Source organism: Lepidochelys kempii, chromosome 6 (assembly GCF_965140265.1).
Source record: "Lepidochelys kempii isolate rLepKem1 chromosome 6, rLepKem1.hap2, whole genome shotgun sequence".
NCBI classification, from domain to species: domain Eukaryota; kingdom Metazoa; phylum Chordata; order Testudines; family Cheloniidae; genus Lepidochelys; species Lepidochelys kempii.
In genome coordinates, this window is record NC_133261.1 from 123,506,666 (window position 1) to 123,650,844 (window position 144,179).

General features: G+C 42.0%; 2 protein-coding genes across 5 annotated transcripts; one reads left to right on the forward strand and one right to left on the reverse strand.

The window, feature by feature from the left end:
• Nucleotides 1–4,808: 4,808 nt before the first annotated feature.
• AP5M1 (adaptor related protein complex 5 subunit mu 1) lies at nt 4,809–19,489 on the reverse strand. 4 transcript variants are annotated; one of them, XM_073350014.1, is made up of 9 exons: nt 19,275–19,489; nt 15,517–15,791; nt 13,123–13,765; nt 11,324–11,551; nt 10,821–10,960; nt 9,675–9,760; nt 9,463–9,578; nt 9,128–9,224; nt 4,809–7,929 (listed from the first exon to the last, which is right to left on the reverse strand). In XM_073350014.1, coding segments are annotated over exons 2-9 (1,395 nt in total). In that variant the 5' UTR covers nt 15,519–15,791; nt 19,275–19,489; the 3' UTR covers nt 4,809–7,846. The 4 variants fall into 4 exon arrangements, with proteins under 4 accessions (XP_073206115.1, XP_073206113.1, XP_073206114.1 ...); XM_073350013.1 differs by lacking the exon at nt 15,517–15,791 and adding an exon at nt 8,411–8,470 and having other exon boundaries at nt 7,828–7,929; XM_073350012.1 differs by lacking the exon at nt 15,517–15,791.
• A 475-nt stretch (nt 19,490–19,964) lies between these two features.
• EXOC5 (exocyst complex component 5) lies at nt 19,965–66,510 on the forward strand. The gene is made up of 18 exons (XM_073350016.1): nt 19,965–20,129; nt 35,321–35,415; nt 37,926–38,073; nt 39,981–40,175; nt 46,572–46,636; nt 47,040–47,068; nt 47,219–47,328; nt 47,596–47,640; nt 47,762–47,902; nt 49,631–49,713; nt 50,937–51,146; nt 53,559–53,706; nt 56,135–56,243; nt 57,758–57,878; nt 58,466–58,552; nt 61,421–61,529; nt 62,148–62,363; nt 64,282–66,510. Exons 1-18 carry the CDS (start codon nt 20,103–20,105, stop codon nt 64,468–64,470), a joined length of 2,127 nt encoding a protein of 708 aa, XP_073206117.1. The 5' UTR covers nt 19,965–20,102; the 3' UTR covers nt 64,471–66,510.
• The last annotated feature ends 77,669 nt before the right edge of the window (nt 66,511–144,179 follow it).

Below are 144,179 nucleotides of genomic sequence, written 5' to 3' on the forward strand. Positions count from 1 at the left end.
GGAATGACCTCAGGGGGAGTCTTTCTTCAGCCAATGGGGGCTAGAATCAGCTTGAGGGTAATGGTTTCCCTCAAGGTCTCTTCCCAAGAGAAAAGTCCAAGGCACATTGTTTGTTGGCACTCCCTAGCAGTTGATCAAGATGAGGAATAAACTTCAACTGAGGATGAAGACAGCTGTTCTGCTGTTCTGCTGTGTGCAGCAAGAATTAGGAAATCATGAAAGGAAACGTAGTGACTAAGAATGACAGTGGGTGGAAGCAACAGAGAGATTTTAATGACCAAGACCCAGATTCAGCAAGGTACTTACGCACATACCTAACTTTAAGCACTGACTTCAGCTGGACATGAGGAATCCCATTGATTTCAGCTGAAATCCATGAGACTACTCACATGTTTAAAGTCAGGTACATGCTTAAGTACCTTGCTGAATCAGGGCCCAATGGTCCCTTGTTGTCAAAAACTACGAAGTGTCATTGCAAAGATCTACCATGACAAGCTATGCCTCATTCCAAGTGGAAGGCCATCCCTTCACTGGAAAACCTTAGAGCATTCAGTTTAAGGGGGCGAGGGCAGGAGGAAATCTCTCTCGTGCCTTAGTTTATTGATTAATAAAGTCATTTACATGAGAACAGGAGCTAATTCTTCAGTTCCCACTTGCCCACCTGAAGTCATAGTCCTGTTCCTGATATTGCAATCAGTGGATCTTAGAGCAGAAACAGATTTGTGGTTTCATGGAAATAAGAGAAGAGAATTGCAGAAAATCTGCTAGGTGCATACCTCGGTGGTTTACAAGGAGCCCATACTTGCCCTTGAAGTCAACTGAATTTTTGCCATTGACTTCTATGGAGCTAGATTAGGCCCCAATTGTTTCATTCTCCCTCCCCTGCACACTGTGTGAATAACAGAGCATTGTGTGGCAAATTAAGAACTGGTGCCAGGGGAGCTAACCCATAAACAGGCTATGGAGCTGCAATGCAGCCCCTCTGTGGCAATCAACTGTAAGAGCAAATGCTGCATCTCTTCTGCTGAGGTTTGGAGCTTCTGCTGTCACGGGTTACCCCTGGGGTGCCACTTGGAACTGGGGTACCGCTGAGCCCTCCTGACCCACCAGCCTGGGCTCCCTTTACACTACTGCTGAGGCAAGCCTGCCAAGTCCTTTTCCAAGCTTCAGACTACACTTTGCCAGCACACACACAGGTAGGGACACACCCAGCAACATCTACACACACACATGCTGAGATCAGCTCTGCATAGGAAGGCTCAGCTAAGGAACTGCCCAGTTACTCAAGTGCACACCCCCCTCTGGAGTGTAAACCCAACATTAGACCGTCTTGCGCTGCACAGAGAATTGTACAGTGTGAGCTCATGAGAGTCGCCCTTTCCCTCAATGTGGAGAGGAATATACACAGCTTTCTGCCCCACAGTTATGATTTCCACACACTGGTTTTAGACAAAACAAAAACAAGTTTATTAACTACAAAAGATAGATTTTAAGTGATTATAAGGGATAGCAAACAAATCAAAGCAGATTACCTAGCAAATAAAACAAAATGCAATCTAAGCTTAATATACTAAAGAAATTGGACATAAGTAGAAAATTCTCACCCTAAATATTGTTTTAGGCAGATTGCAGAGATTCTTGAGGGCAAGCTACACCTGCTTGCAGCTTAAAACTCCAGGTATTCCTTTCACAGGCTAGAAAACTCTCTAGCCTAGGTTCAGCCCTTCTCCCCTGTGACGGTGCCCCCCATAAGGTTTTATGGAAATATGCTTATGAATATATATGACAACTGGAATATGTTCTATGCTACATATGCCACGTAACATATCTATGTAAAGGTTATGATCTACTGAATCTATTAATCCTATTTGTATGTATTATTTTTTTATTTGAAGTTACGAATATTGGCCGTGTACTGGCTTGATTTCTAAATAACCTTAGTTGAGCATTTGCTCAGTTCCTGGAGAAAGGAATTCGCAAAGTTAAGTGCCCAATCAAGAAGCATTTAAGGAACAATGTATCTTGGAATGCTCCAATCCACATAAGAAGTCTTCCTGGAGACATTCAAGATACCATGTGGGCAATGGCTTGTGTGTGTAAAAACCATGAGTCATGCATGGACATGTGACTTGCCCAGGTGACTCCAGAACTCCATCTTGGAGCTGAACTTTGCATACGAGAGAAGAGGGGGTCTCCTCCCACAAGAGAAAGTCTATTTAAGCCGGTGGGCGACCCCTCCATTTTGTCTTCAGCTGGCTAAAGAGAGCCTCTCCACCCCTATGAAAGAAACTGGAACAAAGGGCAATAACTACAGGGGGTGTGAGTGATTGCTGGACCCAGACTAGAAGGAGATCAGTCTGTAAAAGGAAGCTTACTAGAACAGGTGAGGTTTTGTCTGTATTCAGTTTTATTAGACATAGACTTGCAGGTTTTATTTTATTTTGGTTGGTGATTCACTTTGTTTGGTCTGTTACTACTTGGAACCACTTAAATCCTACTTTCTGTATTTAATAAAATAACTTCTTACTTATTAATTAACCCAGAGTATGTATTAATACTTGCCGGGGGGGGGGGAGAAGGGCGGAGACAGCTCTGCATATCTCTCTATCAGTGTTATAGAGGGCAAACCATTTATGAGTTTACCCTGTATAAGCTTTATACAGGGTAAAACGGATTTATTTAGGGTTTAGACCCCATTGGGAGTTGGACATCTGAGTGTTAAAGACAGGAACACTTCTGTAAGCTGCTTTCAGTTAAGCCTACAGCTGTTAAGGGACGTGGTTCAGACCTGGGTCTGGGTTTGCAGCAGGCTCAAACCAGACAGGGCACTGAAGTCCTAAGCTGACAGGGCAGGAAAGCAGGGGCAGAAGTAGTCTTGGCACATCAGGTGGCAGCTCTCAGGGGGTTTCTGTGATCCAACCTGTCACATCCCCCAATTTAGTGTTTTTTTCTTAGGTATTTACAGCAGTAATCTTGGGCAGGGAGTCAGTGAAGAACGACTCATGATGATGTCACTCCCCTGCCTTAAATAGTTTTAGCATATGGCAGGAACCCTTTGTCTCCCGGTTTGATTCCCACACCTGGTCAGTGGAAAAACACTAGTATTCTGATGGAGTCCAGTACCAGGTGACTTGGTCACATGCCTCTGTAAGGCCATAGCAGCCATGAGAGAGACTGTTTGTAACATCCTCAGGAAGGCTTCCCGCTGGGAGATTGGCATCTTCAAAGTCCTATTGTTTTCCTTAATGGCCCTTCCCAACCAGCCATCTAGACTGATGCATTCTGTCTAGTGGGCATTCCCCAGCTGTAAACACATTTGTAATGGATGCATAGACAGTATTCCTAACTTCAGATATCCAAATACTACATGCATACAAGTAGAATAATCATATTCTGTAAATCATAACCTTTCCAATGATATCTCACATGCCTTATCTTGCACATCATAATTAGGTCATACTCATAATATTACTACTATGAAGAATATGGGGCATAATGCCACAACTGCATCTTCACAAGCAGGGATGCACTAGCCTCTTCCTAAAGGCTCATTTAGGGAACACAGAGCTGCAATTATTTCCTCCACTGTGCAGTGCCATTATGGTGCTTTAGGGCACAGGGAGTCTTGTATGTGCCCTCTGCCCCTTGCTGAATTTCATCCCAAAGGATTACAACAATAGTGCATGGGGAGACTAGACTGTACAGTAAGTCGAAATTCAGATTCCAAGCCCAGAGGGGCTCACTGTGATCATCTAGGCGGACCTCCTGTGTAACACAGGTCATGCGAATTCCCTGAATGAATACCCGTTTGAATTAGAGCATGCTTTTAGAAGAATATCCACTCTTGATTTTAAACCTTTCCAACGATAGAGAATCCACCACAACCCTCGGTAAGTTGTTCCAAAAGTAAATTTACCCTGTTAAAATTTTGCACCTTATTTGAATTTGTCTAGCTTCAACTTCCAGCCATTGGATTTTGTTGAAGCTTTGTCTTTGAGACTAAAGAGCCTGATTATCAAATTTCTGTTGCCCATGTATTCACTTATAAACTGTGATCGTCACCACTTAACCTAACCTTTACTTTTAACAGTTTGAGCCCCTTAATTCTCTCACTAAAAGGCATGTTTTCCAATCCTGTAACCATTCTTGTAGATCTTCTACAAGATCGTCTCCAATTTTTCAACATCTTTCTTGAACCGTGGACACTAGAACCAGACACAGTATTTCAGTAGTGGTCATACCAGAGCCAAATACAGAGATAAAATAACTTCTCTACTACTCAACATTCCCATTTATATACTGGAGGATCACATTAGCCAGGGTCACACTGAGAGCTCATGTTCAGCTGATTATTCACCATGACCCCCAACTCCTTTTCAGAGTCACTACTTCCCAGGATAGTCTCCTACATCCTGTAAGTAGGGCCTACATTCTTTGTTCCTAGAAGTATGACTTTACATTTGGCCACATGAAAACACATATCGTTTGCTTGTGCCCTGTTACTAAGTGATCCAGGTCATTCTGTATCAGTGACTTGCCCTCTTCATTATTTACCACTTGTGCAAATTAGGTCTGCAAATTGTACCGGTGATGCTTTATGTTTTCTTCTGGGTCATTGATAAAAAAGTTAAACATGGGCCCAAGAACTGATCAAGACAGGACATCACTAGGAACACACCCAATCGATAAGTTCCCATTTACAATTACACTAAGACCTATCAGCCAGATTTTAGTTCATTTAATGTGTGCCATATTGACTTTCCGTTGTTCTAATTTCTTAATCAAAATGAAGTGCAGTACAAAGTATGTTACAGAAACACTATTACCTTTATTAAACAAGCTTATGTAATCAAAACAGATTAAGTTAATTCCATTATTTTGCCCTAGATTGATGTCAGGCTGATAGGCCTATACTTACCCATGTTGTCTCATTTGCTTTTTTAAAATATTGGCATAACATTAGCTTTCTTCCTCTCCTTTTGAGCTTACCCTGTGTTCTAAGACTTATTGAAAATAAACATTAATGGTGCAGAAAGCTCATTGGCCAGCTCTTTTAAACTCTTGGATGTAAATTATCTGGACATGCTGATTTAAAAATGTCTAGCTTTAGCAGCTGTATCTGTGAGAGAGGTGCAAATATGGAATTACAAGAGTCAGGGCCCTTCCTCTGAGAAAGAGCACTATGTATAAAAAAAGATTCTTAAAACTGCCCTTTGGTACAGAAAATATTGAGTAATTATTTGAAGTAAGTATTAAATGGATGACCTTATCTTGAAAAAGAGGCTTGGTACATTACTAAGCAACTAAAAGGGACATCAACTTGATGTCTAGTTAACATCAGAACAAGTCAGAAGTAGTTGCAGGAACACCTACCCTTGAATTTTTTGTGGGTTCACAATCACATTTTCTTGATATAAAAAAAAGTTTCTCTCGCAAGACCCACACAAATAGGGAAAACTGATAAGGAAACAGCAAATCCGGCTCCACACAACATACCATCAAATACACAAAGTAAACAAATTAAGAGAATTTTTTCTCTAACCTCTCCTGTATAGTAATCTCAGCTGTGGACATGACATTTTCAGATAGCATTTCCATTAGGTATCATGGGGGATTGTGGTGGTTATAATTAGCAGTAAAACAACAACACTGTTTCCCATTGTTCAGGCTGCAGCTATCTCGCAATCACCACACCAAAGAGGGATCTTGTGGCTATTAAACAATTTAGCTCAAACATGCTTGGTCTACTTAAGTTTGTCTTGGAGGTTGACTAGTTCATAGCTGCTTTCCAACGTGTGGGTCAAATTATGCTCTCAAAACATCCCATTGAAGGCCAATGAGCCACATTTTGTCAGAAGGGGACTGAGAATTAGTAGCATTATTTCCCTCATCTTCTGACTACAAAGGATTTCTCTGCTGTGTGATGTCCATGGTTTCAGGTGAGGTGAGAGAGGCTGGTAATGGCCTGAGGAGAGACATCACCTGCACTATCATCCCCCTCCAAACCTTCACTGACATCCCCACGTAAATTAATCCTGCCAATCACTTTCCCTTCTTGCATACTGAAGTCCTCCTCGCTTAGGGAGATTTGGAAGCATGGACAGGAGGCGAACCAAAAGGAGCACAGCTTGTGAAGCAGCCCTGCTATTATGGACAAGGGAGCTTCTGCTGTCACACAATGAATTCCTCAGCCCTGTTGATGCTCCAAGATACACAGGATTGTCCTGGAGATTCTTGGACACCTGTGAATTACAAAGGTGGTGCCTGCTATGAAGGGTGAACAAATCTCCTTTCCCTCTACTGGGATGGTGCAAAGCAATCCCCACAAGTTGAAATTCAGATTCATGGCCCTTCTGTAGCTTTCTTGTACATAGGGCATGATCTGCCCCCCGCCTCCCTTTTTAAAAAAAAATTCTCTAACTTAATCTAAGCACAGTGTTGGTCTGTATGTACTACAGGGTCTTGGGGGGGCAGGGGTAGGGGCCAAAACTCTAGGGAATTTATGAATGCACTATTTGTCCAGTAGTAAAAATGAATGCAGCATCTTTGTAAAATGCGTCATTTTAATTCCACCATACTGTAGCTGTCCTTTAGAAGTTTGCATAGCAGTTTCAGCAGAGCTGCATGGTTCACATGAACCAATCTACTCTTTAGAACGTTCAACCAATTAGATTACTATCTCAATCTAAGCATATTTAAATTATAGCTTAAAACTTTCCTCCTTATATAAATCACTAATCTTATTATCACACAGCGTACAGTTAAACAAGAGGTACTGTAGCAGCAACCACGGTGCTCAGTTATTAGAGGCGGCATTCTTCTCTTCTTTTGTGTCATTCTCCAGGTTCCCACAGTTTTTTCCGCCAGCCTTTCACAATTTGCTCATTTCCTGATCTCTCTCTTAAAGTCCGTTTCCTGTGTTCCTGCAGATACTAATTTTCTTCTGAAAATTAGAGTTTTAACTCATATTCCCTTTGCTTGAAGCCCAGGTTTCGAACAAAAGTGAGTTAGCGATACTTTTCAGCACATTAACAAACTTGGATAATTTTGTTCGCTATTTTTTGTAAATATTTGATGATTTGTTTTTTAAACTGTATTTGCATCTCTGTATCATCTTTGCTACTGTCTCCTATAACAATGCTATCTAAAGGTAGATTTCCAGATCATTGCTATCAATGTCATTAGGTGGTTATTGTTCACAACTTTAAAAGCACGATACAATTCATTTGCCATTACTAAAATATAAATGAGCTAAAGTGTTCATATGTACTTCATACAGAACCACATACAAAAATCATCTTGTCAAACAAATGGGGAAGAGCAACTGTATGAAGACAAAGATTAAAATGATTCTTTGCTATTGGACTGCCCTATTAATTTAGGGTCCAGTCTGACTCCTTGACTTCATTATAGGAGTAAGATCAGGCACTTTATGTGGGCCTGTAAGTTTGTGTGTGTTGATGGACCGCTGGTGCCTGCACAGAACCACACTGAAGTTGGTGGCGTTCTGCATACGAACAGGGCTTGTCCATACCAGCTTGCAGCATTGGATCTTTATTTTGTAAAAGTTAAAAATAGCAGGAAGATGTGTGTGGGGTAGAGATGGAGGGGTGGAATCAGACTTTAAAGTGTATTCTTTCAAATAGTATCTAAGACTAAAAACGTTACAGCAAACAAGATAAATTATAATTTTAATTGAAATAAATTGATGTTTTCCCCCAAAACAGGAACTTAAATACGAATATATTCATTAAAAATACTACCTTTTTTTTTTCTTTACAATATATTAACATCACTTTTGATAGCGGTCTTTTTTGTTCAAATGCAAAAATTCTTCACAGGGAAATTAGAAAAATAATGTTCTGTACACTACAGGTGCTGGGGCTTTGGAATTCCAGATGTAATAATCTGAGGAAATCAATTCCCGGGCTAAAAAAGATAGACAAAATAAACATTAAATGGTGTCTTGCATTAAGATATGACTTTATTCAATTTAAGAAAATATTGATCCATTCTTACTAATTGACAGAAAAAGTGTAATACCCAAAAAGTGTAATACCCACTCTTTAAATTGTAATACCCAAATTATTATTTGGGAATTGTTTCTGAAGAGGAGATATTTAAAGTCTCAGCTTCAATTACCTCTACTAATACATTGGTCACAAGCTTATAATTCAAACAGAGGCTAACTCAAAAGCAGGCGTATGGTTTGGATTTTGTTTAGTGAATATAAACTGTGTATTCAATATAAATATATATGGCATGACAACTAACTACTGTGATGAATGGTTTGGCACCGCTTGAGTTCTCATGAGGAATTTCTGGGCTTCTGCTGAGGTACTTGGAACAAGTTACAAAATAAAGAAGCAGCAAATAAAACAGTGACTATTAGCCACCACTGCCTACTCACATTTAATGAGTGTCTAATATTTGCCCAACAGTGGTACTTTTTTGGTGAAGACCCAAGGACCTTAAGTGTTCAAGCACATCGGAAAAAGAATGGCCCACTGTTAATTGGGGATGACAGCACTTTCTTACATCACAGATTTGCAGTGAGGATAAATATATTAAAGAATATTAAAGACTGTAGGCACTTGGATACTTTGATAATGGGGGCCATATAAATATTTAAAATATAGAGATTACCCACTTATGCCACGTGAATATTGTTCCTCTTCTATAACCCTTTTTTATTAGGTACATGTTATAAGAGAATCTTAAAAAAGACATAATTTAAGCTGAAGCTAGAATACAGTAGCTATTCTACCTGGAGTACATAATTCAGTTTCCAAGTGTAGTTCATAATGGTTTATCTTGTCAGAAAGACTGCACTATTTATTGTAAGAGTGGGTGTGATATTTCTAGTTACCGTGTCACTAGATCTTTACATTCTTGTCAGACTCAGTCACATCATTTGATTAAAAAGGTACTTTCAAACTTTTTTTTTTTTAAAAGAGATACATGTTTTTTGCTTTAGTGATTTTTACACTGAAATTCACTAACTTTGAAAATAATATTTAATAAAATCAACAAAAATAATCTAATTTTAAAACTCAGCCAATTATTTGTACTTCACAACTCCACTTTACCGTTTCAACTAAATATTCAATAATTTTGAACAACTCACATGTACTTATTTTTGGTTTTCCTGTTGAAAAGACCTGAACAGAATGCTGATCCGCATAACATCCAGTAAGTGTGTAGTCTGGGATCCTAAAATAAAGCTACAAAAATATGGAGAAAACATGATCAGATGCATATTTTTATTCTTACTTCAGAAATGCTGGTAATCTAAATTATGCCACTCTTGGTGTGCAAAGACATAAAATTGATAGGAAGGAGCATCCTAGAGAAAATAGAGAACAAAGATACTGATTGTGTGTGATACAAATCAATGTAGTTTCATAGCCAATTTTAATTAATAAAAAGTGATTACTAACTCTCATAAAGACTACAACTTACTTTTACATATGCAGTACTCCCAGTGCAAATTGGATCAACTGGTTGCTCTTTGCTCATAGAACGAAAAGTCACAGTTCCAGTAAGAGAAATTTCTAATGATTTGGGAAACTTTTGTCCTAGAAACAAAAACTGCCTCAGTAAAAAAATTAGATAAACAAATGTACACAAAAAATGACTCTGGAAAAAAGAACGATGTATTTTATTCAGCTTACCTATGACCCAAACCAATAAGCTTTTCTCTCGAGATACATCTAGCTGGCCATAACTAACTTTGTACTCCAAATGAGCGACTGGACCCCTATTGTAGAAAAGGGAGTAAAATGTCATTGGAACGAACACCAGACAACTATTTATTGACAGGTATTTTATTGAATAAAGCAAGAAATGTATTAAAACGAATGTCACTATTTATGTGTGCACAGAGAAATCACACTGAACGGAACATACTGCTATCTTGTGGAAAGAAATTACAGCCAAGGGGGATCATTACTGTTTTAACGTATTAACTGCAGTAGAGCTTTTGGTGATTTTATTTCATTTATTTCCTTGACAGCATTTTACCACTGCTATGATCAATGTCAGCAGCTTTGTAGAATTTCAGTTATAATTTAATGATAATTATATGACAATACACTCATACCAATCGTCAGGCTTAATAAAACTGTATTTTAATTTTAAATAACTATATTTGGATAAGAAGAAAAGGAGTACTTGTGATAAACACCCATTTTTTTCATGGTCTGTGTGTATAAAACATCCTCACTGCATTTTCCACTTTATGCATCCGAAGAAGTGAGCTGTAGCTCACAAAAGCTTATGCTCAAATAAATTGGTTAGTTTCTAAGGTGCCACAACTAGTCCTTTTCTTTTTGCAAATACAGACTAACACGGCTGCTACTCTGAAACCTATATTTGGATAAGCTGATTTTTGACAATGATTAGAAGTTTTTACATTTGGGAGATCCTGGTTTGGAAGCAACCTCAAGACTTACACCACCAGGTCGGTGGTGGCTAAATTTGACACAAAGAATGGTAGAGGGAAATAGGATATTCAGTGAAAGTGATCCAAGTTATCCTTTCAGAGTAGTAGCATAAATCTGGTTGGAGAAAGCATCTGTCCTGACTGTTGGCATCGCTGATAAAAAAAAAAAGAATACCAGAATCAGGATCCAGTTGAATATCCTGAGTATCTCATTTGAGTTTGAATACTTTTTAGGTGATTTCTTGACTTTCAATGACAGCAGCCTTGGACATATGCTTGAGGGGGAACAAAACCTGATATGTTGATCCATGAGAGCCCATTCTAAGAAGCCTACTAGGGAGGTGAAGAAAATTATTTAGGATTTCTTTACTCTTACCTGTTAAAGAAAGGTATACGAGCTTCACAGTACTCAAAAGCATTTTTTACACTTTCATGAAGTTTTAAATTAACTGTTAATTTTAATTGCAATTCTTCTTCCTTCAGCTGGTAAAATCCCAAAATTGGTGGTACAGGCACCTGAAAAGAGTAGACTAATTTTAGGAATAATTCAGCAATACCTTCAAGAAGTTAGTTATACTCTTTAATAATAAGTAATTTAATAGTTGATTAATTTATGTTGAAAACTATATATTTTTAATGACCCTGCAAGCCAGGCTCTTCAGGTCACTTATGCTACATAGATTTGTGGTGTGCTAGGAACAGTTCCTGGCACCTTATCTTTGCTCTGCTGTGTCAGAATAAAGCTTGCTAATCTCTGAGGAAGCTCATTTAAACTCTCTCTCTCTCTCTCTCTCTCTCTCTCTCAAAAAAAAGATTTTCTCCCCCCTTCCCACCCACTTGAAAGACTGGTAAGTTATATCCATCAGGAAATGTAGTTACCTGGGAAGTATAGTAGCACAAATTGAATAAGTCAGAAGGAGGAGTGAAAGGAAGTTTATATGGCCCGCTAAATGCAGAATCATCCATGACATCAACGCTACAGGAAGTAAGAACTGCAGAGTCAAGAGAAGTCACACAGGGATGCACCAGGATATCCTGGAGTGGAGAGCCATTGGCAGGGAGGTTCAAGCTGACAGTCACATTTGATGTAGCTCCTTCTAAATCACACTTGAACACAAAATGTCAGGAAATTACTCAATAGTATTTCTAAAATCAGAACTAGACATTTGAAAATAAAACAAAAACTAAACGATCCCACTAAAGAATTTTAAATGGGCTCGCACGTGAATGACAGATATACTTTCAAACCCATGTATTTTCCCCAGTTTTTAACCTTCTGATATCCTAAGGAGCATTAACACAGAATCTTTTATAGAACAGTCTTTTAATTAATAAGCACTCCTTGGTAAAAGATGCAACTGAACCAAGCACATGCAGTAACATTATTAAGAATTTGATAGACATATTCAACAATGGTCTGTCCCATTAATTCAGTTATTCATGTATCTGTTTAATAGATTCAAACATGCTATTAATGTCCACTGAGATACCATGTCAGCTTTCTCACAGTGATGACCTGCAGTGCTATCCACTGTCTAGTCACTTGGTGCACCAGCTCAGCAGTGCGTAATTATACCAATACTTTCTCTTTATGGCTGGCTATCTACTCTGCAAAGTGACCCAGAAACCTACTCCACTGAGCACAAGAATCTCTCACCAAGATAATCCCCACCAGCACAACTGGTGGGAAATAACCCAGAGTCTTCAAGAACAGTAGACTTTGGTCAACTTCCCTATGATGAGCATGCTGCCACTTATTGCTAATAATTAAATTACCATGATGCACATTATCAGAATTTCTTTTCTCCTTATCAAACAATAGCAGCTAAAGAAAATGGTTAGTTATAATAATGTCACACACTTCTCCAGCACAATTTATGATAAAGAAGAGAAACCTTAAATCATTTGATACAGCTACTGGATTCACTATTAAAGATACAAATATTAGCATGTTTCATAAAAATATTATTGATCTACTTAACCAATTTGCTTCCTCATTTTTACTAATGAAAATGAACACCTGAAACACACACAGAGGCTATTTAAAACAATTATAACCCTGTTTTCTTTCATAAGAATCTATGTTCTTAAATTTATCAACATTAGGAATTAGAAATAGCATGTGTGGATGCATGATTTTGTTTTAATAGAAGAAAGCAAGATATAAAATTAAAAACTTTCATTTACTTGAAACCCACCAAGCAATTTTTAAAGCGCTAATGCAAAGACACTTTTAACATTCTCATTTAAGAATTTTGGTTTTGGTGATCATTACTAAACAAGACATTTATTAGATGGCTGGGGTAAACTTAGCACTGTAATTGTCATTTTTCATTCCCTGTCCTTAAATGCAAACACTTACTATTTCATTTAAAATAATAAGAACATTGTAAAATACTTTGGTATGGATGATGATAGAGAGGAGTGTTGGTTTTATTTCCCATAAATAGCTAGTGAAAAAAATGTGTGAAGAATGCAAGAAAATAACAGTAAAGCAACATTTTTTATTCTGATTTAGCTCACTAATCTAATAAATATCCTCTGGTACACATTTAGGCATAAAAGCTATTTCGTTCGATTGCCCCATATGCCAAGGTAAAATGAACTGAAATTTTACTTTTCCTAGTCCGCTCATATGCTAAACAGGTTAGTCAGATTTGTACTAGAAATATCCTCACCTTACAAGTCACAGTTCCATAAACCTGCCACATATCTGCAACATCCGTTTTGTCATATTGCATAGACTTGACTTTTTCAGTGATACAAACATTAACCTGAGGTTTGCCTTTGTATGTGCTAATTCTCCAAATTGGTTGTTTCTGCGTGTGGTTTGTAGAAACATGAATGTTATCTAATAAGCCATTCAAGTCTGTATCTAATGGGGTGCCATATGGACAGGCCTGCATGAGCAAACTTGGAAGTTGGCCCACTTTTGCACTCATCTCAGCTTCATTCTTCTGACTGGAGTTAATGAAGACCAGCAATCCTGACAAGAGAGCGAAGGCTTGTGAGATTCCACTAATGCTAATGAGGGGTGGGCGTGGCTTCAAGAATTGCTCAACTAGGGGAAGACAAACATATATCAAACCACTCTTCTGAAAGGCAAGGACAGGCCAGAGGTCCCCTCCTCCTGTTGGAAGCGCATACACAGAAGTCTTGTTGATTCGAGAACAGCTATCTCGATATTCCACAAAGTTCTTGTCTGGATCTGTCAGCTTAAGTTCAAAAAGCAATGCTTTAAGAAAAACACTGTCCTCTGGTACAGTCACATAGCTTGCTCCATTGAAGGCTTTTGCTCGTTTTTCAACAGTGGGGTAATGCCTGTAATACACAAGCAGAAATTCATTTGCATTACTCATCTTACCCCGCCCATAATACAAAACACACACATTTCCTGATATTGTCTGAGCTATACTTTGTCTTTTCTAATTATCCAAATGCAGAAATTCCGCTGCTGCTCTGAGAGGGAGTATTACAAAGAACTATGGAAGATGGATATAGTCAGGGTTGAGGTTCAGTCAAATATAAAAGCACGGACAGAACATTTGAAGGCCCTCATCCTGCAAATTATGTTGTGCTCATGGACCCCTATGGCACCCTAATGAAGCATGTGGGTGAATGAGTCTGCCCACCTGGAGCAACTTGCAAATCAGAGCCTAAATCACTGCTAATAATAAATAAGATTTTTAGCAACAAGTGGATTTTTATTGGAAAGTTTGAGCAAAAGTACTCACCCATTTTTGAATAAAGATATGTATCTTTTTCTGTTATAAAAAGATGCAGACTATTTAAAATAAAACAAGCATAAACAACACCTGTGCAACGGAACTTTAAAAGTTGAAACTTTCCAGGAAGCTAGGTCTCATTCACTGAGGACTGGTTTCCAGGAAAAATGAAAAATAAGTTTTGTATTTGTGCAATACAACATTTCTGCTACCTTTAGTGTTGTTATAATAATATTTATAAGACTATAGAAGAACATAAATACATAATATCAATGTTAGTTACATACATATAATAGGTTTCAGAGTAACAGTCGTGTTAGTCTGTATTCGCAAAAAGAAAAGGAGGACTTGTGGCACGTTAGAGACTAACCAATTTATTTGAGCATCAGCTTTCGTGAGTTACAGCTCACTTCATCGGATGCATACTATGAAGTGAGCTGTAGCTCACGAAAGCTTATGCTCAAATAAATTGGTTAGTCTCTAAGGTGCCACAAGTTCTCCTTTTCTTTGTACATACAATACTTAGTTCTGCCTTGAGTGCAGGGGACTGGACTAGATGACCTCTCGAGGTCACTTCCAGTTCTATGAATCTATGTAGTTTTGCATTGCTATTCCACCGTGGACTTCCATAATTCTGTAATTCCAAAACTGAATAGGCAAGAGCTTACATCATAAAATCTGTAGAGTGGTGATTACTTAAATTAATCTAATATTAAGGTTAGTGAGCAACCTTTACTTTAATATACAAAGGTCTTACAATAAAAAAGTCCATTTTTTTCAACAGGAGTTGGATTTGTGTGTGGGTAAAATTGGATTCTAAACTGTATGTACAGTATGTGTAATTTAAGACTACAGTAACTACTTAATATATACATCTCTTGACTGTTTAAAAGTTATAATCTTAATGTTACATCAGAAATTTTAAAATATATAAAATTTTTATTTTGTATAAATGTTCTTTACATATTTGTCTCTGATTTTCTAGTGAGAGAATTTGAGAAAAATCAAGCCAGCTATTTTATGCTACACCTGGTAATTTATCCTCAAACAATATTAATTTATTTATTTGTTGGGGGGAGAAATCCCTATTTTCTTCTTAGGCTAATTTATATCTACCAGGAACAACTGAAGATTTGACTTTTTAACAGTTGACAAAAGAGGAAGAGTGTTGTCACTGGTTTACTCCCTCCCCTAATCATCCTGAAATGGATTCCTATTTGGGCCACAGCATGTTTGCTGGTGTTGCTCTCAGACCCACCTAAAAGACCCTTTTAAGCAATAGTGGAGCAAAAGTTATATTTATATATATATATATATATATATGAATTTTTAAAACAAACTATTTACATGACTCTACAGAAATTAAAAAGATAGGATGAGTCTCTCAGTCCTTTTGCACTTCATTTTATCTGTGCCTTCCATGTGTTCTGCTCCCTTTGACTCCTTGTTCCTCTGGTCATAGTTCTTTAGTTTGAGGGTTCTTCTCCCATTGGCTGGCAAACAGCTCCAGTCCCTTTTGGTTCCTCTCTTGGCAGAAGCCCTCATTGGCGGCAGCTACGCTGGCTTCTCCTGGTTGTTTTCAACTGGTTTTTACAAGCATCTAGGCCTTTGTAGTGAAGAGCCTGGATAAGAAAGCATAACAAAAAAAGAAGCCAGAACTGTGTGATTTACACATGGACCACACGAAAAAGTTTGAGAATCATCTCTCCAAGTGGTCTCATATACATGATGAAGAGTAGGGGGCATGGATCTGTTTCACAGCTTGAATTTTTCTCAGGACTTGTGAAACATAATTAAATAGGAGGGGACCAAGTTCTGCCTTGGGGATTAACTCTTGTTTTTGGCTGTTTTTTTGAAAATATGGTACGAAAAAATGCTTGGGGTGTAAAGTTTTGCATCACTAATATCCTAGTCTTCTGCCAGCACACTTCATCTGCTTGAAGTTTGTCAGCAAACCACAGTGATCTCATTCTATGCATGCAGAGGAGAGGCTTGGATTCAAAGCACTGATGGTGGTGACCATCAGATGATTATATTGCTTTATTGACTTGCTGGTCTCTTAGCCTTGTGGTTTTCCCTTCAAGGATACACTGACAATTTCATGAATTTAAAAGTTTCCACTGGTGAATCAGCTGTGGTGGTGCACCTATCTTTATAAGATAGTATGAATGCTCTGATCTTTGCCTGGATGTGAATGTGATCAGACCAAGAGAGTGGAATGTTTGTGATGTCTCCAATGTCCTTGCTTATGCTGAACATCAGATCTAGCGTGCATCCAGCTGAGTGCATGAGTCTGGAGATGACTTTTCTGAAACCCAGACGAGATAGGAGACTGGATGTTAAGACATTCTCTATATTATCTATGTTGAAGTTAAGGTCACTGATGATGATGAACTTGGGTATTCCAACACAACTATGCGCAACAGGTTTATTAGTTCCCCTAGAAAACTGACAGGATCTTTGTCTGGACATCACTAGAAGTCTAAGGTGCTCTTTGTCCTCTTCCATGTAGTTCACTGAGAAACATTAAAGTGTTTTTGTGGAAAGAAGAATAGTCTACTGAATAGGGCACTGGACTAGGATTCAGGAAACCTGAGTTCTATTTCCTGGTTCTTCAATTATCTCTGTTTACTCTCTCACCATTTGTCCAGCTTGTCTGTTTAGACTGTAAGGTTTTCAGGGCAGGGACTGTTTCTTACTATGTGTTTGTAAAATAGAGCCCCAATCTTGGCTGAGACCTCTAAATACTACTCTAATACATATAAGAGGAGGAATTTCTAGGGTAGAGCAGTCTTCATCTGAGGTTGGAGGTGAGACTACTTTCTTTTTGTCTTGTTCTGGATTCTCTCTTGATTGTGTTGAATTGAGAATAAGATTGCAGTCCTCCACTTTTACCCCTTCTTCAGGCCCCACAATTTTTTTCCTGTCTCAAATATGTCCAGGTTCCCTTCTCTCATTCTCTAGAGAACAACAATCCTCTAGAATCATACAGATTACTCTCAAACAGGCAGGAGACTTCCCACGAAAACACAACTGGCTTTTCTAGTCAGAAGCCTTTCTGCTCTGTGCTTTCAGTTCTAAAGGAGTAAGAGTCCTAAATAAATAAATTCTTCCTGGAAAATGCCTGTTTAGTGCCCAAAGAACTCTCTCTATATGAAGGTTACAATCAACTTGGGCAAAAATCACACTTCTGGCTGAAAATACTTTACCTACTCTCCAGTTACAAACAGAAGAGTACTAAAACTCAAAAGAAGTTAAAATGTTTTTCTACATTTTCAGTTGTTTCTGTTGATCATTTGACAACGTTTTGTAGAGTCACCTTCATGGTTTTCTGTGTGCCACCAGATACTGTAGTTTTTTCTCTTAATGAAAAGACTCTCATTAACATCAGAGGAACAGAAAAAACACCACCACCACCATTTGTTAAAAAGGAATTTAAATAGTATGGGTTATTTTACTGCTCTCTCAGATATTGGAAATTTTAAAAATTATTTTCTAAAATTAAAAAGACACTGTCAACTTGAAGTACAATATTAATGAAAAAGGATTTAATTGGCATCATGCAGTTTAAACCCAATATGGAGATTAGTTTTGTTTGTTTATTTTGCAGAAGCAGTCGAAACGTTCCATATATCATCATTCAAGCTGCTATGAAAATACTGATGTTCTTACATTACAAATTGGTAATTTTTTTGGTAAGAGTTACTATTCAAAAATAAAGCAAATGCAATAAAATTATAACAAAAGAATAAATAAGCAATCACAGCCCAGAAATATCAAATATATTTTCACTAGTGTAATAATACCAAAATCTTACTGACAAAACTGTATCCAACCACATCACTATATTTCCACTATATTTCATCTAGTTATTCACTTTTTAGCCCCGTCCTCATACTTACCAAGCTTTACTATGGCATTTGATCAGTCATGTAAGTTGTTTAATGCTTTGTATACTCTTCTGCAATTAATATTAGTCTTTAAATAATGCAAAGAACCCAACATAAACAAAAATTTGAATCTCAGTTTCTCACTCTATTGTGCCAAATAGTGGGTAATGTTATGCATATGTACTGAATTACCAAGCTTCAGGTTAAGGATGGAGTGGGAGTCTCAGTTTAGCACTACATTGCTTTTGTCCATTCAAATCAGCCCCATATAATTTGAGCAGTTATTTGAGTTTCCATACGCTTCTGAAAAAAGTACCAGCTTTCTTCCCAAATGAAAATAGATTTTTTTAAAAAATAAATCCTTATCTCTGTTCCTAGTAGCATTTGACGTTTAAAAAAATTATTTCATTTTGTTATAATCCATGGACCCAGCCCTGCAACAAGCACTGCATGGGCAGACACATGCACTAGCATGGCGCTCCAGTGAAATCACAGTGAGGCTCTGGGAAAGCACAAGGGTCCGGCCTGCACATATTAGACTGTAGAACTAGGACCTAAATGACCTTTCAGCATTTCTCTCTTCCTTATGTGAGGATGGATTTGAAGGGCAGTGCATATGTGTTACAGTTATTCTCTAGAGAGGATGGAGGATTTTGCTGTGTGTTTCAGTGGGTCTGTCTTCACTAGAATATGTTAGAACTTAACCCTGCGGAGTCATGATAAATAATGCAAAGTCCTGTCTAACATTGTAATCAGTGTAAACTGAGCCAAATCACATTTACTATTGAGCCACTGATCATGGGCATCCCTATTAGGGCCATGATCAGTACACAGGACATTAAACACTATTTGTCCCTGTCTATGCTGACTGCAAAGTCATGTTCAACATTGCGACAGTTAATGTGCCTCTTCTAGGTCACGTACGAACATGACCTGATTTTCTGATGAAGCAAAGCCCACTGAGAGATATTTACTAGCCCTGTCAAGGTTCCCTGACACAATGAGATTCACAATGATTAAAGTTATTGGGTCTATCATAATCTGAGAGTAGCAATTTTAGTAAAACAGTATTTACACAAAATCACTCGATGACCTGGCTCGATTTTTATTTTTTGTTTTGTTTTGCCAGGTCTGCATGAGCCACCCTCAGGCACACACTTTAAGCAGTGGAGACTCAGATTAACATAGATTCAGGCAGGTGGTAGGCAGCGTTACCTGGAGAACATCACGGCTCCACAGGCCCCTTGCTCGTAGCTGATGAGCCACAGTCCCCTCAGGGCCATCACAGACAGCGAGCTGACCAGGACCACTGCACTTCAGTTCACCATGATGGGCAGTTACCTGAGGTGCCCAGCATCCCAGGCCTACTGCCAGCCCAGGGCATTATTTAACAGTGAAATTCCTGCCTGTTCCCCCTAACAAGTCCCCGTCCCCCCAGCCCCTCCTTCCTCAGCAACAGGCACCCCCACAAGCCACCCAGGGGAAAGCCCCTTGGCTGGAAAATACCCCCCCCCAAAGCAGAAGCTTCCCCCCCACAATCTCTGACCCCTCCCCACCCAGACCAGGAACACCCTCTTCCTCTGCCCCCCAGTAAGAGCCTACGGACCCAAACCGGGAGCCCTTCCCCTGGCCTCTGCCAAGCCCCAGCCCCCCAAGTCAGAGCAGGCACCTGCCCAGCCCCCCAAAACAGAGCAGGCCCCTTCCCCTGGCCTCTGCCCAGCCGCAGCCCCCCAAGCCAGAGCAGGCCCCGGGGCACCCCCGCCCCACTGCCGCTCTCTGCCCGGCGGAAGGACCGACTGAGGCGCCGCCCGGCGATGGCGGAGCGCGAATCTGGGGGCGGGACGTTCCCGCCCTTCCGGGCCGGGCGCTGCGCACCGCGCGGGCTGCGGCTCCTCTGCGCAGGCCAGGCCCGTTTCCGGCGGGCGGGGGCGGTGCCGCGGCGCGGGCCTGTCAGGGGCACAATGGGCGGCGGCGGCGGCGGGGCGTGAGGGGCTCGGCGGGGCGGAGCTCGGGGCTGCTGCCGCCACAGACACAAACACAGACATGGCCGCCACTGCCGAGCTCTTCGAGGTGGGTCGGGGCGGCCCTGGGCGGGTGGAGGGGGGGTTCTCTGCGGCCTAGGGCTGGAGGGGCAGTGGGGCCGGGGAAGGAGGGTGTCCTCTGGGGCTGCAGGGGGAGTGGGGCTGGGGGTTTTCTGGGGCCGGGAAAGGGGGTCGGGCTGGGGGTCCTCTGGGGCTGGGGGTTTTCTGGGGCCGGGAAAGGGGGTCGGGCTGGGATTCCTCTGGGGCCGGGAAGGGGTGGGGTCCTGGGGATGATGTGAGGCTCAACAGGTTGGCAGGCAGCGGGGGCGGGGGGAGGTCACGCTGAGGTCCGTTTGGTGTCTGATCTGAGGTGAAGCAGAGGGCACAGTGGGTGGGATTGCCTCTCCCACAATTAGTGTTCCCTCCCCTGGGGCTCAGCCCCACGGGCGGCGGGCGCTAGAATAGATGGGTGCCGCAGCCCTCAGGAGAGGAGTGGTGGCAAAAGCCGGGACACCTGAGACCCTGGGGGGCTGGTTTCCTTCTGTGCTGGTCCCTGGCGTAGCTGGTTGCTGGAGGAACGGAGATGTCCAGTGTTGTGAGCTCAGCCTAAACTCAGTTCTGTCTTGGCTGTCAAAAGTAAATTCTCCTGTCCCACTCTAAACAGCATGCAGCTTTCGACTTCATACACAGGTGACGGAATGGGAAACAACATAGAAATGAAAAAAGAAAAGGAGTACTTGTGGCACCTTAGAGACTAACCAATTAGCTCACGAAAGGTCATGCTCAAATAAATTGGTTAGTCTCTAAGGTGCCACAAGTCCTCCTGTTCTTTTTGCGAATACAGACTAACACGGCTGCTACTATAGAAATGAAAGCAGACCTTGAGCAAGGGTTGCTGTGCTGGGAGAAGAATAGATATAAAAGGATGGGGAAATGGATAGAAAGGAAAAATAGTAGTGGCTGTGTTGGGTTCAGTGCAGTGAGGGCCCCAACAAAGAAATTCCTGTTGTGTCTTCTTTTATACTTGGATTGTAAACTTTTTGGGGCCAGGCATTGTCTCTTTGCTATTTGTTTGTATAGCACTTAGTACTGGGGTCCAAGACTAGGGCTTCTAGGTGCTATAAATAATATAACTTTTTCATGGTGTGAGGACCGTTGTAGTAGCGATATTGTTCTTATGACCATCTCCATTTGCCATTGCATGGAGGCAAGTCAGCATCAAGTACCCAGCACTTGCTTCACACATCACCTGGAAATGTTCCGTGGACCAATTTGGGAACATTTGCATTAACCCTGGCCCTGGGAATAGTTATTCTGCTACTGTATTTGAGTCAGATACATTGTGAATCATATTTGTGACTGATCCATGTTATAACACTTTTTTCTGGCTTGTATCAAAAGAAAAAAGCAATGTTGAAACACTGTGTTATAACTACATTAAGGAGCCATATATTCGCACCCTTTAGTTTATAATTGTGTCTGGAAAAATACGTTTGCCCCTCAGCCTGAAGACAACATTAATTTAGTTAAAGTTAGGAATAATTAAAAAAGGGATAGAAAATAAGATGGAGAATATCTTATTGCCCTTATATAAATCCCTGGTACACTCACATCTTGAATACTGCATACAGATGTGGTCTCCTCATCTCATAAAAGATATACTGGCATTAGAAAAGGTTCAGAGAAGGGCAACTGAAATGTTTAGGGGTTTGGAACGGGTCCCATATGAGGAAAGATTAGAGAGACTAGGATTTTTCAATTTGGAAAAGTGGAGACTAAGAGGGGATATGATAGAGGTATATAAAATAATGAGTGGTGTGGAGAAAGTGAATAAGGAAAAATATTTACTTGTTCCCATAATATAAGAACTAGGGGCCTCCAAATGAAATTAATGGACAGCAGGTTTAAAACACATAAAAGGAAGTTCTTCTTCACACAGCGCACAGTCAACCTGTGGTACTCCTTGCCTGAGGGGGTTGTGAAGGCTAGGACTATAACAGAGTTTAAAAGAGAACTAGATAAATTCATGGAGGTTAAGTCCATTAATGGCTATTAGCCAGGATGGGTAAGGAATGGTGTTCCTAGCCTCTGTTTGTCAGAGAGTGGAGATGGACGGCAGGAGAGAGATCACTTGATCATTGCCAATTAGGTCAGGGGTGGGCAAACTATGGCCTGCGGGCCACATCCGGCCCGCGGGACCATCCTGCCCGGTCCCTGAGGGTAGGCTTGGGAGTCTCAGGAGGCCTGTCAGGGGGTGGGGATAGGGGTCAGCGGACAGGGAGCACGGTGGGGTTGGATAGGGTGTGGGGTCCCGGGGGGTGGTTAGGGGTGGAGGTCCCGGGGCGGGGCAGTCAGGGTAGAAGGAGCAGGGTGGGTTGGATGGGTTGCGGGTTCTGACGGGGGCAGTCAGGGGGTGGGAAGTCGGAGTGGGCGGATGCGGGTGGGGGCCAGGCTGTTTGGGGAGGCACAGCTTTCCCTACCTGGCTCTCCATACCGTTTCGCAACCCTGATGTGGCCCTCGGGCCAAAAAGTTTGCCCACCCCGTGTTAGGTTCGCTCCCTCTGGGGCACCTGGCATTGGCCACTGTCGGCAGACAGGATACTGGGCTGGATGGACCTTTGGTCTGACCCAGTACGGCCGTTCTTATGTTAACATGGTTGCATTTTGCAGTGTAGCTGTTGGATATGCATAAAACACTAGGTCTTTTCTGCGTTACCAAATGGAATTTATTGTAACATGACAAAATATGGTTTGCAGTGGTGGTTTAGCTGCGTTGGTCCAAGGATATTAGAGAGCCAAGATGGGTGAGGTAATGTCTTTTATTGGACCAACTTCTATTGGTGAGAGAGACAAGCTTTCGAGCAACAAAGCACTCCTCTTCACGTGTAGGGAAGGTACTCAGAGTGTCACAGCTAAATACAAGGTGGAGCAGATTGTTTAGTATAAGCAGCTAACACATATTGTCAGAGACCATTCAAGGGGAAATGGCCTGTTAATACGCCTACAATCATAGGACAAAAAAGGGGTGGTTAGATTATTGTAATAAGCCATAAATCCAGCATCTTTAATGGGTTCATGATTTTTAGTATCTTGCAAAGTTAAGCTCCCAGGCTCATCTTTTGAAGGTGTTGTGTAGGTTTTCTTTGAGGATGAGGACTCAGAGGTCAGCTATGGAATGATGGTTTTGTGAAAAGTGTTCACCCATGGGTGACTTATTTATCTTTTATCATTTTTCTGTGCGAGTTAATTTGAGAGTGTAGTTATTGTCTGGTTTCACCCACATAGTTGTTATTGAGACATTTAGTGCACTGGATGAACTACTCCACATGTTGTGATAGGCATCTTGAAAGATATCTTGTGGGGGATATTGATCATCATAGCAATGGAGAGATGTTTTCAGGTTTTGCATCTGTTCTGGCAGGGTCTGGTGCTGCTTTGAGTTGGTCCTGTGGGGAGGTTGCTTCTGATGATGAGCTTGGAGAGGCTGAGGGGTTGTTTGAAGGCCAGAAGAGTGGGTTGGAGAAAATTTCTTTCAAGATGTGGTCCCCACTGAGTATAGGTTGTAACTGTTTAATGATACCCCATATGGGTTGCAGTGTGAGGTGTAGGTGACAACTAGGTGTGTGCAGTTGGAGTGGTTCTCTGTAGGTCATCTGTCCAGAAGATGAAAATATCATTGATGTATCTCAGGCATATCATTGCTTTTGTGGTATATTTGGCTACAAATTCTTCCTCAAAGTGGTCCATGAAGAGGATGGCATATTGGGGAGCCATCCTAGTATCCATGGCTGTTCCCATGGTTTGGTCAAAGTGTCGTTGAACGTAAAATTGTTATGTGTGAGGATGAAATGGATGAGTTTGGTGGTGTGTTTGGAGTGGTTATCTGAGTGTTGTCCATTGTCTTGTAGATATTTGAGGCAGGCAGCAATGCCGTCATTATGAGGGGGAATGGTGTGTAGGGAGGTGACATCCATGGTGCAAGGACGATGATTTGAGGGAAATTATGAATGTTGTGGAGTTTCTGGAGGAAGTCAGTTGTGTCTTGGAGGATCCTGGCCCTTTGTGCGGTGAGTAGTTTGAGGATGGTTTCTGAGTCCTGATCATCTGCCAATAAAAGTGCCATCACCAGATAAGATGGATCTGCCTAGGTTCCTTTGTTTGTGTATCTTGGGAAGCATGTGGAGGGTCCCTCAGGTGGCTTCATGGGAAATGAAGTTGTAGAGTTTCTCCTGGAGTTGTTTGTGGAAGGACTTGGTGATATCCTTAAATTCCTGTGTAAATTGTGGTATGGGGTGTTCTTTGACTTCTTTATAGTAGGTGGTGTCAGAGAGTTGTTGTTTTGTCTTGTTAACGTAATCTCATCATGGTTGAGAACTGACATGTCTCCCCTTTGTCTGCTGGTTTGATCACTGATGATTTCAGGGACTGTGTAGCTGTCCTCTCAGTGGTAGAGAGATTGTGGTGGATGTAAAGTTTACGGATTTCACAGTCAATTTTCCTAAAGCAATCAATGTAATGATAAAGTGTGTGATTTTATCACTGTGGGGTATCCAGTCAGATGATTCTTTTTTCTCATGACTGTTGGTGGAGATGTTAGTTGTGGGTTGTCTCTTTGTTGTGAAATAATTAGTTGAGGATGGGTCTGCAAAATAATTCTTCTAATTTTCCATGTTAGTATGGCATCAGTTTCTATGGTGCGGCAGAAGTTCTGCTCCTTGGAGACTAAAGATAATTCAGCTCGGGTTAGGGATGGTCTTGATAAATGATGATGATGGGGTGTTGGGGTTCTGTGGGGTTGTGGAGTTGTTTTAGTTGGTTTTGCTTTTTGTTTTGGTGTTGGATGGCTGTCATCAGGTTTTCTGATAGGTGTTTTAGTTTTTTTGCATAATCCCCAGGTAGTTGTCCTGTTGTTGTTCTTTTCCTTCCAGTGTATGGGAGTATGTGATCATTTCTTGTTTGAGGTCGTCTCTTCTGGAGTATGTAAGGTACAAGAGATGGTTCCTCAGTTTTTCTGAAGTCCTGCTGCAGAGCTGTTCAGTGTATTTGGAGTTGTATGTAGTGATCGGAGTGTTATTGATAATGTTTTGTTTCTTGCATTTGCCCAGGAAGTAGATGTTACTGTTAAGTTTTGCTTCCTTTTTCTTTTTGTTGTGGATTTCCATTTCAGATGGCAAAATTTGGTATCTATCATGTACCAGAATTTGATATCTATATAGCAGCCATGTTGAAATTGTAGTGTGTAGATGAAGCCTTACCCTAGATACCAGGTTTGAAACATTGTTCCCTAATACAGTCTATTTTTCTGTCCACTTAAGCAAATAAGTTGTAATAGCTTTTTAAATGACTATTAGTCAATAAGCTGCTTGTGGGAACCCTCCTATTAGTGTTTAAATTTGAAAAGTGATGCATCTTATTGTGGTAATTGGGTTGAACATAAAAGAAGATGTGTTACTGCCACATTTGGGCAGACTATGTTTGAGAGCTATTTTCAACCTGATTATGTGCACTGGTGTGGACAGGGATTTAGTGAAAATTGATGAGCCGGAGTGGACGTGAAGGATCGATCTGTCTACTGAGCCAAAATAGAGTTCAGTCATGATTATGGCTGAGCTGGATTTTAACATGGTTTGATCCAGTTTGGTTCCATTTGCCCAGGCCAGACCAAACCACATTATTGCCCAATTCAACCACAGTTGTCGTTAAATCATTAAATGGTTGTTTTGGCCCTATAGATATGGTCCCATATATTGCTTTGGTGCTAGAGGGAGGTTCAAAGCTGCACAGAAAATGCCTGTTAGAGTTCATCTGATGATATCACTTTTATGGATTGGGTGCTTAGAAATGACATTTACAGTAAATGTTGTTGTTTTCTGCAACTGTGGAAAGGAAATATAAAATGCTTACTCAGCCATCAGATTGCTCTAGATACTTTTATTGCACAGCTGTTTGAGCTTTTATGTAATACTTTCCACTATTCTAATTCTTGCCAAAACAGAAGCAGCAACAGATAATTCAGTACTAATATTCTTTTTGTTGTTGATGATTAAAAGCTATGATATTTTGTTTGTTTTTAAAGAGACAGAAAGATTGGACAATGATGCTTTTTGAGCATAAGCTACAGCTCACTAACTTCTAAAATTACTATAACTGAAAGATTGGCGGGAAAACCTATTTTCTAAGTTTACTTTATGCATTGATCAATATTTTGTATTTCCCGTGTGTGTGTGTGTGTAACTTTCACACAACAATGGGGAGAAGAAAATGTGAATGTAAAATTACCAAAGTTGGCCAGGAGGTAAAAGGACTTGTCTGCTACATTAATGTAGTTTTAACTTGTATTAAAAATTTGATTAGATATCAAGTTGCTTTCCCTTGAAAATATTACTCCGAAGAACCAAAAAACACCCACACATATCATATTGAATGAGTTCAAATTCAGTACTGTTTGTGGGCTTGAGTCATATTATACATTATGTACTGATGTGCATTTTAGTCCCTGCAATATTCTCAAATGTAAAATGTACTGAAACCTCTCTCTCTCTCTCTCAATGAAATCTGAGCATTTACCTTGTATTCTTATGTGTCAGGTCACATGGAAAAAACTTTTATCTAAAACTGTTTGTCTGTGTGTTTAGATTGTAAGATCCATAGTATAGGAACTGCCTTGTGCAGTGCTAAGCACAGTCAAAGCTTAACAAATAGTTGAAGAATTTGACACACAAAATCGCAAGAAGACATTTCTATTCACATTACTTTAGGCTTTTTTAAAATAGTTTTTGTAAAATAAAGTAAGTTTGCAAGCTAATGAATCTTCAGGGAAAAATTATTTGAAACACACTTACTTGAGGGGAAGGAGAAACCTAGAAAGCAGTAATGTTGAAAGATTGTAGAAGCAATAGAGGTTATCACATTAGACAAACTGGCGCTTTTTTGTTTTTGGTAGCCGCCACATCTTACAATGTGATTTTTTTTTTTTTTGTTTTTGGATGCATATGCAAAGATGTCACATCAAGAAAACAGGAGGTAATAGTTCTTCTCTGTGTGGCTGTGGTATGAATCACCTAGAATATTGTACTCAGTTTGGAACACTACATCACTGAATGAGGTAGCTGCAACTGGACTGCAAGCTGTTTGGGAAAGGACTTCTTACCTATATTGGAGGTGCCTAGCACATCTTTACAGAAAAAGCTCAGGGAAGAGTCACAAAATGGCTAAGAAGCTGAAGAGATTGACTTATGAAGAAAAAATTAAAATAACTATGAATAGCTTACCTAAATTATGAATAAAGATGGAAACATCTTCACAAATATTTGGATAATAAAGATCAGGGAAGGAGAGGAGTTAAATTTAGTATAATACACAGGATTTTAATTTAGAGCTAATGGGATGAATCTGAAAAAGGGGAGACAGTCTGCATACCAGTAAAAACTTTGACACTGAGATGTACTAGTTTGTGGAGAAGTCTTTCTAGAGATGTGGTGAAATCCCAGTTACTTTTGGAATTTTATAACCAGACTTGACAAAGCACTCAGACTTACTTTAGGGAGCAAATCTATATTTGAAGGGAGATTAAGTCTTTTCTATTACTAACTTCTATGAAAAGAGTGAGCAGTTTAAAAATATGAAAGTTTAAATTACTTACTTTATTTTAAACTAAGGTAAAAGTGGGAGGGATCTTTGTGTTAGGGTAAGGAATGTGTGAGGGTAAAAAATAAAAGCATTTTGGGAAAAATCTTGTCTTCACTTATTTGCTTGAAACCAAAGCCAAAATTCCAGTGTAGCTACTCAGGGCATGTCTACACTACAAACTTTTGCCTACACAAATTTTGTTGGCATAAAGCCACCACGGTTAGTATATCGCACGTGCATATGCATACTTGGCTCAAGTGTAATCACCAGGAGTGCTTGTGTCAATATACAGTGTGTAGGTATCCCACTGTGAAACTCACCACGACAAGTGCATGTCTTTTGTGAAGTTTTGGCAGTGCATGATGGGGTAGACATGGGTCACACAGGGTTAACTGGGCAGAAGGGGTCAGCTTCCCAGCATGCAACTTTCTGCATTCCATAATGTCATCTATATCCCATAATTGTTGTATTTTTTTAAATCCCATGAACTCATGTGGCTCTTCTCGCTATGTGCCATTTTTGACAGAAGCATTGAGCCTGCACAGCTCCGCACTATAGTTATGAGCATTGCAAGCACAGGGTGCATGATTCTCTAGTATTTGCAGAACCACAGGAAGTAGTCAGTCAGCAGGGAACATGGTGATTTTGTGCAGGGAAGATTGCTGTGGGACAAAGCAAGAATCAATTCAAGGTTGTTGGTGGCATTCATGGAACAGTTACTGATGGTGGAGCGCTGCTTCTGGACACGAGAAGCAAGCTCTGACTGGTGGGATTGCATCATAAAGCAGGCTTGGGATGATGAACAATGGCTGCAGAACTTCCAGATGTGAGAGGCCACCTTTCTGGCTCTGTGTGCCAAGCTCACCCCAGGCCACCAGTGCAGGGACACTAGAATGAGAGCTGCACTGACAGTGGAGAATCGTAGAATCATAGAAGTGTAGGGCTGAAAGGGACCTCAGTAGGTCATAAGTGAGTGGCGATAGCACTGTAGAAACCTGCAGTGCCAAATTGCTACCAGTAAGTGGGAAATCATTCTGGAGTTGGAAAATCTACGGTGGAGGCAGTTGTCATGCAAGTGTGCAGGGCCATGAATTGTCTCCTGCTGTGCAGGACTGTGATTCTTGGCATTATGCTGCACATAATGGATGGCTTTGCAACATTGGGGCTCCTGAACTGCGGTAGGGCAATAGATGGCACTCATATCCCTATTTTGGCACAAGATCAATTTGTCACAGAGTACAACAACAGAAAGGGCTACTTTTCTGCTATGGGGACACTGACATCAATGTTGACTGATCAGGGAAACTGCATGATACTCGCATCTTTAAGAATGCAGGACTGTTCAGAAAGCTACAGGCAGGGATTTTCTTTCCTGACTGGTGGATTACCATTAGCTATGATTGAAATGCCAGTAGTGATGTTTGGGGACCAGCCTACTCCTTGTTCCCCAGGCTCATGAAGCCATATACAGGCCAACTTGACAGTACCAAGGAAAGATTCAGCTACCAACTCAGTGGATGAAGAATGACAACTGAATGTGCTTTTGGTAGACTGAAGGTATGCTCGTGTCCTTAACTCACAAGATTGGATCTCAGTGAGAAAAACATCCCCATGGTTGTAGCTGTCTGCTGTGTACTGCATAATATTTGTGAAGCAAAGGGTGAAAATTTTTAGCCATGGCAGATGGTGGAGATGGAGCTGCTATTTGCTGAGCTTGAACAGCCAGACACAAGGGCTATTAAAAGAGTTCAACATGAAGTTATACAGCTCGGGCTTTGAACGAGCGCTTTAACAGTGAGCAACAGTAATGCACTGTGGTGTACTGTGCTGTTTTGGGGCCTGTTAGTAGCTGTTTGGTGCTTGGTGTATATGAATGTTACACTGTCAATGCACCTATTAATATTGTGGTGCTTGTTGTACATGCCTCCAGCTTCTATCCAGGACACACCACGTGATCCATTGTCTCCAGCCAAGCTCTACGATACAACTGCATTTGCTCCAACCCCTCAGACAGAGACAAACACCTACAAGATCTCTATCAAGCATTCTTAAAACTACAATACCCACCTGGTGAAGTGAAAAAACAGATTGAAAGAGACAGAAGAGTACCCAGAAGTCACCTACTACGGGACAGGCCCAACAAAGAAAATAACGGAACGCCACTAGCTGTCACCTTCAGCCCCCAACTAAAATCTCTCCAGCGCATCATCAAAGATTTACAACCTATCCTGAACAATGATCCCTCACTCTCACAGATCTTGGGAGACAGACCAGTCCTCGCTTACAGACAGCCCCCCAACCTCAAGCAAATACTCTCCAGCAACCACACACCACACAACAAAAACACCAACCCAGGAACCTATCCTTGCAACAAAGCCCGATGCCAACTCTGTCCACATACTTATTTAAGTGACACCATCATAGGACCTAATCACAGCCCACGCCATCAGGGGCTCATTCACCTGCACATCTACCAATGTGATATATGCCATCATGTGCCAGCAATGCCCCTCTGCCATGTACATTGGCAAAACCGGACTGTCTCTACGCAAAAGAATAAATGGACACAAATCTGACATCAGGAATCATAACATTCAAAAACTGGTAGGAGAACACTTCAGCCTCTCTGGCCACTCAATGAAAGATTTAAGGGTGGCAATTTTGCAACAGAAAAGCTTCAAAAACAGACTCCAACGAGAAACTGCTGAGCTTGAATTAATGTGCAGACTAGATACCATTAACTTGGGTTTGACTAGAGACTGGGAGTGGCTGGGTCATTACACATATTGAATCTATTTCCCTAAGTTAAGTATCCTCACACCACCTTGTCAACTGTCTAAATGGGCCATCTTGATTATCACTACAAAAGTTTTTTTTCTCCTGCTGATAAAAGCTTATCTTAACTAATTAGCCTCTCACAGTTTGTATGGCAACTTCCAACTTATCTGGATGTGTGTTTATATATCTTCTTACTATATGTTCCATTCTATGCATCCAATGAAGTGGGCTGTAGCTCAAGAAAGCCTATGCTCTAATAAATTTGTTAGCCTCTAAGGTGCCACAAGTACTCCTGTTCTTTTTGTTGTACAATTATGTTTATTATGCTGTTTTTTGTCACTGATCCTATGAGTTGTCACACTGTACAGTAACAAGTAAGTTGGTGTTTTCAATACCACTAGGCATTCTGCAGCATATGTTGGGAACTAATAAAGATGAATTATTTTCCAAACAATAGGATTTTACTAACCAATACAGTGCAAAAAAAATACTGTGCAAATTAAAATCAAATATGTTAAAAACTTAGGAACAGAGTTTAAGAAGGGGAAAGAATGTTCATATCCATTTTAGCTGCACATACAACAACCAGGGCGCTCTCACGTCAGTGTATGTGAAGCTGTGGTTGTCCTTAATGTCCCTTGGTATGGAGTGGTAGGGGTAGGGATGCAGCCTCTGATGCCATGTGGAATGTTGAGGGGAGTGTAGGGAGGTGCTATAATGGAGTTCTCTGGGTACTGCAGGTGAAGGTGAGCCCATGATTGTTGAACCACAAGAGTTTGCAGTTGTGTTTGCTGCTGGAGAAGCCCCACTATGTCCTGGTGCATCTCCCTATCCTTTCCTACTGTGACTCCTGAACCTTTTTTACTGTCCTCTCTTTCCTTTTCCCTACAGTCTGCATTATTTACCCCAGGTCCTCTGCTCGTGGTGTGATGCAGCACTGGCTTGCAGAATCTCACTGAATCTGTTATCCCAAGTCCTCTTCTTTCTCCTTCTTATCTCTTCTCAGGCACTCTGTGGGTGTGGAGGCCGAACCCTCAAGACTGCTACCATAGCAGCTACAAATAAACACACCCATTGTCAGTTACCATCGTCAATGGAAAGCGAAAGTTAAGATTCAGAACTCCCTTCCCTTGTTGTGCTAAAGTTTTAAGCAAGTTTTATGCTCACTGACACTTCTGCTTCAGAACGCTTGTGCACGGTGCCACTTTATGGTTGCCAACTCTCCACTATTGGCCTGGAGTCTCCAGGAATTAAAGATTAATCTTTAAAGATTATGTTGTGATTAAATCTCCAGGAATATGTCCAACCAAAATTGGCAATCCTCTGCCACTCGCAGCACCAGCCATGGTGAGAATGGCCTTCCAGGAATGAGGAAAAGGGGAGGGAATTGGTCAATTACATGAAATGACAAGTATAGGGCAACGGCACTGAATACTGGCCCCATTTTCCATAGGTGAGAGTGATTTTAGCTCATATCTCACTCCTGAGGGTGACAAAGACACAGAGCGCACAGCTGCTGCTGGTGACCTGAAGCTGCCTGGGCCTGTGTGCTGTTAGCCTGTGTACTGCAATGGTGCCTGCCGAAGTTATTGCCGACTAGTGGGGAAAGTGTCCTAGTGGAGAGGAAGAAAAAAGGCTGCCATCCCTTGAAACCTTCTGGAGAGGATAGCAGAGTACTTCCATGAAAGTTTCATTGAGATCTCTCGGGAGGATTTAAGGGACATACCTGTGTAAATAAACAAATTGCTCTACACTCCTTCACTCCCCCGCCTAACTCTACAGGGGAATGAAAAGCAGATAACTCTACTTCTTGTTTTACTGCTCCCTCTTCTAGTACAAATAAATTAATGAAAAGTCGATAGTTGTGTCATGTTAAGTTGGAGGCTCCATCAGTAAATCATTTTCATGGAAAATACATTTATACACTTCCCCCGCATTGGGCTCACCTGTGTGTGTGACTGCTGGGCCTGACTGGACTGTGGTTGAGTCTCAAACAGGTCTTGGCTCACATCATAGCTAGATCCCCCGGTTGCATATCCCTCATCATCTTCCACCACCTTCTTGTCCTCACTGTTCAATTCAGGTGCCTGTGCCTCAGGCTCCTGGGAGGTTCAGTACCAATGTAGACACAAGAACAAATGGATATAAACTGGTCATCGGGAAGTTTAGACTTCAAATTAGACGAAGGTTTCTAACCATCAGAGGAGCGAAGTTCTGGAACAGCCTTCCAAGGGAGGCAGTGGGGGCAAAAGACCTATCTGGCTTCAAGATTAAGCTCGATAAGTTTATGGAGGAGATGGTATGATGAGATAACATGATTTTGGCAATTAATTGATCTTTGACTATTTGTGGTAAATAGGCCCAATGGCCTGTGATGGGATGTTGGAGTGGAATCTGAGTTACTACAGAGAATTCTTTGCTGGGTGTCTGGCTGGTGAGTCTCGCCCACATGCTCGGGGTTCAGCTGATCCCCATATTTGGGGTTGGGAAGGAATTTTCCTCCAGGGCAGATTGGAAGAGGCCCTGGAGGTTTTTTGCCTTCCTCGGCAGTGTGGGGCACTTGCTGGAGGATTCTCTGCACCTTGAAGTCTTTAAACCATGATTTGAGGACTTCAATAGCTCAGACATAGGTGAGAGGTTTATTGCAGGAGTGGGTGGGTGAGATTCTGTGGCTTGTGTGGTGCAGGAGGTCAGACTAGATGATCATAATGGTCCCTTCTGACCTTAAAGTCTGTGAGTCTATGAAGTATCAATGGTGGTCTGTGGGGTGGTGATGGGGTCTCTGCCAAGTATGGTATGCAGCTTTTTGTAAAAGCGGAGTTCTGCGGCTCAGCACCAGATCAGCTATTGGCTTCCAGTATGACTGCTGCAGTTCCTTCACGTTCACGCACAATTTGCTTATAGATGTCCACATTTCTACTGCTGGTCTGTAGCTGTGCCTGTAAAGCCTCTTCTCCCCACAGGCCCAGGAGATCCAATATCGTAGAATATCAGGGTTGGAAGGGATCTCAGGAGGTCATCTAGTCCAACCCCCTGCTCAAAGCAGGACCAATCCCCAACAAAATATCTCCTGTCTACTCCAAGCAAGCTCATCCAGATCCTTTAGCTGGCATGCTCAGCTAGTTATACACAATAATGGAGACTGCTAGGTGTGCTTGCCCAACTGGACAGTCATTTCAAAGCATTTCAAAAATTTGTGAAGCTTTAAAACCATAGTGGTGGGGATTGACTGCTGGTCTCCATGACCCTGAGCAGTGGAGTTCATTGTAAGCAGAGCGGTCAGTGTCGGGCACTGTGGAACAGTTGCTGGAGGACTGTTAGGATCGACAAAGGTAGTGCAGTGTTTGTGCTCACACTGCATCAACCTCTGTATATTGACCATGGCACAACGCTGGTTGGGGCGGTGATGTTACTGTTACTGCATTGCTGTAAGGGGACGCTTACATCAGTGGGAGACGCATTTAAGTGAAGACACGTGCACAACTTGGTCGCTGCAAGGTGGCTTATGTCAACTGAATTTTGTAATATAGATCACGCCTCGAACTTGAAAGGCAAAGGCTCCTAACTCACAGTATCACTTAAGTGCCATGTGGGAGGGGAGGAGCTTGTGTGTTCTGTCAGATGACACATTTCAACATGTAAAGTCTGTGTCAGTGTATTAAAATGTGTATTTAGAGCTTTTCTTTTTTCTTCTGGATAGGTCACAGCATTACTCTGGTCAGAATTTTGGGAGTTGCTATTTAAAGTCTTGGACTAGTGCCAAAATAACTTAGCTAGTTTGAGCAACCAGAAATCATTTTAATGTGTCTGATGAACTAATAGTTGGAAAGCAGACATTTCTATTTCAAGTATCAAACATTAAAATTCTACTTTCCTTCTACTTTTGTTCTGACTCTATTTGAGTGACTATTTCAAGATATGTTAGTATCCGATGAAGTGAGCTGTAGCTCACGAAAGCTCATGCTCAAATAAATTGGTTAGTTTCTAAGGTGCCACAAGTACTCCTTTTCTTTTTTAGAACTAATACTATACATCATCTGAAAGCTTTCAAATGGGATAAGGGAAGATCCTGATCCTATGTATGTTACTGGGCCCATAAAGGGTTAATGTTGAACTCTTGGGATTCATGAGACTGTGGCTGCTAATATAGCACTGGGGTAGAAATGGTGAGTAATATACTGATTTAAAGGAGGGTGGGTGTCACTAAATTGTGTATTTTTCAATATTTTTTATAAGAGAATTGCAAGTTTTAGTTAGTGGGAACTGCATCTTAATCGAATGAATGGAGAAATAATCTGTCTTCCCTCCCATTCACTGTTGCGTAACGTCTCTGGTAGGTACAGCATTTGTTTTTATGGGAAAGTTATTTTAGTAAATTTGTATTTTAGCTGTCCAAGTATGTTGTCCTTTTTAAAAAATGATAATTGGCATTCTCTGCTTTTGTTGAAATTAATCACACTGTCCACTTTGCTCTTCTTTGTATCCTTCCCTTCCCTCCCCTCTGGTCTTTTTGTCTCCTCTGGAAACAAGAAGAGCCAGCACCCTGTTAACAGTTAGCTCTTCGCAGACCACCAGCAATTGTTCTGTGGATCACCAGTAGCGCACAGACCATAGTTTGGCAATCTTTGAATTAGATGTTCAGTATACCATTCTTATATGGTTTGTAGATTTGTAGATTAAATATATAAACAAGAAAGGTGATGGTTACTGTCAACACTGTGTATGGCCTTTATTGCAACAGAGTTTTTAACGACTTTCGTAATGATGTGAAAACTGCAACTTAGTAAATTACCCACTGTGGCACATTGTAAAGAGTCTTTATTCTGTGTCTAGGAGCCTTTTGTGGCAGATGAGTACATTGAACGCCTGGCATGGCGAACTCCTGGAGGAGGTTCCAGAGGTGGCGCAGAAGCTTTTGATCCCAAAAGGTAAATGAAAATGTATAATTTGTTTTAACAATCTTTAATTATTCAGATTGTTTTTTACATCTGTAGCAGAGCTATGTGCAGTGTCGGCATGTATCCAAGAAGATCTCCAACTGGGAGAATTGCTAAAATATGTGACCACAAGCCAGATTTTTAATGAACTTTCAGAACAATTTTATTTAGGGAAAAAAATATAGCAGTAAGAAATGAGCAGGGAAATCCCTTTTTAAATAAAAGGGAATGGCTTCTACTTGGCCTCATGCTTTGACAGTGGTAATTTTTTTCCAGTCAAAAGGAGAGGTGGGTTGAGGAGTGTCCTTAGGCAACAAGGCCAGCCTTCTTTTTCATGTGTTAATAACTTTAATCACCAAGTAAAGTCAATTAAGTAAAAATTCTATGCAGCAATACCCTTGGGGGGCAGGGGAGTGAAAATATTCTGTACCACTTTGTTTTTTTATACGGTGGAGCATTGTTGTCTCAGCATCTTCCACAAAATATTCATATTCATTTGTTACCCTGGTTAGCATGGGGAAGACCATGTTGGCTTAAGCAATTTTGATTTTCTGATATGTTGAAAAGAATCCATGTTTCAATCAGTGCTGTTCATTATGACTTTACTCTCACCAGTGCTGTTCTTAAAGCCATCACTGACTAGAGTATGAGTATTTTGGGGGTGGGTGGGTGTCCCTTCTTCCTTTTTTAGTCACAATTTAGGAGTGCTCAGTAGGACTCAATTTAGGGTATACCTAAATTAACTTGGATTAAGTTAGAGCACAATAGCTATTCCTGAATAATTCCATGTGTGAATACCCACATTCTGGATTAAGTGTTCTACAGTAGATCAAGCTAAAGAGGAACAAGACACTCTTATTCCACAATAAGAATGTCTGCACATGGAATTAGATATCTCCACATGTGGACAAGCCCATTCTAGCCAGAGGTACATATGAAAGACCAAGATAGAGGCTTCATTAATAAGGTTCAGTGACAACCCCCTAGTGAGAAGCCCAGTCCTTTAGACATAAGAGAGGCCATACTGGGTCAGATTCAACATCCATCTAACCCAGTATCCTGTCTTCCGACAGTGACCAATGGCAGGTGCTTCAGAGGGAATGAACAGAACAGGTAATCATCCCATGTTGCCCATTTCCAGCTTCTGGCAAACAGAGGTGAGGGACACCATCCCTGCCCATCCTGGCTAATAGCCACTGATAGACCTATCCTCCATGACAGCTGGAGCAGTTGGGATGGGGGTTTCTAGAATGGTCCTGTCCCTGGAATTAGACTTGAGAACTGAAGTCACCCATTGAAATGAATGGAAGAGGTTCACACTTCTGAGTCATTATTTTTAAACAGTAGTCATTGTGTCAGTGGTTTACGTTCAGGCCACATTTTAAAGATTACTTTCATAACCATAAGCTTAGATTTTCAAGAATAATAACGTGGCAGCATTACCATATTGCCCATGGTGGGTAAGTTTCATGAACTTCTGCACAATCTAACATTTAATAAGTTAAGATTTTTTTTTTTTTTAGTCCTTACAGTTACAATGATGGCTTTTGAAATGTGAACAGTATATAAACTAATGCACTGTACTGCTTCTGCTCATAACTTTGTGAAGCTGCAGTTAAGTGAAAGCTGGTCAGTCTTAGCAGCAGTAAACACTGACATTCAGACCAGTGGGAGCAGTGGTGAAACTGACAAGAATCAGGTCAGTTTCATGCAGCTGCTTGATGGAAAAGCTATAAGCCTCAGAGGAGGTAGGCTCTGGAGCTACTCACTGGAAGGAGGCACAGGAAGGGTAGAATAGCAGAGCCACTCTTCCTTCACTTCACAGTTGCCTGGAGACTCTTTGGGATGGAAGAAGTGAGCAGAGAGTGTGTGCTCCTTCTCCCTTCTAGTAGTTGGATCAGGTTGGAAGGGCTTCAAATTATTTGGACACTTACTCGCCAGAGGCTAATATGAAAAAGTGGATCCTCCAAACAGGGTCCAGGAACAGCATCCTGGAAGAAATGCCATCACCTTCTCCTCGGCTAATCCAGCATTTCCCCAGATGCAGAGTTCCCTGATCTTTCATTTGTCTTTTGTTATTAGGGTTAGTCCTGTGACTGTTTTATTCCTTACATTTTTCACCTTGGTGAGAAGGCCTAGTGTTTGTCTACATTAGGAATTTTTGCACTGGTGCAAGAAAACCATTGTAAAAATCCCTAATGGAGACAAGTCCTTGGGCTAGTAAGTGCCTGGCAATTTTTTTCCAAGCTGCTATATCTATATCTATATAAAAATATGAAATGCACAGGTGTAAGAGCTATAAATGTAATTTAAAAAAAAGCCAGAAGCTTCAATTCTACAGAGATTGATACCTTAGGTTCAATCACTAGCCAAAGAAAGCTTCCCACTTCCTGCAGATGAGTGGGTTTCTTAGGCCTGTGGCTTTAATACGTTTTTACTGTAGTAAGATAAACCTTTTCATACTAAAATCTGCTTTATCAAATCATCATTTTTTAAATCAGATTATTAGAAGAATTTGTAAATCATATCCAAGAACTACAGGTAATGGATGAAAGGATTCAAAGAAAGGTGGAGAAGTTAGAACAGCATTGCCAGAAAGAAGCCAAGGAATTTGCCAAGAAAGTACAAGAGCTGCAGAAAAGCAACCAGGTAAGAACTAAGGTGTATAGTCAGTATTAAATTATAAAAGCTATTGAAAAATGTGTTATCCTACACAAAAATTCTCAATACTGTGGGACCATAATTTGCAATCAGATCTCTGTAAACAGTTCTCTTTTAAAAAAAAAAAAAAAAAAAAAGTGTGTGTGTGTGTCTTAGTCTTATATGTAAAACAGGTCTTTACTTCAGGGATTTCTGGGCTCTTCAACCCCTGCGGGAGGTATTGGCAACTGCTGGGGTTCTCATGAAGGCCGTATGTTCAGTCACTGTGCGAGTAGCTTTAGCAAGACCAGCTCCTCTTCGTTCCTTGCTGGGAGCCTCTGCAACAAAACCAAGAGCTAGGAATTCCTCCCCGTTCTCCTGGGAGTTGTTGGCAACTATCTACTGGGGAGAGGACTAAATGGGAGGAAAATAATCTTTTAAATGCAGTACTTAAACTGTAGTTGCTAATGGCTATGTACTAGAGTGAAACCCATTTATAGTGGAGTGAAGCTTTGTTGAGTAGCAAACCCTGCACTGCTTTCTACAATGTATGAGGACTGGTATGTTTCCACAGTGAAGTGAGTGCAAGGGCCAGGTACCAATAGTCAGCCAGCCATGTCAAGTATTTGGAGCATAATTATGTAAGAATTAAAATAGTGATAAACAAGAGTCACCACTGCTATTGAGCTGCTCAGGAACATGCAGAACACAAGGTAGGGGTATCTTTCTGTCAATGTGTGCAACTCATTGCCATGGAATGTTGTGAAGGCTAAAAGCATAACTGGGTTAAAAAAAGAATTAGATAGCCATTAATGGACCTGTCAATGAATTTATTAGCCAAGATGTTCAGGGATGCAACCCTGAACCCACCATGCTCTGGGTATCCCTAAACCTCTGACTGCGAGAAGGTGGTTTTGCCAGTCTTGTTCAGTTACTTCCCTTTGAATCATCTGGCACTGACCATTATCAGAAGATAGGATACTGGGTTATTATGGGCATTCTTATGTCTTCACAAATCCAAATTTTGGGTGCTAGTCTGGGATGTGAGTATCAGTCAACTAAGAATAAAATTATAAAATGTGAATCTTATTTGCAATATCTTATGCATAACTGAAAACGTTCATTTTCAAACCATATACATACGAAGTCTGTATGGATGTGTGTGGATTTGGCCCCATATCTTTTAGCATAGAGAAAGACAAAGTTTGAGCATAGACAAAGACAATACACATTTGTAACTAAAGTCACATCTAGTTTTGGTACTTTACAAGTTATTTTTGGTATTTTACATAAATATCTCTGCTAAAAGATATGGGTCCAGGTCCTCAGCTGGTGAAAATCAACATAGCTTCACTGATTTCAGTAGAGCTACATCAGTTTACATCAGCTGAGCATTGGGCCACGACCTGTTTTATTAGTTTTAAAATACTAAAATTCCAGGTCGGATTATAGACTATTGCCTTTCATCTTCACTGTTTGCTTATATCAGTGTTTCTCAACCTATTTACCATTGTGGGCTGCATTGGCAGCTCATTGTGTTATGTGGGCTGAATCCACACGATATATATACTACCTGTATGGCTCTGAGGATGTCACATGGGCCACAGCTGTGTGCTGATTGGGCTGGAAACCAGCCATGGGTTGAGAACCACTGGGTTATATGGCTCTTCACTTACTTGCTTTACACTTTTCTGAACACTGGGCAACTAGAGGTACACTCTAAATGAATCATATATCTCTTTTCCCATCACAGGAGTTGTCTCTCCTGCTCTGAGAGCACTGAGCTTGTAATTTAGGTGTCCAGTTTGGTTTGCTTGTCATTCTGACTGATACTAGATAGAATCGATTGTTTACTTTTTTTAAGTACAGTAAGTGGAAAAATTGGGTATTTTATAGGCATGTCTGTGTTCTCCCAGGTTGCCTTCCAACATTTCCAAGAACTAGATGAGCACATCAGCTATGTAGCAACTAAGGTCTGTCACCTTGGTGACCAACTGGAGGGGGTAAACACGCCACGGCAACGGGCTGTGGAGGCTCAGAAACTGATGAAATACTTTAATGAGTTTCTGGATGGAGAGCTGAAGTCTGATGTTTTTACAAACTCTGAAAAGGTAAGAGCTGTCAGCGGGATAAAAGCAGTTCAAAGCAATAAGCAGTGCTGCCCTAATTACAAGCTGCTACCATGACTTACCATGGTCAAACTTCAAACCAGTGAGTGACTGACTTCTTAAAGTTTCATTGTTCTGAAATGTAAATTAACAACACTAGCCTGCAGATTGCTGATAAAGCATTTGTATTCAGTGATTCTTAATTTGGCAGTGTTGGCATTTTTCATTTTATGAAATTATAAGAGATTTGAAAAATGCTGAGAGGGCAGCTTTAGAATGCACACAGAAATCTCTTGCTTTTTTTCTTTGAACCCCTCCCTCACTTCAATTCTACCCAATAATCCATAAAGTTTTTGAACACAACTTCTGAGATTTTGTTGTGCTGGGCCAGTTTACTGGCTGTGGATACTTGTAATTGGAGTGTCCTTTTGGGCTACGTACAGCATATGGTGGTGTGTTCTCTCCCCTCACCAAGATTTGGGCGAATTAGGCATGAAAGCTGAGTTACTTCTTAAAAGAACTGAAAAGAAGAAAGTTTCTAGTTGTCCTTCCTTACAAAGATCACTGTGAAAGCATAAATCAGTATAAACTGACCAGTGGGACTGAAAGGAACAAACTGCAGAAGTGGAGCCCAGCTGCTGCAGGAAACAGTATACAGAGAGAACTCCATGCAGTATGTAAAATGAATGTTACATTTGAGATGTATCCCAAAGAATCATCACACTAACCCAAATTACTGTGCATGGTGTGCATGGTGGATAGGAGTTGCTACATTTGGGATGGCAAAAATTAATTTTGCAGGCCTGGCAAAAATGTTAAGGATGGCTGGCTCTACTTGAAATACATCGTGTAGGAGAGATGTGAGTCATAGCTCAGTGTTAATAGTCATCCCCTTACTGCTTAGCTGAAAACATATCATAAGGAAATTAAAAACTAACCATTTCATATGTCCATACTCCGTAGCAGCCAGTTGCACAGTGTTGTTTGAATCATTGTGGGTATACAGTAATTGGTGGTTGGTACTCAGCATTAATCAGTGAGATTGTGTGAAAAAGTGCTCCTGTCTTTCAAGAAAAATGAGAAGTGGTTTAAAGTTTAAATAAATAAATAAATAAAAAGCATCACAAGCAGGCAAAACCTTTTCCAGATCTGTATATAAAAGTTATTTGTCAAAATGTTGTAACTTTCTAAGCTAGACACAAATAAAACTTGCATACATTTTTTTAAAAAGGTGCTTACCATTCTCCCCCATATAAAATCCCATGTAGTAACATGGGATTTAAATAGAACAGCGCAGGTTAGAATAGTTACTTTTCAGCCTACTACAGTAAGTGTCATTGTTAAGTAGCTAGTATTTTCATGCCGTTTATAATTAGAAGTTCCGTAGCACTTTCCACTGGAAGATCCCAAAATATTTGAATAGATTTTTAAGGTGGAGAAAGGATTTGACGAACATGAATTAATTTTAACACCACCTGGTGAAGTAGGATCCACATCTTACAGATGTGGGTGTGAAGGAGAGAAATGAGGCAGAGGCCAAACTATTTGTTTTAGGCCACAAAGGAAGCCTGTGGCAGAGCTGGGAGTAAAAACTAGGTTTTCTAGGTACAAGTAATCCTATGTAGATACCATGTAAGTCTGGTGCTTGCATATTGATTGTGCTCTGTAACTTTAACATTACTTCCTAATTCAAATCATAAATAGAGATAATGTTTATAGGAATAAGGGAGAACCTGCTTAGATATATGCTTTACCATCACCCTGTACCCACAACAATTTAAGTCCAATTCTGTGTGCGCTCTAAAAATAAAATATCAATAGTTTTGTCTGTTATATGATCTTAGAGGCCAAATGTCTTTGTACGTATCACTGCTAATGGCACCTCCTGGGTTGCCCTTGCATTATCCCCACATAAGTGCAGGGTTTACTCTAACATTTTTACCACAGTTAAAATAATTTCTTTCTTGGACACTTAATGATTGTGCCTTGGTGATTTCCCTGTAAATAAGTAAACCTTATTGCCTTATTGACCTCATGCTTCCAAATTCTTTCCTGAAGTTGGATTTTTTTCTCTTTTCTACGTTTGGATTGTTCTTTCAATCTTGCCACTTTTTAACTACTCTGCATAATTCTCCCACATTTTTATTTCTGTAATATTGTATCTCTGCTTTGCAGTCTCTTCCCCAAACTGTATGTATCCAATTTCTTCAGCCTCTTTATGAAGGCATATCTTCTGTTCCTCATCACTTCTGTTGCCCTGCTTTCGAGGGAATGGTTAACCAATCCTCTTTCTGTAATGAGAAGCCTATAAGTGAGCAAAGTGCTCCAGATGTCACTTTTCTAAAGATGGATAAAATAATCACCTTCTTAGTTTTATCAGATATACCCAGATTAGTGTTTGCTCTTTATGCGACATCATTGCACCATGTGCTCATGTTTAATGTGTTTGCTGTCATCTTCAAATCCTTCTCTGCATTACTGCTCTGTAATCAGCATTTTGCTGTTTTGTCCTTTACATGGATTAAAATATATTACCTTGAATTATTTATTAAAACTTCCTCCTGTTTATCTCAGTCCATATTTTTCTAAATTCTTTAGGTACTTCTAGTCTTTAACTTTTTTTTTTATAGCATCTGTATTTATTTAGATTTAACACAGTTCATTGAGGTCTGATTTAATTAAAAACTAAATATGTGGATTGAAGTAGAAGCCATGGAAAATTGATTTGTTATGGCTGTATTGTACACAGGTGTTATTGAATTCTGGACCTTCGCTTAAGAAGTTGGTTAATTGTGCAAAAATAAAAATATTTGTATGATTGTAGTGCCTACGAGCCCTCTCCCAGCTCACAAGAACAGAACTGGCAGGGAGACCACATGATGATCATATCTCCTTAATCCTGTCAAATCTAGCATCATTGTTTTGTTGGTGGTTTTAACTAGGGCTGTCAGTTAATCACAGTTAACTCGCAATTAACTACAAAAAAATTAATCGTGATTAATCGCACTGTTAAACAATAAAATGCCAATTGAAATTTATTAAATATTTCTGGATGTTTTTCTACATTTTCAAATATATCTATTTCAGTTACAACACAGAATAAAAACTGTACGGTGCTCACTTCATATTTTTGATTACAAATATTTGCACTGTAAAAATGATAAAATAAATAGTATTTTTCAGTTCACCTCATACAAGTACTGTAGTGCCATCTCTTTATCATGAAAGTGCAACTTATAAATGTAGGTTTTTTTGTTAGATTCATAGATATTAAGGTCAGAAAGGATCATTATGATCACCTAGTCTGACCTCCTGGACAATGCAGGCCACAGAATCTTACCCACCCATTCCTGCGATAAACCTCTCACCTATGTCTAAACTATTGAAATCCTCAAATCATGGTTTAAAGACTTCAAGGTGTAGAGAATCCTCCAGCAAGTGACCCATGCCCTATGCTACAGAGAAAGGCAAAAAACCCCCAGGGCCTCTTCCAATCTGCCCTGGAGGAAAATTCCTTCCTGATCCCAAATATGGCGATCAGCTGAACCCTGAGCATATGGGCAAGATTCACCAGCCAGATACCCAGCAAATCATAGAATATCAGGGTTGGAAGGGACCTCAGGAGGTCATCTAGTCCAACCCCCTGCTCAAAGCAGGACCAATCCCCAACTAAATCATCCCAGCCAGGGCTTTGTCAAGCCTGACCTTAAAAATATCTAAGGAAGGAGATTCCACCACCTCCCTAGGCAACGCATTCCAGTGTTTCACCACCCTCCTAGTGAAAAAGTTTTTCCTAATATCCAACCTAAACCTCCCCCACTGCAACTTGAGACCATTACTCCTTGTTTGTCATCAGCTACCACTGAGAACAGTCTAGATCCATCCTCTTTAGAACCCCCTTTCAGGGAGTAGAAAGCAGCTATCAAGCAAAGAATTCTCTATAGGAACACAGATCCCACCCCATCTAACATCCCATCACAGGCCATTGAGCCTATTTACCATGAATATTTAAAGATCAATTAATTGCCAAAATCATGTTATCCCATCATACCATCTTCTTTAGAGCCTACAAGTAAACTCAGTTCTCCTACTTGTTAAGCCAATCGCTAAGACAAACAAGTTTGTTTATATTTATGGGAGATAATGCTGCCCTCTTCTTACTTACAATGTCACCTGAAAGTGAGAACAGGTGTTCACATGGCACTGTTGTAGCTGGCATTGCAAGATATTTGAGCCAGGTGCACTAAAGATTCATATGCCTCTTCATGCTTCAGCCATCATTCTAGAGGACATGCTTCCATTTTGATGACACTCGTTTAAAAAAAATGCATTAATTAAATTTGTGACTGAACTCCTTGGGGGAAAATTGTATGTCTCCTGCTCTGTTTTACCTGCATCCTGCCATATATTTCATGTTATAGCAGTCTTGGAGGATGACCCAGCACATGTTGTTCATTTTAAGAATATTTTCACTGCAAATTTGACAAAATGCAAAGAAGATGCCAATGTGAAATTTCTAAAGATAGCTACAGCTCTCGACCCAAGGTTTAAGAATCTGAAGTGCCTTCCAAAATCTGAGAGGGACGAGGTTGGAGCATGCTTTCAGAAGTCTTAAGAGCAACACTCTGATGTGGAAACTACAGAACCCAAGCCACTAAAAAAGAAATCAACCTTCTGCTGGTGGCATCTGACTCAGATGATGAAAATGAACATGCGTCGGTCTGCACTGCTTTGGATCATTATAAACTCATCATCAGCATGGATGCATGTCCTCTGGAATGGTGGTTGAAGAATGAAGGGACATATGAATCTTTAGTGCATCCGGCACGTAACTATCTTGCAACACCAGCTACAACAGTGCCATGCAAATGCCTGTTCTCACTTTCAGGTGACTATGTGAACAAGAAGTAGGCAGTATTATCTCCTGCAAATGTAAACAAACTTGTTTGTCTGAGCAATTGGCTGAACAAGAAGTAGGACTGATTGGACTTGTAGGCTCTAAAGTTTTACCTTGTTTTATTTTTGAATTCAGGTTTCTTTTGTACATAATTCTACATTTGTAAGTTGAACTTTCATGATAAAGAGATTGCACTACAGTACTTTGTATTAGATGTACTGAAAAATACTATTTCTTTTGTTTTTTACAGTGCAAATATTTGTAACGAAAAATAAATATAAAGTGAGCACAGTGCATTCTGTAATTGAAATCAATATATTTGAAAATGTAGAAAACATCCAAAAATATTTAAATAAATGGTATTCTATTATTGTTTAACAGCACGATTAAAAAGAGTAATTGCGATTACTTTTTTTAATCACTTGACAGCCCCAGTTTTAACACAGTGGCTAGGATTTTCTTTACACCCCCCACCCTCAAGGTGCCCTCCAGTTCCCAGGGCTGCAAGAATAGAGCTTCCAAAACCATCATGGAGGCATTTTGTTTGGGGCTATCCACAAACTTCAGCTTTTAAAGGGCTTCAGTAACATCCAGCTGTAATGTTTAAAATTGCAAAAGCTGTGATTTGTATTTTCATAATTTTAACTTAACCTGCCAAAGCTGTCACTAAAATCTGTTCAGCCACCCTTTATCATGACTGACAGTGAAAAGACAAATTATCTTAGTCACCAATCAAAAGTTTTCCTGTCTATGGGCAAATAGGAGTTTGCAAACTGCTTTAACTGCACTTGGGATATTTTTGTAACTAAATATTGACAAGGGTGTTTGTTATAAGATGTTATTTTATAGCCCCAGGATTAAACTCCCTTTCATCTGAAACATAGCCTCTGCCTCAGAGGAAATAATTTGTATGTGATATCTTCCCCATTCCCCTCCCCTAGCATGATCTTAGAAACTCTCGCCATGCTCTACTGTAATCCTCCAGGCATCATGTCATGATTGCCCTTTCTAGTTGAAAAAAGTCAGGGTGCAGCTTTACTTGGGACTTATTAGTGCTGCTTCTGACCTGGCTGGAATGGTCACAAGCCACTTTACCCTGGGGTTTAGCAGAACATCACAGCATTGCTCTGACCTTTCTAGTTCAGAAGTGGGAGATTGAGCTCAATCTTGAATTCTGATCCCTTGCACACTGTAACGTTGCAGTAGCACTAGACACGTAAGCTAGTGGTTTTTAGAGATTTAAGATGCTTTATTGTGACCCTATAACAAAAAGAGGCTTGTGTTTACATGAAGTTGTATGAGCGACTAGTAGGGACATGAAGATTGATCTGACCTAATAAAAACATGCTGAGAGTTCTGAAGCAGGTATTACTTTCCATGTGGATACCAAGCAACTTTAAAAAGAGGGGAGGGGGGAAATTGTGAAGAAAAAGAGAAGTCCTACGGCCATAACTTTTAGGGTTGTTTTTTTTAGTAAACTTGTGACTTCCCTCCCCCAACAGATTAAAGAGGCAGCTGATATTATTCAGAAGTTGCATCTGATTGCACAGGAATTACCTTTTGACAGGTAAAATCCAATTCAAACATTTTAAATAATCATTGGAAGAGCTATAACTTTATTGTGTAACTTCAGGGTTTTTTTCGTGGTGCCTGGCCTCAGCTGATTTTTTAAAATAGTTTTTGACATGATGAGTGTATTTAGGATCACCTTTGAACATACACCTCAAAGTACTTGATAAATTTTGCTGAAAACAACCTAATTTGAGTGTACTTATTTCCTTGTAAATTCTATACTAATTTTTTATGGATTTCTTACAGATAAAGCTTGAAACATCATTGTCTTCCTGCTCCATATGTTGTTAAACCCTTAACTACAATTGACAGCAAAAGTGTTCAATTAACATGTTAATACTCGTTTGAATTTTTTTTTGATGTGGGTTTTGATTAATAGTATGTTTTTGATTTAACAGGTTTTCTGAAGTAAAATCAAAAATAGCAAGTAAGTTTCCTCTCCCATTCAACCAGTTTTGCTCAATCTTAACTTGCGTTGCTTAGTTCTTTAATCTGCTTTTATTGATAACATTCAGCTGTCTTCGTTTTTTTGTCAAAAACTTCCTTGCAAAGCCTGATGAATATTTTTTCTTTTCAGGTAAGTACCATGATTTAGAGTTGCAATTGATTCAGGAGTTTACCAATGCACAGAGAAGGGGGGAAATTTCCAGAATGCGAGAAGTAGCAGCTGTTTTACTTCACTTCAAGGTAAAGACTGAGTTTTTAACTCTAAAAGCACATGATGCATTAGGTACCTGTACCAGAATACAGTAATGAAGCTGATCTAGACTTCTGAAGAAAACGGGTCTGAGAAAGTTCATCCTTTTGATAAATTTTCTGTTAAAACTAAGCAGACCGTTTTCCATAATTGCTGCATTTTCTTTATTTAATTGTCTTTGTGTAATGATATTTCACAATACTGTAAGCATAGAAAACAACATGTTTTAATTCTGGGTTGTTTTTTCCATCCCATAGGGCTATTCCCACTGTGTTGATGTATACATAAAACAATGTCAAGAGGTAACGTTTTTAAAACCAGATGTACCTTTATTTTAGGGTCAATTATTTGTGCATGCATTTTACTATTGTTGATATCTATTGGTTTGGAAATATTACACTGTAATGTGCCTTTAATCTCTAGGGACCTTACTTGAGGAATGATATATTTGAAGATACAGCCATCCTCTGTCAGCGAGTGAACAAACAAGTTGGAGATATCTTTAGTAGTCCAGAGACTGTATTGGCCAAACTTATTCAAAATATATTTGAAGTCAAACTTCAGGTATTTTAAATATGGCATATTAAAGTTTGTTGTTAAGAATGAGTAAGACAATTCCTTAAGTACTTCTTGTAACAAAATCCCAAAGAATCTATATTGTTTGTAATATTTTGAGTAACCTTAATCATGGAAAAATCACATTTGATTGCTCTTTTTTAAAAATTACAACTTAAACTATCAATTAAGAATATTAAAGTAGCTGTTTGTGTACTGTAAGCACAATGTAATCAAGAATACATAAAATACAAATATATGCAGACATAAACTGGAAAAATAGATATATTGACTAATGATTCTGGTAATGTCATGCACGTACTTAGTCTATCTCTGCAGACCCAACATCCAAAATTTGTGGAGAAGAAACATTTATGTTTAGTAAATGTCTTTAATCCTTTCACTCTTGGAATCAGATTTCCAGTGTGAGGCTAGCATCGAATATGCCAGAATAATTTATGCCAAGGAATAGGGTCCTATAGCTAATGTATGAAAACCTGCTGTAGCTGAAAATGACAGTCCCTCATTCTGCAAATATTTATACATGTGAGTAAAGTCAGCATGACTACTCACGTGTGTAAAGTCACTTCCCTGTAGGTGTGGAAGATCTTGTTCTTCCTATCTAGAACAGTATTGGCAGAACCTACTCATAAAATTGAAGGTTCCTTAGATTTAATTCTTGGGCTTTCCTTGAAGGAGGAGTGATCTGTTCACTTACGAGCATGTAAGTGGATCTAAATTATTCACTTGTTCATCAGTTGTTCATTTACTCTGTCTGTGTGCTAAGAATGCATGTACACTTCCAGTCTTTTTGCTTAGAAAATCAGATGCTTTGGCACTTATTTCTTGGGTCTTGTGCATAAGCAGTTCAAAGATATTTCAAACAGCAGATGTCTTGCACTTCCAAACTAGTTTTCTTAAACTAAACACGTTGAACTAAAACCCTGGAATTAAATGTAAGATATCTGTAAATTGAGATAAAAAGTAAATATTTATGACTATGTTATATAAGATGCAGTACATTCTTGAGGGTTTATTGTTAAGGCTAAGTTTTAGTCAGGGGTATTTTTAGTAAAAGTCAGGGACAGGTCACTGGCAGTAAACAAAAAATCACTGTCCATGACCTGTCCATGACTTCTACTAAAAATACCCCTGTCTAAAACTTGGGGGGGGGGGTGGAGGGGGAGAAGGAGGAGGGCGCCACGGGTGCTCGGGGAGGGGGGGGGGGTGCAGGGTTGGTGAGGCTGGGACAGGCTCTCTATCCAGCTCCTGGGAAGAGGCAACCCTAGCTCCACTTGCTGCTTCCGCTCTGCCCCAAGCCCCAGTTTTGCAGCTCCCATTTCCTGGGAACCATGGCTAGTGGGGGCGGTGCCTGGTTGCCAGCAGAGGTAGCATGTGGAGCTAGGGGAGCTGAGGATTGGGGAGCCCCCCACTCCAGGTAAGCAATACCCCATATCCCAATACCAAGCCCTGACTCCTCCCCGCCCCCAAACTCCTGGGAAAATGGGGAGAGCCCGAGACTTCCCCAGCAGCAGTTGGTGCACCTGACCTAAGGGCTGCCTGAGCTCCTTGGCCAGCCTGACCAGACTGCTGCAGAAGTCACGGAGGTCACAGAAAGTTACAGAATCCATGGCTTCCGTGACCTCCATGACAAACATGGAGCCTTATTTATTGTAGATAATATGAAATGTTGATTTTTCTTATTCTATTAACTGAGATTATGCCTCCATTTTATAGAGTAATGTAAAGGATCATTTAGAAGAACACAGGAAGTCAGATGCAGAACAGTATCTTAAGAATCTTTATGAGCTGTATACAAGGTAGCTATAAATTTGATTATCAACATTTTGTTGTGTCAGTAGCATCTTGTGAAAGGTTCATTTCTTGTTAAGAGGTGGGAAGAAAGGACGAAAATTCCAACTTCCTCTAAAAATTGGACAACTATTTTGCTGCCCATCTGCCTTGACAGTTTTCCTTTTTAAATTGTGTGACCTTTTCAAAAACAGCTGTTGTACTTTTAAAGAAAGTGTCTAGATTTTTAAGGAATCAGAGACTGACATTATTATTTAGCAAAGTATATAAACACCCTACTCTTGTAATATGAAAAGTGTAATTGACAATTTGACTGCACTTCTCCCATATGTATAAAGCTGTAAGAAAGTTGTGACTTTTGGCGGGTCCAAAAGTTGTGGCCACAATTTGTGGAAGTTGTGGTTTGGGGTGCAGGTGTGTATGTGGCTGGGGTTACAGGACCTAAACTCTTGCTTTGTAACTGACTAGGTGTTGAGTTGGAAGCAGGGCCCTTTACCCTCCACAAGGGTCTGGAGAACCCCCCTGTTCCTCCAATCCCCAGGGTGGGGTAGGGGGGCCCAAGCCCTTGCACCCTAGAGCTGGCCATAACTCAGAAACCCTAGAGACACTGTGGGTGGTTGGCACTGCTGGGCCTCCCCCTCCCAGCCCTGCACCCTGTGGGAAGCATAAGCTCCTGCCTGGCGCCACTCACTGGGTCCTCCCCAAGTCTGTCCCCCAATGCATTCTGGCAGCTGAGGAAGGCAAAATCCTTGAGGTCACGCAGGAGATACGACTGGTCAGCAGACCCAGCCCACTTCACTGGGCAGAAGCAAAACTTGGCAGCACCAGTGCTAGTGAGGCTGAGTGCAGGTGGGAGCACTTGGTGCAGGGGGAGGCAGCAAGCGGGACGAGCCCCCAGGATTGTGCAGCCCTCATCCACACGGGTCCCAGGCCCCACTGTTGTCCTCCTCCACGTCCCCCATCACTCCCACCATGTCATGATGGAGAGGGGTGGCTGGGCCAAGTTGTGGTGAGTGTTGAAAGATGCAGTTTCCACAACAAAATCACAGCCTGCCATTTTCTTATAGCAGTACATATGTGCATAAATTATACAGTTTTTTGTCATTTAAATTTGGTAAGGCTCAGATATCCCAGTCAGGATTGGGATCCCATTGTGCTGGGTGCGTTGCAAACATGTAATACTGTAATTCATACAAATGCAACATTTTTTTTCTGTTTCCTTTGCATAAAGAACTACTAATCTTTCAAGCAAATTGATGGAGTTTAACTTGGGTACTGATAAGCAGACTTTCTTGTCTAAGCTTATCAAATCCATTTTCATTTCCTACTTGGAGAATTACATTGAGGTGGAAATTGGTTATTTGAAAAGTAGGAGCGCTATGATTCTGCAACGCTATTATGATTCTAAAAACCACCAGAAGAGGTCCATTGGCACTGGAGGGTGAGTTTCTTTTTAAAGAGGGAAAATATAATAAAGGGCAAAAATACAGTGAACATCACTTAAACTGTACATTGATCATCTGCATAAAAGCTGGCTTCCAAAACAATCGTTATTTTCTGTATTACTTGTGTTGTCACATTATATTACCGTATACTAAAAGGTTTGCTCCTCTGGATACAAAGGAAATGCTAGATAAATCCATTATATAGTCACATGAAATTAAACTTAATGTCTTCATCAAGTAAGTTGAAACTTAAGCCTTAGTGTCTAGCAGACCTTTCTGCACCAAATATAATACTTTTATCTAATATCTTTCTCAGGCTTAGAGTGAGCCTTATTACTGTAATAAGGCTAAAGACTGACACACCCTGAAATAACTTGGCATCACACTACCACCTGTGCAACAGTTGACCACTAAAAGTTGAATAGGAGTAGTTTTTCTGGTGCTTCGGAATTTTTTTGCAAAATATATAGTGAAGAAGCCTTACATTTGAGCCTAGGTGATCAAATTGGACAGACTCAAAGTGGGATCTTTGAAATGTAGACTCTGTGCACAGCTGAAAGTGTGTTAGCAGTTATGCATTCTTTCCTTTTGTTTATGAAGGAATCAGAATTTTTTAATGTGTATGTTTTAAGACAGTCTTGTAAAATCCCACTCATCTGGGGCAAATACAAAGCTTTTGTGGGAGAGTATGACCAATTGTATGATCTAAGTTTTCTCTGTAGTTGTTAGCCCTCATGGCTCCAAAAACAAACTGAATGTACCTAATATTTAAGTTGCCATGCAGCTGCTGTAGTTACACTGTTGGTCTGAAGGAGAGCTCCAATAGGCCCTGCTGGATCCTTCAGCCTCCCTCTCTCCTGAGTGCATAGAGGGAAGGGGATTGAAGACCAGCAGTTGTAATTCCCCGCTCCCCTGGGTCATGTCTGTTCCCTCTTTTATCCCTGCTGACTGGAGCAGGAGTTGGAGTCGCCCTGCTGTTTTGCCCTGTATTCTTCTGCCCAGCTCTGGCAGTTTCATGCTGAGACATAAGAAAGGGAGGAGAAGAGAGTAAGTTCCATAAAATGCTTCAAAGAATCCAGCAGCAGAGAGGGCTAGAGCTGAACTCTTGGTTCTCCTCCTCAGCAACAACCACACGCTTAGATGGTGAGGGTCTGTAGCACCGAATGCGCATAGCCACATTATACGGCTTTATTTCAGGCATCTAAAAGCTCCACAGGGTTATTACTGATCTGGTGTAGCCAGGTTAATCATGGACGACCCTGTGGCTGCTACCAGTCTGTGCCCAGGAAGTGTCCCCTCCTGGTCGCAAGTCCTGTCTTCAGGGCTCAGTGTGCAGGGATTTTATCTCCAAAGTGGTCTGTATGACCAAAAGTGCCACCCGCTGGTGACCAACGATGACTTCAGTCCTCTTAAGCTCAGCTCTCAAATAACACATCCCTATGACTAGAGCCCCGCAAATCTGCGGACATCCCCTTTGTATTCACGGACCATGTTTACAGACTGTCGATCGGCTGCGGATACAAATTTTGTATCCGCGCAGGGCTCTACCGTGGCACAGCAAGTGGAGCAGCTAGGAGGAGGGGTGAGGTGCCTGCCATCAGGAGGGTGCTTGAAACTTAGCTGGGGGACAGAGGCTGAGGCTTCCGCATCTTTGAAGAGCTGCTGTTGAGGTTTACTGGATTTGGTGGGTCACAGAAGAAAACTGATTTGGGGGAAGGGAAGGAAGAGAAAAATAATGACGTGGCAGGAAGAGATCTGATGTTGCAGGGGAGAAAACAAACAGACTGAGATGACTGGAGTGCTGGTAGAATTGGGGGGAGTGTGCATGGAGGGGAGTCTGGGCATGTGAGACTGAGCCAGGGCTGCTTATTGAGTGAATGTTGGAGTGGTATGATTGTCAGGTGCATTGGGGTGTATAAGAGACAGAAAAACTAGTGTGGAAAGAGAGTCCAATGGGAGTTGTGAGTGTCTTAGAGGTGTGTGTTAAGTGTGAGTCTCGGGGTGGGGGGAGGCTCTAAACTCCCACAACAGGATATAAATATACACCATTGAACTCACTGGGAATTACTTGTGTCATGCAGTGGGGAGTATCTAGTCCCTAGGGTGTGGAGGGGCATAGCAGAGTAGTGTGGGTGTGGTCGTGGTGGTGGGATTTGAGGAGTGGGTTGTGCATACTAACGTGTTTGGTAAAGTCAATAGGTTTTTGTCAGCTCTGGTAAGTTTTTCTTGACCGCTTCGCAAGGTTTTATTTATTTGTTTTTACTCAAAATAGAGATGTGCACCTATTAAGTTATATTTTATGCTTCTGTTTACCATGTTAACTACTATAATATTCCCAATGTATTGTTAAACTTGAACATTTAAAATTTCCACTCAGTGAGATTTCCCTCTGGTGTATTGTATTCTAGTATTCAAGATCTCAAAGAGAGAATAAGACAACGTACAAACTTGCCATTGGGCCCAAGTATTGATACCCATGGAGAAACCTTTCTCTCCCAAGAGGTGGTGGTTAACCTTTTGCAAGAAACCAAGCAAGCTTTTGAGAGATGTCATAGAGTAAGTCTGCTTTCTGTGACTGCTATAAATAGATATAATTTGAATGGCACACAAAACCAAAATTGAGCTAGAAGAAGCAACTGTTTACACCCTCAATGCAAAGATCACATCTTGTTTTACCATTAGATGAAGTCTAATAGGTGGTGAGGGGACTTTGTGCAGAGGCAAGGACTTGGGTCTTATTTAATTAAATTAATTACCTTTTTAAAATCAGGGTCATGGTAAGGTAACGCCAGACATTGTTTATAGACTTCTTGTTTTTTAACAAAAGTGAGTTACAGGAAACTTCTGACCATTTGTTTTAAAAACACTATTTATAACCAATTGGAATAAAAATAGCTGTTAATGTTGTTTTTGTTTCTAAATCAGTCCTTAGAATTGATTAGCATTTAGTATAACAGCTTTGATATGTTGTACAAATGTAACTTCTTGTTTTAAACTCTGTGACAAAAATAAAATTAATTTAGATAAAATAAAATAGTAGATAATTTCCCTCCAAACATTCAACTGTCACATGTATCAATCTTCCATTATTAATTAATACTACCGTTGAGAGACTGAGGGGAATAATCTTTACTGTTGCATTGTTCACCTTCTTTTAATCCTTTACTGTTTTCAAATGTTTGTGCCTAATACAAAATAGAATTTTTACTATTGATATAAATCATAGGTTTTTCTGTGGCTTATTGGCTGTGTGGGTGTAGTGCTTTAAAGGTTTAATAAAAACCTTAGATTTAATTACAAACTTTAACTTATTTAAAGTTTAATTACAAAATTTAACTTAAAGAGAAGCCAAAACCATTTTTTGTAAATACACACATCTATTTATAAGAATTATCCTTAAAATTAACAAAATGGAACTTAAAATATTTTGCTGAACCGTCTGTGTGTTAAATAGCTTTTAATATATTAGATATTGAGAGGATACAGTGTAACCATGATTATAGCAGAAATAGATACAACCCTGGTTAATATTCAGATAACAGCCAGATAACATTGAGAATGTCAAAGGGACAGCATGATGCATAGACAAATTAGTCATTTTATCATTATAGTGGTCATTGGTAAAAACTGCTGTAGTTATAGCTCTGTTCTAACTTCTGTTCTAACCTTCCTTTTCAGTTGTGCATAATTTTCCCCCCCCCCCCCAAACAAATTCCTTTTCGGATGAAATTTTTCAAGTTTGGTCTCAGCCCAAGACTGATTTGTTTGTAAAGTTAGAGTAAAATACATTCAGGTATTTCTGCATGCATGAATGAATGTTGCACTTTCATAACTAAAACAGATGAAACTAGAAACTTTAAAGCACAATTTATCAGGGAGACATAAAATAAAAACTTCTAAAGGTAAAGAATATTCAAAATTAGTAACTTCAAAGGAATGCATTTGAAGAATTAAGAATGTGTCGTTTTTATTTTTGTTTTTTTTGTACACCTAAACTAAGCATACTTTTAACTCCAAATGCCAGCGGTCCAGGTCTCCTGTGCTGCAAAGGTCTATAGCAGGGGTCGGCAACTTTTGGCACGCGGCCCCTCAGGGAAAGCTGCTGGGAGGGTTTGTTTACCTGCAGCGTCCGCAGATTCAGCCGATCGCAGCTCCCACAGGCCGCGGTTCACCATTCCAGGTCCATAGGGGCTGCAGGAAGAGGTGGTATCTTACTTTTGCAGATATTTTTAACTACAAAGGACCAAAGTCCAGTTGATGTTCAGACAACTTTAAGAGCCACCTTTTTTAAGTTCTAAAAGCCCAAATAGTGTTGCTTGCTTGCTTGTTTTATGAAAAAGAAAAGGCAGAGCATCAGATTTATATCTAGGATGAGATTTTAAAATTATGTGCATATAAAAATGTACTCACACCATGCAGTTACTGGAATTGTATTTGTGCGCTTGGTAACTGACCATGCAAAAGACGAGTTAGATGTGCACTGTTACCCTGACACTGCATATGGTCATAATAAGTGTGTATCAGTTATTCAAACATGCAGCTCTAAAAATCTGAGCATACCTGCCTACTCAAATGTATGTATGAAAATTTCAACATGTGATGAATGTCTATAGTCCTATATTATATATTGATATATAGGGGCAGATCCTCAGCCAATGTAAAAACTTTATTGACTTCAATGGAACTATAATGTCTGAGGATCTGTTTTATTATTTTGAAAGTGCTATGTAATTTTAAGTCTTCGATCACTATTTATATATTTTTAAAAAGCGTGTACATAGGATTGTCTACCCATGAAGTTATTTGGGAACAGCTCTGTGTGTGGTCACGTTGTTGTTCTGGAATAAGTGTGTCCACATATGGAGTTATTCTGAAATACCTTGTATGCTTTAAATTCACATTGTACTCTAATTCAAATAAACTTCCAAGTGTAGACACCAAGTTCTAACACAAAGTATCAAAATATTTGTTGTTCTTTTTAAAGCTCTCTGATCATTCTGATTTACCGAAGAATGCATTCAGAATTTTTTCTATGCTTGTGGAGTTTTTGTGTATTGAGCACATTGATTATGCCTTGGAAACTGGACTTGCTGGTAAGCATAATTCTGTCTTTGTTTTCTTAAATGTGTGGTATTTCATTATAAAATAGCATATATTAATGTTTCTAATTTCATTGGTCAATGCATTCAGAGCACTTCATACTCTTCAGTGATTGGGCTTGAGATCTGTGCAAGTTAGTGTTATGCAAGGTGTGTTGATTAAGGGAATTAATTTATCTCATTTATTTGGAAGCCAAAGTATAAGCTTCTGAAGCATACCTTACATATGGGAAATCAGTACAGATTGAAAGACAGTGATTATTCAGAAATATCTGGAGGCTTTATTTCCTGCATCATAAGAATCTGAGTATGATCATTCCCTTCCTACTTCTTTTACCTTCTCCATAAAAAGAGAATAAGGTTTTTATATAGTATGTTTATTTAGTGTGTTTGTGTTTTTACATGTATATGTTGTATAGAGGAACATTTCTTATATAGAAAGACTTTTCTCATTGTATTTACTTTTTTTAAAAAACCTCTTTTGTGTGTGTATATTTTAATATTTTAGGGAAACTTATCAAAGTAAGGTTTTTTTTTCCTGTTTCATATGATAGATATGGTTACATAGTTATAAGTCTTTAGTACAATTTGCTGCCTTTCATTGATGGGCAGAATTCCTGTTAATATTAGCGGGAGTCCATTGAAGTTACCCTATCTGCATACAAGGAATATTGTATATAGGCTTTTAGGGTAATTATGAAAAAATCTCTTGACTTAGGCTTGGTCTACATTACAGAATTAGGTCAACATAAGGCAGCATAAGCTGCCTTAATTATGTCAGTGTACACACTACAGCCTTGCTCCCACCGATATAAGTGCCCTATTACACCAACATCATAACTCTACCTCCGCAAGAGGCGTAGAGTTTATGTTGGTATAATTAGGTTGACGGTTGACTCAGTATCTGTGTAGACACTGCATTACTTGACTCGGCTGTTGGCTGTCATTCCAGCATGGAGCCATGAAATTGACAAGAAAGTTGGGGTGGGTGGAGGGGCTCCAGCTAGAGCCCAGCTGTTCCCAGGCTCCTCAGTCCCAGCTGGGCTGCACATGTCCCACTCAGAGCCTGGCTGCCCTCTGGCTCCCAGTCCAGCTGCTGCCCAGGTTCCTTGCGCCCACCTGGCTCCCCACAGGGAGCCCTGGTGCTGCCCAGCGGCAGGGAACTGAGAGCCAGAGGCGCAGTCCGGCCCCCAGGGGGAACAACATGTAGAACTTAAAGCCCAGGCTCTCAGTCCTCCACACTGCCCCTCTTAAGTCGGTGGAAGCGCTCATGGTGAGGACATGCACCACTGCAGTGTTTGCACGTCACCCTAACATAGGTCAACTTATGTTTCTAGTGTAGACGTGCTCTTAGATGCTTAACTCCCATTTTCAAAGTTCTTAGGAGCCTACATCCCATTGATTTTCACTTAAGTACTTTTGAAAAATTTACCCTTATCCTTAGGATAGTGATACAGATTACATGCATTTTCTTTTTTTATGATCCTAAATAAATGTTTTCACTTTAGGCATTCCTTCTCCTGACTCTAAAAGTGCAAACCTTTATTTCCTGGATGTTGTACACCAGGCCAATACTATTTTCCACTTGTTTGACAAGCAGTTTAATGATCATCTGATGCCATTAATCAGGTATGTCAGGTGTTCTATTTTGCATTTCTTCTGTGAATATGTATGGTCATCATTGCTAGAAATTATGAATTTCATTTGTGTTACTATTAATACAGTTCAATATTTTTATTAAAAAAATTTGGATTAAGAATAATTTCAAGTTATTGATGATGGAAGTTGTGGAAAGTACAGTGTTTGTTTAAATCTGACTTGTAATCAGTAAATTTGGAAGATGAATCTTTTAGTCTATTATGCTGATGTGCAGTGTGTTGGCATGCACAGCAGTCTTGGCTCACTCTTTGGTCCACTGGGGACTGGCAGCAAAATGGAAGCAGAGTGCTCAGTCCAGGGGCAACTCCCTCTGAACTACAGAAGAGTGTCGCCCACCTCTGGGTCAGCAAATACAGTTGTGGGGTCTCTGGCTTTTGAAGTAGCTCCATCCATCAGTCCTTGATTACAAAGACAGAACTGCATCCAGTCTGGGACTTTCTGGGAGAGGATGGGTGGGGAATCCTGAAGTACTCCTGTTCTCGCTAGCAACCAAAGCAAATGGATTTGATTTGCATTATGTTTGACTATGTTATGATTTTTTCCCTACTATTTTATAGCTCTTCTCCTAAGTTATCTGAATGCCTTCAGAAGAAAAAGGATATAATAGAACAAATGGAGATGAAACTGGACGTGGGCATTGATAGGCAAGTGAAGTTTTAAACTTCCCATCAATCACTGCTCTACTTACCATTTTTAACATAAAAGTTTTGCCTTAGCATGTTTTTCCTGCTGGGAAGTAATCATTTAGAACCACAGAATTTATTTTCTTTGAAATCCAGACAGAAAATCAATGATCACACTGAACTTTTGTCAAGAAAAAACTAATTTTGGGAGGCTGAAATTTTTCCATGCTTGATTTTTGACCTGAGACTAATTCTTTTGGGAAGAGTAAGCAAAATCCTTCATCCACTTTTGTGTTGAGGGAATGAGATAATTCACAATTTTCCTCCGTCTCTCTAAAAAACAAACAAACAAACAAACAAAAAAAAACCCAAAACACTTCCTGTTTTGGGCTGCGGGGGAAAAGCTCACATACAGAATGTTGAAACTTGAAATGTTAAAGTATTTAAAGAGCAGTATGTGTGACAGACTGAAAGAGATTAAGTGGCTTGCTTGAGTTGGACCGTGGTGTAATGTATATCTTGGGAGTCAAGAGAATTGAGTGTATTCTGGGTTTGACATTGACTTGCTCTGAGACAGAGTGATTCATTTAATCTCTGTCCATCAGTTACCTCCTATATAAAATGGTGTGATTTTTATGGATGGAAAAAGCACTATAAATGCAAGTATTATTGTCATTTTGCAGTTGAAAAAGACAAGAAAGAGGTAATGCTTAATGTTAGGGAGCAGAGCCACAACGTAAGTACTCTACTTACAGAGTATCTATATGTTTACTTGTACCAAGGAGATTTGTATTATTCCCATATCGCCAAATGATTTGTTGTTTGAGCTTTGACCAGTCACTTAAGATCCATGCCTCAGTTTCCCCTTCATGATATAAATAATACACCCCCAGGGGAATTGAAAATTAATGTCTGTGATGCCTTGAAAAGTGCCATATAAGCATTACTTATTAGGTGTCCACTCCATCTCAAAGGGAAAATAACAGAACTGTAGAAGAGAAAACAAGCATTGATCCTTGTATCCTAGCTCTGTTACCTTCTGCATGGTGAGCAAGAGTCTCAAAGTATGTAAATTGCAAAGGAATTGAGGGGTGGTTTGGTAAAAATATTTGCTATGGCGATGGAAGGAAAGGAAAAATGGGAGAAAGTACACGGATAACAATGGAGATTTTAGCCTCTGCTGCTGGAAATGCCTTAATGGTTTAAACATCAAGTCTGAAATACTTAGACTCTCTGGAGCCACGGGTTCAAACCTAGACAGGTTTGCCTGAGCCCTCAGTGTCGTAGTAAATGATTAAGTTCTGTGTACAATAAATAATCTCTAAAGACTGTGGGGGGATTTTCAAAAGTGCCAAAGTGATGGAGGAGCACAAGTCCAGTTGGAAGTCAATGGCACTGTGTTCCCAAGTCACCTAGGATGGGATTTTCACAAGCCCCTATGTGTTGCAGACAACTACATGTTTGTGGTGGTTCTGTAAAAGAGAGACCAATTTTGAGACAAATCACTTATATAAAAATGTGGTTACTTGCACACCATTTTGTCTACATGAGCACCAAAATACCAGAAAGAGCCCCAAGAATAGATCACGCTGGACTTGGGCACTGTCTGGTAACAAATAAAGGTAGATTCCCAGGCACTGTTGGTTTCAATGTTATCCAGAATCTGACAATGTCTGATAGCAGACCCTTGAAGAGTATTCACAATGATGTTTCTTCCCCTGTAATGATTAGCTGAAATGATTTTAGTCCCTGGGCCATCATAATGAACTAGCATTGCTGTTCTACATATCCATAATAGATTGCCTTACATTCATGTATATTAAAAATGGGAATTGGAAGAGCAGGGGGATGTGACTCTGATTTCTGTTATTGACTGGGGCAAGGTTGTAAAGTGAAGTACAGCCAGAATGGGAGTCTGAGTTTCATAGGCATGGAAAATAATTAATTTGATTCCTTGTTTTGGGATTAGGTATATTTTCCCCTCCCTCAAATTGTGTGGAGCTTTCATAGGCCAAGCTATGTAGCTTCATTTTTGCTGATTACAGTCCCTAGAAAACAGTGAGAGAATCTGTTCTGCAAAAATGAGTGTTCCAGGGAGAGTCACTTGGGAGAATGAGCTCCATGTGTTGCAGCTGCTTGCTCTTCAAGCACTGCCTGGATCAGCTTTGGGATTCACTGTAAAATAAACATTTCTGACTTTTAGATAATGTTCAGGAAGGATAACTGCTAGGGGGAAGAGAAGAAATGTGATGCAAATAAAATTGCACTGGATATTTCAAGACAAGTGACCAGCACTGGTGAATGGAAAGATTCTTTCTTGTTGCAAGTGTTCTGTGATGCTGTTTCGCTTGAACCGTGTATTATTATTTATAAAGTTACTGAACTAGGTCTAGAAAGTCCACTTCAGAGTCTTTCTGGTTTCCCCAGCAAAGAAGAGTGCCTGGCTATTCTGAAGAACTGGCTTTAAATGGGTTATATTTCAATTAATGTGTCTCCTTTTAAAATCAGCACATACTGTATTGCACTCCAGGATAAAGAGAACTTTGGAGCAGAGACTTCTCAAAGGCTTCTCTATCTGTCTCTCATGCACCTACCACCTTCAGAAAACCAGACTTGTCTTGTGTAGTAAAATTGTATTGCACAGCAGCTTCAAAAATATTTTTGGTCTTTGCAGTTCATTTTACCGTGAACGTCTTTTTTTTATTAAATGGTGAAACTCATTTAATGTTCATGAATTTGTAGAAGTGGTGGATCATGGGGGATTTCTACTTCACTGTGCACTAATTGCTTATATTTTATGTGGGATAACTTCAGAATTTTTAAATGTTAAAACCAAGTAAATGAAAACTTTTATTTTAAAACACACGTCTTATATTTTAACTTTTAAAGGACATTGAATTGTATGATTGGACAGATGAAGCACATCTTGGCTGCAGAACAAAAGAAGACAGATTTTAAACCAGAAGATGAAAACAGTGTTTTGATTCAATATACTAATGTGAGTAAACAAATAGAGATTTGTCAGTAATAAACAGTAGCATTTTGAAGATAATTTGACCAGTATTGGCATTTTGATAGTGTACGCCCAATTACACATACATCTGGTTAACATTCAGGCTTGTTTCACTCTATGCCAAGGATTCTCAAACGCCTTCACAATGTGGATCCTAAACTTGGTGGGAGTATTCTCAGTTTTGTTGTATAATCATAGTGTCAAACAGCCCCAGTCAGACTGGACTAGGTGCTGTACAAACACAAACTTCCCCCTTCCCCAAAATACCACCTAAATTAACATGGACCAAAACTTAATAGAGAGTTTGTTATGGATCTGCCTTCCCATTTGCAGGTCTTCCCAGTGATAATGGCAACAATTTCTTACACAGAAAAGTAATATTAGGGCATATTAATGTATTTATGGATGTCTTTCAATGCAATTTTTCTCCTGAAAAATGAGGAATGCCAGCAGCAAGTGGTCAGCTGCTGATCCACAGACCATTATGTGTGAGCCAGTGCTCTATACGTTGCTTGTGATTAATCTGAGACTCTGCTTTCCAAATGTTTTTTAAGAGGGGAAACTTCTCTCTAATCAGTTAACTTACAAGCAATCCTTTTATAGGCCTGTGTCAAAGTATGTGGCTATGTCAGAAAGCAAGTGGAAAAGATTAGAAAGTCTATGGATGGTAAGAATGTGGACACAGTTTTGATGGAGCTTGGAGTTCGTTTTCATCGACTTATTTATGAACATCTACAGCAATATTCCTACAGTTGCATGGGAGGCATGTTAGCAATTTGTGATGTGGCTGAATACAGGAAGTGTGCCAAAGACTTTAAGGTTAGTGTATGCATACTTAATATATATGGTGTTATAGAGGCATATATCAAATGCCTGGATAGTGAAACAATATTTTTGTTGAAAAACGTCATCCTTCATATAGCCACATTTCACATCTTTTGCCTTCTATTCACAACCTACCATACATTTTAGACTTTAGATTGCCCTTGTACCATGGCAGCAGCTTTAATCATTTAATAAATTATGCCAGCAAGACCGTCTTTTCTGAATAGTCTTCATATCTGTCTCCTAAATTCACTTGCCTTGTGTCATGAGCTTACCTGAGTCAGTTGAGCATCTCACAAAGCAAGCTTGCCCTGATTTTATAAATCATAATAGCCACCTGGGATTTAAAATTCCAAAACATAAGTCCTTTGCTGGCTTAACCAAATGGTGTAGTCAGAGTTAGGTCCCTGACCAGGCCAGGCCTTTTGGGTTAAAGCAGGAGAAATCTTCCTCCCTGTCCCAGCCAACCAGAACTGGCCCTTGGAAGAAGCAGTCAGCCCATTTTATCTTGCCTGCTGGGCCTTGATTGGCTTCTGCCTGCTTCCAGCCCTTCTAGCTGCTGGAGAACTAATCCTTATTGGTGCTGCAAGCAGCTGACCTTGAATGGCCTCTAGACAGTTCTTGTTGGTTCAGACTGGCTGCTTTTTTTGTTAGACACCTTAAGGTGGAGCAGGTCAAGGTCGTTGTGGGTATTTCAACAGGGAGTAGCAAATGCCTGCTACACACCAACATGCATTATTTTCAATGTAATTCAAAAATACACTGAGTGTTTTCATGTGTATGTAGGATTGCATATTGAAATAAGTTAGGAATGTGCGCGCTACCAGACAAGGTAAGACCTGTGGTCCATCTAGTCCAGTATTCTGTCTTCAACAGTAGCCAGTACCAGAAGCTTCAGAGGCAGGTGCAAGAAACCCTGCATTAGACAGATGTAATATAATCAGCCCCGCATATTAGGTGTCCTCCTAATTCCTTTTAGTTAGAGATTTAAGACTACAAACATCTGAGAATTAGTCTCTTGCAAAATTTATTACTGTCAACTATTATAACTCTGGATATTCTTTTTATCCTAAATGTCCCATCCGTATTTGAATTGTGCTAACTTTTTGGCCACAACTTCCTGTGGCAATTAGTTCCTCAGTTTACTTACATGTTGTATGAAAGTACTTCCTCCTCCTGGATTTGAATATGCCATATTTAATTTAACTGAACACCCGCTAATTCTTGTGTTTATGAGACCGAACAGAAGCTCCCAGCCATCTCCATATAATTCATTTTGTTATATGCTTTTAAAGCGTTATGAAGCTGACTCATTTTTATTTCCAAACCAAGCTCCTTCAAATAGCAGAAGCACTTGTCCTTAATGAAAGTTAAGTTCATGACAATTTTGAAGCTGTAATAAATCAAGGTCATGTCATTTTAGAGCACACAAAAAATATGAAAAATTCTTTGTGCAAACTATTTTTTCATGGTGGGATAACAAAAATAAAACTGAACTTTACCAAAAATGAGAAATAAGCATGTAGCGTCTTCCATAAAGCTATAATTGCATGTAACTGGGTATTATAAAAATGCCACCTCAGTCATAAGTAGTGTAACTATAATACTGGTGAGGGGTAGTGGTGGTTTGTTACAGGTTTTTTTGTTTTGTTTTGGGGTTTTTTGAACAATTTTCAAACATTCTCTGAATGGTCACATCTCACATCTAAAACAAAAGTACTCAAATTCATATACATTTTAAAAAATTAAATCTGGCTTTTAAAAATTGCTTTAGTCTGTTTTTTACGGAACACACAAATGAGTCTCCTGTGTGGAAAATAGCACTGACATTCTAGATGAACTTTGCAGCAGCTATTTCATTATAAGACTTACACTTTGAGGATTTTTACTGTTTTTTTTCTCTTTCAAACAGATTCCATTGGTGTTACAGCTTTTTGACACCCTCCATGCGCTCTGCAATCTTTTGGTTGTAGCACCAGATAACTTAAAGCAGGTCTGCTCTGGAGAGCAACTTGCTAATCTGGACAAGAACATCCTTCACTCCTTTGTTCAGCTGCGAGCTGATTATAGATCTGCTCGCCTTGCTCGCCACTTCAGCTGAGAGTGCACACAAACACGTTGTACTGTGTTCAGGCCGGGGGTGTTAGAAAGCACAGGGAATAATTTCTTATTAAACAGCAGTTGTAATTTCTGTGGGACAGTGACTGTTCAGAACAAAACAGCAGCCATATTTAAACCAGAATTTATTTGAAGAATGTGAGCAGATATAATCCTTAATTCGGATTCCTTAAACTACAGTTCCCCCAGATATGAATTTCTGCAAAACTACTTGCCACTAATTTTCCATTGGAAGAATGTTGGTGAAGGAAGGCAAGTGATAAACCGAAAGTATTTTAGTCCTCAGTCTTGAATTATCTGATACCATTTGTTAGACTTTAACTACAGAGCATAGAGTAGGTAATGGATTACATAGAATAAAACTGTGTAAAAAAATTAATCAGTTTTAACGACTTAAACTTCCGCACAGCTAATCATAATCAAATTATCTTTGCTGATTGGTGTTTCTAAATCATTTCATTCTTTCAAAATGTTATCCCATGCTGTACAATTTCTTACTTTAATTAATTAGCTTTGAATTTCTCTGAGATGTAGGAGTAACAGAAACACTATCCCAAGAAAGATGTAATTTATTCATTGTATAGAACTTTAAGCTGAGCTAAATTGGAGCGGGGTTGTTGTTGTTGGAGCCCACTGGAATGTATCAACTTCGTATGAACTCACGGCACTCTGTTTATTATCTGTCTGATCAATGGCACTTTTAATTTTAAATATGTTCCTAAATGAATGCAACTGCCTTGTTTTAGATTTCATTACTGTGAGGTGAAGATGCTTGTTGTCAGTTTACAATAATAGAAACTTGTTTCTGTTTTTCCTTCTGTACATAAAGAAATTGAGATTGTAACAGAAGTGAAGGGATGAGGTACAGCCCACACATTCATCTGTAGATGGGAAGAATTTGTATTAAATCTAGCCAAAATCCAAAGCTGAAACTTAGTTTAACTTTAGGACATGACCTTCAATACCTGAGCAACATAAAATAGTTGAAGGTGCAGAAACTTCTCTTCCCCCTGATATAATTTTAGTGCTGGAGTTAACTATTATTGTATGTGTGTTTAAACAATAGGAACTTACTCAAGGTGCCTCTGAGATGGATCCATGTTGGGTACAGTAGCTAAAGTGAAGTAATGGGGATGATGAAATATTTGGGGTAATATTTTCTAACCGTTGAAAATTCTGTAGTAAGTGGAGACGTTTTAGAGCCAGAGAGCTGTGGAGACCAGGTATGAACTGCACTGTTTCAATGTCCTAAGTTCCACTCATCATCACTGTGCGGATCATCTGTAGCACTCTTAGTTCTACTCTGCAGGCCTCGCATATTTTCTGCAGAACTTTCTCTCCCTTCTTCAGAGTAGGTTTTCCTAAAATCTACTTTGTCTCTCAATTACAGCTATTCTCTGCCAAATTTTTTAAACTTCTAAGGCTCAGTCAATATTGATTTTTCCCCTTTATTTTATATTGAGCAGAGTATTATATTGGTAAACAAGAGAAATAAAGTATGCCAGGTTTTCCTCCAAAGCATCCTGGGAAACTGTGGCAGCTTTGTCCAAATGTATAGCTCTATTCCTTGGCCATGGCAGAATCACAAAGAGTTCTGGATACCTGAGGAGGCACATGCTTGTACTGTTGCCATTTTTAGAAAGCTCTGATGTGAATTCAAATTATACCTCTCTGTTATCTCTGTAACTTAAAGCCAACAATTTTAGGACTGTGGTTTTACTAACCAATATAAAATCTTTGCACAAAAAGTGTCAATTTGTATACACTTCAGAACATTAAACAAAACCACTAGGCATCATTTTAAGACTACAAATTACAGAAGTGCTTCAAAATGTCTTATGTTGTAAATTTCTTGTTTTGAGTTATATTTTAAAATTATATAAAATGTACTTTACTTTAACTGTGGTGTTTTCCATGCATAAGTTCTGTGCAATATGCTCTATTATGTCTATTAAAATAATGATGAGGTAAAAATAGGTGAATACTTAGACATGTAAACACTCAATAAAAGATATTCCCTCCACATGCCTTTTTCATTCCATTCCATTTCCATATTCTTATCTTTATATGCAATTTTATAAATCCCTTTTATTAAAAAAATCAATAAAAGTAATTTTACCGATCAAATTTATTGATAGTGTGGGCCTTCCCTTCCCAATTTTAAACAACAAAATAAAAAACATAACACAAACCTTTTATATAAGAGACTGTTATTACCATGAAGTTTACTTTAAAAATAAATTTTGGGTTGGGATGGGGGAGCTATAATTTTTATACATTTCGGAGTTTATAGCTTTTATAGCATGTAATTTAGGAAAATATTTCCAGGAGTTTCTGAATATAATAACAGTACTATCAAAAATACAAATATGCTTTTTTATGTTCATGTAATGAGTTAAAAGTACTACTTTTCTAACGTTCACTCTTGGAACATTGGCTTTTAACAAGCTGGCAGCCAAGTGAATGTTTAAGAGGAGGTATGTGTATGTGTGTGTAATTATGCTGTCTCCAATTGGTTAAAACAGTTTTTGCAGTGAATTATTGTAGGTTAGAAAATAAGCTGTTTTTACAAGTCCTATAATTTATTAACATGACTTGCTATTGTATTTGCATAAGTACAGAGGGCAGAAAAAAGGCTCTTCTCAACAACATAACTCAACAAATATAAAAGAAAAAATAAAAATCAGCCAAATGGAGGAAGTGGCAGATGAGGCTGGAGAAAAGGAAGTTCTAGGTGGGTGGAAAGAGAGGGTAGTAAAAAGACCATGAAGATGACATAAGCTAAAAGCATCTGGAGAACAAGCAATTTGTAAGTAAAAAGCCCAGCACCTGAAAAGGGAAGGCTAGAGTCCTAAAATATGATTTAACCTGGCCCATATATCAACAACATGCGAGAACAGATAGGATTGTGATCAGAAGTCTTTATACAAGTCTTTATACATCCTTATATTAAATGAGACACTAGAGAAGGGGAATGGCTAAAATGCCACACTTTGGAAGCAATCATGGATTTCAAAATCCTTTTTAATGCAAAAGAAAAAGCTTCCACATTCAGAGTGTAAATCTACTCTGAAGGGTAGATACCTGTCTGAATGTGGGCTCCACTGCTTTCTGTGAGGAGTGGAAAATACACCAGCAATCTGCAGTTTAATTGGAGTGAAAGAATTTCCTGGAGCCAAGCTTGTTTTCTTTTTCAAGGCTATCAGTGGTCTGTAGAATGGTACGTGGCTGTTTTAATCGCAAGATACTGTCATGCAGAATGTCCGTTTACCGTGGGTCTCAAGCAATCGGTAAAAGAACTTTGTTTTTTCTACCTATCTCTAAGTGCCTATAAAGCATCTACGATGTGCTGCACGTAACTTACAAATACAGTGAGAGGTGATTCAGAGGCAGTCAGACGTCTTTTGTATCTAACTGGTGTCCCTGTGGGTGGATGTTCAGTCTCCACCCTGCATTAGGTTTAATGCTGGCTGTTTCCATTCTGTTTCTGTGGGGAATGCAATGGCAAGGAGGTGCATCTTACAAGGTGATTTGATGACTGAGAGGCTAGGACTCATCCTGCCCTACTTTGGAAGTTTGCCCTGCTTTGGCCTGCTGGCTCTATCCCCAGCTTCCTCAAGTCTGTGTATGGGTGCCAATAAACCTAGTGCGCAGGTTGATCTTATCTGCCGTGGAGGCTTCCTGAAGGAAAGGTGACCTTTGAAATAACGTTGGACTGCTGTGGCAAGGGCTCTGTCAATATGTATCAGACCCCTGAATTGACTCGGTAGCGCAGGCTGCTGGGGGACAGGCACGGCTTCATTGCCATCACCTCCTCAAATATCAGGAGAAAGAGCAGGCAACTATCTTCCCCCCTTCCTCTCTCACCGTCAAGAAAACCCTCCCCCACAAAAGTACCTCATTTGAGGGAGTGGAGTCAGAGTTCAGTTACTGCTGACAACTCGACACTTAGCTGTGATCTTCCCCGATCTCCCTGCGGGTAAGGCTGCACCCCTGCATCTCTGCACCTCACAGGGGTAGTTTCTTTCTGAGCATTGCAGGTGGGAAGTGGAGCCTGCAGGCTGATTTGTCCAGCACACACCCTCCTCACTGTAAAAGTTTGTCTTCATGTACAGTACTACGCTGTGCTGCTGTTTTGAAGACACTACTCTGCTGATGGGAGAGCTTCTGCCATCAGCGTAGTTAATCCACCTCTCTGAGGTGAATTTAATAATAAAAAAATGGTGGGACTAACGTTTGCAGACCATCACTCCGGTCAATCTGCTTATCCCTTTTCCCCACTACCATCTCTGTCTTGCCTGTTTAGATTATAAGCTCTTTGGGGCAGGAGCTATTGTCTCTTACTCCATAAATGGTGCCTCACTCTTGGTTGGCATTATCCTAATACTAATAAATAATAGTAAATTTGCAAGAGTTGGCAATGCTGCTATTGAGTGGATTTCACTTCCCAATCCCTCTTTACTCCTCTTGCATTGGAGCCAAGTTTCTTGGGCTTTAAATCACTGGAGTAGATTTCACCTTTTGACTACCTTTGATAGTTTTCTGCAGCTTGTAAGAAAACTTTTGTTTCCAAATGCCTTTGTATTTTAGTGATCTCTAGAAGAATTGCAGTTCTGTGGAAATGAGTTCTTTTTAGTGGTCTCCAAAGGAGGGTGGCAACATCTAAAAGTGGGTAGACCAACCTGATGAGTGAAGGTGTACTCAGTCAATATATAGTGTGGAAAGAGCATACTGTTTCTAAACCAAAATGAGTTAGGCGTTGCCTACTGAGGAGAATGCGTTGCTGGTCTCCATTGAGCCTAGGTTAGACTAACGATCTTGCCAGTTTAAGTGCAGTAATTTTGAACTTAGCAAAATATTGACTATTATAGTGCAGCCATAGAAAAGCCAGTTAACGTGAGCTTTAATCTGAAACCTTTTTATAACATTCATTTTATTATAAACAATTCATTAAAAATAACTTGCTAAGGCTTAGACAAGTGGATTTTTGAAGGTTGCTCATTATCATAGAATCATAGAATATCAGGGTTGGAAGGGACCCCAGAAGGTCATCTAGTCCAACCCCCTGCTCAAAGCAGGACCAATTCCCAGTTAAATCATCCCAGCCAGGGCTTTGTCAAGCCTGACCTTAAAAACCTCTAAGGAAGGAGATTCTACCACCTCCCTAGGTAACGCATTCCAGTGTTTCACCACCCTCTTAGTGAAAAAGTTTTTCCTAATATCCAATCTAAACCTCCCCCACTGCAACTTGAGACCATTACTCCTCGTTCTGTCATCTGCTACCATTGAGAACAGTCTAGAGCCATCCTCTTTGGAACCCCCTTTCAGGTAGTTGAAAGCAGCTATCAAATCCCCCCTCATTCTTCTCTTCTGCAGGCTAAACAATCCCAGCTCCCTCAGCCTCTCCTCATAACTCATGTGTTCCAGTCCCCTAATCATTTTTGTTGCCCTTCGCTGGACTCTCTCCAATTTATCCACATCCTTCTTGAAGTGTGGGGCCCAAAACTGGACACAGTACTCCAGATGAGGCCTCACCAATGTCGAATAGAGGGGAACGATCACGTCCCTCGATCTGCTCGCTATGCCCCTACTTATACATCCCAAAATGCCATTGGCCTTCTTGGCAACAAGGGCACACTGCTGACTCATATCCAGCTTCTCGTCCACTGTCACCCCTAGGTCCTTTTCCACAGAACTGCTGCCTAGCCATTCGGTCCCTAGTCTGTAGCTGTGCATTGGGTTCTTCCGTCCTAAGTGCAGGACCCTGCACTTATCCTTATTGAACCTCATCAGATTCCTTTTGGCCCAATCTTCCAATTGGTCTAGGTCCTTCTGTATCCTATCCCTCCCCTCCAGCGTATCTACCACTCCTCCCAGTTTAGTATCATCTGCAAATTTGCTGAGAGTGCAATCCACACCATCCTCCAGATCATTTATGAAGATATTGAATAAAACCGGCCCCAGGACCGACCCTTGGGGCACTCCACTTGATACCGGCTGCCAACTAGACATGGAGCCATTGATCACTACCCGTTGAGCCCGACAATCTAGCCAGCTTTCTACCCACCTTATAGTGCATTCATCCAGCCCATACTTCCTTAACTTGGTGACAAGAATACTATGGGAGACCGTGTCAAAAGCTTTGCTAAAGTCAAGAAACAATACATCCACTGCTTTCCCTTCATCCACAGAACCAGTAATCTCATCATAAAAGGTGATTAGATTAGTCAGGCATGACCTTCCCTTGGTGAATCCATGCTGGCTGTTCCTGATCACTTTCCTCTCATGCAAGTGCTTCAGGATTGATTCTTTGAGGACCTGCTCCATGATTTTTCCAGGAACTGAGGTGAGGCTGACTGGCCTGTAGTTCCCAGGATCTTCCTTCTTCCCTTTTTTAAAGATTGGCACTACATTAGCCTTTTTCCAGTCATCCGGGACTTCCCCGGTTCGCCACGAGTTTTCAAAGATAATGGCCAGTGGCTCTGCAATCACAGCCGCCAATTCCTTCAGCACTCTCGGATGCAACTCGTCCGGCCCCATGGACTTGTGCATGTCCAGCTTTTCTAAATAGTCCCTAACCGCCTCTATCTCCACAGAGGGCTGGCCATCTCTTCCGCATTTTGTGATGCCCAGCGCAGCAGTCTGAGAGCTGACCTTGTTAGTGAAAACAGAGGCAAAAAAAGCATTGAGTACATTAGCTTTTTCCACATCCTTTGTCACTAGGTTGCCTCCCTCATTCAGTAAGGGGCCCACACATTCCTTGGCTTTCTTCTTGTTGCCAACATACCTGAAGAAACCCTTCTTGTTACTCTTGACATCTCTGGCTAGCTGCAGCTCCAGGTGCGATTTGGCCCTCCTGATAACATTCCTACATGCCCGAGCAATATTTTTATACTCTTCCCTGGTCATATGTCCAACCTTCCACTTCTTGTAAGCTTCTTTTTTATGTTTAAGATCCGCTAGGATTTCACCATTAAGCCAAGTTGGTCGCCTGCCATATTTACTATTCTTTCGACTCATCGGGATGGTTTGTCCCTGTAACCTCAACAGGGATTCCTTGAAATACAGCCAGCTCTCCTGGACTCCTTTCCCCTTCAAGTTAGTCCCCCAGGGGATCCTGGCCATCCGTTCCCTGAGGGAGTCGAAGTCTGCTTTCCTGAAGTCCAGGGTCCGTATCCTGCTGCTTACCTTTGTTCCCTGCGTCAGGATCCTGAACTCAACCAACTCATGGTCACTGCCTCCCAGATTCCCATCCACTTTTGCTTCCCCCACTAATTCTACCCGGTTTGTGAGCAGCAGGTCAAGAAAAGCACCCCCCCTAGTTGGCTCCTCTAGCACTTGCGCCAGGAAATTGTCCCCTACGCTTTCCAAAAACTTCCTGGATTGTCTATGCACCGCTGTATTGCTCTCCCAGCAGATATCAGGAAAATTAAAGTCACCCATGAGAATCAGGGCATGCGATCTAGTAGCTTCCATGAGCTGCCATTCTACTTACCTATCCATCCAAAGTCAATTTGAGTCTGAATGTATAACATTTAACTCATAATAGCAAACAACTTCAGAGAAGAGACATTTATTCTGGAGGCATAGATTCAAACTAGACAGCAATGATGCATTACAAATATATAATTATTTGCACTAATATTTGAGCAGGTGGAATGGATTAGTACATGGTCAACATTACATTGCTGATAACATGTACTTTTCTGTATTAATATGTACTGTGCAACATGTATTAAAATGGTCAATAATTCATTTTAACAGCGATACCAATATTTATATTGCTGTGTTCTGCAGAAAGCAGAACGAATTGGTAAAATTTGCAAAGCTGGGCTAGATTTAACTTTAAAAATATTTAAAGACCAGAATTAATTCTCTCCTTTAAAAAGCAAAATACCTTGCTATTTCTTTTAAAATGTCAGTAAAATTGGGAATTAGTGAAATGTGTATAGTATCCACTGTCTGAATGAGGGGATATTTAAAAGAGGGTGGCAAGGTGAGTGTGAAGAGATAGAGACAAGTGACTTACATAAGTTATCTCTAGGACAGGTAAATAAAGTATAGAATTAAGAGTATGTAGGAATATTTACTACAGATATAAAGGCTTGTCTACATGGGGATGCTCAGGAAAATGAATCCAAATTAACTAAAATTGGGAATTTAAATTGGATTGGTAAAACCGCATTAAACCCTTTTGAATTAAAGTGGCCTTAATTCGATTTAGTTTGTCTTCACTTCCAAAGTGACTTAATGTGATACATCTTAAAAGGGCCTGAGCTTTAGAAAGTGCTGAGCACCCACTCTCTGAAAATCAGGCCCCTTTAACATGTCTCAGGTTGAGCACCCAATGTTAGAACTGGTCGGGAACTTTTTCCCAATTTCTTTTCCATTAGAAAATACTGACTCATTGAAACTAAAAGTTTGCACAGACACTGTGAAACTTTAGTCAAGAAGATTTCTCAGGGCTAGGCTCGAATTTTTGGTCAAGACCACACAGATAGCTTAAAGAAAAGGAGGACTTGTGGCACCTTAGAGACTAACCAATTTATTTGAGCATAAGCTTTCGTGAGCTACAGCTCACTTCATCGGATGCATTCAGTGGAAAATACAGTGGGGAGATTTATATACACAGAGAACATGAAACAATGGGTGTTACCTTACACACTGTAATAAGAGTGATCAGGTAAGGTGAGCTATTACCAGCAGGAGAAGGGGGGGGGGGGGGGAGAGGGAACCTTTTGTAGTGATAATCAAGGTGGGCCATTTCCAGCAGTTGACAAGAACGTCTGAGGAACAGTGGCGGCAGGCGGGAAGGAGGAATAAACATGGGGAAATAGTTTTACTTTGTGTAATGATACATCCACTCCCAGTCTTTATTCAAACCTAAGTTAATTATATCCAGTTTGCAAATTAATTCCAATTCAGCAGTCTCTCCTTGGAGTCTGTTTTTGAAGTTTTTTTGTTGAAGAATTGCCACTTTTAGGTCTATAATTGAGTGACCAAAGAGATTGAAGTGTTCACCGACTGGTTTTTGAATGTTATAATTCTTGACGTCTGATTTGTGTCCATTTATTCTTTTACGTAGAGACTGTCCAGTTTGGCCAATGTAAATGCAAGTGCAGTTGTATCGTAGAGCTTGGCTGTAGACAATAGATCGTGTGGTGTGGTCTGGATGAAAACTGGAGGCATGTAGGTAGGCATAGCGGTCAGTAGGTTTCCGGTATAGGGTGGGGTTTATGTGACCATCGCTTATTAGCACCGTAGTGTCCAGGAAGTGGATCTCTTGTGTGGACTGGTCCAGGCTGAGGTTGATGGTGGGATGGAAATTGTTGAAATCATGGTGGAATTCCTCAAGGGCTTCTTTTCCATGGGTCCAGATGATGAAGATGTCATCAATGTAGCGCAAGTAGAGTAGGGGCATCAGGGGATGTGGGCTTCCTCAGCTCTCCTTGATTATCACTACAAAAGGTTCCCCCCGCTCTCCTGCTGGTAATAGCTCACCTTACCTGATCACTCTCGCAACACTGTGTATGGTAACACCTATTGTTTCATGTTCTCTGTGTATATAAATCTCCCCACTGTATTTTCCACTGAATGCATCCGATGAAGTGAGCTGTAGCTCACGAAAGCTTATGCTCAAATAAATTGGTTAGTCTCTAAGGTGCCACAAGTCCTCCTTTTCTTTTTGCGGATACAGACTAACAGGGCTGCTACTCTGAAACTTGTTTATCTTGAAGTAACATCATGTATCAAAAGCTTGTTTAAAATGCAATGGCAGTCTGATATGGTATCTAACACCACCTGCCATTCGCATCAGTGTGAATGAGCCCCCTGCTGAGATGGACAAATAAAGACTTGCTTAGCTATTGTGAATCATCTTGCTTTTCCCCTGTAACAGTGAGAGCACAAGTAATAATTTAGAGGTAGAGGGTTAAGTGTCGCTCTACTGGTTGAGACCAGAATTATCTATTACCTAGGCAAAATAAGGCATATTGTGCCAAATTCATTGGTAGTGTAACAGGCACAACTCCATGACCGGAATTAAGATATTTAATTATTTTATTATAATCATGCACATTAGACACATACCTTGGGCTTCTTATATACTGGGAGATTTCCTTTGGTGCATAAATCCAGCATGACTTTGAAACCACTAATGCTGCTTCAGTGTAACAATTCCCACACATTTGAGATAAACTAGGTAAACTGCTTGGCTGAAATCTAATTTAGGAGACGCGCATCACCATTTTCAAGTTGGTCTATTAACCTCTGCCCCCTGATTATTACTAAATAAATTCGACAGCTGAGGATCAAAATTAGTTAAAGTAGTGTGTAGGCATTACAATTTCTATTTAGCTGCTTCTGTTCAAATCACAAACTAAGACACAACCTACCACAATGTCAGATACGTTGCTGGTACATACCCTTAGTGCTAACCTTAGGGTATGCATATTCGGTATGGCTCATTTTTTGGTGACTTGGATATTTGGATGGTACTTCAGTTAGAAGTTGAAAATTATCCTTTTCTGGGAATTGAAAAATAGCTCAAAGTTACTTTTGGGGAATTACAAACATCTGCAGTATGAAGTACAATAGATAAAACCCTTACCTCATCTTTATAGGTTTCAGAGTAGCAGCCGTGTTAGTCTGTATTCGCGAAAAGAAAAGGAGTACCATCAAATAAATTTGTTAGTCTCTAAGGTGCCACAAGTACTCCTCATCTTTATAGGGGCTACTATGAAGTTCAAACACTTTACAGAATAAAAATAAATTAATATTTGGTCCTAAAAAGTGCATAAGAAATCTGGGATGAATGGAGATGCAGGACTTATAGGAAAAAAGCAGTAGGACTGACTCTCTAGGAAATTATTCCAAAGTGTACACTCAGATTATACCACCAGGGGGAGGATGCCTTTTACATTAGTGAGATGATCCAAAATTTATCCATTACTCTTTTAAGACACCGCACATGTTGAGAAAACCCAAGGAATTCTTTGTGCAACTAATAATGCAATCCGCTTTGCTGTTTTCAATTCAGACCCACCATATGAGGTAGAGTACATGGAGGTGGGCAGCTTGGTGTTTTGTTTCATACAAAAATGGTGCATTTTAGAAACATTAGGGGCCTAGCATAAAAGGAGAAGGGAAAAGAAAAACCCTAAGTGGATGCTGAATACTCAGCTGTGAACTCATGTTGTGAGGGCAGAAATGAACAGCAGCATCAACTAAGGGACAGCGTTCATGACTCCTTATTTCCAGGTTTTTGGTGATTTGAACTGGATCATTAAAGTGTATAAAAAGTGTTTTTCCTTGGGAATTCTTGAGAGTGACTGAGGGTTGGACTGTCAAGCCAAGCTAGAAAATGTGTATTAATTACACAATGTGGCATCAGATACAGGATTTTGCACATATATTGTGCTTTTAATCTGAAGCATTTATTATTGTTTGGGTTTTTCAAGTGCCAACAATCTGCTTTGTGCTGCACAAGACAAAAATGAATATGGTCCCTTCCCTAAAGAGTTTATAGCCTGTAAAAATAGGCATAGAAAAGATTGGATGTACTGGGGAGCCAAGAAAAGGGAATAACAGGGATTTTTTAGTTTCACTTTAATTTTGGACATAGAGCTATATGAATTCTAGGAAGGAAATGGAATGCAGCCAGCTCAGGGAGGAAATGTGTTGTGATGTAAAGCATGCAGCTACATTCTCCACCACAATGTGTGTCTGAAGTGGAACCACTGAAAGGACGGGGGGAATATAATTACCCGTATTCGGGGGCAGGACACTAGGGCTACAGCCCTGCTCTTCAGAAAAAAAACTTGCTATGGATAGTCAGCATCTGAACTCTCTTCTGAAAAATGAGAGGAGTGCCACCTGCTGAATCTTAGGTAAATGTACTGCATATATAGGCATTTATATAAACCCAGGCGGATTGAAAGGTTTGGCTAGATCCCAGTCAGAGGGCACATCTCCTTCAAGGGTTATGCTCAAGAAGGCCGTGGAGAAATTCAGACCACCACTAATTCCATACCCAGAACAGCTCCGTTAAAATTGTATTGCTTCTGACCTTCTGGTGTATTACTGTCTTATGATTATGCGACACACACGGTGAGAGTGAGTGCTAATATCAAAATATATTAAATCTGCCTTCTTCCTGGGTACAGTATGTGGGAGAGTCTGACTGGCTAGGAATTTTCTCTTCTGGCCAATTTTTCTTTGACATGATGCCAATGAATAATGAAGTTTCCTGCACCATTTATGAAAGTTCAACTCCTTTGTTTAGAGCAGGCTGAAGTCTGGGCAGTGTGATCATCTCTCTTCGGGTCGCAAAAAATCAAAGGCATGCCGATACCTGCCTGATCATGTTTTTAAAATCTTGTTGAGCAGTCACAGAGGCATACAAGGCTCCCCATAGCTTATGGACATTAAATGGTGGTTGACTCCTCAGGGCTTCAAGGTACACTTGGTGGTGGGTAAATCCAGGCCCTCAGTGAGGAACTGGCCCGTCTCCAAACGTTGTTAACATACAAGCCAAGAAAGTCACTTTAAACCAGCTGCCCTCATTGCTTTGACACCTGAAAATTGCCTGGCTCCCAGGAGGGCATTTGGGTTTCATTTTTTCCACTGCAAACGGAAGAGTCTATAGTTGGCATAATTTCATTAGAAAATCCTGTGAAGAGAGGAATGCTTGGATTGAGTGGATTCCTTCCTAAAAGTGTATAATGGCATCTTTATCAGGACTGCAAGTACAGTTGGTTGTATAGGCAGGGCCTGGCATCTAGGTTTATCTCCAATGAGAGTGATGTGCCCAGAGGTGGCTCAGTGCAGGGCGCGATACAGGCATGAAAACTTCATGTGCTCATGGCAGTGCTGATCTGGGGGCAGGGGGATAAACTAGAGCAGTGGCTCTCAACCTTTCCAGACTACGGTACCCTTTTCAGGAGGCTGATTTGTCTTGTGTATCCCCAAGTTTTACCTCATTTAAAAATGACATGCATACAAAATCAGACCCAATGATACAAAAGTGTCACAGTACACTATTACTGAAAAATTGCTGATTTTCTCATTTTACCATAAAATTAGAAAATCAATTGAAATATAAATATTGCACTTACATTTCAGTGTATCATACATAGAGCAGTATAAACAAGTCATTGTATGAAATTTTAGTTTGTACTGACTTTGTTAGTGCTTTTTATGTAGCCTGTTGTAAAACTAGGCAAATACCGAGAGGAGTTGATGTACCCCCTGGAATACCTCTGAGTACCCCTAGGGATACACATACCCCTGGTTGAGAACCACTGAGCTAGAGGATAAGCAATTTTGTTTTTGGAGTAACAACTCAGTGACCATTTGATTAGGGCTGGTCAAAACATGCTAATGAAAGAAAGGTGAGCGGGGGAGACAAAATATCGAAAACCATTCATTTTAAATTCCATTCAATTTGATTCCAAATGAAACATTTTCATTAATCAAATGCTGGAAAAATTCAAACAATTATGAACGCTTTTGTGAAAGACATTTGTATAATTTGAAAAACCATTTTTCAATCGGCCTGAGTTCTAACCAGCAACTGGCAGTTTAGTGATCTGCACAAGATAATGAGATGAATGTGCATTTGTTCCTGTGACGGTTCATATTATTTTCACTGCTAGGCATATGCTACTGTTGAACAGTAGCACCCTCGGCACCTCTTGTCTTCCTTTGAGTCCCTCCCTCGGTGATGCCCCAGTTCCTCTGGACCCTTAAGTAACAGCTTAATTCATCATAACCCTGGTGAATCAAGATGCTGCCGGCCTGCCTGTTTATAATTCAGTGAGAAAGCAGGGTGCATGCATTTTGCTGGCTACACTACTCTGTTTAGAGTTTTCCTAACCTGCAGGATGTAGGAAGCTTGTGCATTCAGCTCTGCCACCAAAGAACAGCCAGGCTGGCCCATCACGCTCCAGACGCCCAGAAGCCTTTCATTCTGTCCGAGGAGTGCGTTCCACGGCAGGGAGGAACACCTACTTTTTGGGTGGAGGAAGCTGTTTCCAGGTTTGGCACAGAACACAATAGAACGTTTATGATCTCTAGTTGGTGGATGGTGTAGAGACAAGGCAGGTCATCACCGTTCACTTCTTGAAGATGGGGATATGTGATCCTGGAATCTCAAGTCATCCTTTGGGGAGAGGGTGGTCTTTCTGCCTGGTAATATTTAAGAGCTCATTTGATAGTGCAGTGAATCAATGGGTGCTTCTGCTCCAGATGGGAAATAAGCCCCTAGCCCCCAGTACCAGTTTAATGTGATACCGAAAGAGAGGCTAGCCTTTATCAGCCTGAGACCATTGTAATATAGCACAGACACCTTTAGAATTTGGTGTAGCCATCTCAACAACAGGACTTGCCATGTGCCCACTGGATTTTTGGGCATGGGGGGATCTTACTGCTTCTATTCCTATATATGCCAAAAGCAATGAACTTGGCATCCCCAGGGAAGATCTGGGTTGTTAATATCAGTTTTCTTAACTAGGTCTCCTTTATACCAGACTTCTGAGTGTTCCTTCCCCTCCTGCAGTTTGGATTTGTGGCCGAAGCAGCATCTGCTGGACAAACAGGTTGGTGGATAATGGAAATACAGGATTGCAGCTGATGGTTGGTGGGACCCAACCATCAGCTGCAATCCTGTATTTCCATTATCCACCATTATCCACCTGTTTGCGGGGGAGGGATAGCTCAGTGGTTTGAGCATTGGCCTAACTAAACCCAGGGTTGTGAGTTCAATCCTTGAGGGGGCCATTTGGGATCTGGGGCAAAAATTAGGGATTGGTCCTGCTTTGAGCAGGGGGTTGGACTAGATGACCTCCTGAGGTCCCTTCCAACCCTGATATTCTATGATTCTATGACCCAGCTTTGGCTGAATTGTTCTAGCATTTGTGGCACGTGGTAGGAGCAGCTTGCTTGTAATGCTCTTTGCAAGGGATAGAAGGCTGGGTCCACCACGGGTTTTAATTATACGCCCGAGCGTGGATGATTTAGTGGAGAATTCCAGGATTAATTTCTTCATTGGAATCTTGATGAGACCTCTGGCTGCTGAGAACTGGGTGAGTACTGTGTGACCTAGCCTACTTCTGCCAAAGGGGAGGAGATAGTAAGCCTCTCCTCGACTTCAATAAGATTAAGTATCTTTTTTTTTTTGTTACCATTGCACCTAGGGGCCCTAGTCATGGACCAGGACCCCATTGTGCTAGGTGCTGTGAAAACACAGAACCAAACAGTCCCTGACCAAAGGAGCTCACAAACCAGAGGGCAGGCACAGGCTTGGGGGAGCGGTCTCTCACACAAGCAGAGCGAACCCTGTGATGGTGGCAACCTTTGTTTCTTTCTGGTGGGTTTAGTTCAGAAGGAAGGGAGAGGGGGACAGGGAAGGGGAGAAGAGGGCGAGAGGAGTGATACTGAGGTGATGAGATGTAGGGGCGAGGGTTGGAGCAAAGAAGCCAATCTGCACAGGGCAGAGAAAGTCCAGTCAAAACTAGAAAGTTCTCTGAGGAATAAAAGACCCTGTGGCTGGCCTGGGTCAGCTGACTTGGGGCTCAAGCTCCGCGGCTAAAAACTGCTGTATAGATACTTGGGCTGGAGCCTGGGTTCTGGGCCCCTCCTGTCTTCTGGGGTCCCAGCCATGGGTGTTTAATTGCTGCGTAGATGTGTATCCCAACGGCTGGCTCCTGTTTTCAGCTTCCTCTCAAGCCTAATGGGGGGAAAGGGAGGAAGACACTACACCCATCCCTAGTGCCCCTGGGCATAGGAGGGAGTTCTGGGTGCAAGGAGGTGCTGAGTGGGAGGGGTGGAACCCTCAAACCTCATTTCTCCCCCACCCCCCAAATGCAGCAGTCCCTGCTCTGGCTGCTTCAGCCCCTATCAGCTGGAGTCTCTGGCTGGCTGCTCTCTGTATCTTTCTTCCAAACCTACTTACAAGTACTTACAGGTTCTGAGCACCTCCGGGGAGCAAATGAATAATCATTCAGCACTGCTAACCTGAAAGTCCCCATTAGTTCGGTGGGAGGGGAAATCCCTTTAATACCATGTATGTAGTACAGTGATTTCTAGGTAAACTAATTTCTATTACAATTTGAATATTCTGTTGGAGAGGGGAGTGGGGATGCAAACCTAAGAAATCCAGTCAGATCAGTTCTCCCTGTGTGTGTGTATAGTAGAACTGGTGGAATAATTGCAAATAGTTTATTTCGCCTCGATTCATTTATTTAAAAAAATATTTGCAAATAAAATATTGTCGGCTCTATAGATGGTGGAAATATATTTGTCAAGAACGTTATTCAGCACTTATTCCTATCAGTTAGCAGATACATTATTTGTGAATACCGTTTTCATTAGGTAAGCAGCTGTAATGTGTGTGTATGTTTATGTATATGTAAATATGTACATGTCCATACAGGAAGAAGGGGAATCTCTCCGATAGGCTTTCCCTCAAATACACCCCACTCTTGTGGTAACTGGGGGAGGTGAACTGGTGAAAGCAACAGTGGAGCTCAGATGTATCCAAGGCATAAGGCAGCTGCTGGCATTTTAACCACCATGGCACCAAACACCACTCCGAGCATTTCTACCTGTTATCAAATGCCAGGGGGAAATAGACCAGCTTTACAATGTGAAGGCGTTTCCCAGTCAGGCTATTTTGAACCAAGGAAGGAAGCAAATTCAAAGCCTCAGGACCCTCATACAGAATACCCTGCCAACAGCCCCTTCTTGTACCGTTCGGTCTGCACCTTGAGCACCTCTCCTGATTCAGCTGTGGTGGTGTGGCACGGAAAGGAAGGCATGCTCTCAGGCAAGTCCTAAATTGTATAAGGCTTCATAGTTCAAAATCAACATCTTACATTTCACCCGGAAACTTGCAGGCAGCCAGTGCACGTCATGGATATACTCCTGGAGAGACCCTCTGCTTCCCAAGGATGCTGCCCCACAGTGCAGCCGCTTCAGCTTCTGGATGAGTTCAAGGTGTTGCCTCCTGTAGAAGGCATTGTAATACTGCATCTGGAGGTGACAGAGGCACGGATGGTGGTTGCGAGGTCGGCAGCCGAAAGGAAGAGCCACCATCTCATACGTGAAAGCTAACGAGCTAACTGGATTGTTGCTGTTGCCTGATCTGCTAGTGGAAACTGGGAGCCCAAGCAGTCCTTTTAGATTGTGGACCTGATCAACACAAGCTGGATGCGCACCTTCAGTCAATGGCACGGATATTACTCAGGCCAGTGGCTAACCTCAGCCAACTCAGTATCACCTCAGCCTTGCTTGGAATAAGGCTCAGTGAGCCGGCTCCCCTCTACTGCCCCAGTTTCAGTCAAACGCTGAGTGAGATGATTGGCCATTTTGGCTGCGGCTGATGGAACAGAGAAACACAAAGCTGCATACAGAAAATGACAGTGTCTTGGTAATAACCATTATTGTTCTCTTGGACTCCTATGGGAGCTGTCAAATTTGTATAGTTTTAGACCTTAAACTAGACTTGAAGGAGGCCATGCAGGAAAAAGGAGAGCATTTTCCCCCCTGAGAGCCTGATTCTGCAGTGAGCGCTATGTGAACAGATTCTTAGAACAGCATGGAACTCATTGCAGGATTGAAGCCATGGGAGTAGTTCGTAGGGGAGGTATCGGGGGAGGAGGGTATAGCTTCCCCCCAACTGCAAGCCTCAGGCAGGTGCAGAATTCCTTCCTCTCCTCCCCACGACCTGGTGGCCTGGCTGGAGCTGCCCCCCAAATCCATAAGCCAAACTACGCCTATGATTGAAGCCTGAGTGAGCTAGCAAGTGCAACCTGGCTGTCTACAGTGGCTCCGTGAGTATGTGAGCATGGAATGAAATCTGTATATTTCACATACATAAATACGTAGTATGGTTTGAATCTTGCATGTTTTTTCTAAAAGGTACGCTCTTGTTCAAACAGAAATTATTTTGGCAAAGCTCTCTGGCCTGTGGTAGGCAGGAGGTCAGACTAGATGATCATAATGGGCCTTTCTGGGCTTGGAACCTGTGAGGTGAGGAGGAGAAACAGTTAAGCATCTTAAGCTGTGTAAGCAAAAAAAAAAAAAAAAAAAAGTACCAACATATTTTTTGACAAAAGACAGGAAAATGACAGGCTGTTCTGGGTATGCAAAAAATGTTCCCTTTCATACATATTGACAGCCAGAGGGGGGTTATTATTGAGAATATGGGTAAAGTTACTGCCAGTTTTTGCTGGTACTTGTGTTTAAAAAGAAACTATGGAAACCAGGAGTAGGAATATTAATTAAGTTCAAATTTGGAATGCCTTTGCCAGGAGAGGCTGCATGAATTCAATGAAGCAACCTGTTGGGTTGCAATTCACTATGTTGTTTGCAATTTAATAGAATGCTGAACTTTTCATAAATTAACACGTTGTTTCAATAATCTGATTAAAAGGTTCTGTGTTGATAAGATTAGCCTTAGCTGTGTTTTCCCCTTTGTTTAAAGAACCAGCGTATATTTTCTAGTCTTAAATCTAGCCGTAAACTATATCTTAGGGGCCAGCTCATCAACTTGTGTAAATCATTGTAGCTCAATGCATCTGTGACCATGTACACCAGCTGAGGATCTGATTTTAGTCCTCAGTTTCTGGACAGGATCTGATTAATTGAAGCTATTCCTAAAAAATGCGTTTTTTTAATTAGTTGTATGTCTGTAGTATAGATAACAATAATGATACTTTCCCTGCTTGGTCTGTTGTGCCTCACTTGCATGTTGACTGTATTAGACCTGATGTGTGTGTGTGTTATGTTTCTGTACGTTTATATATTTAAATATATATGAAAAAATTTTTATACTGGCTCAGATCCTATGAGGTAGAGTGACCCCAACCCACGTTAGTAGGAGGAAACTGAGAGCCAGATAAGTATTGTTACCTCCAGGATGCAGATAGGGGAACTCGAGCACAGAGACCAGGAAGACCAGGGTTTTCAGATAAGACACGCAGTTGCACTCTGTAAGGATCCCAGTTCTACAATGGAAGGATCCCTTTGGCTGCAAGGATAACGTGGCTGTTTCAATCTGGTGACACAATTGGGGCTGAAACTTGTGCACAGCTGTGTGCCTAACTTGCGCATGCAAGCACACCACTTTGTGTTTGAATCAAGCAATTAACCAGAATCAGCCACGTGCACAGGCAATTATCAGACTTTGCGCACACAGTAATGGGAGTTGTACAACTGTTTGCCTGACTTGTTTGGAAAATCCAGCCCGAAGTGCTGAGTTGTTACAGGCCACACAGAGTAGCCAGGATTATATCTCAACAGTCTGTGGCTCCTGATCCTCCATCTCAGATCACTGGATCATAATGTCATTGAAAAAAATGCCTAGCATTTGACATTAGCAACTGATAATTGTCAATTGGAGTAAAGCAGAAGAGATTTTATGTGCAACGCAAGCAAGCAGCATCTCTGGTTGTGGAAAAACATCATTCCATTCAACCATAAGAATTTAAGAAGGGGGGGGGAATGGAAAGGTTATATTCATGTATTGTATGTATTGAAACAGGCAGAAATATTTGTGTGATGCTGTTGTTCAGTTTTTAGAAATGCAGGGAAATAAACTGCAAGCCGTTATCTCAAAATCCTCAATGTAAAATATCATGTATAAGGAAGGTTGCCAATGCTGTATGAGAATAGGTTGGCTGCACTGATTTTTAACTGTCTTACATCTTTGTGATAAGAATGGCTAGTTTGTTCAGAAAACGCTTAAGCCAAAAATAAACCCCATTTTTATGTGACAAGCGAATCCTAAATATAACCAAGTTCAGCAATAGATCTCAGATCTAAATTGTACGCCTTGCTGATTCTTATGCCAAATCCAGGGTAGCAGATGGTAACAATGCACTTCCCTTAGATGGTAGAAGGGAGGCACTCTTGTTTCAAGTAATATTATTTCTGGGCGATAGTCCAAAATGCACAGTAGGCAGAAGTTAAAAGGAAGTGCTTGCTTTTAGGTTTTTAAACTATATCCCTTAATCCTGGGTGATGATTGACAATCATGATTTAGAGTATGAGGTGCCCCTCTCTAATCCAGCAAGTTTGATGTTATTTGCATATCTAGGGTGCTTTATTCAACTAAAACTAAATGGGAGCCTGAGTAATTGATGCCACATTTCAGAGATGAGTCCTGGACTGAGAGTCTATTTACAGATTAGTGGATACACAGTGCCCATCGTTGTCATCTCTCTCTCTCTCTCTCTCTCTGTGTTTGTGTGTGTGTGTAATTTAAAGACTCCAAAAGGCAAATTTACAATTAAAATGTTTCTTGCTGGGTAAGACTACTAGTAGGAAACTTTTCACAAAATTTAAATCACCACAAGGGAAGCAATATACAAGATTATATTAATCCTAATTTGATAATCATAATAAAATATCTTTGTTTTGACTAGTGATTAAAAAGCTATTATTCATTGACTTTAAAACATTTTTTTTACTATAACACATGCTGGATATTGGTTTCCACAAAAATGTCATCTTTATCCTGCTGGCGTTTATAGAAAACAAATGCAAAATAAAGATGACAAGCAGGTAAATGACCTTATTTCAAAACATTTGTTATTTTTAAAGGCAAGGTGATACTTGCTTATGTTCTGTGATCAGCAGCTTTTAAAAGCTGTTTTGCTTAAAGGATAAATGGTAACAGGTCTCTATTCATTTCAAAGAAATGGAGAAAAACAGCACATATTTAAAAAGAAAAACTACTACAGAAAGACGCAAACTGGTATGATTTACCGCACAGATTTTCATGCATGTCTGTTAAAAGGATGGCGCTTTACTGTTGATTTACCAAATACATGGTTCCTAAACTGTACACTTCTGTAGATTGAAAGCTGGCATCTATATTTGAGCATTAATCACAAGCAGGTGCAGGGAAACCCCCTTTATAGCCAGCCAGATTATATTAGATTAAAATGATCCATATGTAAGGTGTTGAGATACCTACTGCTGCGGTGGAGGGAAATCACATTATACTTGTGACTAGATTAACACATGGGCTGAGCTGACAATTCTTTCCTGGCCTTTTACTTTGCTGGGTGGGAGAAATAAAATGCATCTACACAAGTGAACTGCCTCAATGAGGCATGCTTCTGTAATTGCTTTGGATACACATACTAGTTCCTCAAGTCAATAGAGGGTACTAGCAGGGTCAGATGCCATAGGATGCACGTCTGTAAACCCCAGTTACATAACCCTTTCTGTTGCAAGTACATCCTGGATGTATTGCATTGTGTCAGATAGTTGATGGAGTTGTGTTTATTTTGCATCTCCTAAGTGTGGAACCAGACTCTCGGCTCATGTAAATCAGTGCATCTCTATGGATTTTAGTGGGGCTATCCCAGTTCACACCAGCTGGAGATTTTGGCTACACTGGAATGTAATCCAGTGTACTGTACATTGTAATATTTTGATATTGCAAATGCAATATAAGCACAAGTCCTGGTCTGCAAAATTTGTTCTTGAGTTTAGACCGTGCAGGAGATCATCACTATAGGATGATACGTGGAGTTCAGTACTGTGCTAGACAAAATATAGTGTAATCCCCAAACCTGATAAAATATTTTATTGAACTCATTTTGCATAGCTCCAGTGTTTGGAACTGAACTGCCAGACGGGAGGGGGGCTATTTAACTCATTTCTGTCTTTCTCTCATGAATGGCACTGGGGGCTCCTTCTTGAACTGCTGGGGAGGAGCCCTGGTGGGCCAAGGCTTTATTCCAGTACATATTGTCACAGAGGAAATTCCCCACTCCCCTAGCTGTGCCTGAGTAAAGAGTTCAGGACCAACCTCCAGATTATTCTGTTCTTTTCCTAAGGGACCTGAGTCACTCTGAGTCATTTACACTGTGATCTTGCTACTGTTTTACCATTTTCCAGAGGGGTTCTCTCTAATGCAGTCTCATTGCAGGACTCTTCCTGGCTCTGTGTACACAAGACCTTGGACCAGAGTCTGCTCTCTACTGCTAACCCTGTACACGGGCTCTGTGAATGTACAGAAACTGCAAAGCCAGAGCATCTCATTACTAGGGAATATAACCCAGTGATAGCAGAGGGAATTCCCCTGTGGCATAGGGCTTGCCAGGCATCTGTTTTTGTACCGGAAAGCCCGGTTAAAAAGGGACCTTGGTGACTCCGGTCAGCACCACTGACTGGGCTGTTAAAAGTCTGGTCAGTGGCGCAGCAGGGCTAAGGCAGGCTCCTTGCCTGCCCTGGCTCTGCGCAGCTCCCATTGGCCAGGAACCGCAGGGGCAGTGCCTGCAGGTACAGGCAGCGTGAACCACACAGAGCCGCCTGGCCGTGCCTCCATGTAGCTTCTTCTGGGAGCACTGCAGAGCCAGGGCAGGCAGGGAGCCTGTCTTAGCCCCACTGCACTGCCAACCAGGAGCTGCCTGAGGTAAGCACCCACCCAGCTGGAGCCTACACCGCAACCCCCTGCCCAGGTCGGAACCTCCTCCCACACCCAACTCCCTCCAAAAGCCTGCACCCCTCCCCCAGCCCTGAGCCCCATCACGGAGCCTGCACCCCATACCCCCTCCTGCGCCCTCACCCCTTCCCACACACCAACCCCCAGCCCAGTGAAAGTGAGTGAGGGTGGGGGACAGCAAGTGACAGAGGGAGAGGGGCTGGAGTGAGTGGGGGGGCATCAGAAAAGGGATGGGGTGGGGTAGGCCTTGGGGAAGGGGTGGGGCGGGACAAGGGTGTTCGGTTTTGTGCAATTAGAAAGTTGGCAACCCTAAGTGGAATGACTGTATGTCACCCTTTCGCAGCTCCTGGCACAGAACCATGTCAGGGGGGCTTGAGAAGGAAGGGGCAAGGCCAAAGTGCTCTGTTACTGATGGACAGCCACTTGAGCACCTATAATTTACAGCAGAACCAATCTGATCCCCGGTCGCCTCCAGAACCCAGGAGGTGCAAAGGTGCTTGGCCACCACCTGGAATCAGGGCCTTTGTCTCATTCTCTGCATCTACAGTGCCATCTGTCCGTTACTCGGTCTTTCCTTCTGCTCCTTCTCTGTTGGTTTGCACAAAAGTCCCCCACCACCTCCACTAAGCAAGGTTCTCTAGATTTTCTTTCTGCCGTTGTGCTTCCCTCCAGCTTTGCTTCCTCTCACTATCTTGCTGCTCTCGGGCCCCTCTCTGCCAATCCTTGGCTTTTTTCCTTTTCCCCAGTTGACCTGCCTGCATTAAGAGTTCATGTAAAGAGTTCACAGAGGAAGCCATTTGCTATGCACAACAAGTGGTATTTGTCTGTACAAAACCACCCTGCAGGAAATGTACTAGGTGTTCTTGAGCGCCATCTTCTGGCATGTTTATATATACAAACAGAGCTCTTGTAACAGTCTCCATGCTACGTTAATCGAAACGCTATATTTCCAAGGCGCTCTGCTATGATGAATTTGGCAACATCGGCTCGGCTTTACGGTGCCTTCTTGGAATATCAGCCCTGCTGCAACTGCAAAGGAGATTTGCTCATGGAATGCGTGACCCTACAAAAGAGTCAGTTCCCAAAGTGCACCTCAACTCACTATATTAAAGAGGGATCAGACACTATTTATACAAGTAGATTGGGGGCAGGGACTGTCTTTGTATTTGTACAGCACCTAACACAATGGGGTCTAGGGTGACCAGATGTCCTGATTTTATAGGGACAATCCTGATTTTGGGGGGTTTTTCTTATATAGACACCTGTTACCTCCCACCCCATCCTGATTTTTTACACTTGCTATCTAGTCACCCTAATGGGGTCTGATCCATGATTGGGTCCCCCTAGGCAGTACCGTTATACAAATAAATAGTAATCATAGATGTCAGCCAAACACTTAGGATTTTTTTTTTTACACTGGATTCAAAGATTTGTGGGGTATGTAGCTATTGCATAGTTGATTGCTGAAATACATTGGTAGGAATTTTTAAAATATTGGAAAGGGAAAAGAACTTGAAATTTCCAGAGAGATCATCAGTGTTAGGTTAACGAAGCTTAACTAATCTGTACTACACTGTGTCTCTGTGTGATCTTGATTATAGGCCTGATCCAACTCCCACTGAAGTCAAGAGTAAACTTCCACTGACTCCCCTGGCTGATGATTTAAGTGTCAAATAAAGGGGAAACACTTAAGTTCAGATTCGGTTTTGGATTTCTGGAATAGCTTTGGGGTAGTGACTGCAATTTATTTCATGTCAGTACAATGCACAGGACAACAGAGCCCTAAACAGATTGAGGCTGTTGAGTTATTGGAATATAGTTGTTTAATATTAACCATGCTGCGGTTGTAGGGTGGGAGTTTCAAATGCATCTAAGTGATTTAGGAGCACAAATCCTGTTGAAAGTCAATGGAATTTATGCTCCCAGTTCACTTAGGAGCTTTTGAAAACCCCACCTGTAGGGTTCACCCAAACCACTTCCTTCCAATGAGTACCAGGGTCACTCCAAACTCGTGTCAATAAAACCTTTATATCACATCCCACTATCATATGTTTTATAATAACAGGTTTCAGAGTAGCAGCCGTGTTAGTCTGTATTCGCAAAAAGAAAAGGAGGACTTGTGGCACCTTAGAGACTAACAAATTTATTTGAGCATAAGCTTTCGTGAGCTACAGCTCACTTCATCGGATGCTGTAGCTCACAAAAGCTTATGCTCAAATAAATTGGTTAGTCTCTAAGGTGCCACAAGTACTCCTTTTCTTTTTGTTTTATAATAGTTATCTTTACCTGTATAACATGAGAGAATGCAGGATAATGGGGTATGGTATAAAGGTTTTATTGGTTATGTTTTGGGACAGCTACATTACTCAGAAGTGAAATATGACCTCCCGACGACTGCCTAGGAAACATATTTTCCACATTACCATCATATATTTTGCTTATGCTGCATATTTCACAGAAATAGTTATAAAATAGCATTCACATTACTTTAATTGGTACTGTTTTTATGTACCCCTCTGCTTGTAAAATCAAGCACTTTTGTACTGAGAGGCATCCGTCAGAAGACTGAAATGATAACTAACGGAGTTTAGAGCCCTCTAAAAAGGATCCAAATTTTTTCTACCAGCTGTAGTGTTGTATATTTAATATCTGATCTCTCATGAACTGCCAGGGCTAGACACAAGTGCTGTATCCCATTGGAAAGGGAAATCCAGAGCTTTCTGACGTTAGAACACAATTGTTTCCTGGTTGGTGGGTTCATCAGACTTTGCACTTTAAACCTGTCACTATTCCAGGGTTCAATATTGGCATATGTGGGCTTTGACCACTGTAATTTTGTGGGAGAAACTTTCTGTATGCAGACATGCCGAAGGAAGAGGCATTTTTTTCTTGCCGTTTTAGGTTTTTTTTATAGTGGTTTGAATAGCTGGTTTCTTTAAGTTGGTTTCTTCTGTGGAGCTCAGTGAGACTTAAAAATCAAGTCAAGTCTGAAAACTATGTATAGTCTACTATAACATGTTGGATGCATGACTGTACAAGAAATGCCAGATTGTATTAAGTGGCAAATAATTGCATAGAGAGATCATATTAAGGCATAAGAAGAGGAAGCTGAGTTAAGGATGAGCTTTTGTTTTTAATTCTGCATTTCCTGACTTTTAAAAGCTTGTTTTGTCACCAGGGCCGGCTCTACAGTTTTTTCCGCCCCAAGCAGTGGAAAAAACTGCCTCCACGGCTGGCAGGGCAGAGGAGCTGCTGCCAAATTGCCGCCGTGGCCAGAGGAACTGCCATCCCTAGCACCTGCTTGGAACGCTGGGGCCTGGAGCCCGCCCTGTTTGTCAAATTCCAAGTTGTAGTTGACACTCATACTTTGGGTACAGATCTTTTGTTTAGAAAGAGAGAAAAAAAATTGCCAGCGAAACATCAAAACATTAAAACAATGAGCATTAAGGGAAGGAAAAGAGATTTTTAAGGTGAAGTTAAAATGATGAGAAAAGCAAAGATGTGTGAGATATATATAATAAAGTTAGAAAAGTAAACAAATAAAGGCAATGAAAATGAACTACTCTCAGGAGAGGTGGGCCTAATTAAAAAAAAACAAAACACCCAGATCTAAACTTTCACAGATGTATTTGAGTACAGATGGGGAGGGAGTTAAAAGCTGAATCCAGATCTGGCTCTGGATTTCTCATCTCCTATCTTTCTCCACAATGGGCTGAAACCAAACTCCAGATGTGGAGAAGTCAAATTCTGGATCAGAATTTTGCAGCTCAGACCCATTTCTAATTATAACATCATTAACTCAAATACAAATATCATCCAGTACCTGCCTCAGTCTAGGGCAAAAAATGTCAAAGGAGATAAGGACTGAACCATGCATTTTGGGGTTCCGGATGGAGGCAAACAAGCCCCCTCAACTTCACTTGAAGGTATGAATTAATCCAACCCCAATCTCCAACCCCCACAGTTGTTTCCTTTGGCTAACTATATAGTTAGAAGCTTGAGCTGAACCTGAGAGCTGATTAGAAGCCCTTGCAAAGCAAGAAGCCATCAGCATTCTTTGCTCACATCATCCTAACCCCTGACCCAGGAGATGCGTGGCCACTTTCTGGACTAGATGAAGCTTCTGAAGTGTAGCCCAGGATGTGGTGGGACATGCATAACTATGGTGTGGTTTGCATCAGAGAGGGAAAGTCACCATTTCCAGCCAGCTAATGATGGTAAAACCCAGGAAGTGCAATAGATGGAAGAGGCCCAGTTATTGATAATATGACACATTATTACTTCTACAGATAAACTGTATTAAACACAATGAATTCTTTCACTACTAACGCTTGAGGATTAAGACCCTGAGTTCACAAACACTTGTGCGTGACTTTAGGTTCGTAGATTCATAGATTATAGGCCAATAGGGAACACTGTGATTGAGTCTAATCTCCTGTATAACACAGGTTATAGGACTTCTCTGAATTAATTCCAGTTTGAACCAGAGCATCTTTTAGAAAAACATCCAGTTTTGATTTTAAAAATGCCAATGATGGAGAATCCACCACAATAAATTGCTCCAATGGTTAATTACCCACACAGTTAAAAACTTGCATCTCATTTCTAGTCTGAATTTGCCTAGCTTCATCTTCCAGCCATTGGCTCTTGTTATGCCTTTGTCTGCTAAATTGAAGAGCCCTTTGTTACCAAATTCTTGCTCCCCATGCTTGAGCAGTCCCCTTCCACACTACTCATGTGCATAAAGGGAAGTACATATCGCATACTCCTAGTTGTGTGCAAAGGATATTTTATTGTAGATTATCAAGCTCTTTGAATGTGTTGGGAATTCACTCTAAATGCAGTCACAGTTCATAACTGGGTAACACATCTGTGATCTATTTTAATGATCTGTTTAATTGGCTACGGTCTCTGTCTCACTTTCTTCAGAGCAGCATGTATGTGTGCAAGTGAGGCCTAAATTCGTGGGTACCAAACTTGCCACGATTTAAAGGGATCTAATTTTTAAAATGTGGATGCTCAACACTCTAAAAATCAGGCCCCTTGAGGTGTCTCAAGCTGGGCCCCAAACAGTGAGGCACCCAAAACCACTATTCACTCTTGAAAACGTAGACCTCGCCAAGATGTACGCACCTTCTGCTTAGACTCCACTAGTAAACATGCCAGACTAAAGTGGCCCCTATTTAGGTCAATGGTAACACTTCCATCTACTTCAATGCCAGAACTGGTTCCATGATTTTGATCTGCTCTATTATCATCAAATAGAAAATAGTCTTAAGAATGAATTCAGCTTTCATGTGTGGCCCTCTTCCCCTCTTCTCTCGCACAGGCTAAGGAAACTTGTGTGTGCTCACACCTTCTCTGGCTTGGCACTGTTTTAAAATACTTGCAGTAAAAGGAAAGAAAGGAAAATCCTGAAAGCCGTGCTTTTACCTGGCAGCTTGGCATCATCCCTTCAGCTTTCATCTGCCAAGTGGAGTGTGCCAATCTCACACTGGTACAAACAGATGTGACTCTAGAGCTTTAAGTGTCCAATGAAACAGGCATTGCTTGCTGAACACCGTGTTGAAAACAGCCAAATTCACCAGCCTTAGGATTTTCCATTGTGATGGACAGTTTCTCAGAGCTTTGCTTCAAGGTTCCTGGATGTTGATGCTCTTTAATTTTTTATTTTTTTTTTGGTTGGTGAACTGACATTTTCCCAACATCCAGTGTGTGATTTGTTTCATAAGCCTGTTTTCAGACGAGGTGGAGTGCTAAGAAAACCATTTGATTCCATCTAAAAGCAAATGCTATATATTATTGATTTATATACATGGCAACTGATTAAATGTATTGCCCTTGCCCTGAAAGCTCACATGTATTGAGATTTGGTGCAACAGATAAAATGTATTTTGATTTCCACAGCAGTAGCCACTTTTCCTGCTGTTTGAAATATATGTATTTTACTGCTTTAGATACAGTAGGGTCCATGCCACAGACTCCCAAAGAGGAGATTTTGAATTGGCAAAAAACACTTAATCCAGACATCTACAAGGGAAATGATGCTTAATGGCAGTGAGTGCCACTTAATGGGGATTGTAATTCTGCTTAACTGGGACATCTTGAGGTAATTTAATGAGGTTTAGTGGAGCTGAGTGAACAATTTGCAGAGCTTATTCTGCAAAATTTAGGCTTTTTTGCCTGGTTTGCAAATACTCAGTGAACAGACAGCAATTCCTAGAAATATGTTTGCTATTCACAATTGTCTGAGTGTCAGATCATAACTGGGACCTTGTATGTTGGGGGAGGGGAGGGGACAAGAAGCCTCCCCCTTCCTGGAGTGGCCTGGGCAAGGACCAGTCACAATAGACTAGTAGATTCCAAGGCCAGAAGGGACCACAGTGATTGTCTAGTCTGACCTGCTGCATAACACAGACCATAGAACTTCACCCAGTGATTCCTGCATCCAGCCAAACAACCTCTGGTTGGATAAGAGCATACCTTTTTAAAAGACCTCCAGTCTTGATTTAAAGACTCAAGTGATGGAGAATTTACCACCTCCCTTGGTGATCTGTACCAGTTGTTAATTGCCCTCACTGTTAAAATTTTGTACCTTATTTCTAACTTGCACTTTGCCTTCAACTTCCAGCCACTGGATCTCGTTAGGCCTTTGTTGTCCCGTTGACCCTTTCGAAAGTACTGGCATAACGGGGCTGCTCTGTGCTTGCTCCCTCCTGGGAACAAATTGCCCCAAAGGGTGTGCTAAGGATGCAGAGCCAGGCACCTCTCCCCACGAAGCGGGGCCAAAACACCACAGGGGGTGGGAGAGAAATGATCAGCACCATTCTGATGGAGCAGCAGAAAGTGCACCTCCTGGTGTACCAAACAGCCCCTGCTTCCTTGGGCCAGCCCTGACTATTTTGTGGGAACCAATTTCAGCCAATCAATCGCTCATGTTTGCCGTGGGTATTCATTTGACTATTCAGTGTTCGAGCTATGTGATTGGGCACCTAAGTCACATGTTACTGTTTCTGTTCTCCAGCTGGATGACCTAAAAACGTCTGCTTCAGCCGGAAACGTTTATTTAGTCACAAAACAAATTTTGTGTCATGATTAAATGCCAATTAAATCACTGCCAGATCGAGGGACATGATCGTTCCCCTCTATTCGACATTGGTGAGGCCTCATCTGGAGTACTGTGTCCAGTTTTGGGCCCCACACTACAAGAAGGATGTGGAAAAATTGGAGAGAGTCCAGCGGAGGGCAACAAAAATGACTAGAGGACTGGAACAGATGACTTATGAGGAGAGGCTGAGTGAACGGGGATTGTTTAGTCTACAGAAGAGAAGAATGAGGGGAGATTTGACAGCTGCTTTCAACTACCTGAAAGGGGGTTTCAAAGAGGATGGATCTAAACTATTCTCAGTGGTAGCGGATGACAGGAAGTAATGGTCTCAAGTTGCAGTGGGGGAGATTTAGGTTGGATATTAGAAAAAACTTTTTCACTAGGAGGGTGGTGAAACACTGGAATGCGTTACCTAGGGAGGTGGTGGAATCTCCTTCCTTAGAAGTTTTTAAGGTCAGGCTTGACAAAGCCCTGGCTGGGATGATTTAATTGGGGATCGGTCCTGCTTTGAGCAGGGGGTTGGACTACATGACCTCCTGAGGTCCCTTCCAACCCTGATATTCTATGATTCTATGACTCTTAGTTTAGGGGCCTAGATTTCTGGGAACAAAATTTCACAGGCATGGAGATTCCCAGAACACAAGTGAAAAGGAGCGGGAACATGACAGAAGTAAAATTCTGTTGAGAATTCACCAAAATACTCATGAATAGTTTTTCATTTCCCAATAAACAAAACAGTATGGATTAAATGGATTCTGAAAGATTTCAACTTGAGTTACATTGTCAGTGTCATGTCTTTGAATGATAGATAGACATATAAAACTTTCTTCTGAAAGAATGGTAAAAAATCCAGGCTACGTCTGTAATGCTTTTGTCTTTGACTTATTCAGAAGTCATTGCTGATAGGAAGCTGAAGAATCAGGAGTTACTTTCTCCTTTTTATTATGTGATCTTTCAGTAACTGGTTGCCTATGGAGAGGCATTACACCTGTTTTTTCCTGAGATTTATCACTATGTATATTACAAAGAGCCTAATGGCCCCAAACATATTTGCTGGCCCAAGGTGTAAGACAAGATGTAAATGCATAGTAAGAAATAGTACTTGCCACAAAGAGCAAAATGGATAAGACAGAAAAAGGGTGGGAGAAAAGAGGACTTGTTATCCCCATTTTACAGGTGGGGAACAGAGGCACAGAGAGGTTAAGTGAGTTGTGCAAAATCACACAAGAAATCTGTGACAGAGGTAGAAATCAAACCCACATCACTTGAGTCCTGGTTGAGTGCCTTTATCACAAGACCGTTCTTCCTCCTGAGATAAAGAAGAGCTTACGGTAAGATTGTTAAATGCTGTGTCCAAGAATTAGAGGCTGGGGAAAAAATTTCATGGCGAGCAGTATCAAAAGATGTTCTTGTGAATTTTTAAAGAATTGGCCATGTAGAACACATTGAGTGAAAGGCAATAACCTGGGGTCGTCTGACCTACATTGTGCTAATTGTTTGTTGTAGTTTTGCAGCTCTTGGAATGGGTCTCAAATGAAAAATCTGTTCCGTAGCACGTTCCATATTATATTCCCTGTAGACAAAGCGTTCTGTCAACTCATGACAGTGTTATTCCAGGCATTTCTTCTTGGAATGAATTGACAATAACCCTAAGATTTGGCTGGAGGGAGGTCACTGCTGGGAAAGAGCAGGATGGCTCAGCTGGTCACAAACTGGTAACTGTCTGTTTAATCATGATACTAATTCAACATGTAATGTTTTCTCCCCAGAAAGGACTTGTAGATCTTCTAGAAAGCAAGACAAGGTTATGAAATGCACTGCAGGAGTTCTCTTGAATTAGGGAAACCTCTGGAGTGAAGGGTGGAAGGTATCATTACACAAAAATGATAAGGTGCCGATCCAGCAAAGCGCTTAGGCACACGCTTAACTTTTAAGCATGTGAATGACGTCATTGGCTTCAAGGGGATTATTCACATGCTTAAGGGTAAGCATTTTCTTAACTGCTTCACTGCACAGGGGCCTAATGGCCTGGTCCTGAACCCATCAGAATCAACAGGAGTCTTTCCTGTGACTTCAGTGTGATTTTTAAACAGGCCCGCAGTGACTATGTTGGAATTTTAAAAAGCACCTAAGTGACTTGGGAAAACAAGGGCCCCGGAAAGTCCCATTGATTTCACAGGGGTTGGACTGGACACTTGGCAAGGAATAATATGCACGTCCACAGTTTTTTACACAGTTGTAATGTTTTGCAGCACTATGTTTTATGACAGGTTTCAGAGCATCAGCCCTGTTAGTCTGTATCCGCAAAAAGAACAGGAGTACGTGTGGCACCTTGGAGACTAACCAATTTATTTGAGCATAAGCTTTCGTGAGCTACAGCCCACTTCATTGGATGCATGCAGTAGAAAATACAGGGGGGAGATTTTATATACACAGAGAACATGAAACAATGGGTGTTACCATACACACTGTAACAAGAGAGATCAGGTAAGGTGAGCTATTACCAGAAGGAGAGGGTGGGGCGGGGGGAGGGGGGGCAAAAAACCTTTTGTAGCGATAATCAAGATGGGCCATTTCCAGCAATTGACAAGAACGTCTGAGGAACACTAGGGGAGGGGAAATAAACATGGGGAAATAGTTTTATTTTGTGTAATGACACATCCACTCCCAGTCTTTATTTAAGCCTAAGTTAATTGTATCCAGTTTGCAAATTAATTCCAATTCAGCAGTCTCTCCTTGGAGTCTGTTTTTGAAGTTTTTTTGTTGAAGAATTGCAACTTTTAGGTCTGTAATTGAGTGACCAAAGAGATTGAAGTGTTCTCCGACTGGTTTTTGAATGTTATAATTCTTGACGTCTGATTTGTGTCCATTTATTCTTTTACGTAGAGACTGTCCAGTTTGGCGAATGTACATGGCAGAGGGGCATTGCTGGCACATGATGGCATATATCACATTGGTAGATGTGCAGGTGAACGAGCCTCTGATAGTGTGGCTGATGTGATTAGGCCCTATGATGGTGTCCATCAATAGATATGTGGACACAGTTGGCAACGGGCTTTGTTGCAAGGATAGGTTCCTGGGTTAGTGGTTCTGTTGTGTGGTGTGTGGTTGCTGGTGAGTATTTGCTTCAGGTTGGGGGGCTGTCTGTAAGCAAGGACTGGCCTGTCTCCCAAGATCTATGAGAGTGATGGGTCGTCCTTCAGGATAGATTGTAGATCCTTGATGATGCACTGGAGAGGTTTTAGTTGGGGGCTGAAGGTGATGGCTAGTGGCGTTCTGTTATTTTCTTTGTTGAGCCTGTCCTGTTGTAGGTGACTTCCGGGTACTCTTCTGGCTCTGTCAATCTGTTTCTTCACTTCAGCAGGTGGGTATTGTAGTTGTAAGAATGCTTGATAGAGATCTTGTAGGTGTTTGTCTCTGTCTGAGGGGTTGGAGCAAATGCGGTTGTATCGTAGAGCTTGGCGGTGATTTTAAACCACTCCAAAGAGCAAGATATTATGTAATATTAAAGAAAAGAAGTGAAAATGTTATGTTGCTACATAAATCAATGGTACACCCACACCTGGAGTACGATGTCCATTTCTGGTCACCATGTATCAAAAGGATATACAAGAAATATCTAAGGTCTAAAGAACGGTAACAAAAATGAGTAGTAGCAGGGAAAGGTTTCTGTAGGAATGTGCTATTAGGAAAATTATAAGTCCTTTGTTTGGAAAAGGTGAGGTAAGACATGATAGAGATCTAGGAAAGGTCAGTTGAGACCTGAGGAGATTATCCTGGTCCCATTGAAGTCTGTGGCAAAACTCCCATTCACTTCTTTGGGGTCAGGATTTCACCCCTGCTTTTCACCCTTTCTTTTAAAACAAGAACAAGGAGGCATCCAATAAATTAACCAATTTAAAACAAATGAAATAATTTCTGCACATCCCAGAATTAACTTGTGAATTTTACTTCAACAATCTATTTTTGAAGCTTACGAGTTTTTTTTAATACCCACTTATCTGACTAAGAAAACCTGCGTTTACACTAGACAGGACAAACATCAGCTCTGTGCCCTGAAGCATGGAGCCAATCACTTAGTGCCTGGAGTTAGGAAGGAACTTTGCCCATGAGCTGATTATTGCATACTTAACCACCATGATTTTCCATCGCACCCTTCGCTAAAGCATCTGGCACTGGCCACTGTCACACAGAAGGGTATCAAACTAGGTGGTTCACTGGTGTGATCTGGGATGACAAAACCTCTGTGGGTGGGTGTATGAGTGCATGTTATATATTTGTTGCATACCAATGTGACCAATATTACCTTTTAGTGGAATTACTCCTGCATTCCACTGGTATAAATGACAACAGAATCAGGCCCATAGTATGTGTGTATATATATGTATATGAGGCTGTGAGACTACACACATACATATGTAGGGCCCTACCAAATTCACGGCCATGAAAAACGAATCATGGGCCGTGAAATCTGGTTTCCCCCAGTGAAATCTGGCCTTTTGTGTGCTTTTACCCTATACTATACAGATTTCATGGGGGAGACCAGCATTTCTCAAATTGGGGGTCCTGACCCAAAAGGGAATTGCAAGGGGGGGGTGTCCCAAGGTTGTTTTAGGGGGCTTGTGATATTGCCACCCTTACTTCTGCGCTGCCTTCAGAGCTGGTGTCTGGAGAGCGGCTGCTGTTGTCAGGGCACCCATCTCTGAAGGCAGCACCCTGGCGGCTGCAGCGCAGAAGTCAGGGTGGCAAGACCACACCAAGCCATCCTTACTGCTGCTGGCGGTGGCTCTGCCTTTAGAGCTGGGCTCCCGGCCAGCAGCCGCCCCTCTCCAGCTGCCCAGCTCTGAAGGCAGCCCTGCCGCCAGCAGCAGCACAGAAGTAAGGGTGTACAATACACCTACAGTAACCTTGCGAACCCCCCACAGCTCCTTTTTGGGTCAGGACCCCTACAATTACAACACCGTGACATTTCATTTAAATAGCTGAAATCACGACATTTACGATTTAAAAAATCTTATGACTGTGAAATTGACCAAAATGGACCGTGACTTTGGTAGGGCCCTATACATATGTATTGTCAAATAGAGGGGTGTAGTGTGTGTGTGTAATCATACATAAAAATCATAAATATATAAACTCTTTAATTTTTGTACGTTTCAGCAATGAAGGCAAAGATTTATAGCAGGATGGTCATAGCTGGAGTACAATTGCCCTAGTTGACTACACAGACATTTCACAAGTCTTTTCATGCACGAGAGATATTTTTTTCTATCATGACTCTTTCTCCCCCCTTCCTCTTTCGCGATTGTTTTTTCAGTGCTGATGCTCCAAACTGCGCAGTTGAATCATGTGAACTTAAAATTACGTAAAAGCTGGTGTGTTTGAAAGCCAACTGCTTCAAAAGCCATTCGGCTAACCGTCTCCCAGTTAGTCCAGAAAAGGAGAGTGTGTTTTGGTTTTGTTTTTTTTTTGCTGTCATTTCTGTCCTGTTAACTTGAGCAGAAACTATCATTAGATATAAGTGGTCCTTTTCCCACAGAAATGAATGGCAGCATCTGGAGAGAGACTACCGTTCCAAATACTTTTGGCTACCAGCTGTCTACAAGTTAGCAGTATGGAACAAGGGCCTGAATCCAGACTTCTGTCAGCCTAATTCTATATCTGTGGTAGCACAATAGTGAATCCAATGTTCTAATGGCTTGCTGTGATGGGTGTACAGCAGAGTACATTCCAGACTTTAATGCTGCCCCTCTCCTCCTGGGAGGCAGACTCTGCCTGCGTCTCCATGTGGGATTGTAAGTATCTTTTTGAATCACCTGGGCTAGGAGAATGGAAAGGCATTTTTTGTTTTCCATTGCATTATCAGACTTGACAGTATCTGGGCTCTGTTTCCCCAGACAGGAATCAAGCCGTGTTTGCAAACCAGTAATTGAGTTAAAAGATGTTTTGTGTCTGAACGGAGCCCACTTCATCATTTTGCTTTCCCTGCAAAAGGACTGAACTGCTTCTGCAGGAAGGTGTGGCTCCTGGCATTCTGCCTTTGAGCACAGGGCCATCCCAAGGTCACGTGGCTCCTTATCGCCAGCAAAATATGCCTTCAATGAGCGTTTATTGTAATCAGCACTAGGGTGTTAAATTTCATCAAAATTTACATCCTCTACAGGAGCATCAGACTTGAAATATTTCCATTCAGCCTTCCAGTGAGTTGAAATGGGATACATTTCTTTCCTTTCTTCATCTGTCTTTCTTGGGCCACGTTCAATACATCTTCACCTTTCTGCAGCATTGTCATCTCTGGCCAAGTACTATACGTATTTGAACTTTTTCTTTTTAAACACAGCTTCACAGTGTTACATAATTGAACTGCATACGCAGGACATGCGTGGTGGCAATTTTAGAAACGGGTTATTTATTGTTTGGTCACTAAGTTAAGCCTGTCTTTTTTATTTTATCTTGCTAACATTCATAGCTCTGGTAAAATGATCTTTCTGCTGCTTAGTTTTATTTTCCACTACTTTATTGTCTAACAAACTTTTGGAAATAGAGCGGGGGGGAAAATTTAGCCTGAGGTTTTCAAAGCTGCCTAGAAGAGTTAGATGCACAATTTCCACTGAAATTGATGAGTTGTGCGTCTAAATCCCTTAGGTGGTTTGCAAATCCCTGCCTTAATTTATTGTGGAGGCATCAGTAGTGACTGCGCAGTTGAGGCTGAAGTGAGCGTTGCACTTGTAGCAAGGATTCGAACTTTGTTATGTGTGAAAAATACAGTGTATCCTCCCCAAAATTACAGCACTTATTTTTTTTAAGTACAGAATTATTTTCATGAGCATTTACAAGTAAATCTTTTAATTAGTTTGGGAATTTAATTAAAAATTGGTCCTTTAAGAAATGTAGTTCTCAGCATCAGACTTTTTTTGGCTCTTAATAATCCTAGGTGCAGAGTAACACAGACTCTTCAAACTTCCCATATTGCTAAACCTCACTGAAAACTTTTCTATGGGTTATATTTGATTTTGTCGATTAATAGTATTTTTCCTGTTGTTCTTCATAACTGAAGGTTTCTCCTTCAGTAGAGACCGAAGAATGCCAATGGTTGGCTACAGAGAATTCCCAAAAAACCTGATTTCTTTCTAAATGTCTGCCATCTTCTCTTGTTCTCAAAGGGATTACTGAAGGCATAGCTACCCTCAGTTGGGGGCCATTTTGAGAAGGGTCTCTCTCATGGGCTTCAGAGCCTGAGCTCCAGTCTGTGTCTACACAGCTATTTTTAGCACTGTAACATGAACCCAAGTCAGTGGACCCGGGCTCTGAGATTTGCTGCCGCCGACGTCTTCTTACCGTACGGGACTGAGTGTCCCAGCCCGCTCACAACATACAGGGCCGCCATCTTTCCTGAGGGCATCTGTGGCATCAGACCTATAGAGAACAATGGGAGATAGTGGCCATTTTGAAAGGAAGCAGGTCTTCCTGCCAGATAAACTTTGTGAAAAATAATGAGGAAAAAATACTATTAATCCTATCTTTTCTAAAGCCATCCAGATTCACTCAACAGATAGACCAGCAGCAAGGCGAAATGGGGGGTATAGATGCTAGCTGTTTTACTCTGCACTGGTAAGACAAAGCAGCTGTAAACTAGTTTATCTGGCCTGTATGGTCTCACTGTTTGTTCTACTCCAGTGGGGGTTAAAGCAACCAGAGTGAATCTGGTCCTAAAAATTAAAGTTATAAAATGGTTTGAGGCTGATACCTCATAACTTCAAATCTTTAGAAATATTGCATTCACATTCTTTTTGAGTTTTTGTACATATATACATTTTTAATTAAAACAAACCCCAAATAAATTCCCACACAAAAACTATGTTAAAATGGACTTTACAGCTTCAATTTTGGAAAACTACATTATAGGGGTGTTATAATCATTGCAAAACCAAGTGTTCTAAACCTTGGAAATTCACAATTAAAGTTAATTTATTATTATTATTATTATTTATTATTATTATATTTTATTTTATTTATTTATTTTATTAATAATAAATGAAATTTTCTCCTTAAGCTGAAATCTTATCTCTGCCCTGTAGTCACACCACACAATTATGATTGAGACATTTAGTGTTTGGGCATAAGTCCCAGCCCCTCCATGGGGAAAGAAGCCCAAGTCCTCTTTTCCAGTGCAGGCCTCCCCACAGTTCCCCAGACCTTAGTCACCTCTAGGTTGGAATATAGCAATGTTCTCGTTCTTGGGGCTACACACAAAGGTCACTTGGAAGCTTCAGCTCCCTGTATGTCCACTTAGGGTGTTTCTCATTGGGGGCATGATTCCTGTGTTCCATAACCTCTACTGGGCTTCCCAGCTGTTTTCCTGGGGTACCTGAAAGGGCTGGTCTAGTCTAGACAATATTTTATGGTTTGAGTCTTGGCTAATTTGGAATCTGCCTCACTGTCTGCTTGCAAACCAAATTAGCTGAGGCACTTGAGCTAATGGCCCCAGGATGGAAAGAGAAGTGGGTGAGAGGGCTGTGCAATGAAGGGAAGCCAGGACACAGAGCACAACTCATATTGTGACAACTTTCCCCCTTAGAGTATTCAACTTTAAAACGCTAACGTGTCTAAACCTTACACGCCCTCTTTATTTTTTGCTCGTTACTCATTTTAGGACAGTAACCAACTTCTTTTTTTTAACCGTAAGGGCGTTCTGAAAATATCTTTTGTTGAGATACAGATTTTTGTCTGTGGGAGGTGGTTGGAGACAGAGTTAAACGGCTTTTAGTCTTTTTTCATGGTGAGGTAGAGGGCAGGGGTAGGAATCTTTGCAACGGGGTGCAAATGAGTTAACTGTCATTTAACCTAGGTGTGGTGTTGTCCATGCATTTTGATCAGCACATTTTATAAAGCTCTGTACATAACATTTGGTGGTGATGTTGCAGTCCCCCCCCTCATTCCCTTTTCCTCTCCCCCTCCTGCAAAATTACAGCAGTGGAAGGGTGGGCTTGTGTTTAAGGCATTTAAGGAACCAGGAGATCTGGGTTCTGTTCTCAACTTTGCTTTTGGAGAGCACCTAGACCTTCACTTCCCAGCAGCCTTCACCAAGCGTCTGAGACCCTGGAAGTAAAGGAAGGCCCCAGAACTGCACTTGCACGTTTTTCATACTTTCGAATTTTTAAACAAGATTCTAGGAGTCCGAGAGTAATTGTGTGATTTAGGCTCAGTCTTGCCAGCATGTAGAGGGGGCTGGCCAGAGAGCAGATCTGAACCGCCAGCTGGGTTGCTGTGCATGATGCTTTGTTATGAAGTAAGAGGAGGTCACTGCACACTCAGGGTCTAGCTCATGCCCACTGTAGACCTTGAGGCACCGAGCAGCTGTTGTTAGAGCTCAAAGAGCATTTCTATGTTTGTGGTTGGCTCTCATGGATGGCCCTGCTCTCTGTAACTTATAAGGGCAACTTTTAAGAGCACTAGAGTGAGCCACTATTCCTGGCTGGCAGCAGTAGTGACTGCAATGGCGGTTGTACGCGATGATGGCATTTCAGCATCACAGGTGAAATCCTGGCCATGTTGAAATCAATGGGAGTATTTCCACTCATGTCAGTAGGCCCAGGATTTCCCCCCCACTACCCTGGCCATGCCCTATCTGTTACTTATATAGAAACATCTCTTGTAAATAGGTGGCGGCCAAGCCATAGTTTCTGATTTTTTGTAGGGCCAACAGAACTCCTTGTTGCTGTGGCCTGCAAACGGTTTCCAGCTCTGAATATTATGGTGCCCCATCGCTTCATCTCCTGTCCCACCTCTCGGCCAAAGATTAGTGACTTGAGGTGCATACACTTATTTTATAGGAAAGGAGATTATTACAAAACAGAGAGGAGCCCAGAACACCCAATGGCTTCTTTAAAGGTTCTGTAAAGCCAGCCCATCACCGCTGCCATCTGTTGGAGTCATGGGTGCGGTGGCAATTCTTGTCTGCCCCTCCCCTTGCAACCATGGGAAGCTTTGAATGCAGTCCAGCAAAGCTGGGGGGAGACCGCAGAAACCTGGGAGACTGCCTAGTGAGTGCACGGCCCTGCTGTACCTCTCCCACCCCCTTAGTGAGCAGTGAGGGATGGGGGAGGTGTGGCAGGGCTGGTGGATTTGCGCTGTATGTACTGTATTCAGGGCCAACACCTTAGCCGCAGAGGAGGACCCAGTAATCACAAGAGGTACTGCAGCTCTCGACTGCATTAACAACTGTGCAGCCGCTTAGCTACTTGCCCCACCTGCTCCTGCAGAGCTCCCCTGGGCAGAGCCTGTTTTCTCAGGGTCTGTGTAGGATCTGGATGTGGCTCTATGTCTGGGTGGTGACCAGTGGAAGAACATTCTCTGAAGAATAGCGGAATGTCTCCACAGCTGACAGGATCACTGACTTGGAGGCTACCACCAAGGATCTATTCTTACTCCACAGAGGGCTCGCTTCCATGCGATAGGGGCAGACGCTTGCGAAAGTCAGCATCTGACGAGTGGAAACCTTTAGTTTTTGGCCCGGTTTGACTAGTGTGGAATAAAAGAGTGAATCATTTCATGTCTGGAACGTGCACTCACACAAGAAGCACCTCCTGGGACATATTGTTGAACTGCCCTTCCTTAGGAAATACGCAGTGTTAGCCTAGTAGTAGTAATAAACTTTAAGGACCCGATGCTCAGCTGTTATAAGTTATCATAGTTCCATGGATTCCAAGGAACTATACAGATTGACACCACCTGAGGATCTGTTCCACGCCTAATACAATCCCCTACTGCCATTCTTTGAAAAGTGCTTTAAGATCTAGTGATGAAAAGTGCTGTGTAAGAGATCGGTATTATTTATTTATTTAGCTTTTTCTTCTGTTTGTCCTGGAAGAATGGTGGTTCAGGTTGATGTAGGTGCAAAATGCAGTGGGTATAATAAATGATGGTTTGGTGGGGAGAGGGGCTGGTAAGTTGGTCATTCAACCTCTAACCTGAAGGAGAAAGAGCCCAAACCCAAGCCTGTGGTATTGGTATTAATAGGTGGATGAACTGGCCCTTGTTCTCTTATGCCCATGTAGTTTCTATATGACCTTTCCAGCCCTTAAACCACTGGTTCTCTGGGCTCACTGTCAGTCTCGTGGACCAACTGCCTTCCCTGCTTTCCCATTGCTCGGTTACCAAGATGTTTTATTTTGCAGGCTACCAGGCACGGGATTCACCCATAGCTTGGGGATCGCTGTCTTAAATCAATAATGCATCCTTGGACTGTCTTCAAGACATTTCAAATGTATTGCTGCTGTTGTTGTCTATTATAGCCCCACTTTTTAAATTCTCCAGTGAATTTATTTAGCTTTGGATCCCTGGAGATCTTGTAGAAATTTTGGAGGCTCTTTGACCTGGAAGGGTTCCCCTGCTCTCCTCAGATGACACAATCTTCAGGGAGGTTTCAGAGTAGCAGCCGTGTTAGTCTGTATTCGCAAAAAGAAAAGGAGGACTTGTGGGACTTTAGAGACTAACCGATTTATTTGAGCATAAGCTTTCGTGAGCTACAGCTCACTTCATCGGATTCATCTTCAGGGAGAAGAGTCCATTTCAATGTGCAGAACCTTCCAAGGACCCTGTGGTATATGAGGGATCTTGAAATCCTTCATGCTCTCTGCATTCTTGGCAGGGGGCATGTACAGTAATAAATAAATAAATAAATAAAACCCCATAGTCATGGAAGCATAGTTTACATCCGATTTCTATTTGCATGCTTTCATCCATACACACAAAAAATAGTTCATGTACCAAGTTAAATGATGCGCAATCCTTAAACTATGCGTACTTTTTATCCTTTGGTTATTGTAATTACAAGTCATTTTGTGAAGGATTTTCTATTTTTAAGAAATCACACTTTTGTACTTGATCCAGCTAACAGGATTTTCTTACATTACTTCATAAAGAGACCATCTTTAAACTTCTAATGTTATTTCTTATTCATTAGTACATATGCCTGTAGGGCATGTTCATAAATGGGTTAAAGTTACAAAGTTATGCTTATAAAAGCTCATGGTAATTTGGAGTATCAGGAGGATTTATTAATTTTGAAATCTTAAAAGAGCAAAAGCTAAAATGAGATTGGATTAAGTATATTCTTGCATGCAGTTATTCTAAACACCCTGAAGGACTGCAGACTAACTTACAGAGGACATTATGCAAATATGAATATATCTCTAAGTGCCTCATAGGCTTGCTGATGTAATATTTTACATGGTTAGTTAAGTACATCAAGTAAAAGGTTTGACCTTGGTATACTGTAAAAGGTACTTAGCCCACAACACCCAATTGTTTTCAGTGCCATTGTGAAATGTATCGCTGAAACGTGCAAACCATTTTGTGCATAAATCTCATTAAATACGACTCAGGCAGCCAGGCAGCTGTCCACAATATCCAGGCTCTTAGAAGACTAAAGATCTGCTTTATAATTTATCTTTATCAGGATGCTGTTTGCATTTATTGCCAGCACCAGGCGGCGGCTATGTGATGAGATGACTGTTTTTATGATGTCCAGTAGTTTCTGGGCTTTCTTACAGGCACCTGTACTCTTCTTTCTTTTTCTTTCTTTCTGGGGCCAGGTTACGATGCCCTTAAGTCCAACATTGTTTGGGGAAGGGACATGAGCTGGAGTTTGTCTCAGTGCAGAATTTGGCCAAATACTTGGATTTACTCCCTGTTACATTGTACATCAATAGGCCCTGACTTTAGGGACTGTAATGTTATACTTCCCTATTTTTATTGCCTCCTGCCCCCACCCCATTTTATATATTTTTTTCTGTTGAGATGGCAATGAAACAGAATAGAAAGGTGGTTTGCTAAATATGGAGCATTATCTTTTCTGTGTGTCTGTTTGTCCGAAGGGGAGATTGGTTGATGTGGCACCTGCTGATTACTTCAGGGTAAATCCTTGTTTGTTCTGTTTAGCATTTCTGTGGTTATCACTAACTGAACTGGAGGCAGAAAGTCTATAGATGGACAGTGATTTGCATGTGGTCTATAGTATTAATTAGATGGAAAGATATTCACTTCTGCGCTCCAAGATATCAAAACCCTTTAAAAATCTGCATCGTATCCAATAGTTCCTGTGGGGCTCAATAAGCGATGAGAATAATCTCTCTCAAAGCCACTCCAAAGTGACCCAACTGCTCCAAAAGTATTATGGGACATTATATTACTTAAACTAGAAATACTCTGTTGAGATTAGGAGTACTAGTGGCACTTTAGAGACTAACCAATTTAAAATCTGTTGAGATTGCCTTTCTTCCATAGGGGTTTTAGGAGCAATCGAACGGCTAGGAATATAACAGAAAGTGAATTAAACAGTGCGCTTTCAGATGTGAAGGCACAAGATGACGATGCTGGGAACGGCGAACCGCAGCCACTGGGAGCTGCGGATGGCTGTGCCTGTGGACGGTCAATGTAAACAAGCTGTCTCGTGGCCAGCCAGCGGATTCCCCTGACGGGCCACAGGTTGCCCACCACTGTTCTATGCCTATGTCCTTCAGGAGGTCAGACTAGATGATCACAATGGTCCCTTCTGGCCTTGGAAAAGATGAATCTATGAAAACTTAGCTGGTTCTTGGTTCCTTGAGCTATATATTTATTGTCACTGTACACTATTGCTGTGTATGAAAGGGAGCTAGATGGATCACTTGATAAGCACTACAATCTCACAAAAAGCAAAGGAGTCAGTATTGATATGCACATATCTTGTACATATATACACACACACTGCACAGTACAAAGGCACATAAGACAACTAGAATACCTATTTCCAAATAAGACTAATTTTGTACTTTTATACTGTCTACTTTGCTTCAGTCTTCTCACAAAAAATAGCATGTAAACGGACCACTACTGAAGTTACCACAGACAAAGGGGAAGGGATGCAGTTTGGGATAAGTAAAGAGTACATCAGAGCTCTTCTGACCAATTTGAATTCAGATCAGCGGGGCCGGATGCTATTCACCCCAGGGTATTGAAGGAATTAGCTGGATAAATCTCGGAGCCACTGGAAAGAATATTTACAAACTCATGGATGATAGGAGAGGTCCCAGAAGACTGGAGAAAGGCTACTGTAGTGCCCATTTTTAAAAAAGGGGCGGGGGAGGAGATGCAGGGGAACTATAGACCAGTCAGCCTGACTTCGATACCTTGGAAGCTACTAGCGCAATGTCTAAAACGTTCAAATTGTGAATACCTGGAGGATGAACTCAAATCAGCTTGAGTTCCTTCTTTGACAGGGCAAATGATTTGGTGGATGGGGGAATGCAGTGGACCTAATATACCTGGACCTCAGCAAGGCTTTTGACACAGTCCCACATGACATCCTGATAAGCCGGCTGGAGACATGTGGGCTCGACAGAAGTACCATTAAGTGGATACATAATTGGTTGAACAATGGCAAACAAAGAGTGACTATGAATGGAATGATGTCAGATTGGAGGGAGGTCTCCAGTGGGTTTCCACTGGGATCTGTTCTGGGTCCAGTGTGGTTTAACATCTTTATTAAGTACCTGGATGTAGGTATGGAGAGCATGCTGATCAAGTCTGCAGATGACACAAAACTGGGGTGGGGGGGGGAGGTTGCCAATAGTTGGGAGGATAGAGCTAAAATCCAGAGGGATCTTGATGAATTGGAGAATTGGGCTAGAGACGACAAAATGAAATTCCACAAAGACAATGTACGGTGCTGCACTTAGAGGAGAAAACCCCAAAGTACAAATACAGAATGGGGGATAACTGGCTTGGCAGCAGTCCTGCTGAGAAGGATCTGGGAGTTGTGTCGAATCTCAACCTCAACATGAGTCAGCAATGCGATGCTGTTGCAAAAAAAGCACAGGCAATGTTAGGTTGCATTATCAGAGGCCTCAGCTGGCATACTGTGTCCAGTTTTGGTCATCAATATATGGAAAGGATGTAATGAAACTGGAGAGGATCCAGAGGCGAGCGACAAAGGTGATCAAAGGGATGGAAGGCAAGCCATGTGAGCAAAGGCTGAAAGACCTGGGTATGTTTAATTTGGAAAAGAGAAGATTAAGGGGGGGTATGACAATGGTCTTCAGATACTTGAAAGGCTGCCATAAAAAAGATGGTGAAAAGTTGTTCTCTTTTGCCACAGAGGGCAGGACAAAAGGCAATGGGTTCAAACTACACTACAGCATAATCTTCCTAGCCGTAAGAACAGTAGGATAATGGAACAGATGCCTCGGGAGATTGTGGAAGCTTCTTTGCTGGAGGTTTTCAGAAGGAGGCAGGATAGCCACCTGCTCGGGATGGCTTACACACAACAAATCCTACATCATGGCAGGGGATTAGAGTAGATGACCCTTGTGGGTCCTTCTACCCCTATGATTCTATATTTAGATTTGTAATAAAATGTAATTGGAGAGGACATTACACTATTATGCTATTTTGGTTGTGTTTCATTGATTTTGTATATACAATGCAATAATGGTATATACATATGCACATCAAACTGACGCTAATAAAACAAGAATATGTACAATGCAGTACAGCTGGATCCAGTAGAGTTGTGAGAAGAGGTTCACATTTAAATTAATGTTTTGGTCTTAAAATATTATAGAATTTTTCATCTAAAGAATTGTTCTTAATGTTGAACTTAATCACAAAATACAGGAAGAAATAATGAATCCACTTAAGTTGGAGAGGCAGCGTGGGCTAGTAGCTAAGACACTGGACAAGCCATCAGGATAGCTGGGTTCTAATCCTCACTCTACTACTAACCTGATTTTTGACCTTTGGCAAGACACTTCTGTTCTGTGCTTGTCTCCCCTCCCACCTTTTGTCTGTCGTGTCTGTTTAGATTTTAAGCTCTCTTGGGTAGCAGCCATCTCTCACTAAGTTTGTACCATGCCTAGCACACTGGGCTCTGTTTTCAGCTGGGACTGCCAGGTGCTACCGTAATGTAAATAGTAATTTTTTGAAATGTTGCCAATATTTTCATCAAATTTGAAAAACTTCAGTAAAGTTCCTAGAAGCAAATGCCTGTTTATGCAAATAGGTAGTGCCAAGGGCCTTCGAGTGAGTCTCACAACCCCATTCGGGTTGAGCAAGTCTACTGCTACCTTCCATTATTCTAACCTCCTTATGTTCAAAGAACTCGCTTGACTCCGCTTGACTGTCCTGTGTGCCCAACACCCCTTTGGTTTGGCCGATGGTCACATCTTCAGCCTCACAGTTTCCAACACCCATTTTCACCTGCCTGGACCACTGCTTGGACTGTCGTTTTATGGAGCAGCTGGTGGTGATTTCCTAAGCAGTGGGAGGAGTTCTAGAGGACTGTGATTACCGTTGTCTCTCTTGAGCCTGTCCTGGAGCAATCGCATTCACTGTTAAACACAAACCTCCACATGGGTGTTTCAAACCCACCCTCTCTCCTGTTCTTGCCAGTGGAAGGTTTGTGGGTGGAGAGGGGTCCGGGCCTAATAGAGCATCTGTTTTCCTGTGCAGAAGCACGTTCGATGCATATTTCTCTGGTGATAGGCAGTAGTGGTATTTCACAATGATTACTCTCTAGCATTTGTGGGCATCACTAAGGGACTGAGCCACAGTGGGTAGGACGTGTAGCTGGTAGGGAGAATTGGCAGGTCTAGAAATGATGCAGCGGTGAAGCCGGAATTTAATTTCCTACAGACCCCTTCTCCACAAGCTGTGCAAACTTTCTTTAGCTAAATAAATACACTTTAAAGACAAAGATTTCCCATTTTCATAGAAACACTCATGGTAACAACCGCCTGTGCTTACTCTCCTGCAGCCTTAACAAACAGTCCACTCATTTGCGTTTTCTCTGTTGGTCTCAGCAGTAAACTTCCTTCCAGAAAGGAGGGGCAGGGGAGGAAATCTTGTGTTCCCTGAAAGCAGAATGAAATGACGCATTTTCTTGTTCACACACACACAGCACTTGAGCACTTCACATCTTCAAAACACTGTTCACATAGGAACTAAATCGTGTTTGTAAATTCTTGCTTCTGGAGATGAGTTCAGATTGGGTGTGAGTCCTGAATGAAATGGTGATGGGCTTAATCGAGCCCATCAGGAACATCTGCCGTAAAACCACAGTGGTGGTTGGTTGCCCTGCACTTTATTAGTTTGTATTACAGCAGCACGCAGAAGCCTCAGCTAATTCAGAGCCCCATTATTCTCTTATTGATATGCACAAAACATGGAGTCAGCTATTAAGCCTGTGTGTCCAAAGATGGTGATTGAAGGATCAAAATTCGAGGCCAGCTTTGAAGATTTGGCCCAAAACATGAATAGCCAAACAATGGAGCAAATACTTTAAAAAGTAGAGCTAATCAAAATATGCTACCCATTGTCAGCAGTAAAAGAGAGAGATGCATAGTCACCTTAGGGCCATGTTCTAATCTCAAATGCACAGTGCACATTACCATATAGCTGAAAAAATCAGATATTTCCAAGCAATTATGTGAAGTTGTGTGTGTGTGTGTGAATCTAACAGAACCTAGAATCTTCCATGAGTCTGCAATGCACTTAAAAGCTGCACAGACCACAAGGCTGAAGGCAAAAGAAAGGCAACGGAAAGAAAATAAAATATGACTGAACTAGCAATCGTTTTTGAATGTTACAATTCTTGATGTCTGATTTGTGTCCATTTATTCTTTTGCAGAGAGACTGTCCAGTTTGGCCAATGTCCATGGCAGACTTAAAAGTGGCCATTCTTCAAAAAAAAAAACCTTCAAAAACAGATTTCAACGAGAAACTGCAGAACTGGAATTAATTTGCAAACTGGACACCATCAAATTAGACTTGAATAAAGACTGGGAGTGGCTGGGTCACTACAAAAAGTAATTTTCCCTCTGTTGATATTCACCCCTTCTTGTCAACTGTTGGGAATTGGCCACTTCCACCTTGCTGGAATTTGCCTCGTTAGCACTGACCCTCCATTTGGTAAGGCAACACCCAACTTTTCATGTGCTGTAATATATATACCGCCTACTGTATTTTTCACTCCGTGCATCTGATGAAGTGGGTTTTAGCCCACGAAAGCTTATGCCCAAAAACATTTGTTATTCTCTAAGATGCCACAAGGACTCCTCATTGGTTTTGCTGATACAGACTAACACAGCTACCACTCTGAAGTAAGATATTTCAGGTTACCATGGGCATCAGACAAAGAAGTTTTGTGTCACCCATGATCTTTTTATTTGTAGTGGATTGGGTAACGAGAGACCATAGAACAACCAGGGGGCATACAATGAACATTCACACAGAAGTTAGAGGAGGACTTTGTAGATATCATCTTGTTATCCTGTACCCATAGGAACATGCAAATCTAAACAAATGATCTCCAGACCTATCCACAGTTAGTCGGGTTGAAAATCAACTTAGAGAAAACTAAAACTGTGACAATCAACACACAACAAGAAACACCAGTAATACTGTCTGGGACTGACATAGCAGAGGTTAAAGCCAGCATGCTGAAAGCTGGACATGCATTTGTAACTCTGAAGGTGATCTGGAGAAATATGAATCTTGTCCTCTAAACTAAACTTTGAATTTTTAACACCACTGAAAAGTCATTATATGGTGCTAATTCTTGGAGACGTATTAAACCTTACTATCTAAACTCCAGTTTTGCATAAACCTCTGCCTTAGGAAAATCATTAATATCAGATGGCAGAAAAAAAATCACAAATGCACAACTCTGGAGGAGGACAAAACAGAAGCCTAAAGGACAGGAAGTAATGGAATGAAAATAGACCTGGCTAGGACATGTATGAAGGAAAGACCCAAATAACATAACATAAGACAGGTCTTGGACTGGAACCTGCAGGGCAAGACGTAATGTGGTAGACCAAGGATAATATGGACATGCACAATGGAAGCAGAATTGAAAAGTATCAGAACGACATGGGGAGAAGCTAAGACTGCGGCAAGAGACCAGCAAAGATGGAAGAGAGTGGTGAAGGCCCTTTGTTCCCCATGGAACAGAGAGGCACAGGAGGAGAGAAGTCCTGATCCAGCAAATTACTTAAGCATGCGAACAGTCCCACTGAAGTCAATGTGACTGCTTGCATGTTTAAAGTTATACACGTGGATTAGGGCTTTACTGGAGACGTGGCTCTTCAGCACTAAAGCCCCATATCAGGCAGTGAGACCCCAAGAAAAGAAACCCCATTCCATGACCTCACCGGGGTCGCTGATGGTGCTGACAGATATACAAGAAAATAACAAACAAAAAAAGGAATGTTAATTTCAGTTTATTGAACCACAGAAGGAAGATTCAGTATTTTCCAAGTAAAAAAGAATAAAACTGGGAAGGTAATAAGTTACTTCAAGCTTCTGAGAGTATATTACGAACAACAGAGGATGAAAAACAGACACTGAAAACTATACAATGGGTACTTGACAGTGTCCTTTTCATATTTTTTTTTCTGCTGCTTGTTGAAGTATCGTCTTTCTTCTTGAAATTTGTTTTTTTTTTCTTTTTGTCCTGGAAAGAGGCATCATCTTCAAACCCTTCCTCACAGAAATAAATCTAAAATGAAAACAAGTCACACATTTGGCCAACGCTGCCTTAAAATTACACATCAAGAACATTTCCAGTGACAAATACTTTCAAGGCAAACAAACTGAATAGAAATTAAAAAATCTCTGTGGGGCATAAATATGTAATTACACTCACACAGGGAGCATTTTATCAGGTAAACCATCCTACTTTGTTTATTGAAATGCTGCGGCACAGGGGTTTTTGACAAAGGGCCTGAATATGTATGTATATTTCGCACTGCTGCTGTTCCATTTTCCTCGATCCTTTCTCTGTGTTGTGGTGATGTGGGAAGAATCGCTTCCTGCTCCCTGTGTTTGCATACCTCATTTCCACCTTCACCAGGGCAGGCTAAGACTTTTGTCTTGGGAGGCACCATTTTTATTGTTTTTCGACAAAATCCTCTTTTCAAATTAAAATATTTGGAAATGCTGAACTCTTGAGACTGCATAACAAACGAGGAAAAACTCCAGTCAGTGGCAGGCAGCAACTCTGTTTCTCTAGACCCGTTAAACACGATCTCCAGACCAGTTCTGAAGAAGTTGCAGAAGCGGATGGTAACCAAGAGTTAGAGTCAGGTTTGGGTTGTGAGAGTTTTCTGGTCCGGGTGAATATTTAGTGGCCATGGGCAGTTCTCTGTCCCTCTGTGAAATATTTAGGGAATGATCACTTCCAAAACCACGGCTGCTGGCAAGCTATTTAATTGTCTAAATACACTCAGAAATGCCAACTGTGGTTTTGCTCATCCATCTGCAATAGTTCTAAATTGCCAGTCTCTGGAAGGTTTTGTCCTTTTAGAAAGGATGTCTGAAGCACATTATATTACATGCCTGACCTGCACACGCACAAACGGCTAAAGCTCACTTGTTAACAGCAACCTCCATGTTAGCTGCAATATGAGCAGTTTATTAGAGAGGGCAGCACCACACCTCCGCCCAGTGAAGCCATAGACACTGGCAGCTTGTCCAGCTTCTCTCTGCCCTGCAGATCAGTGAAGAAGCAATGGGCTTTCCTGCTCATTTGTGATCTTTTACTATCACTTCTGGTCTTTCTCTTGCATTTCCCCGGTGCCCATAGTGCAGAATGCTGCAGTGATGGACAAGATTTAGCAGGCTGGTTTGAGGAAACCCGGAAAAGGCAGAGTAATTTTCTGAAATTATCTGAACCTCTTGAGGTTTCATCTTTCCTTCCTTCCTTCTCTGCCTCCCATTCCTCTCTCGGCCTCTTCTCTTTTCCAGGGTTACTCATCCCATTTTGGAACTTCTAGTTGGCTCCACTGGTGAAATTTTAGCACGTTTTCCAGCACCCAGTGAGCCTCTGATATTTTGGGTATACATATGTTGGCATCCATTGTTCATTTGGAATGGATACAAGAATGGATGGGCATGAGCTGCTCAGAGAGGAATGATGGGCACTAACCTGGGACTCGGGAGGCATGAGTTCAACTCCCTGCTCTGCCACTGGCTTCCTGTGTGAGCTTGGGTAAGTCACTTAGTATCTCAGTACCTCAGTTTTCATCTATAAAATGGGGATAATTGCACTTCCCTACTTCCCAGCGATGTTGTGAAGATAAATAAGCTAAACATTCTGCAATGTTCAAATAGTGCAGTAATGGGGGCCATATAAGCACCTAGATAGATAGCTGTCCAGTCCAGTGAGGCTGGGGTGGGGAATCAGGGGCCATGTCTGGGAATGGGGTAAGGATGGGGTGGGGATTGCTGCGGGGAACGAGGGGCCAAGTTTGGGACTGAGAAGATGGAGTTAGAAAGAGGGAGGGGATAACTGTTCTCCATCACTTTGGTAAATTTGGGTGTGGGGAAAGGGCTGAAGCACAGGTTGGGGTTTTTTTTAACCACGCCCATTCACCCATCTCTGATACTGTGTGTTGTGTTGGTATTTGGCATTATTATACCATGCGTTGTGGACTGAGCGGGAGTGGTTCAAGAAGCCCCAGTAATTCTTAAGATGGGGACTTGGACTAGAAGAAAGCGGGTCCCCATGTCACTGTCAACTATGTTCCAACAGTGCCCTTGAGTTATAGTATCTTAATATAGTAAGTATTTCATCTTGCCCCATTTCTACCAGACGCTTCCAGCCAAATAATCCCTGCAGTAAACTGTTTGCCATTGATGATTCAGTGCCCTTGGCCAGTTTGTCTCATTGCTCTGTCACACACTGATACTCAACCATCTTTTCCCCTCGCCTTTCCTTGTCTGTCTTTTCAGCAGTGCAGTGGGTGTTTGCTTAATAAACAGCCAGCCGTCTCCAGGTATCCGTGTTGACTGAAGCTACTGTACTGTGGCGGACAGTGCAAATACAGCCGCTTAGTGGATATTGTTATGGTTCATGTGAAGCCCTCAAACCCAACTGATGAGGATTTCCTCAGTGACAGTTCCGTGGTTGCCTGAAGGATTTGACACCACGTGATTATTTCTCCCTTTTTACCATTGTGTTTGTAAAATCTAAGAGCAGCCACTTAGCTGAGTGTATGACGTGCACAGATAGGTGTGTCTGCCACCTTCTCAGTAGCTGGAAAGCATGGTCATTCATTCATTTATGCCGAATTATCCGTTCGGTATTTCACAAAAACTATTGTCCTGGCTCAGTTTTCTCAAACACATTTAGCGTTTCGTGTCGGTTTTGCAGAATTTACCGTTCCCTCAAAACTCCAGTGTGCCTGTTGCTTAATTCAAAGGAAAAAACACAATTTTGAAAATGTTGGTTCAGTGAAAACCTGAATGTTTTCCAAAAATGAAAGCCAGGGTGGTCAGGGACACAACCGCAAACTCTGGGTGTCCCTAAAATTCTGATTGCCAGAAACTGGGTCCGGATAACAGGGGACGGATCACTTGATAATTGATCTGTTCTGTTCATTCCCTCTGAAGCATCTGGCACCGGCCACTCTCAGAAGACAGGATACTGGGATAGATCAACCATTGGGACCCAGTCTGGCCGTTCTAATGTTGTTAAAACTTTTTATGGAAGTTTTCAATTTAGAAAAAAGGCCATTTTTTCATTTAAAAAGAGTTTAATTGAAAACATTTTGCCCAGCTACTGTGGATGCATTTCTGTAGTGGGTGAAAAGAAGCGTGCACACATTCCTCATTACTTCCTACAGGCATTGTGAGGGTTAATTGGTTAACGTTGCTGAAGTCTTTTGCAATCCTCAGGTGAAAGTGCTATAGAAATTATTAATTTTTATATTTATTCTTACCACTCGCATATTCTTCTTTTATACCTACCCTAAGCATGCCAACCTTTTACCTTTAAGCCATATTCTTATACGTACTTTTTATAATACAGTTTTGGCCACCCTTAAAAAACTCTCCCCTAATTAATACTCAGGACACACTCTGCAAAAAGAAATCCAGTCAGCTAGCCTACTCGGGGGCTGCTACCCATTAATTAAGAGTGTTTCAGAGAGACAAAAGCAATCTTTACCCTCTGCCCATACACAGTGGGAATGTCACCTCTGCACCAGTCCCAGAAAATCCTCAGGTTGTTTGCTGGTCTCCCATGTGTTACACGTATCGCTAACCACACCATCAAATGTGCTGTAAAATACTTTAAGCAGCTTTTCCTGCACTTGACTTGCTCTGAGTAAATATTAATGTTTTTAAAGCAATTGCTTGTCGTTATTTTCTTTTAACCTGCTGGACTCTATTTTGACTAAATAAGTATGAGTAAGCTTTGTTGGCACAAGCCGACTCTTGTTCAATAACTTGAGAACAGGTGCTAATTCCGATCTGGTACAGAAAGTTAGCCAGCTGATCGTGTTTGCGAGAGTAATCTTACTGCAGTGTTCTAACCAAACAAGATGTCAGGCTTTGACAGTTCCTTTTGATGAACTTAGCCTTTAACTGAACCTGAATTTTTGTTTAAGCCAATCTGTAATTTGATGCTAACTAAATTTACTTTGAGTGGAATAGAGTAACTGACATGAATAATCTGAACGATGCTGGAGGACTTAATGTTTAGCTGTCAGTGCTTCTCAATCTGTGTCAAGCTTTCTTCCCGCTTACTATGGAGAGGTAGCACACAAATGCCACATACCTGGTATATGACCTAACAATGCTGCTGTACTGTGGTTCTTTGCTCATAGGTTTTGCTGACAAACTTTTCCTTCTGAACACTGCAGGTAACAATATAGAGATAGCTAGAATATATACATTCAGCCCAGCTTTCCTCTCACCAGTGTAAATGTGAATAATTCCATTCTTCAGTGGAATTACATCAGTGAAAAATTAGTGTGGTAGGAGAATCCGGCCCATGACATTTCAGCAGCTTTCATACTTTTTTCTATAAGTGCTATGCATTATTGGGGGCAAACCCTTAATATAACCCCCCAGGCTTGTTTCCTGGACAGCTGGGAGTGAGTGACCTTCTCCTGACTTGATCTACTACCCACTGAAGTGCCCCATTAACTTCAATGGGCTTTGGATCAGGACCTGTGTCCCTTGGATGACACCTCATGTTGTGTACTTAATAAATTAATGAGTCATTTATGTACCCCATCATTCTGTCTGGACATGATTGGTTTTTTTGCTCAACAGCATCCCTTCCTGGCTGATGGAGGGTTAAATTAACAGCAATCTAAACAGAGCTCATTTTAGCCTTCCTTTATAAAGAAGGATGGGGATTTCAAAAAGAGACAGCGGGTGTCTCTGTGTGTCAGTGTGAACGACAGGATTATACAAAGGAAAAAATCTATTTAATCTGTGTGTTTCCAGTGTGCCAGTCATTGTGGTATCTAGACACTGTATGGTAGAGTAGATGGAACTGAACATTCTTGCTCTCCATGTTTTGGATATAGATGTTAAATTCCTTCTTCTGGGAAGGGCACCAGCTTTTGATATGTTCTACAGCCTTGGGGGGCACTGGAAAGCGCTTGTGTGGAACTGAAGAATTCTACTAGTGGTAGAAAGTGGCCAAATATAAACTATTCACTGATTTGGAGGATCTTTTGTTAAGAGTTATAACAATGATCCCGATTTCAAAAACCTGCCTGTGAAAAGCGTACAGGAAATATTTATAATGAAGTGACTCAGTATTTCAAACTCTTACAAACACATCTAGCCTCACCAGCCCCAATGAATGCTTGCAAATCCAGTACCGGATGGAAATATTATGCTGTCATACACAATATCCAGTGGGAGACTCCTCAGCTGGTAGAAAAACTTGACAGAGTGACACTCCAGTTCTATTGGCTGTGTGTCCACAAAGAAGTGAAGAGTACTGTCTCTGCTGCCTGGAATGCCAATGGACAGGTCAAAAGAAGGATTTTAGCAGGACTTGGAATGATCACATGAAACATAAAAAGAAAAGGAGGACTTGTGGCACCTTAGAGACTAACCAATTTATTTGAGCATAAGCTTTCGTGAGCTACAGCTCACTTCATCGGACGATGAAGTGAGCTGTAGCTCACGAAAGCTTATGCTCAAATAAATTGGTTAGTCTCTAAGGTGCCACAAGTCCTCCTTTTCTTTTTGTGAATACAGACTAACAAGGCTGTTACTCTGAAACCTGCCACATGAAACATGTCGCTGTGGTCCTGCAGGCTCTCAAAAGCATGGGGCTTACAGCCAGCACACCCAAATGCCACTCAGCTAACCAAGAGGTGATGTACTAACCAAGAGGGGTGGGGTTGCCTACACCCCCTGGTGGGAAAGATGCAAGTCTTGTTAGAATGCCCCATGCCCACCGCAAAAAGGCAGGTAGGACATTTCCTGGGATTAGCAGGGGATTATAGGTAGTTCATCCCAAACTTCGCCATAATTGCTGCCCCACTGACGAACTTGGTGAAAGCAGGTCTGGTGCTCTCAAGATTTAAGGCTCTAAGAATGTTGAAGAATCATTTGGCTTGAGAACTTATCTTGTTCCACCCTAGTTTTGAAAGACTTTTGTCTTACAGGCTGATGTTTCAGACATTAGCCTGGGGGCCATGTTGTCCCAGGAGGTGGAAGGAGTAGAACGCCCAATCCTTACCTCAGCCAAAAATTGTTCCCCCAAGATGTCTCATACTCAGTAATTAAGAAGGAGGCTCTGGCAGTGAAGTGGGCTCTCAAGGCCCTTGGGGCCAGCGATTCCACCTGGTGATGGGCCATACACCCCTCCAGTGGGTCCATGCCCTGAAAGACCACAAAGCTCAGCTCATGCTCTGACAGCAGTCAGATTGGTTGAGGTGTTGCACCGAGCAGGAAAAGATCACAAGAATGCAGACTTCTTCTCATGGGACAGAGGAAACTTGTCAACACCACAGCAACCCTGCAACTCCAGTCCTGAGGGGGAAGGCCTATGATGGGATTTACAGACCCCACATAGAGAATAAGGGAGTGATGAAGCAGTACTGGACCAATAGGCCTCCACCCCTCAGCAGCTGCGGAGCATGATCCAAATGGAGGGTCTGCTCAAAAGGGGGCTTTGATAGTCAAGCAGGGAGGGAGAGGCTGGTTGAAAGGAGAAAGCCAGTTTGTAGCTTCTGGTGACAAAGTGATCTATAGTAGAGAGGCTGGAGCAGGAGTAAGACCACATTGGGAGGATAGGGGCCTACCTCTTTTTCCTCCCTCACTCCCTGCTGGATGCTGGGAATAGAGCTGGGAATGCTCTGTTGACTGATTGAACTGCAAGGACCGATTGGGAACTCTCGCTGGGAGGAAAGGGGGCTGTGACCACACCCCAGACTGAAGCGAGAGTGGGGAAGTAGGAACTGGCCCAAGAGAGGCAGTCAGGAAGAGGACAACAAGACATTCCATGCCTTTCCCCTTTGGCCCCTTGGCTGGGACTTGGTGGAGAGGGAGGGCCTGGGTCCTCCTACCTTCTCTCCCTCCGCCACTCTCCCCCTTGTAGTGAGAACTCTGGGGCACCTGGGAATTGATGAGCCATGGGCTGCTGGCCTCTGAGTGAAACCCCTGCACCCCCACTGTGTGATTAATAAATTTGTTGCCACTGTATACATATAGGAAAACTCCCCCACTCCCATAGACATCAGGCAACATATACCAAAGAGCATATAATTAGTAAATTATAAAGATTTAAAAACAATAGTGTAAAAATACATCTCTGTGGCCCTGGAGGTTGCAAACATGCTTTCCATGTAAAGCTGTATGTTGCATTTATGCTGATTTAATCATTCGTTAAACATTAGTAAGAGGCCAATTATGCCGCTCAAGAGTAAGATGTTTTACGAGAAAATGACAAAAAGATACATGTAATCATTGAAATGCCAGTTTACAATCAGATAGGATGTGAAATAATCCCTTTAGCAAGCTTAAGCTTTTACATATTAATGGCAACATTGGAGTGGAAGATGGCTTTAACAGACTTGGAGTAGGTCCTGATCATAAAGCAACTGCTTATGATGTTCTGGACTAAGAATTAATGCATTGTTTTATTCAGAGATACTATGAGACATGTTCTTAATTATCCTATCTACAGTTTATAGGTGGAAGTGTGTATATGAGAGTGATTGACTTAGAAAAAAAAGTCCTTTTGGTGGATCTTGCATATACATTTGTGAGAAATATCTTCAGCACATTTTCCAGAATCCACAATTTCCCAAAAAAAAAAATTAAAAATCAAGACAGCTTACCTAAACTAGCAAGCCTTGGACCTCTTAATGCACTCCCCAAGGAGCTGAGAATTCTCTATGGGTACTACAATGGCAGCAAAATAATAATACCTAGTCATGGCAAAAAAAAAAAAAGGATCCTAAACTCTAACTAAGGACGAGCAAGCCAATAAGAAAGACAAGGAGAACTGGCCTGGGTCCCAGCGAAACCAGGAATGTTAATTTTGCAGTTTGGATAAACTTTCTTCTCAACGGTGCTGGATCTCTGGGTCTCGCCAGGCTGAGAAACTTCTGCTTGGCCATTTCCTGTCTTGAAATCTTAGTTTGTTATCTCAGGATCTGACCTTAGCAAATCTTCCAAACTCATCAGATCTGAAGACTGCTGGCAGCCAGAGGTGGGCAAAGAGAATTCTAGCCAGGAAACCTTCATCTTGGGGCAATATAATCAAGAGCTGGGTAGTTATGGAACCTCTTCAAAGTCAAGGACAGAAAGTGGAAAGCCAGGCACTGATTGAGATCAAGGAAAGGGATCCAGGTAGGGAAAGGAAAGGAAAGTTCTGGTTGAGCTAAAGAAGAGAGGAAAATTTCAGCTAAATTCTGTCAGTCATAGGTCAATGTTCAGGGGACGTGCCAAAGTTTGATCTTCTCCTGTCACTCTTATCAGCCAGATTCCTTTCAAAGCAGCATACATGACGGCCCAAACGTATCAACCCCTCCCTTGCAATTCCAGTTGGTCAGATGTTCTGGTTGCCATGCCTGCCTCACTTTGCCTTGGAGCAACGGACCCAAATCATGCTGTTGGAGGGGGAAAATGTATGCAGGAGATAATATTGAAAGCTTGTAAGCTGTCAAACACACTGCGTCTGTGGCAACACCTGTTGACTGGCTGCTGCAGTGGGAAGAGCAAGATGAAGAAAGACAGCTGTAAGACTGCCAGCCGCAGCAGGAGGCTGTACCCAAGACTGTTTCGTGCCAGTAAGAGTCGTGCCAAACTATTTGGCATTGTTTCAAATATCTGGGTGTCCACTTCATTTGCCAGCTAGCAATCACAGGGAATACTTTAGCATCAACACCACTACCAGCCTGGCTCCCACAATTCTTCCACTTTAATTTCTGTCTTTATGTTGCTTTTCTGCCCCCATCACCTATATGTCAGTGAAACACAAGGTAAGCCAGATACTGTGATGCATGTCCTGAAATGAGGCCTGATCTCTGCAGTCGGTACAAAGACAAAACATCACTCTAAGGTTTTTGGCAATAGGCTTGTGAAATCTGCTGGGTTAGGTATTTATTTTTTTTTTAAGAGAATAACAATTTTATCTTCTGCAAACACTTTGCTAACCTGCACACTTCCCCTGCCTGCTCATCTTGAAATGCTGGAACTGCAGACCCCAGCTTCGGGGACTTTACAGTTGCATTGGGGCTGTAATACGAAAGGGCTGGTGGGCAGGAGGCTCTGTCTGTGAAAGTGGCACTACAATGGAAAAAGTAATTGTCAGATACTTTTGATTTCCTCTTATCTTTTGCTGAAGGCCCCTCCATGGCTGTGGGGATACCCCCCAAGGCATGAGAGGTCTCACAGCTAAGGGAAGGAGAAGCTGTCTTGTATACCTTTGTCCTAGAAATTTTTCATAGATTCTAAGGCCAGAAGGAATCATTGTTATCATCTAGTCTGACCTCGTATATAGCACATGCCACAGAACTTTCCCCAAATAATTCCTAGAGCAGACCTTTTAGATTTAGTTATTTATTTAGCATTTGCATATTCGCCAAGCCAAGCAATAGCGTTCTTAGCGGCCAAGTGGAGCTCCCGTAGCCCTCTACTGAATTTGGTTAGTGGGCACTCCTCGACAATAAGTAGATCATTGCTGCAGCTTAGATTGTCTTGAAGACCCCAACGACGCTGGTTGGATGCACAGAGGTCTTGCCAAGTCCAGAATCAGTTAAGAAGAGCTCACTAATGGTGTGGCAGTGTGGTTGATGTTAAGCATCAGTCTTCCCACCACAGGGACTCCACTGTCATGCCCTGGCACGGCAGCCTCGACCACAGTGGGTGTTGTGATGAAAGACATGCAGCTAGTGGGCTAAAAAGGTCACTGAACAAGGGCAAGCTTGGATTGGCATGTACCTTCTCAAGCAGCTTGCCAGCTGCAGTCTCCCTCTTGATGTAATGTGGTTCAGAACTGGAAGTTATGGAAGATGGGTCAGTCGGGAGAGTTCCTGTGATGGTGTGCATTGTTGACTTGAGTTGCACATCAAGAAGTTTGGTGTGTGCTGACCGATTCCATACTGGCACACAGTACTCTGCTATTGAGTACAAGATGGCAAGGGCTGAGGTCCTTAGGGTTGGGGCATCTGCTCCCCATGAAGGACCTGCCAGTTTGTTGAGAAGGTTGTGTGTTTTGACCTTCGCTGCTATCTTGCTCAGGTGGCTTTTGTATGTCAGTGTTTGGTCAAGGGTCATGCCTAAGTAAACTGGGTATGCTTCAGCCTCTGGCCATTCATTATGATGTTTAATTCCCTCTTAGCTGTGGCATGGTGGAGTTGGAATGTGCTCGAGACTGTCTTGCTTGTGCTAGGCTGAAAGCACCATGTCTTTCAGTAGATGGCTAGCTTTGCAGCATCATCATTCAGGGTCTTCTCCAGCTCAGAGAAAGTTGGAGCCTATGACCTGCAGCAGATGTCATTGCATAGATTAATTTCCATGACTGGGCCGGTGGCAGGTCATTGATGTATAGATTGAACAAGATTGTGGCTGGAGGATTTTTGATATTTTAACAAGTAGACCCGTGTGCCACACCATATCATACACTGCAGTGAGGTCAAGGAAAATAGCACCTGTTTTCAAGTTTCTTTTAAAACCATTTTTGATTAATGTGATTAGCTCAAGTTCTTGGTCACATGTGCTTTGAACTTATTGAAAGCCTGCTTACTTGACATTCAAGATGTTCTCCATCTCTGGTTTTATTCGCTGTAAAATTAGGTGCTCTAGAACCTTGAGACACACAGAAAGCAGCGATATCAGGCAGTAGTTTGATGCCTGGTTTGCCTCTTTACCAGGTTTTGGGAGGCCAATGACTTGCTCCAGATTTTCAGCAGTCTTTCCTCTTTGGTGACTCTTGTGAACAACTAAGCTAGCCTAGACTGGGCGCATGGGCCAAGACGTTCCAGGAACTCTGAAAGGACATGGTCATAGCTGGCATTGGTGCCAGACTTGATGTTACATAGCACTCTGTCTAGCTCTGGAACTCTGAAAGGGTCAGGGCAATCTCTGGATTTGTGCTGTCTGCAGAAGACCCTCCACTCACTCTGGTCTTGACTCTTCACTTCGTTTTCCAGAGGTTTCTTTCCCATGCTAAGCAGGTGACTGGCTCCTTGGTTAGCACTCTCAGATGGTTGACTTGGTGTTGGTGGTCGCTGGGCTACTCCAAGATGACCAAGTAAACTCCAACATTTCTGGTTGAAATGAGTAAAGTCCTGGTTCTTGGTCTTTTCCTCCCATTTGGCTTGGCAAGCACAACTCAAAGCTTCAATTAAGTGGTTGGCCACATCTGGGTCACCAGTTGACTTCTACCTCTTGAGTAGAGTGGCACACTCCTCTTCAAGGCAGGGGATGTACACGGGGCGATATCCACATGGAATGGTTCTGGTGGTTGTTTTGTAGATGGTACTACAGAAACTCCTGTAAGCATGCTTTATTGGGATGTAGCAGGGCAGTATCATTACAATGCTTCATTTGAGTGCCTCGCTGTATTTCTTCCAGTTGGCTTTGCTCCTATTCCTCCAGTATTTCTTTGTGCTCATGATGATTGGTAGCCGAAGGCCAATATGGATCAGTGATGGTCTCTGCTGGCTGTGTGGAAAGTTGTGCAAGACGTGGCATGATGCTGGATGTGGGTTGCCGTGTATTGAATTGACCCAACACATGTCGTGGTTCCATCTAGAAGAATGGAATGTCCTGAGCTGTTTTGGATCATGAATGAGAGAGAGAGAGGTTATTTTGTGAGGCTCAGTCAGCACTGCTGTCATCAGCCACTTAGTAGCCCCAACCTGTATGATGCTATTAAAGTCTCCAGTGTAAACAGCTGGGAGCGATAAGCATGGAAGGATCTGTTGACCCCAGCTAATGCTATGAGGCTTATAGGTGTTTGCTATCCAAAATATGCTGATCTTGATGACATCACAATATCCAATAGATAACAAATGGACTGTGTCTGCAATGGTAGCCTGAACATATGTGGCATGGGCAAGCTTTGGCAGTGCAGCATGACATATCAGATCGAAGCCATCAACCTTATATCAGTCAGCTTCATATGATGAAATATGAGTTTTTTGTATGCAGATCACATCGATAGCATGTTGATATGAGAGAGCGTCGATTAAATGTCACTTGGCTGTTGATAAACCTTCAGTGTTGAGTTGAGACTCGGAGTGCGGGCCTGATGGTATGGAAATCACAGGACTGCACATTCTTAGAGTTACTGGAAGTGGTGATACTGTAATTCTTCAAGTATAAGATTGCAGAATTCAGTTTGCTGAAGGATCATTAGCTTCCCTACGGCGTGACGAGAATGCTGATCCATTGCCAATCTTGATTTTAAAAGTGTCAGTGATGGAGAATCTACCATGACCCCCAGTAATCTGTTCCAATGGTTAATTATCTTCACCATTAAAAACCTATGCCTTATTTCCCATCTGAATTTGTCTAGCTTCAACTTTCAGCCATTGGATCATGTTATACCTTTCTGTGTTAGACTGAAGAGTGCATTACTAAATATTTTTCCCTTGTAGACACTTATAGACTCTAATCGATCACCCTTAGCCTTCTCAAGACTGAGCTCCTTGAGTCTATCGCTATAAGGCATGTTTTCTAATCCTCTATTCATACTTGTGGCTCTTCTCTGAATCCTCTCCGATTTATCAACATCCTTCTTGAATTGTGAAAACCAGAACTGGGCACAGTAGTCCAGCAGTGGTGGCACCAGTTTGAAATACATCGGTTAAATTACTAGAGATTCCCTGTTTATGTATCCAAGGATTGCATTTGCCCTTTTGGCCACATCATCACACTGGGAGCTCATGTTCATCTGATTATCCACCATGACCTTTAAATCTTTTGCAGAGTCACTGCTTCCCGGATAAAGTCCCCCATCCTGTAAGGTCACAGGCCCCAATTCAGCAAACCTTTCCTATTCAGCAGGCACACACATAGGTCCTAGTGGGCCTTATTCTCATTTCCAATAAGGGCCTTCTATATCGCTAGAGCAATATAAGGGGCCTTAGTGTAAATGAAAATCTGGCCTACTGACTTTAATGGAACTTAAGGCTATGATTAAAGTTAAGCACATCCTTAAGGACTTTGCTGAATCAGGGCTGCAACAAATAACTAGACTTCAAATGATACAAATAATACTGTTCTCATTTCTTACCATTAAACATTGCCCCACAAAAATTACTAGACACTACTGGAGAGACTTGAATTTCAGTTCACTGCTAGGATTGCAATTTCAGACATGTTAACTTTCATTGGTTTCCTATTTAATATAATTGTCTGTTCTCTGAGTGAGTCCATTCTAAAATACTAAATAATGTTAAAAATTCCCTTGCACATGTAACATTAGAATTTAGGGTTATGTGGGGGATTCCTCCTGCTTCCTAGGTCAGGTTTTTGATTAAGTGTTTGACATTTCTTTGCTGGGAGTGTTTGATTGCTTAGGTCTACCCATGAGAGATCCTCAAGATAACCTTATAGATGCTCACCAATATCGATCTCAGATAAACTAGTTTTTGAAGGCAGTACTTCCCAGAAATATACCGTTGTTCTTTCAGTCTATGGGTACAATTTAGAGAGGAAATCTAAACTACCACATTAAATGTGAGTGGATGGTGGGTAATTCCCTACTTTGAGAAATGTGGAATGTTTCCTGGCAGGTTTTTGTGTCTCAGTGTATTTCACTAGCTTTGTGATGCAGCTCAAGATGGTGGAAATTTGGAAGATCAACTGCCTTTATGAGATTTCTACAAAAATGTTCTGAGAACAACTCAGGAACAATGAAAAAGGGATTAAAATCCAAATCCTTGATTTTAAGGATGTCTCTCTGCCTTCTAAAAATGTAGTGAAAATTATGAGCCTTGTAATTGTTTGTGGCTCTGCTACTAATACTGACTCAGTATGACCATGGGCAAGTCACCTAGGACAATATTTTCAAATGTAGGTGCCTATAATTATGTGCCTAAATCACAGAATCGTAGAAGATTAGGGGTGGAGGAGACCTCAGGAGGTCATCTAGTTCAACCTCGTGCTCAAAGCAGGACCAACCCAAACTAAATCATCTCAGCCAGGCCAGGCCTTAAAAACCTCGAAGGATGGAGATTCCACCACCTCACTAGGTAACCCCTTCCAGTGCTTCACCACCCTTCTAGTGAAATCGCCTTTTATGATGAGATTACTGGTTCTGTGGATGAAGGGAAAGCAGTGGATGTATTGTTTCTTGACTTTAGCAAAGCTTTTGACACGGTCTCCCATAGTATTCTTGTCACCAAGTTAAGGAAGTATGGGCTGGATGAATGCACTATAAGGTGGGTAGAAAGCTGGCTAGATTGTCGGGCTCAATGGATAGTGATCAATGGCTCCATGTCTAGTTGGCAGCCGGTATCAAGTGGAGTGCCCCAAGGGTCGGTTCTGGGGCCGGTTTTATTCAATATCTTCATAAATGATCTGGAGGATGGTGTGGATTGCACTCTCAGCAAATTTGCGGATGATACTAAACTGGGAGGAGTGGTAGATACGCTGGAGGGGAGGGATAGGATACAGAAGGACCTAGACCAATTGGAAGATTGGGCCAAAAGGAATCTGATGAGGTTCAATAAGGATAAGTGCAGGGTCCTGCACTTAGGACGGAAGAACCCAATGCACAGCTACAGACTAGGGACCGAATGGCTAGGCAGCAGTTCTGTGGAAAAGGACCTAGGGGTGACAGTGGACGAGAAGCTGGATATGAGTCAGCAGTGTGCCCTTGTTGCCAAGAAGGCCAATGGCATTTTGGGATTTATAAGTAGGGGCATAGCGAGCAGATCGAGGGACATGATCGTTCCCCTCTATTCGACATTGGTGAGGCCTCATCTGGAGTACTGTGTCCAGTTTTGGGCCCCACACTTCAAGAAGGATGTGGATAAATTGGAGAGAGTCCAGCGAAGGGCAACAAAAATGATTAGGGGACTGGAACACATGAGTTATGAGGAGAGGCTGAGGGAGCTGGGATTGTTTAGCCTGCAGAAGAGAAGAATGAGGGGGGATTTGATAGCTGCTTTCAACTACCTGAAAGGGGGTTCCAAAGAGGATGGCTCTAGACGGTTCTCAATGGTAGCAGATGACAGAACGAGGAGTAATGGTCTCAAGTTGCAGTGGGGGAGGTTTAGATTGGATATTAGGAAAAACTTTTTCACTAAGAGGCTGGTGAAACACTGGAATGAGTTACCTAGGGAGGTGGTAGAATCTCCTTCCTTAGAGGTTTTTAAGGTCAGGCTTGACAAAGCCCTGGCTGGGATGATTTAACTGGGAATTGGTCCTGCTTTGAGCAGGGGGTTGGACTGGATGACCTTCTGGGGTCCCTTCCAACCCTGATATTCTATGATTCTATGAAATAGCTTTTCCTAATCTCCAACCCTCACTGCAACTTGAGACCATTGCTCCGTGTTCTGTCATCGGCCACCGATGAGAACAGCTGAGCTCCATCCCCTTCAGGTAGTAAATAACTAACTTGATTTTCAGAGGCAGTGAGCACTGGCAACTTTCATTGACCTCACTGTGATCTGAGGATGTTTAGCAGCTCTGCAAATCAGACCACTTCTTCAGGTGGAATTAGGGGAGGAGAGGTTTTTCAAAAGCACAAATGCCAGTAGTGGGGAATGGCATAGAGCTGATATAACTGGTGCTACATCCCGTGGAGAATCCCCAGTTAGCTGATTAACCTGGCTTTCTGCCTGATTTACACTGGCAGAGCAGAAAAAAGCTGGTAGAATAGAGAACCAGAATCTGGGGCTTTGCTTGTATAGTGTGGATATCAATAATGCCTTTTTCTTATGTGGCGCTTTTCATCAGTAGATCTCAAAAGCACTTCACAATCTTTAATGTATTTATCCTAACTGCTGTTTGTGCCTTTAAAAATGCATGCCTCACTGCCCACTTTAGGCAGCCAAATTTGCCCTTAATCTCTGTGTTTCTCTGTTTGTTCATGTGTAAATGGGTACAATAATATATTACACAGGAAGGTCGTGGGGCTCTACTTAAGTCTGTGAAGTAATCTAGTCCAAGATACTTCAGTTAAAAGTGCTATTATTATTGATTAATACTGTTTCAAGTACACATACTGTATTCCTTGGAAAATAACCTGCTAAGCTCTTCAGAGGGAAACCTCACAGGCTGTTGAAAGAACAGAAAGCGGTGACCTTTTTTACTGATATGTGATGAGCCAAGTTGTGTTGGAGGAGCAGGTGTTTGTCTGTAATCGGCATGTGTGCTCTGAAGTGCTGACGCTGCTCGGAGGGGGTCTGGTGGCTCAGCCTTGGTTGTAATACACAGGAACAAAGAATTGTTTGGCTTCAGCTGTAGGCAAGGCAAGGACCTGCCTGGAGGATCTGTTTAGAGTGGTCAAGAGCCTGCTTTATCCAGATATTATTATGTATTATTTGCATTACTGTAGTGCCTATGAGCCCTGGTCGTGGACCCGGACCCGGTTGTGCTCGGAGCTGTACAGACATGAAACAAAAAGTCCCTCTCCTAAAAGCTTACAATCTAAGTATAAGACGAGAGACAACAGGTGGATATAGACTGACTGACGGGAGTACAAGGAAACAATGAGACTGCATTGGTTAGCTTGATCAGCTGCGATCTCAGCGCACCAGCTGCCTTGCTGTTGTCAAGTTTCTGGAGGCCCCATGGAAAGGAAAGTTGTGAGGAGGGTTTTGAAGGAGCCGAATGGGGTAGCTTTGGGGCCGTTTACAAGGAGCTCCTCCCAAGCATGAGGGGAAGCATGTAAGAAAGCACAAAGGTGCTTGTTTTAAAATGTAACAAGTTGGCAGTCGAAGCTGGCCCCTGGGGTTGCTTGAAGGGGCAGGAGTTGATGTCTTGATATTGAATGAGAGAGGATAGGGAGGGTTGGGATAGTGAAAGGACCTTGAAAGTGAAGACAAGGTTTGATGTGATAGAGAAGGGGGAGCCTGTAGGGGGATGCAAAGACAGGGGTGACATGGTGTGATGGGGTGACCACCCCACCCAAGACCTGAGAAGGCTAAAACGGGCTAATTAACCTTATAGGCTGCACCTGGAGGAGTGGTGGGACCTGATAAAGTCTAATAGATGATGAAGCCTTGCTGGGCCAGGGAAAGCTGAGCTTGTATAAAGCAAGCAAGGTGAAAGCAGGAGGGGGCTGCAGCCAGGAGCTCTGCAGTCACTCCCTAGAGAGAAAGGGGCTTGGTTAGGGACTAGTGGGAGAGAGTAAACCCTGGCATCCTGCCCTGAACTACAGAGTCTGGCAAGAAGCTGAGGGGGGGGAGTAGCCACTGGGAGCGAAGGAAGCCTGGGCTGGTAAATCCAGCAGTGGGCCAGGTGATAAAGAAGGGAGGTTGGAAGGAGTCCAGGGAGTCTGAGTTTGGGTAGATCATGGTTGCTGGGCATAGGGTCACTGGGCTGGAACTTGGAGTAGCAAGGGGGGCTGGGTTCCCCTGCTGGCCTCTGGGACAGTGGTACAGACTGAGAAGTGCATCAGAAGACTGAGACTGCAGGTAGATCATTTGGCTGGTGCGCCTTTGTTATCCCAGAAGGGACGGACTGTAGTGATCCGGGCGGAGGACCAAGTCACAAAGTGGGAGTAACCTGAGTCCAGAGAGAGACGGAGACACCACATGGTGAGCAACTGAGGGTAGGGGTGTTTGACTGGTCGAGAGCTAATTCCCAGATGAGCCACAAGGCGGCATCCCAGCCATGAATAGCAAAACCCGTGACACAAGGTCAAAGGGGTGGGCTAGGAAAATTGGTCTTTGTAGCAGCATTCTGCTTGGATCTGAGCAGGGCAAGATTGCACTTGTCAAGGCCAGAGAGAAGGATGTGGCAGTAATGGAGATGCAAGATGATGCGAGCCTGGGCGAAAGCTCTAGCTGTGTGGCTGGGTAGGAACGGCCGTTTTTTAGAGATCTTATGCAGAAAGAAATGGCTAGATTTAGACCTAGCCTGGATGTGAGGGCCTTGAGAGAGAACGGTGTCAAAGATAACGCCCAAGTTACAGGCCTGAGTGACAGGCAGGATGGTGGTGTCTCTTGCTTGAAGAAATCTGATTGCCAGAGTGAGTGATTTCCTGTCTTCCTCAACAAAATATCCTTGGCTGCATTAAAGCTAGACCAGCTTCTAGGGTCATAAAGAGCAAGAAAAGAGGGCACAAGTGCATATGCTACCCTGCTTGGGTTCTACAGTGTCTGCGTAGTAGAAGGGGGTTGGATGGCTCATAGTGAGGACCCTACCAAATTCACAGTCCATTATGGTCAATTTCACAGCCATAGGATTTGAAAATGGGTAAATTTCATATTTTCAGATGTTTAAATCTGAAATTTCACAGTGTTGTAAGCATGGGGGTCCTGACCCTAAAGGGAATTTTGTGTGTGTGTGTGGGTTTTGCAAACCTGTTGTAGGGGGGTCTTGGGATTGCCATCCTCACTTCCGTGCTTCCTTCAGAGCTGGACTCTTAAGGCAGCAACCACAGAACTTCCTGCAGGGAAGGCTCCCGGAATGGAGGTGGATCTTATCTCCTCCCCCGCCCCCCGACCGCGAACAGCTGTGCAGGGGATGGACAAGTCCTGTCCCTCCCCAGCCCAGCCGGAGCTAGGAGCCCCCTTTGCTGGGGCGCTCCCAGCAGCACAGGGAAGATCGGACCCAACTCCACAAGTCTCCTCCAGCTGCAGGAACCTCTGGGGCTGCTGCCCAGTCCCAGAGCATCCTGCAGCACGGGGAGGCACCTGGAGGTGGGTCTGGTCTCTCCCCATCCCCGCCCCAGAGCGCCCTCTGCTGGGGTGCTCCTATGAACAAGGGGACATCGGATTTCACAGGGAAGGGCTTATTTCCGCATTTTTCGTGGCTGTGAAATTGGTAGGACCCTACTCAGAGCTTGTGGAAAATAGTGATAAGGAATGAGAGAGCACTGGATTGGGTGAATTAATTAATTTCTGCTTTGCGAGGGATAAGTCAGTGTTGAGAAGTCCTCTGTGGAGCATGGATTGGTTCTGTCACCAAATTCTTCCGTCTAATATGTATGTGAAGCTGCTGCCTCAGCTGATGAGACAGTATGGTCAGAGGTAGCCCCTATATGGATGACCTCTAGAGCCGTGTTGTTACGTCTTTAGAGAGAGACCGATCTTTTGATGATGGAGATTCTGATTTATGCCATCTTAGTGCCTGGCTGATCTTTCAGAGTGCGCTGTCACTGTGAAGGGAACACCACCAACTGGGCTGATGGCACACGTCTGTTGGTGAGATGATGGTTTAAACTCAGATACCTTGCAGGAATCATTACTCATTGGACCGAAGAATCAGCTGGAGGGGCTCTGTCGCTTAATTCGTGGCAGCGTTGTGTGTGTTAATGGAATGTGCCTCAAGCAGAATAACGCTGCTTATAACAACTTGGATAGTTTCTGAGCTGAATGTAGAAACCTGTCTCTCGGGGGCAGCACATGGTTTTAATGTTCTGTCCCTCTTCACTTCTCTATGTTGGTGGCACCAGGAATGTTGAAGGGGGAAACGGGTTAGGGGGAAAAGTCATACCTATTAAAGAAACGTACTCAACACCATTTTAAGCATCTGATATTTATTATAGTATTACCAATAACATTTTGAATTCTTCATTTGTAGGTCACAGAGCACTTCACAAACATTAAATAACCCTCACAATGCCCCTTTGAAATACGTTAATTGTTGTGTATTTTACAAACGGATGGATGGAGGTACAGAGAGATTAAACGACCTGCCCAAATTCACACAGCTAATCAGTGGCAGATCTGGGAATTTAGAACCCAGCAGTCCTGTCACGATGCTCCGGTCGAATCAATAGACAAAATTCTCCGTCTTCTCACGTTGTATTGTGCCCTTCCATTTCAAAGGCCTGTTCGCTCACTGGGTTCTCAGTGATTTAAGCACCCGTGGTTATATCATATTATTTCCATTGTGTAGCTGTCTATTGTGTAGTACAGTGGACTACTGGAACGATGATCTTGTGCATAAAGCGCATGACTGGGACTAAGGAGGTGTAGCTTCAATTCCCTGCTCTGCCATAGAATTTCTGTGTGACCTTGGGCAATCACTTAATCTCCCCGTGACTCAATTTCCCATGGGGATGATAATACCGGTTTTCACCCATCTTTTACCTGTGTAGACAATAAGCTGTTTGGGGTAATGTATGTACACTGGTTAGCAAAATAAGGCTCCAATTTCAGTTAGTGGCTACTTTGATACAATTAATAAATAATACAAATAAGTAGAACAGAAATGTTTTAAACACTTTTCCCACCCAAGTGCCTTTCTTACCAATACAGCTTATTCATTAAAAACATAGTCTTATGCTTTTAGAATGAGAGAGAGCAAACATCACACTGTACAAACTGGCACAAGCATGAGTCCAAATGTACAGAAAAAAATGTCCTTTTGAGCTAAACTTTTCAAGCACTCTCTGCTCTAATTAGTCTTTTCTTTTTTCCAAAGATCAGTCAGCCTGTTCCTCTTCTAGATTCTTTAGGCCGGGATTAGTATCCAAATGCCTCACTTGTTCTGATTTTACCTGCAGGTGCAGGTCAAAGGACCAGCAGTTATCCTTCAATAGGGTTTGCAAGACTTCTTGTTTAATCTTTGCTCCCAGACAATAGAGTTGTTTTACACAAATTCCTACCTCTCTGTTCCTATAGCAGTGTCTGCCAGCTGTGCTCCAGAGGGGGAAAGACAGAGCTATTCTACTGAACTTTGAAAGCTCAGGGAGAGAATAGGAAAGTGTTGCCTCTTGAAAACTGTTTGGCTGGATCTTATACATAACTAGAGACTTGGCTGCATTCGGCTGTATCGAGCCTCTCTTCAAACAAGCAGAAAAATCATCTTTCGTATTCATCTTTCCATCTTTTGTTGCTGGATTCACAGGCTACGGTGGGTTCTTCCAGAGAAAATGTTATCTGAGTAAATATTTAGACAGAATAAGCCTTAATCACAACATAGTTATGGTTCATTAAAGAGGGTTTTCCATTCACTGCATTCTGAAAGTAATGTGGAAGGTACCGGAAGCTAGCAAATTCTGTAGGTTTCCTATTCGTGGAATTTTTCCTCCTCTACTGGGGAAACAAAGGGCTAATTATTTGTGGGGAGCATTGCTAGACCTCCTTCTCCTACCCAGGCCTTGGGAGAAATGGGCTAGTGTGTAATATGTGTATCGGCCGGTGCTCAATTTATAATGAAAGAGGAGCCAGGGCTCAAGCAATTTTTTTACATTCATTGGATCATAGAACTGGAAGGGACCTCAAGAGTTCATTTAGTCCAGTCCCCTGCACTCATGGCAGGACTAAGTATTATCTAGACCATCCCTGACAAGTGTTTGTCTAACCTGCTCTTAAAAATCTCCAATGATGGAGATTCCACAACCTCCCTAGCAGGGGTGAAGGTAATATTAAACACTTACCAGTACGGGGGCTCGACTTCAGGGGCCTGGATGGGGCGGGGCCTCGGGGGCAAGGGGCGTGGCCTCGGGGGCAGGGGCGGGGCTGGGGGATCCGCCTCTCACAATCAGACCGTCCATGCTGCCTGTGGCTCCCATGGTGATTTAAAAGGGCCCGGGGCTCCGGTCATTGCCGCGGTAGAGGTGGCCAGGCCCTTTTAAATCACCGGCCCCGGGGCAGCTGCCCATTTTGCCCCACGCCCGTCGGTGGCCTGGGGGGGGGGGGGAGGGTGAAAAAGGGGCAATGATGTTCAAGCACTGCCGTGGCAGCACTTTAACTTCGGCTGCGTATGGTCTGGTACCGGCTTCTTAGCAGTACATTGCACTGGCCCTTACTGGCCTACTTTCAAGCCTGCTCCCTAGGCAATTTATTCCAGTGGTTAATCACCCTGACAGGAATTTTTTCCTAATGTCCAACCTAAACCTCCCTTGCTGCAATTTAAGCCCATTGCTTCTTGTCCTATCCTCAGAGGTTAAGGAGAACAATTTACCTCCCTCCTCCTTGTAACAACCTTTTGCATACTTGAAACCTGTTATCATGTCCACTCTCAATCTTCTCTTTTCCACATTAAACACACCCAATTTTTTCAATCTTCCCTCATAGGTCAGGTTTTCTAGACCTCAAATCATTTTTGTCGCTCTTCTCTGGACTTCTTCTCTTCTCCAATTTGTCCACATCGTTCCTGAAATGTGGCACCCAGAACTGGAGACAAAACTCCAGTTGAGGCCTAATTAGCGCAGAGTCGAGTGGAGTAGATGAAGCAAGCCCAGAGGTGCCAGGGCAATGAACTGCCAAGCCTAGAGGTGCTGGAGCTCATCCCTGGCATGCCCTGGCACAAATTAAGCACTGCGATTGGCTCCAACCTGCCTGGCATATCTGCTGGTGTGGCCTTCTGACTTGGCTCTGTGACTCAAGCTGCATCCACACTGCCAAATGACAGGGCTTTGCCCTGAGTCACAGTGGGACTCAGGCTCCGATCCAACCTCCTTGCAAGGTCCTAGGACCCATCCCCCCAAGTCAGACTGATTTGTGTGGATGGAAGTGGGGGTTGGGCTCAAACTTAAGTTAGAGCCTGGGTTTAATGTGTACTGTAGGCATACCCAGAGAGATGAAGGGACTTGCCCGAGTCACACAGGAAGTCTGTGGCAGAGCAGGGAGTTGAGCCCTAGTCTCCTTCATCCCAGGCTAACACCTTAACCATTGGATCACCCTTCCTTTCTGGTTCCTTATGGAACCAGCCCATACCAATAACATCACGGGTGTGTCTACACCCAAGCCAGAAGGTGTAATTCCCAATAGAAGTATAGCCGCAGCAGCATGACTGGTGGGAGGGGCCAGCCACCATGAGTATGATACCATCCAAGATCCTACATGTTCTGCTTGTGCTGGTGCAGCTGCCCTTCTGTATTTAGCACACTAACTGGCTCAGAGTTAGCATGGGTATGTCTCCTTGAGCTGGAAATTACTCCTCCAGCTTAAAGTGTAGATGTACCTTACTTCTCCCTCTGAGCAGGCTCAGTCAAGGCTCCACCCATTCTCCACTAGTCCCTGCCCACCTGCGCAGAGACCAGAACAGACCAGTGATGCACAGAGTCGGTGTGGGGAGGAGGGGCGGGGAAGAAGAACATACCTCTGATTCTCCTGCATGGACCAGCTCCCAGTCTTGCCCATCATCCTAACGAAAAATTGATTGTTTTCATATTTTTCTTCTGCCAAGGCCAAAGCTGAGCACAGCAGAATATTCAATAATGTGCTGAAAAATATGAAACTTCTGTATTAAAGCCAAATTAAGATGGTGTTTTATGATGTGAACAAAAATACCCAACTTGATCATATTTTTTTTTAAATAGCACACAGAAGAGAGAAATGAAATCTGTATTTAAATAGCTGTGGAACACTGTGCATTTAAAGTGCTCAGCAAGTTATTCCCTAAAGCACTCCATATGATATGTAAATCTTTTGATCTTTCACAAAATGCATGAGTTCTGCAAAGAATAATGAGTACAAGCTTGGGAAGTACAATATTGACTGTCAATGCAGTGCACTTAGCCACAATTAATACTTGCATGGCTATTGCAACATGACTGGAGGGCGGAGTCCTGTGAATATTTTTAATGCATTCTAATAGCTCCTAAAAGGGATTTTATTTTATAATAGACACGTTCTTCCTTTTGGGTCTACAAGCATTTGTTCAATTTATTCTTTACATTTTTACTCTCTTATCGTAAGTATCGGGGGGGGGGGGGGGAGGGGGAGGAAGGGCAGGGGAGGAAACAGTGTAGAAGTCCTGAGGAAAAACTATTAAAATTCTGCCCTGTTATTAATTGTAATATGATGGGCAAAATTACAGCATTATTTATTTTTTAAACCACTGGGCCTTGCAGAAAGACCATTTCAGATCTTGTGAGCAATCCATTTGAGATCGCGTCAAGTGACCATTTAAACATAAAGGGCCAGATCCTTAGCTGGTGTTAATCAGCGTAGCTCCTTTGACTCCAGCTGGAGAGCTGCCCCCCAGATTTTTAAAATATACAACTACTCCAGTTTCTAGCAGACAGCTGGCCTTGTCATTCACTGTACTTAGCGCTGATGGATATACTGGCGATATCCTTTTGTTACAGTACCTGGCACATTGGGTCCCAGACCCTGGACTGGGGCCAGGGAGCCAAAGTGCGGCAGTAATGTACATTATAGTCTTAGCAAAGAGGCTAAAAGACTTGAACTCCCCTCTCACCCCGAAAGGGGAAACCTCAGCCGAGGGTCTAAACAAGGCAGGCACAGAGTGGACAGGGTGCACTGTGAACTCGGGTGAGGGGAGAGAGCTGTTAATGTATCATTAACAGCGATTATGAGCTCACTTCGTGGAGACATCCTTTTCAATGATCCATTTCTCCATAGGTAGCTTTTTGTTCTTATTTATTGTTTGCATCGTGCTCGTGCATAGGGACCTCAGGCAAGGATCAGAGCCCAATAGCGATAGGCCCTGTGTGCGGTTAACAGGGAGCCAGTCTTTGCCCCAGACAGCTCATAATCTACGTTTATGGACAGGTCTACGCTACCACGTTTTGCCTGCCTATGTCGGCTCCGGGTGTGGAAAAAACCACATCCCTAATCTTAACTGCCATAGCTCTGTCCGCAAACCCTGTACCCTGTGTAGATGGAAAGGTTGCTGAGGTTCAACCACCCCTTTCCATGCTATCCCATGCTTCTCATCCAGATGGGCACTAATGATACTGCCAGGTCTGACCCTGAGCAGATCAGCAGTGACTAACAGGCTTTGGGAATGAGGGTGAAGGTTCTTGTCCATCCTCCCAGTTGAGGCTAAGGGCTCAGTCAAGGAGAAGAGCATCCTGGAGATGAAGGAGTGGCTGCACAGATGATGTTAACAAGGGAAGACTCAACAAAGCTTTTGTAAAGGGAAATCATGCCCCACTAATCTATTAAAGATCTTTGCGGGGGTCAGTAAGCGTGTGGGCCAGGGTGATACACTGTACTGGGACTTTCAGAAAGCCTTTGATGAAGTCCCTCACCAAAGGCTCTTAAACAAAGTACTCAGCTATGGGATAAGAAGGGAGGTCCTCTTGTGGATACAACATTTCTCGATACTTAAGTCCAAAGCTGACTGAGAAGAGGTACAAAGGGATCTCACAAAATTAGATGATTGGGCATCAAAATGGCAGATGGAGTTCAGTGTTGGCAAGTGCAAAGTAATTCACATTGGAAAACAATCCCAACTATCCATACAAAATGATGGGGTCTAAATTAGCTGTTACCATCCAAGAAAACGATCTTGGAGGCATTGTGGATAGTTCTCTGAAAACTCCCACTCAGTGGGCAGTGGCAGTCAAAAAAGCTAACAGAATGTTAGGAACCATTAGGAAAAGGATAGATGATAAGACTGAAAATATTATAATGCCTCTTTATAAATCCATGCTACATCCACACCTTGAATATAGCATGCAGTTCTAGTTGCTTCATCTCAAAAAAGATATATTAGAATAGGAAAAATACAGAGAAAGGCAACAAAAATGATTAGGCATATGAAACAGCTTCCATTTTGGGACTGATTAAAAAACCTGTATAGTTCATCTTAGAAAAGAGAAGATTAAAGGGGGATATGACTGAGGTCTATAAAACTATGACTGGTGTGGAGAAAGTGAATAAGGAAGTGTTATCTACCCCTTCACATAACACAAGAACCAGAGGTCATCCAATGAAATTAATAGGCAGCAGGTTTAAAACTATCATAAGGAAGTACTTTTCTACACACAATGTTTGGAACTCGTTGCCAGGGGATATTGTGAAGGCCAAAAGAATAACTGGATGCAAAAAAGAACTAGATAAGTTCATGGAGGATAGGTCCATCAGTGGCTATTAGCCAAGATGGTCACTGCTGCAACCTCAGGCTTTGGGTGATCCTAAACCTCTGACTGCCAGAAGGCGGGACTGGGTGACAAGCTATGGATCACTTGATGATTGCCTGTTCTATTCATTCCCTCTGGGGAACCTGGAATTGGCCACTGTCAGAAGACAGTATACTGGGCTAGGTGGCCCTTTGGTCTGACCCAGTATGACTGTTCTTATGTCAATGCAAGGGCTTTGGCTGCACTGACCATGGGCCACTGTTCTAGGAAGAAGGTCTGCTGAGAAGAGCTGGGTACACATGACCAAGAATGGGAAGGCTATCTTTACACACCAACTTGCTAACCCAGTGAGGAGGGCTTTAAACTAGGTTCTGAGGGGGCAGGTGACAAAAACAACAGGTAAGTATTTAAAAAAGGTGACCTTAACAGAGAATTAGATGTTGGGGGTGGGGGGGAGCCATGGAAAATTAAAATAGGGTCATAGGAGCAACAGAGGGAAATCAGTGGGGGAATCTGCTCATCATCTTAGATGTCTCTATGTAAGCGGGGGAATAGTCCCGCTCTTGTGGGGAACTTTCCTAGCTTCTGCACTACCCCGGTGAATTGGGCTAGTGAAAGGATCTGAGTCCTCGCTCCTACTTCCTTTACCCAGTGGCCTCCCTGCCCTTGAGGACTCCCCTTCCACTCTCCTCTCTGGCAGAGTCCTCATAACCCCAACAAGGCTGGCCCCAGGATTCCTGGGGGGCTCGACCCCCAACCCTGCTGTGGTCACCTAGGATAGAGGATAGGGTGTCCCCACGCCGGGGTACTCTCTCTGCACTGGGCTCTTCTCTGACCCACTGAACATTACATACAAGTTAAAGCAAATGCAAGTTATTTAATCAACAATTAATTTTAAAAAGAATAAGGAAAAATGGGAAAGGTGAAAGGAAACACATCACCCCACTCTGTGGCAGGGAACATCACAAACAGTGTCTCTGGAATGTCACGGCAGTTCACAGTCTGTTCCCTGTAAGTCCCAGGCCTTCAGGATCAGGAACAGTCAGCATGGATTCACCAAGGGAAGGTCATGCCTGACTAATCTAATCGCCTTTTATGATGAGATTACTGGTTCTGTGGATGAAGGGAAAGCAGTGGATGTATTGTTTCTTGACTTTAGCAAAGCTTTTGACACGGTCTCCCACAGTATTCTTGTCAGCAAGTTAAGGAAGTATGGGCTGGATGAATGCACTATAAGGTGGGTAGAAAGCTGGCTAGATTGTCGGGCTCAACGGGTAGTGATCAATGGCTCCATGTCTAGTTGGCAGCCGGTGTCAAGTGGAGTGCCCCAGGGGTTGGTCCTGGGGCCGGTTTTGTTCAATATCTTCATAAATGATCTGGAGGATGGTGTGGATTGCACTCTCAGCAAATTTGCGGATGATACTAAACTGGGAGGAGTGGTAGATACGCTGGAGGGGAGGGATAGGATACAGAAGGACCTAGACAAATTGGAGGATTGGGCCAAAAGAAATCTGATGAGGTTCAATAAGGATAAGTGCAGGGTCCTGCACTTAGGACGGAAGAACCCAATGCACAGCTACAGACTAGGGACCGAATGGCTAGGCAGCAGTTCTGTGGAAAAGGACCTAGGGGTGACAGTGGACGAGAAGCTGGATATGAGTCAGCAGTGTGCCCTTGTTGCCAAGAAGGCCAATGGCATTTTGGGATGTATAAGTAGGGGCATAGCGAGCAGATCGAGGGACATGATCGTTCCCCTCTATTCGACATTGGTGAGGCCTCATCTGGAGTACTGTGTCCAGTTTTGGGCCCCACACTTCAAGAAGGTTGTGGATAAATTGGAGAGAGTCCAGTGAAGGGCAACAAAAATGATTAGGGGACTGGAACACATGAGTTATGAGGAGAGGCTGAGGGAGCTGGGATTGTTTAGCCTGCAGAAGAGAAGAATGAGGGGGGATTTGATAGCTGCTTTCAACTACCTGAAAGGGGGTTCCAAAGAGGATGGCTCTAGACTGTTCTCAATGGTAGCAGATGACAGAACGAGGAGTAATGGTCTCAAGTTGCAGTGGGGGAGGTTTAGATTGGATATTAGGAAAAACTTTTTCACTAAGAGGGTGGTGAAACACTGGAATGCGTTACCTAGGGAGGTGGTAGAATCTCCTTCCTTAGAGGTTTTTAAGGTCAGGCTTGACAAAGCCCTGGCTGGGATGATTTAACTGGGAATTGGTCCTGCTTCGAGCAGGGGGTTGGACTAGATGACCTTCTGGGGTCCCTTCCAACCCTGATATTCTATTCTATTCTATTCTATTCTATTCTATTCTATTCTTCTGAGGCCTGGCTGTGCTGCAGGGATGCTGTGGGTTGGACACTTGCTCTGGTGGTGGCCTCACGCTCTCAAGTTCTAGGTGGCAGGTCCCTTCTTCCCAGCATCGCCCCCGCCCTGTCGGGGTTACGATCCAAGCCTGGCCTGCAGAGCCCCTTGGCTGAGGCGCCTCCCTGTGCTGGGCCCGCTGCTCAGGGTCCCCCTCGCTGTCCCCAGCTGCTCACCGCACCCAGCTCCGGACTGCTCCAGCCCCAGCTCCACCACTCTGTCTCAGCACTGCTGCTGCTGCTCTGCCTCCAGCTCCCTGGGCTGCTACTTTGGCCCCTCGGGCTCTGGTTGCTGCAGCTCTGCTCCCAGGACAGGTCTGCTCTGCAGGCTGCTTCTGTGACTCTGCTCCCAGCCCTGACCTGCTTCCTGGGCTGCTTTTCTGGCCCCTCTGGCTCTGGTTGCTGCAGCTCTCCTCCTAGGGCAAGTCTGCTCTCGCTGGGCTGTGCCTCTGGCTTTGGGGCTGCAGCTCTGCTCCCAGGACAGGGTCTGCTCTCTCTGGGCTGCTTTTCTGGTCCCTCTGGATCTGGCTCAGCTCTGCTCCCCAGCTCAGCTTGGGTCCCTGCTTTCTCCTTAGCTCGGCCCCACTCTGTCTGACCCAGGCAAATCCAGCTCACACGGAGGACGGGACCTGGAGCACTGGCCTCTCCCCATTGTTCCTGTCAGTCTCAGGGTCCTGATTCCCCATTGACCCTTCCCTCTTTTTAGTACTGGGAGCTAGCAACTAAAACTCCCCCACTGAATGTTAGTAAGGGGGCAACAGTCCCCTTACATCTACACAAATGCAAGGAGTATGTGGAATAAAGAGGAAGAACTGGAATTATTCGTACATAAGATAAATTTGACGTAATTGGCAACATGGAGACTTGGTGGGATAAATCTCATTACTCGAATTGGTAGAGAAGGGTATAGCTTGTTCTGAAAGGACAGGAAAGATAAAAAGGGACAAGGTGTTGCATTATACATCAAGAATATACACACTTGTTCTGAGGTTTAGAAGGAGGTGGAAGCCAGACCGGTTGTGTGGGTCTGAGTAAAGATCAAAGGTGGGGAAACAGTGGTGACATCACAGTGGGGGGGGTCTACTATAGACCACCAAACCGAGAAGAGGAAATGGATGAGTCGTTTCTAGAACAAATAACAGAAATATCCAAAACACAAGACCTGATATTAATGGGGGACTTTGAATACCCGAAAATGAGTTAGAAAAGTGATATGGAAAAACACAACATTTCGCATACGTTCTTCGAATATTCTGGGGACAACTTTTTATTCCAGAAAGTAGAGGAAGTAGCCAGGATGAGAGCATTTTAGACTCGATTCCTCCAATCAACAAGGAGGAGTGGGTAGTGAGTCTGAAGGTGGAAGGCAATTTGGGTGAAACGGGTCATGAAATCATAGGTTTTATGGTTCTAAAGAAAGGAAGGAGTGAAAACAGCAGATGAAGGACAATTGTCTTAAAAGAAGCAGATTTTAACAAACCCAGAGAAGTGATAGGTAAGGTCACATGGGAAGAAAATCTAAGGGAAAAGGGAGCTCAGGAGAGCTGGCAGTTTCTCAAGGAGACAATATTAAAGGCACAACTGCAAACTATCTCAATGTAATGGAAAGACAGGAAGAATAGGAAAAGGCCAATATGGCTCTGTAAGGAGCTCTTTAATGACCTGAAAATCAAAAAGTAAGTCTACAAAAAGTGGAAACATGAACAGATTGCTAGGGAGGAGTACAAAAGAAGAGCACAAGCATGTAGGAACAAAATCAGAAGGACTGAGGCACAAAATGAGTTACATCTAGCAAGAGATATAAAAGGCAATATGAACAGGTTCTTTAAATACAATAAGAGCTTGGAAAAAAAGAAAAGAAAAGCCTAGATCTTCTACTTAGTGGGGAAGGAGAACTCATAATTGATGACCTCAAGAAAGCAGAGGTGTTTTAATGCTTATTTTGCCTTTGTCTTAACTAAAAAGATTAATAGTGACCTCAACTCAGCACAATTAATATTAACCACAAGGTGGAAGAAACACAAGTCAGATGTATTCAAGTCAGCAGAGCCTGATGAAATTCATCTAGGGTACTTAAGGAACTAGCTGAAGCAATCTCGGAATTGTTAGCAATTATTTTTGAGAACTCCTGAAGGACAAGTGAAGTCCCAGAAGACTGGAGAAGGGCAGACATAGTACTTATCTTTAAAAAGGGAACAAAGAGGACCCATGGAATTATAGACCAGTCAGACTAACTTTGGTATGTGGAAAGATACTGGAACAAATTATTAAACAATCAATTTGTAAAAACCTAGAGGATAATAGGGTTATAAGGAAGAGCCAGCATGGATTTGTCAAAACCAAATTGTGCCAAACCAACCTAATTTCCTTCTTTGTCAGGGTTACCTGCCTAGTGGATGGGGGGGAGCAGTAGATGTGATATATCTTGATTTTAGTAAGGCTTTTGACACAGTCCCACATAATATTCTCATAAACAGAAAAGGGAAATGTGGTCTAGGGGAAATTACTATACAGTGTATGCACAACTGGTTGAAAGACTGT

What these genes read in the sequence shown, in the direction of transcription:
- AP5M1 (XM_073350012.1), bottom strand. Translation starts at nt 19,342, where the DNA reads ATGGCCCTGAGGGGACTGTGGCTCATCAGCTACGAGCAAGGGGCCTGT. An exon ending in CTTATTGGTTTGGGTCATAG is followed by an intron (nt 9,579 to 9,674) that starts GTAAGCTGAATA and finishes TTTTGTTTCTAG; the next exon opens with GACAAAAGTTTCCCAAATCA. An exon ending in GGAGTACTGCATATGTAAAA is followed by an intron (nt 9,225 to 9,462) that starts GTAAGTTGTAGT and finishes ATATTTTTGTAG; the next exon opens with CTTTATTTTAGGATCCCAGA.
- EXOC5 (XM_073350016.1), top strand. Translation starts at nt 20,103, where the DNA reads ATGGCCGCCACTGCCGAGCTCTTCGAG. An exon ending in ACATAAAACAATGTCAAGAG is followed by an intron (nt 47,641 to 47,761) that starts GTAACGTTTTTA and finishes TTTAATCTCTAG; the next exon opens with GGACCTTACTTGAGGAATGA. An exon ending in CTTTATGAGCTGTATACAAG is followed by an intron (nt 49,714 to 50,936) that starts GTAGCTATAAAT and finishes CTTTGCATAAAG; the next exon opens with AACTACTAATCTTTCAAGCA.